Source organism: Mesoplodon densirostris, chromosome 2, assembly GCF_025265405.1.
Source record: "Mesoplodon densirostris isolate mMesDen1 chromosome 2, mMesDen1 primary haplotype, whole genome shotgun sequence".
Classification (NCBI taxonomy): Eukaryota; Metazoa; Chordata; class Mammalia; order Artiodactyla; family Ziphiidae; genus Mesoplodon; species Mesoplodon densirostris.
Genome location: NC_082662.1, coordinates 85,874,131 through 86,018,309, shown reverse-complemented (window position 1 = coordinate 86,018,309; position 144,179 = coordinate 85,874,131). Strand labels below are relative to the sequence as shown.

The 144,179-nt window shown below is 40.2% G+C and overlaps 1 protein-coding gene across 6 annotated transcripts; it reads left to right on the top strand.

The window, feature by feature from the left end:
- The first annotated feature begins 23,962 nt into the window (after window positions 1–23,962).
- On the top strand, window positions 23,963–134,715 carry ALG14 (ALG14 UDP-N-acetylglucosaminyltransferase subunit). Of its 6 annotated transcripts, none has more exons than XM_060085564.1 (5): window positions 23,963–24,198; window positions 27,656–27,807; window positions 65,562–65,693; window positions 131,355–131,437; window positions 134,694–134,715. In XM_060085564.1, exons 1-5 carry the CDS (start codon window positions 24,063–24,065, stop codon window positions 134,698–134,700), a joined length of 510 nt encoding a protein of 169 aa, XP_059941547.1. In that variant the 5' UTR covers window positions 23,963–24,062; the 3' UTR covers window positions 134,701–134,715. The 6 variants fall into 6 exon arrangements, with proteins under 6 accessions (XP_059941547.1, XP_059941518.1, XP_059941537.1 ...); XM_060085535.1 differs by lacking the exons at window positions 131,355–131,437; window positions 134,694–134,715 and adding exons at window positions 78,123–78,271; window positions 126,564–126,714; XM_060085554.1 differs by lacking the exons at window positions 131,355–131,437; window positions 134,694–134,715 and adding exons at window positions 78,123–78,271; window positions 80,554–81,748.
- Window positions 134,716–144,179: the final 9,464 nt, after the last annotated feature.

The following is a 144,179-nucleotide window of genomic DNA, read 5'->3' as shown; positions in this document are numbered from 1 at the left end:
ACCCGTATCCCCTGCATCAGCAGGCGGACTCTCAACCACTGCACCACCAGGGAGGCCCAAGCTTTCCTAGTTTTAAGGCCCAGATCAAATGCCAATTTCTCCATAAAACTTACTGTTTCTTCCAGACAAAATTTATCTCTTCCTCTTCTCTCCTTCTTTGAAACTAGTTTGTTACTTGCTTTGTACAAGTATTTTATTTCTCCTACTAAAGAAGCAGTATCATACAGTTTTACAAAGCAGTGCTTTTCAGACCACCACCAGCAGAATAACAGGAGTCTTGTTAAAAACAAAAACAAAACAAAAACGCTACTGAATCAGACTCTTTTGAGGTAGAACTCAGAACTCTGCAATTTGAAAACAGGCTCCCCAGTAAAGGGCACAGAGAAGTTGGAGGCCTGTGAGGTACAGAAACGGGACGTGAAGTCAGTCCAACTGGGAGTTGCATTCCAGTTGTATCTCTGTTAAAAGATAATTTTCAGAAAAAGCAAAAATCGTGACTCTGATACAGATAGAAAAGAAAAAAAGTTAAAGCTGTTATTTAACTCATTCAGTGAGGGAAACAGGGATATGTTACAACCTGTTCAAAAGAGAATCTGAAAAAAGACATTTATACAGAGTTGTAAAATGATGCAAAGATGATAAACGGCTACAATCAGATAATCCAGAAGGATGTGCAATAGTTCAAAGACAATGAAAGGCAAGAGTGAGATGACCTGGAAGGTGTCTTGTAGGCAATGCCAAGTTTTCTACTAAAACATGGCATTTTTTCTATACCTCTTACTGGCTGTACAATTTTGACTATATTAACTTCTCTGATCCTCAGTTACTTTATCTGTAAAATGGTAATAAAATTTCATAGTTTTTGAAAAGTTTAAATGGGGACAATAATTACCTGACAGAGCTATTGTGAAAATTAAATGAGCTAATGAGTTCCAAGAGCTTAGGACAGTGATGCACAGGTGATACTCGATAAACATTACACAGTGGTAGTAGTACTACTGGTACTATTACTACCAACTAGAAGTTCCTTAAGACTCATTTTTGTTTATTAGTGAATGTAGTCATTCAATCAATCAACCAATGTGTATAAAATACCTATTTATGCTATGTTTGGGTGGATTATAAAATGGTCTCCACCTGCAAGGAGTCCAGGCCAGCAGAGGAGATGAGAAGTTAAACAAATAGTTACACGGGATACAAAAAGTAAAAATAGAGGTATGTGAGCACAATTAACAAAATGGCTAACCGTGTGTGGAATGTACAGAATGCTTCCAGAAAAGTGTTATAAAGGTGAATTTGAGCTGAATTTTGAAGGGTGACCAGGAAGTCACTAAGGAAGCACAGTGTGTTAACAATTATTGTGCTAGATCATTATGTATGTTAATCTTATTTAATTCACACAAGAGTCGTATAATAATAGTGCACACTAATTGAGTATTTACTTTGTGTCAGGCCCTTTTTAAAATAACCTTCATTATCCTATTTTATGAAGAAAAAAACCTGAGGCTTAGAGAAATCAAGCAACTTTCCCAAGATGATGCAGCCGGTGAGTGGCAAAGCCAGAATTCATCCCAGATAACCTCTTTCCAAAATGTAGGAAATATCATCTCCATTTACTAATAAGAGAATCAAAACCCAGAGAAATTATGAGAACTTCCAGGAAAAACTGATTAGCAACTGGGCTCCTGGTTTTTTTTTTTTTAATATATATATTTTTTACGATTCACAGTCTTTTTAAAATAAATTTATTTTATTTTTTTTAATTTAGTTTTGGCTGTGTTGGGTCTTCGTTGCATTGTGAGGGCTTCTCATTGTGGTGGCTTCTCTTGTTTTGGCGCATGGGCTCTAGGCTCATGGGTTTCAGTAGTTGTGGCATGTGGGCTTCAGTAGTTGTGGCTCGTGGGCTCTAGAGTGCAGGCTCAGTAGTTGTTGCGCACGGGCTTAGTTGCTCCGCGGCATGTGGGATCTTCCCGGACCAGGGATCAAACCTGTGTCCCCTGCACTGGCAGGCAGATTCTTAACCACTGCACCACCAGGTAAGTCCCCTGGGTTCCTGGTTTTAAAGCCCAAGCAAGTTGGGGAGGAAGAGCACTCCAGAAAGAAGGAGAACGTCCAAAACCTTGGAAGCATGGAGGAGCGTGGCCTGTCCCCAGGAACCAAAAATGTTTGAAACTCAATATGCATATATAGAAACAGCAATAGGAGATGAGGCCCCTAAAGGTCACTTCAGGGATTGTGAAAAATAAATTATGCCACACTAAATATTGCAGACTCTGTTCAGGAGCAAATGAGGAAACAATGGATGACTTTAAGCAAGGGAATAAAGCAAACAAAGGTTTAGATGGGAAACAGGGCAAAGAGTTATGAAGCAGCAAAGGCTAGTATTATTGAGATCAAGAGTTTTGAAGCCAGACACCAAGTCACTTATCACGACCTAAGGAAAGAGAACCTCTTTGAGCCAGAGTCTCCTCAACTGTAAAATGAATATAATACAGTCATTATGAGGTGTAAATGAAAGAACATAGGTAAACACCTGACTGTACTTTAGATCTAGTAGGCATTCAATAAATGATGTTGCTTGTATTAACAGTTGTTTATTGCTATTTTTGTTGTGAGACAGATATCTTGAGACCTAGTGTAGGTCTTTTTCAAGGAAGAACATGTTAAATACACTTAGTGGTGTGCTTTTCTCTGGGTTGTTTAGAAATAAAACCAATACTGCTTGATTTTTTCAGACATAGTAAATTGACCTGTATCAGAAGAGCAAAGTCCCAGGAGCACAAAGAGAACCAGATTTCAGGAATGGCATGAGGTTGAGGATTCAGTTTATCAAACATTTCTTGTGTCCAACACTATATTAAGTGTTGCATACATAAAAATAGTTAAAACACAGTCTCCCTTCACAAGGAGTCAAACTGTATTGTATCTACAATACAGTTCTTTGGGCTGATTTCCTTTATTCTAGATCCCTGGCCTCCTCTTTTACTTACAACCTCTCACTCGCCCCTTGGATCTGATATTTACACTACTCTCTGGAAGTGATCTTGGTTTCCCTACTTCATTACTCTCCTCCCCCAAAATTTGTACTCCTTCCTTTCCTGGATGAGTAAGATTACACCTTATCTGATCGAAACCTATCCTCAGAACCCTATCCTGGTTCCAAGGAACCTTGCTATTGTAGTGAAGTTAAACCAATTCTCTCAACAGCTGGCACCAGAATTCTTCTCAGAGGAAATGCTTTGATGAGTTGCTATGAGTAGACACGGAGTGCTTGAGAACTTGGGTCAGCAAGAGAGAGGATAATCAAAGAAAGACTGTTCTACATTAGAAATTCACTTGGGGGCATGGAAAAAGTTGGGGAGAAAAGAGAAGACAGAAGAGAAAGAAAAGAGACAGAAGGCAGAGTAACTCCATAATATGCCTAAAATGCTTTCTCTTCGTGTGCAGTATTCTAAGTTATTTGCATTCCTTCAACTCCTCTCATGTCTTCCAAATCTTCAGTTAGTCTTCCATTACCCCTACACCACCACACCTCCCCACAGTACACACATTGTGAGTGGAGATGGTGGTGGGGTAAGTAAAGAAAGCATGGGGCCAAGTTCCACTGCTGGATCAAAAAGGAGCAGAATGGAGACAGCACACCCAGAACAATGAGAAAGTCCATAAACTGAACCCGTCAGTAGAAGCAGTGCCCAAGATAATGCTAAAACCGTATATGTCTAGAAAATTGGCAGAACACTTCAGGAGATACTGTACTTTGTTGAAGAGTTGTGTAATAGGGGCTTGAACCAATCTTAACATGATACTATACATAGAAAATCCTAAAGATGCTACCAGAAAACTACTAGAACTAATGTACCAGGTGAAGGACCAAGATAAAACCCCAGAAAAACAACTAAATGAAGTGGAGATAGGCAACATTCCAGAAAAAGAATTCAGAATAATGATAGTGAAGATGATCCAGGACATTGGAAAAAGAATGGAGACAAAGATAGAAAAGATACAAGAAATGTTTAACAAAGGCCTAGAAGAATTAAAGAACAAACAAACAGAGATGAACAATAACTGAAATGAAAACTACACTAGAAGGAATCAATAGCAGAATAACTGAGGCAGAAGAACGGATAAGTGACCTGGAAGACAGAAGGTCGAATTCACTGCTGCAGAATAGAATAAAGAAAAAAGAATGAAAATAAATGAAGACAGCCTAGGAGACCTCTGGGACAACATTAAACCTAACAACATTCACATTATACGGGTCCCAGAAGGAGACGAGAGAGAGAAAGGACCCAAGAAAATATTTGAAGAGATTATAGTTGAAAAATTCCTTAACATGAGAAAGGAAATAGCCACCCAAGTCCAGGAAGCAAAGAGAGTCCCATACAGGATAAACCCAAGGAGAAACACACCAAGACACATAGTAATCAAACTGGCAAAAATTAAAGACAAAGAAAAATTATTGAAAGCAGCAAGGGAAAAATGACAAACATACAAGGGAACTCCCATAAAGTTAACAGCTGATTTCTCAGCAGAAACTCTACAAGCCAGAAGGGAGTGGCATGATATACTTAAAGTGATGAAAGGGAAGAACCTACAACCAAGATTACTCTACCCAGCAAGGATCTCATTCAGATTTGATGGAGAAATCTAAAGCTTTACAGACAAGCAAAAGCTAAGAGATTTCAGCACCACCAAAACAGCTCTACAACAAAGGCTGAAGGAACTTCTCTAAGTGGGAAACACAAGAGAAGGACCAACAAAAACAAACCCAAAACAATTAAGAAAATGGTCATAGGAACATATATATCGATAATTACCTTAAACGTGAACGGATTAAATGCTCCAACCAAAAGACACAGGCTCGCTGAACGGATACAAAAACGAGACCCATATATATGCTATTTACAAGAGACCCACTTCAGACCTAGGGACACATATAGACTGAAAGTGAGGGGATGGAAAAAGATATTCCATGCAAGTGGATATCAAAAGAAAGCTGGAGTAGCAATACTCATATCACATAAAATAGACTTTAAAATAAAGAATGTTACAAGAGACAAGGAAGGACACTACATAATGATCAAGGGATCAATCCAAGAAGAAGATATAACAATTATATATATATATATATATGCACCCAACATAGGAGCACCTCAAGACATAAGGCAACTGCTAACGGCTCTAAAAGAGGAAATCAACAGTAACACAATAAGAGTGGGAGACTTGTAAACCTCACTTACAGCAATGGACAGATAATCCAAAATGAAAATAGATAAGGAAACAGAGGCTTTAAATAACACAATAGACCAGATAGTTTTAATTGATATTTATAGAACATTCCATCCAAAAACAACAGATTACACTTTCTTCTCAAGTGCACATGGAACATTCTCCAGGACAGATCACATCTTGGGTCACAAATCAAGCCTCAGTAAATTTAAGAAAATTGAAATCATATCAAGCATCTTTTCTGACTACAAGGCTATGAGATTAGAAGTGAATTACAGGGAAAAATACATTAAAAAAACAAACACATGGAGGCTAAATAATACGTTACTAAATAACCAAGAGATCACTGAAGAAATCAAAGAGGAAACCAAAACATACCCAGAGACAAATGACAATGAAAACACGACAGTCCAAAACCTATGGGATGCAGCAAAAGCAGTTCTAAGAGGGAAGTTTATAGCTATACAAGCCTACCTCAAGAAACAAGAAAAGTGTCAAAAAAAGAATCTCACCTTACACCTAAAGGAACTAGAGAAAGAAGAACAAACAAAACCCAAAGTTAGCAGAAGGAAAGAAATCATAAAGATCAGAGCAGAAATAAATGAAACAGAAACAAAGAAAACAACAGCAAAGATCAATAAGACTAAAATCTGGTTCTTTGAGAAGATAAACAAAATTGATAAACCATTAGCCAGACTCATCAAGAAAAAAAGGGAGAAGACTCAAATCAATAGAATTAGAAATGAAAAAGGAGAAGTAACAACTGACACTGCAGAAATACAAAATATCATGAGAGATTACTATAAGCAACTCTATGCCAATAAAATGGACAACCTGGAAGAAATGGACAAATTCTTAGAAATGCACAACCTGCCAAGACTGAATCAGGAAGAAATAGAAAATATGAACAGACCAATCACAAGTAATGAAAATGAAACTGTGATTAAAATTCTTCCAACAAACAAAAGTCCAGGACCAGATGGCTTCACAGGTGAATTCTATCAAACATTTAGAGAAGAGCTAACACCCATCCTTCTCAAACTCCTCCAAAAAATTGCAGAGGAAGGAACACTCCCAAACTCATTCTATGAGACCACCATCACCCTGATACCAAAACCAGACAAAGATACCACAAAAAAAAAGAAGATTACAGACCAATATCACTGATGAATATAAATGCAAAAATCCTCAACAAAATATTAGCAAACTGAATCCAACCACACATTAAAAGGATCATACACCATGATCAACTGGGATTTAACCCAGGGATGCAAGGATTCTTCAATACATGCAAATCAATCAATGTGATACACCATGTTAACAAATTGAAGAAGAAAAACCATATGATCATCTCAATAGATGCAGAAAAAAGCATTTGACAGAATTCAACACCCATTTATGATAAAAACTCTCCAGAAAGTGGGCATAGAGGGAACCTACCTCAACATAATAAAGGCCATATACAACAAACCCACAGCAAACATCATTCTCAATGGTGAAAAACTGAAAGCATTTCCTCTAAGATCAGGAACAAGACAAGGATGTCCACTGTCACCACTATTATTCAACATAGTTTTGGAAGTCCTAGCCATGGCAATCAGAGAAGAAAAAGAAATAAAAGGAATCCAAATTGGAAAAGAAGAAGTAAAACTGTCACTGTTTGCAGATGACATGATACTATACATAGGGAATCCTGAAGATGTCACCAGAAAACTACTAGAGCCAATCAATGAATTTGGTAAAGTTGCAGAATACAAATTAATGCACAGAAATCTCTTGCATTCCTATACATGAATGATGAGACATCTGAAAGGGAAATTAAGGAAACACTCCCATTTACCATTGCAACAAAAAGAATAAACTACCTAGGAATAAACTTACCTAGGGAGACAAAAGCCCTGCATGCAGGAAAGTAAAAGACACTGCTGAAAGAAATTAAGGATGATACCAACAGATGTAGAGTTATACCATATTCTTGGATTGGAAGAATCAATATTGTGAAAATGACTCTACTACCCAAAGCAATCTACAGATTCAATGCAATCCCTATCAAATTACCAATGGCATTTTTTACGGATCTAGATTAAAAAATCTTACAATTTGTATGGAGACACAAAAGCCCCCAAATATCCAAAGCAATCTTCACAGAAAAAACAGAGCTGGAGGAATCAGACTCCTTGACTTCAGACTATACTCCAAAGCTACAGGAATCAAGTCAATATGGTACTGGCACAAAAACAGAAACATAGATCAATGGAACAAGATAGAAAGCTCAGAGATAAGCCCAGGCACCTATGGTCAACTAATCTATGACAAAGGAGACAAGGATATACAATGGAGAAAAGACAGTCTCTTCAATAAGTGGTGCTGGGAAAACTGGACAGCTACATGTAAAAGAATGAAATTAGAACACTCCCTAACACCATACACAAAAATAAACTGAAAATGGATTAGAGACCTAAATGTAAGACCAGACACTATAAAACTCTTAGAGAAAAACATAGGAAGAACACTCTGTGACATAAATCAAAGCAAGATCTTTTTTGATCCACCTCCTAGAGTAATGGAAATAAAAACAAAAATAAACAAATGGAACCTAATGAAACTTAAAAGCTTTTGCAAAGCAAAGGAAACCATAAAGAAGATGAAAAGACAGCCCTCAGAATGGGAGAAAATATTTGTAAACAAGTCAACGAAAAAAGGGTTAATCTCCAAAATATATAAACAGCTCATGCAGCTCAATATTAAAAAAACAAACAACCCAATCCAAAAATGGGCAGAAGATCTAAACAGACATTTATCCAAAGAAGACATACAGATGGCCAAGAAGCACATGAAAAGCTGCTCAACATCACTAATTATTAGAGAAATGCAAATTAAAACTACAATGAGGTATCACCTCACATCAGTTAGAATGGGCATCATCAGAAAATCTACAAACTATAAATGCTGGAGAGGGTGTGGAGAAAGGGGAACTGTTTTGCACTGTTGGTGGGAATGTAAATTGATAGAGCCACTATGGAGAACAGTATAGAGGTTCCTTAAAATGCTAAAAATAGAATTACCATATGACCAAGCAACCCCACTACTGGGCATATACCCAGAGAAAACCATAATTCCAAAAGATACATGCACCCCAACATTCATTGCAGCAGTATTTACAATAGCCAGGTCATGGAAGCAACCTAAATGCCCATCAACAGACAAATGGATAAAGAAGAAGTGGTACATATATACAATGGAATATTACTCAGCCATAAAAAGGGATGAAATTGGGTCATTTGTTGAGACGTGGCTGGATCTAGAGACTGTCATACAGAGTGAAGTAAGTCAGAAAGAGGAAAACAAATATCGTATATTAAGGCATACATGTGGAACCTAAAAAAGTGGTACAGATGAACCGGTTTGCAGGGCAGAAATTGAGACACAGATTTAGAGAACAAGCATATGGACACCAAGGTGGGAAAGTGCCTAGGGGTGGGGGTGAGGGTGTGATGAATTGGGAGATTGGGATTGACATGTATACACTTGTGTGTATAAAATTGATGACTAATAAGAACCTGCTGTATAAAAAAATAAAATAAAATTCAAAAAAAATAAGACATTGGGGAAAAAAAAGATGAGAATCAGAATTCTAAAGAAAATTAAAAAAACCCAGAAAACTACTAGAGCTAATCAATGAATTTGGTAAAGTTGTAGGGTATAAAATTAATACACAGAAATCTGTTGCATTTCTATACACTAACAAAGAAAGATCAGAAAGAGAAATTAAGGAAACAATCCCATTTACCACTGCATCAAAAGAATAAAATACCTAGGAAAAAACCTACCTGAGGAGACAAAAGACCTGTGCTCTGAAAACTATAAAATGCTGATGAGAGAAATCAAAGATGACACAAACAGATGGAAAGATATACCATGTTCTTGGATTGGAAGAATGAATATTGTCAAAATGAGTATATTACCCAAGGCAATCTACAGACTCAGTGCAATCCCTGTCAAATTATGAATGGCATTTTTCATGGAACTAGAACAAAAAAATTTAAAATTTGTATGGAAACACAAAAGACCCCGAATAGCAAAAGCAATCCTGAGAAAGAAAAATGGAGCTGGAAGAATGAGGCTCCCTGATTTCAGACTATACTTCAAAGCAACAGTAATTAAAACAGTATGGTCCTGGCACCAAAAGAGAAATATAGATCAATGGAACAGGATAGAAAGCTCAGAAATAAACCCATGCACCTAAGATCAATTAACCTATGACATAGGAGGAGAGAATACACAACGGAGAAAAGACAGTCTCTTTAATAAGTGGTGCTGGGAAAACCAGACAGCTACATGTAAAAGAATGAAATTAGAACATTTTCTAACCCCATACACAAAAATAAACTCAAAAAGGATTAAAGACCTAAATGTAAGACTGGCTACTCTAAAACTCTTAGAAGAAAACATAGGAAGAACACTTATTTAGTTGAAAAACAACAGATTATCACAACTGATATCTAGGTCATGATTTCTCCACTTATTGACAATGACTGCCTTTCTAGGATTCCAGTCTTCCCCAGAGCTGGGAAGACAGGAATGTTGTCTTACCCAGGTTACTACAGTAGTCTCCCTGGGATTAGCAAACATTTTCTTAAAGAACCAGATCATAAATATTTCAGGCTTTCTGGGCCAGACGGTCAGTTACTCAGCTCTGCACTTAAGGCCTGGAAGCAGCAGTACACAATATGTAAATGAATGGATATGGCTGTGTTCCAATAAAACGTTTTTACAAACTCAGGTAGCGGGCTTTCTGTCCGGCTCCTTCTGTTCTCCATATTATAATCGGGGTATTCTTTCTAAATGTCACTCCTCTGCTTAAACACTTGAATGGCTTCCCATCGCCCTTAGTCCAGATTCCTTAGAAGAGATTTTACCCCATTAGCCTCCTCTCCAGCAATTTCTAGCTCCTAACTCAATTTTTCAGCACAATTGAACTACTTTGAATTCCCCCCAAATTCCTGGTTCTCTTCCTTCCATGAATTTGCATATGCTGTTCTTTTACTTGGAATACTCTTCTCTCCCTGCAGCCACACTCACCATGTCTCCCCCACACACCAGGTTAGTTGATGTCTACTTATCTGTTTTTCAAGTTTCACATTAAATGTAACTTCCTCCAGGAAGCTTCCCCTGATCCCTACATTCTCACACAGTGCTGAGATTACTAGTTTAATTGTCTGAATCTCCTGTTAGTTCGAGGCTCTGTGAGGACAGGAAATTGGTCTGCCACTCATCCATTGTATTCCAAGGTACTCTATAAATAATTGCTGAATAAATGGGTTCTTGACTGTTGAGGAAGGAAAAGACGAGAACCAACCTAAAAATGGAGAGAATCCTCAAAGGCTAATTGGTGGAGAATAAGCTAAGATTTCTTTGAACTGTTCCCTCTAATCCAAAATCTGCTCCTAGAGCATTTTCTGCTTTGCCATTATAGCTTGCAGAAAGGTTTAGGAAACATGCAATATGTCTTCCAGACTTTCTGATGTGGCAACCAAAGTCTTGAATGGTTTGACTTCTGCCTTGATCTCCAAACTTAATCTGTTCACTCTCTCTTTGGCTCCTAATCTCTTACCTCATATCCTGCTTACAGTCTTGTATACAGTGTCACTTTTTATTTGGTAATTCTCCTCTCAAAGTGATCTTGGCTTGCCTTTCTGACCAATACTCACATTTCAAATATCATGTGGTGGGCATATTCTATATGCCAGGCTCACAGGACTTCTATAAGCCAGGCCTGTAGGATGTAATCATTTAGTCCTTACTCAAACCTCACAATAATGTTATGAGATTTCCTTTCCTTGGTCCTACTTTATAATTGATGAAATTAAGACTTAAAGAGGTTAAGTAACTTGCCAAAGAAACAGAACAAATGGCAGAGCTGAGATGTGAGGGAAGAAAGTCTGACGCCAGAAATCACCTTTCTAACCTCATACTACTTTATAGTTTTCTCAGACCATGTCTGTTATTTTTTGTTGTTGTTGTTGTTCTTTTTACCTCTCTGAATTCCTGTACAACCCCAGAAGTCTTCTGCAGTCCTCTTGCAAGTTTCATCCTGAATCTCACGGGTAGTGTGTTAAATCCAAGGTGATCATAATAACTAACATTTATTGAGCACAGTCACTGTGTTAAGTGCTGTTCGTGTTACTCATTCAACTTTCAAAGACCCTCATAAAAAAACACAAGGTTAGCTCTGTTTTGCAGATAAGGAAATAGAGGCAAAAAAGGGTAAAATAATGTGTCCAAGGGCACACAGTTAGAATGGGAGGACCTAGAATTTAAACCACAGTAGTCTGACTCCACAACACTTACATCTGGGTAAGGAGAAAACACATAGGGAAGCAGATAGCATAAAGAACTCTTCAAGCCTCATAGGATGAGGTTGAAAGTGTTGACGAGTTTAATTGATTCAGGCTGTAATTATCCAGGATAAGAGATTAAAGGATGACTTAATTATTTATGGCTGCCCAAACAAACTTTCATCAAAGTTCATGGCTTAAAACAACAATTGTTTATTAGCTGACAGTTATGTGGGTCGACAATTTGGGATGAACTTGGTTGAGAAGTTCTTCTGCTGGTTTTGCCTGGGCTCACTCATGTGGTGACAGTCAGCTGTGGCAGCTTGGCAAGGGCTTGATGCTCCACAATGGTTTCTCTAGCAGTCAAGGCCAGCTGCATGGGCATACAACTTGTGCTCGGTTCACTGTTCTGCTATTGCTGTCTTAAAATTCTTAATAATTATGAAACAAGAGGCCCTACTGGGCCTTGCACGTTATGTTGTCAGTCATGTTAGTGGTTGGTGCTGGATGTCAGCTGGGCACCTTTCTCCACGTATCTTCTCATCCCCAAAGGGACCAGCCCAGGTTTCTTCACATAATGACAGAAGCTTTCCAAGAGAGTGAGAGCAAAGCCTGCAAGGCCTCTTGAGGTCTAGGCTCATAATTCCCACGTCATTACTTCTGCTGTATTTTATTGATCAAAGCAAGTCACAAGGCAAGCCCAGACACAAGGAGGTGGAGATCTAGAGTCCACTTCTTGATGAGAAGAACAAAAAGTCACAATGCACAGGGGCATGTGTAGAGGGATGGGATGAGTTTGTGACCATTTATTGCAATCTATCACAGAGGAGGTACATGTTTAAGGAGATATGAAATCATTTCAGTGTTGGACATGTGGCGATTAAGGTTTCTCCTGTGATAAATCTATGCAGAGGTGTTCAGTATTTGGATAATAGAGGTCTAGAATATAAAAGAGAATACTGGTGGGACATACAAATTTGAAAGTTGTCATTATGCAGGTGATAGGTTTCTGAATAAACAAATCACAACACCCAGGAAGACTGCATTAGTTCAGGTAAAGGTAAACAAAGAGATTCAGTCAATCCCTCAGACCACCCAGATATCTAAGTGCACTCTTCTTCCCATACATCTCAACCTCCCTCTCTAACAGAGACCATCTGTGGGCCTATTCATTTCCATAGCCAGCTCAAGGTCTACTATCTCTGGGGGAAGTACAGCCTTCTCTGTCTTGTCCAGATGTGGCAACATATAGTCCAGTGACATATAAACCAAAAAATAGTTACTTGATCCCCACTTTCAACCCAATATGCAATGGTCGATCAGGAATAGAATAAAAACTTCCATTTGAAAAAGGAAAGAATGGGAAACATACAGCAAGGAGTAATCCTTAATAGTTTTCTTTCCAGACAGAAATTTTTGCCCTGACCATGGAAGAAGTTCCCTGATGAAACCTTCTGGATGCCTTTTGTTATGCCTGAAGACCCCTGGGTTCACCCTCTGGGAGGTTCTTCCTTGTCCATCATTCACCAGGTTCAAGATTGAAGAGGATGTTGGAGACTATGCTCTCCTGGAGACTGCCTGAGAACACAAACAATGAATGGCTTTTGCAGGTCAGATTTATGGTTTCTTTAGTAATGCAATTTCCTCAAGAACTTAACAGGCTTTTGTACTATTCATCTCTAGTCTATGTGCCAGAAATGGTACCAAAGTTCTTTTCTGGATCTGGCTCTTAAACTAGCTTATTCTGTAGTTTCTATGCTCTACCCATTCCTCTTTTCATTGTTTTAATTGTGGCTAATATGATGTAATCTTACAAAATAAGTGAGGGTAACATCCTTAATCTGATCTTTGCTGGAAGGCTATATTTCTTTCTTTTTCTGAGGAATCTTAATGGGAGGGCTTTAAGAAAGTCTCTGAAAAACAGTCTTTTACTTCCTGTTTGGGCTACAGAAATAGTTGGATTTTCCAACCCTGTGAGGCCCCAATTTTCTTTTTTTTTTTTTGGCTGTACGCGGGCCTCTCACTGTTGTGGCCTCTCCCGTTGCGGAGCACAGGCTCCGGACGCGCAGGCTCAGCGGCCATGGCTCACTGGCCCAGCCGCTCCGCGGCATGTGGGATCTTCCTGGACCGGGGCACGAACCCACGTCCCCTGCATCGGCAGGCGGACTCTCAACCACTGCGCCACCAGGGAAGCCCCTAAAATTTATTTTAAGGGAATTAGACAGAGAAAAAGGGACCCCCAGAAGAATATGAAGGTAGAACAATAGTGATATGAGGAGAATAGGAAGAAGATGGAGTAATGAAAGTCAACGGGAGAAAAATTTCAATTGCCTGAGAGAAGACAAGGAAAAACTAGAAAAGGAAATGTTCTTTGGATTTGAAAATCTAGCAGTTACTAGTGAATAATTACGGCAGAAGCTAGATTTCAGTGAATTAAGGAGTGAAAATGGACAAAGCAAAACATGACAGCAAGCATGGACTAGTCTTTAAGAACACTGACTTTTTAGGAAAGAAAAGATGGCAACTAGTTATAACTAGTTCCACTGGCATGTGGACTAGGATGAGAACCAGCCTCCGGGAGCAGAGTTGGGGTATTGGGTCCTAGAGACTAGGGTGGTCCACAGTTCTAGCTGCCCAGCATATACATAATGTGCATCGTGAACAAGTACTAATTCAACCAAGCTCTCAGAAACTCTTTGGGTCAGTATATTATAGAGGTAACCAGTATGCATAGGACAGTGTTATTCTAGGACAAGGCCTGTGTCAATCCATACCTGACTTCTGTAGCGCTGGGAGGGCCATGCTTCTTCCATATGCTGAGAGGAGCCTACATATGCTTGGAGTTCACCAAAAACAGGCTGCCTGGCTACACGTTCAGGATGACTGCCCCTCAACATCAGAAAAATAACTTTGTTCTGTGCACAGCAGAAGGTTTCAGTTCCACAAAATAGCCCAGTTGCTTAAAAATAGACTGGGAGTGGAAAAACACTCTGGCAAAGGGATGAAAGGTGTGGTTAAAGGCTGGAGTGCCATTTTAATGTGGTTGGGCTGTGTCTGACTGGTAGTTTAAAGGAGTTATGCTGAGCCAGGCTGACTGAGGGAGGGTTTTATTGATTGTGCTTTTATTTTTTAATGGGAGAGACTTGAACTTTATAGCCTAAGGACAAAGATACAATGAGAGTCAATAGTTAAAGATTCAGGAGAGAAGGCATAATTGATGGAGGAAACTGACCATAAAGTTTTTGTTTAGTTCATAGCATCTTTTCAGAAAGGGAAATTTAGAGATTCTTTTAAATTTCTAAGTTAAGACACAGTTATTCCACAGTTCCCTAGGTAAACATTAATAAAGTATTACAAAGTGTTAAGACTTTCTCAGGTTCATTTAAGTTATCTTTTAACTTATTCCAAAAAAAATATAACCAGCAAAGATCCCACTGGAGCACTGGTGTGGAGAAGGGAATCTTAAGTTTGGGAAATAGCTAAGTAATTTGAAATTTCTCTCCAAAAAAGGTTTTTCAGTAAATTGTCAAGCCTGTTTGTAACAAATTCAGAAGGGATTCACAATGAATAGGGCACCTAATATAGATGAAAGATGAACAGTATATTAAATAAATCATGGAGAAGCAGAGAAGAAACCAGGTTAAAGGGCACAGCAAGAGCTACATATCCGCTGTTGTAAACTATATTCATATAATATTTAAACAAAATTTCCAAGAGAAAATAACACTAAGCTTTAGGTGGCACATCTGTAAATTTCATTCTTCTTATCCCCTTCTTCTTAATGTAACATATTTTCTGCATTAATTACCTTCCCTAAGTAACATCACTATATTCCCTGAAGCCACTAGCTGGCCACAGTACATCCATAGGAAGTCAAATCAGAGCACCAGCAGTGTAGACTTAGCATGGTTAAGGCCTTAATTTCCTCACCTACAAAATGGGGATAATAATAGTACTTAAGTTCATAGGACGGTTCTGACAGGTAGTTGAGAAACTATATAAATGCCTACTAAATGGTAGACTGCATGTTTGGTTATGTATATAAATTTTTTTTTCATATACAGTTAAGGAATAATGTATAGTCAGAGAAGAGTGAAGACATAATTTGTGTGTTTCTATCAAGGACAAAAAGCTCTATGGAAGCAGAAAAGAACTTGAGAAAAACAGAGAAAAAAGGGCAGATGTACAATGAAAGAGAAAAGATGGACTTGATGGAGGTGTTGGGCAGAGGCTTTGGCGGGGAGGGAGGGTTGGGATGAGGAGAAAATTAATTCAACAGATTTCAAAGACAAGCAGTGTTATGTGCAGAAATAGAATTGTTTATTTGTAAGTCTAAAACTGAAAATATGGTAACTTTGAAAATTAAAGAAGCTACTTTTATTGTGTTTGTCATTAGTAAATGGTATAAGTTGGTATGATACTTACCATGATAGTTTGGGAATGTAGATTTAAATAAGATTTTAATGTCTTGTTAAATTTAGAACTGATAAGGCATTTTGGGTGCACAAGGCTAGGGCAAGGGATTTATAAACATATCTGGAAAGGTTTATCTGAGATAAATGGACATAAAGTGAAAGAACAAAATTAGCATGTCTAGTAATTTCACTGTAAATTCATCTTAAACAAGGCTTGAATCAAGATATATATATATATATGTATCAAGATATATATATATATTTATATGTATATGTATATATTTATATAAACTATATGGAGGGAGAGAAAGAGAGAGAGGCATACATATGTTTATCTATCTATCTATCTATCTATCTAATCTAGTATCCTTTTTTTAATGTACTTGGAGAAAAAGCTAGAAAACAGAAGAGCAATTCTTGACTGGCATGTGAAAAAGCCACTTTTCAAAATCCTCTCCCTCCTATTTAGTTCTAATTTTATAAATGAAAAGTTGGGCATAGTAAACGATACTATATTTCTATCTTTCTTTCTTTAATATATAGCACAAAAGCTGGTGTAAATATACAATAAATACATTTAATGATACTGTAGGGAGCTTTTCTGAATCCTGACTACCGAGTCCTAGCTTTGTGACTCAGAGCAAATGATGTGATCTCTCTGTCATTTGCAAAATGGGGATCATCATAATGCCTACCACATGGGGGTGTTGTGAGCATTAGATAAGTTAAATCATGTTCTCAGTGCTTAGCATATAGTAAGCACACAGTAAAATGCCAGTTAAGGATTATATAATGGCCTTCAAGGGTTAGCATTCAAGGAGTCCTAGGAAGTGGCTTCATCCAGGAAAAGGTCTTGACTTAAATATATATAAAGTATACTTGGGGATTCCCTGGGGGCGCAGTGGTTGAGAGTCCGCCTGCCGATGCAGGGGACATGGGTTCGTGCCCCAGTCCGGGAAGATCCCGCATGCCGTGGAGTGGCTGGGCCCGTGAACCATGGCCACTGAGCCTGCGCGTCCGGAGCCTGTGCTCCGCAACGGGGGAGGCCACAACAGTGAGAGGCCCGCGTACCGCAAAAAAACAAAACAAAACAAAAAGTATACTTGACAAGGAAAAAAATGTCTTGGCTATGATTCAGATATTTGGGTTCTACTGGCACAATTTCTGTCACCCATCCTACCCAACCTTCCAGAAGATCTTTAATGTTAAAGCATACAACCATCAGTCCTGGTGGCCACAGTTCTGTCTCTGGCCCAGACTAAGAACTCCCTTCCAGATTTATCCTACCTTATCATGGACAAACATGATGCTGATCAAAGTGGATCTCCCTGGCTCTTGCAGAAAAGCTTCATTTTTCTTTACCACCCTCATTAGGACTGAAGATTGTTGAACTCTGGTGGGAACAGCCTAGCTGCCAGGCTTCCTAGCAGCCCACCCTCCCAGGCAGCCCATGAGAGCGTGAGAAGGTGACTTTTCTTTAGGAGGCTCTGGTAAGAGGTACACAGTTCATATAGCCAGGATCACTGTTAAATCACTGCTTGGGTATTAACTGTCAACTGCCTTACCACTGTCCCTGCCCTGACCCCAGGTGCAGCACATAACAGGTACTAGTAGAACTGAACTGAGAGCCTGCCCTCACCCCTGTTTACTTCGATCCCCAGAAGCCTCCCAGATGAGCCAGTATCATCCTGATTCTGGCCTCTGTAGTTACTTGTAAATCCCCAAATCTGGCCCAACTCGCATTCCTCACCACCTTTCAAACACTTTCACTGCACCTCTGGACCTCCCGATCTGTATCTGCAAACTTCCTCTATATCTTCAACTTCTTTCTGAATGTCTTCTCCACTTTGCTGCATAAGCTGAACCCTTGCTCTCCCACATTTCCTCAATATGTTTCTCAAATAGTGGCCATTTGATTCCCACACCCACATGGGAGGTGGGGAAAGTACCCCTCTTGACCCCTATCACTGCTTCCAAGTCATTTGTAGCTTTCTCCTTCTTCTTCCCATAACTCTAGCTCCTTTGAAGTTCTGGTCATGCAGTTGTACCACCCTGTATCAGCGTCCCCAACAGGATACAGATGGCCCACGTGCATTAGGTTAATTTGAGGATGATTTAATAAAGGGACTGCAGCTGACCCTTGAACAACTCAGGGGTTAGAGGTGCCAACCTTCTGTGCAGTGGAAAATCCTAGCATCATTTATAGTCGGCCCTCCATATCTATGGTTCCTCCATATCTGTGGTTCCATCCACGGTTCCTGCATCCACAGATTCAACCAACCACAGATCATGTAGTCCTGAAATATTTACTACTGAAAAAACTTCATGTATAAGTGGATGCCCAGAGTTCAACCTCCTGGGATTCAAGGGTCAACTGTATTTACAAAGGTGTGAACGAGGTAGGGAAGGCACAAGGGATCATACAGTGACTCAGGGTTAGTAACAACGGAACTGTTACCACCCTTAGCCTGAGGGAACAAGGAAAGGGAGCTGTGGGACCCAGAAGGAGAGAGATGTGTAGAGAAGGCCACATTGAAAAGCAGAAATCTTCAGTTCAGGGGCACAGCCTCTCTCCATCCAATTTGCTGAGGAGCTCCCTTGGCCAAACCCCACCAGAACCAGAGAGCAAGGAAACCTGTTGATTTAATCCAGGTTTGAGCTCCCATGGCACTGAGTGGGGTGGAGAAACGTGGATCTGGAAGGACAAATGGAACATATCTAGCTTATAATCAATGCTCTTTTTGGTTGCTGTCATCTTTCAACCTCTTACTCTTTGAAGACTTGAGTTCCTAGCTCATTTTCTTCCTCTCTACCCCTTAGTGACCCCCAATGATCTTTTTCATCCATTCCTATTGTCATACCCTAAATACTACCACCAGCAATAACACAATATTTACTTTAAGCATCCCACTCTCTGATCACCACCTCTTATATCTATAGTTCACTGACTCTAGTTTTTAATTGCAATTTTTCAACTTTCTTTAGGCCTCCAGTCCACTGGCCTTATACTCTTCCATGATTCATCCACTGTCCCACCTCCACTCCCCTGTCTTCACTTTCCACTATGTCAAGAGGAAATTCCATGGACCTCACTCCCTTGAAAAGAAACTTCTCTCTTATGTAGTCACCTGTCAAAAATCTAACTGTGGTTAAAGCCAACTGTCTGCCTTTTCCAGTGGGGGGAAAAGACATAAAATCATGTCGACTGGTTTCTCTCTATATTTGGGCATCCCAATCTGCCCAGAAATCCTAGGCTGATCCTGGTGAGTATGCCAATTACTCTTCAAGGTGATTATTTCATACCTTCTTTCTTCTTGAGCTTCTAATACTCTTCTGCACCCCCAGTCTCCACACCCTTATCTATTCACTGCCAATTCTACAAACCTCCCAGGACCTGCATCCATATCCCTGCCCTCCATTCTGTTACCGTGGAATAAGGGTCCCTCCTATCAAAGCCCAACTGCTCCCCTTGTGCTCAAGATTCCAACCCTTTTCATTTTGAAGATAAATGTCCTGTCCTCACTCCTTTGCTCACCTAAATCAATTTCCCTTTATTGGATCTTTTTTTTTTTTTTTTTTTTGCGGTACGCGGGCCTCTCACTTTTGTGGCCCCTCACGTTGTGGAGCACAGGCTCTGGAACCGCAGCCTCAGCGGCCATGGCTCACGGGCCCAGCCGCTCCGCGGCATGTGGGATCCTCCCGGACCGCGGCACGAACCTGTGTCCCCTGCATCGGCAGGTGGACTCCCAACCACTGTGCCACCAGGGAAGCCCCTATTGGATCATTTTTAACATCATATAAATATGTCAGTTAACTGCCATCTTAAAAAAAAAAAGTTTCCTTGATTACAAATTCTCCCATATTTCCCAGCCAATTTTTCCATTCCCCTCCAAAGAAAAACTTGAAATGACTGTCTACAGACACTGCTTCTCTTCATCTCCCATTCTCTCCTCTGCCCATTTCTATCTGCCTTTCACAACCACCCTTCCATGGAAATGCTGCTCCTGTTTAGATCCCCAGTGACTAATTTGTTCCCAAGTCACCTAATGCCACCTATCAGCAGCACATGACATAGCTAACTGCACTCCCATTCTTGAATCATTTTCCTCCTGTGGTTTTTGTGGACACCATTATCTCCTGATTCTCCTCCTATCTTCCTGGCGTTTTCTTCTCCATCTTCTTTGCTGGCCCAGTCTTCTTGACTAGACCTCTAAATATTAATGACCCCAGACTCTTCTCTATCCTAAGCTATCCAATACATTAGCTATTGGCTAATGCCAATGTGTTTAAATTTAAAATAATTTAAATGAAATAAAATTAAAATTCAGTTCCTCCACAGCACTAGCCACATTTCAAGTGCTCAGCAGGCCATGTGTCTAGTGGACAACATGGACACAAAATATTTCCATCATTGCAGAAACTTCTGCCAGACAGGACTGACCTAAATTCCCTCCCCAGGTGATCTCACCCAGTCCCATGGTTTTAAATACCATCTATATGCTGAATTCTAAATTTATACCTCTAGCTCTAACCCACACTTCAGATTTATACATAAACTGCCTATTTGACACAACTACTTGGATGTTTAACAGGTTATTCAAACTAACATCCAACACAAAACACTTCATTTTCATCATCTCCTCTCCTTTCTCTGCTCACAAAAACTTGTTTCTCTTCCTGTTTGTCTAGTTTGAGCAAATGACACCATCCAGCCAGTTTTGAAGCCAAAAATCTAAGAGCCACTTTGATTACCAATATCTAATCCATCAACGAGTCTTAGTGACTCTATCCATAAAATATATCTCAAATCTACCCTCTTCTACCTTCCACTGTCATCTTCCTTGTCCAAGGTTTTTGTCTGGACTACTACTGTCATACAAGATCCCCTGCACCTAAATCTAGCACATAGCAGGTGCTCATAAAATATGTTGACTAAATTAACAAGTACAATTCCATTCAATAGTGCAAAATAATCTTAATTTAAAAAATATTCATGAATAATACTTGTCACAGAAACTTTAGAAAATTGATTTAAGAAGATAATAAAAATCACTTCCCAGGCAGACTTTACTTATGATTGGTATGGCTCAATACTATTATTCAGTTTATCAATTATTAATACATTTTCATGCTTTTCACACAGTATAATTTACCTCTGTGCATTTGTTATCTGCATTGTCAGTGCAACTTACCTCCCCAAGAGAAATTTTAGTTGCTTCGTCCTGTTCAGTCCTGCCTTTTCTGATTAATCCAGTACATAGTATTCACCTCTTAATTATATTCCGTGCCTGTCACAGCCCAGGACTCAGCTCACCCAGCAATTTGTGGGTGAATAAAACACTCCTGATTTACTTTTCAGGAGTTCCCAACTTTGTTCCTGTCTCCACCTGCCACCCAGCTCCTCCCTGCAGTCCTCAACTTCCTTGTCAGGAACACTGAACAGTTTGACCCTAGACTTAATTCAAAATAACTCAACCAATAACTCCAAACAATGTCTGCTATTCCACCCTCTTTGATTCTCTGCATTTACTGGCAGCCACTAAAATGCTTGATCACTCCCCATTCATTCCATCTACAATGAAGTGCGGTCAAACTGGTATTTCGTACAGACACAGGTAATGACAGTAGTGAGGGGATGGGTACTAGGGAATGCAGGGGTATCTTTTGGGGCCTAGAGACTAACATTATTAATATGCCAAACATCTGCATTGCCTGTGTCAGTTTATAACACCAGCTCAGATGCATTACCTTCGCAGCAATCCAAACACTATTATTTGCCTACCCAGCAATGACCTTTCCTCCACCCTCCTCCAACATCCTCCTCTCCAAGAGAATGCCTGTTTTGTTCAGTACCCACCCTCCACCAAACAGCCAGGTACCACAGGTGAGTTGTATGTCATCCTCCATCCTACCTCAGCCAGATTTGTGGTCTCCTTCCTTTTATGAAGGGGCAAGTGATATAAATTTGGCCAAAAGGAGTGAAAGTCTGCTGTGGGAGGTTCTGGAAAAGGTTTCCTCACTCTTAAAAAAAAGACCCAAGGACAAGATAACCTCTTGAAATCTGGAGACTGCCCTGCCTGGATGTTAATTTCTGAGACAACTAATGTCTTCTTCTAAAAGTATGATGGGAGAGAGTCTTAGGCTGAAGCCATTGCTGGGAATGGCAGAGTGGGTAGATGAAATAAAGCTACATCTTTTGTAATATTCTTAAGCTGTTTTTCATACTGCGCCAGAGGCCCTACCTCTGGACTTCCAACTACGTATTTGTAAGCCCAGGGGATTCTGATTCCATCAAAATTTGAGAAGCATTGACTTCTAAGCCCACAATTATAAAATTTCTCCACCACTTACTAACACTATGCAGGATCTTAGTTACCCGACCAGGGATGGAACCTGTGCCCCCGGCAGTGGAAGCGCGGAGTCCTAACCATTGGACTGCCAGGGAATCCCCCACTAGCTAAACTTAGGCAAATTATTTAACTTTTATAGAATCCTTTTCTTTACCTGTAAAGAGGGGAATAATATTCACCCTATAACCTTATTGTGAGGATATAGGGTTAAGAGGATTTGATAGAATACAGGAAGTATGTGAGGTCCATTAGCCAGAAAATGATGCTACGAAGTACCTAAATGTTTCTCAAACTTGCCTGCTGATAGAAATAGACACATTGGTTAGAGGAGCTGATCTCAGTCCTCTCCCCTGGAGATTCTGATTCAGGAGCTCCCTATTGTACCCTGAGAGGCTGCATTTTTTTAAAAAATAAATTTAGTTATTTTATTTTTGGCTGCATTGGGTCTTCATTGCTGCATGCGGACTACTCTTCATTGCAGTGGGCGGGCTTCTCATTGCGGTGGCTTCTCTTGTTGCGGAGCACGGGCTCTAGGAGCCCGGGCTTCAGTAGTTGTGGCACGTGGGCTCAGTAGTTGTGGCTCGCGGGCTTAGTTGCTCCACGGCACGTGGGATCTTCCCGAACCAGGGCTCAAACCCATGTCCCCTGCATGGGCAGGCGGCTTCTTAACCACTGCACCAGCAGGGAAGCCCAAGGCTGCATTTTTAAAAACACATTCTAGGATCTAAGCAAGTTTGAAAATCAAGGAAGTTTGAATTTGGCAAAGGAATACACGGCGTAAACTTCTATGCAGCAGCAGTTAGGGTTTCCAGTTTCTAAATCTACATCTGCCACTGTTTCACTTGAGCAAGCTGTTTCACCTTTCTGGACTTGTTTACTCATCTGTATACTTGTCCTATCTAATCTACAGGTCCATTGGGGACTGAAGGCAAATTACACTTGGCGTGAAGAGGCTTCTCTAATCTCAGCCTTTTTATATTGCTACAATGTGGATTAAGTAAACATAAAAATAGCAAAATTGGGACTGGGGGAGGTGTTGCCTTTGCGGTAAAATTAACTCAAAAGGACGATTCTTTCTCTATCTCACTACCTTGAGTCACTGAACTTCCACTGCTCTCAGGAACATGGTGTAACTTGAGGTGATCACCCTCAGCCAGCTACTCTGGTCACACCGAGATCTGTGAAAAAGACTAGAAAAATTAAAAATATGAGTGCTGGGAAAGAGGAGATTTGGATGAGAACCCGAAATTCAATTTTTTGTACCAAGTTACCTTTCACTGGCAAGCACTTTCAGTAGCTGTGCATGTGCACCAGAAACATTTCCCTTGGCACCAAAAAAAAAAAAAAAAAAGGCGACGTATGCCACTGGTCTCAGGTGGAATTCACAAAGTTGGTTAATTTGGAACACCTGCTAACTTGGGAGGTCCTTTTTAGGGCGCCCAGCTGGCCTCACCTCCTCACGAACCGAAACCAAAACTCCTCCAGCGCTTTAATCCGCGAATTTCAGTTTACGTATGGGCTGTACGTGGGTAGAATCCCGCGGGGTACCCAGCGGGGTGGTCTGAGGCCAGGCTTCCGCCTCTGGCCCTGAACTCCTCCCACCGCCAACAAGCCCCGCCCACCAAGAGGCTCACACTTCGAGTTTGGGTCTCCGCAGCGCCCGTAGTTTTGAACTTTCACCGCTCCTGCGGCCGGCGCCGGGGGATAGCACGCATGCGTCTTGTTTTCGAATGGGTGGCACCCTTATCCTCGCGGCGGCGGCAGGAGCCGTGGCCGTGCTGCTGGCAGTGCGGCTATGGGTAGTGCTGCGTCCCCGCGCCGCTGTGCCCCGGCGGTCTCTCAGCCTCTTGGTGGTGGCTGGGTCCGGTGAGTATCCGGGCGGTGACTGGCGGGCTCAGGTCGGGTACTACAAGTCCCAGAGTCCACCGCGGCGCTGTTCGCAGGGCCCCTAGCACTTTGTGCAGCGTTGCATGCTGAGATTTGTAGTTTCTCTGCGGGACTGGAGCGGGTCAGCCCAGGCTGGGCAAAATGCTGGTCTGTTGTTGATGTGGCCCAGGCCGCGTCTTTAATGACAAATGAGTTACTTACACTTGTCTGTAATTAAGCGTCTCTGTAACGTATATTTTTCTAACAAATTATTAGTGAACAGAGAGGACACAGAAGCGCGTGATGCTAACATGCAATTTGCCTGAATAAAAACTTCTGTTTTGCATTATTAATCTAGGCATTTGGGATTTAATTTAGGAATTACGAATACTACATGATAAGCGAGACAAAGCGAATTGTCACATTTATAAATATACATATACAAAATCCACGAGGATAGAAAGAGTTACCTACTAACGGGAGAACAATACACACTTCAGGATATTGTGCCGGGGGGTGAACAACAACCTGTGCAATCAGGTAATACAATCCAAACGGAGTTGGCCAGCTCTGTAGGCGTACCTCTTTAAATGGACAGCTCTGACAGAGCGATACATATACATGTTGTGTACATTCAGAAATGCCAGGAGATTGCATCCGGATAGCATAATATTTATAAGTATTAGCAAATGGTCTAAACTTATGTTCACGTGTAATTCATTACTTTATTCACTTAATGTATTTTGAGCCATAGGGGAGGTCAGGCACTAAGCTAAGCCCTGGAAATAACAAAACTGACGAATACGACTTGCCGTGGAGTGCTGACTATGTCCCAAGCAGTGTGAAAGCTGTGAGGACACAGCAGTGAATGAAATGGAGAATAGAAAACGAAAAGCAGAATGGGTACTTGCCACAATAAGTGCTATAACCTGGGAGGTTAAGACTGCTATGGAAGTTCACGCTGGGCGCCACTTTTTCTGAACTTGAGACATGAAGCTTCCTGGAAGTCGTGATGTCTAAACCGAGACTTGAAAGATGACTAAGAAGTAGCCAGATAAGGGGGAGCTGGGGCTTTGAGGGCTGGGAGGGTGTGAAAAGAAGGCCATAGCACTTGGGATGACCAGAGGTGCGAGGGCACTATTGTACTGAGTTGGATATAGGGAGGCAAGCCCCATGCAGATCGCGGAAGGGTATTTTAAACCCTGCTCTACAGAGCTGTTGGCACTACTCCACTGCTTCCTACCATGCAGAGGTTAGGACCACGTGCCTCTAAATGAACAGAACACCAGAGTTGAATCACATCTCTGCCACTTACTAATTTGGTGATCTTGTGCAAATTAGTTAACCTCACTGAGCCTTCTGTTTACGGTTTGAAAAAGGTGGGTTAGGAAGAGGCGAGGAGAAAGAAAGTTGCATTTTCGTCAGAATTGTCAGGTAAAGCCTCCCTGAGGAGATGACAGATACCCAACAGCAAGGAGGCCAGAGTGGCTGGAGTAGACTGAGTAAGGGGAGAAGAAGCAGATGAGGTCCAAGAGGTAACAATAAGGGTCAGATTACAAAAAGGCTTTTATTCCATATGAGAAGGGGAGCCCTTGGAGGGTTTTGAGCAGAGGTAAATAATTTGATCAACTCTTTTTAAGAAGATCAGTCTAGAGGCTGTGTTGAGAGTAGACTCAAGTGGACACTTGAATGGACAACTGCAGAGGGGGGAACAGACCAGGAAGCTTTGCTCATAATCCACGTGAGAGTGATGTGGTTTGGAGCAGGGTGCTAGCAAAAGAGGTGGTGAGAAATGATTGGATTCTGGATATACTTTAAGATAGAACTGAGAAGATTTCATTCCCAAAGGATAAGTCTTAATAAAAAAGTAAAATGCAAGACGAAGCTCTTATTATTTATTTATTCAGTAACAAAGTTAATTTTTCAAAGAATGTATTCAGTGAGGGTTTCCTTTTAAGGAAAAAAGAAAAGACTGTTAAGGCAGGTAAAATGAAGTTTTAATTGCAGTGGAAGATGTATATATTCGGATTTATCCGTAATTGTTCCAGCTCTGAAAGCAAGTACCTACTTTGCAAACCACCACACTTTTTCAAAGTTAAAAACAAAAATGGTAAAATGAGTATAAGATGTGTAAATTACTTGCCCTACATAAGAAGATGGCTGATAAGTTATAAAGTTAAAGCATGATTCTAATTCCTGTTATACTTACTCTCTGATGACTTTATTTCTATATCTAATTCCTTCTGGGATCTAGAGAGTAATCTTTCCCTTTCTACTATAAGAAAATATATGCATTTGGAGAAAACACATAATTTGTTTGATTATATGTTCACTGTATCGCGTTTGAAAGCTTTCTTGCAACAGTAAGGGAGGTGAGTGGGGGGAGCTTTGTAGTGTGACCAGAGACAAGGAAGAGATAACAAATGAGATGAACACAGAGAATGTTAAAGACATCAACCTGGCTGAGGCCAGGGGCTTGTGCAGTTAAATTAAATAGGTATGATAGGGCCCATTCTTAAGGAGTTTGGTTGCTTTGCTTAATTGGTATATAGTTAATGTAATAGGTAAATGTTCTTTTGGGTTTTTACCCCGAAGGAAACCTCAGTGACCACAGTTGGTTTTTAAATTCATGGTTTTAAAGTTAAAGAATGAAAATTTTGGAGATTGTACGATTTCAGAAATTGAACACACAGTTGTTGGGTGAAGCTGGTAAATATTTGAGACCTCTGTTAGGTCTAAGACCTCTCTTAGGAGCTGTTGAACAAAAGTCTTCCTTAGGAAGATCTGAGCCCTGGGAGTCAGTGCTCATGACTCCCTGATGTTACTTCACAACACAGAAACCTTCAGCAACTGTCTTCCCATTTTCCAGCCTACTTTCCTGACCTTACTTCACTCTCCTCTTTCTTCCCAGTGTTCCCACCATGCCTTGATCACCCATCCCAGATCTTACCTTCTCCTGTGCTAATAATCTCACCCCCACCCAGTGGCCTCCCTACTCATATCTGTCCATTAGCTGCACGTTTCAAGTCATTTCAGCCTTTACCAGGGATCTCCCCTATGCTTAGGACATTGTTTTTTCATAACCTTTTGCTTGTTCCCTCCCCCAAACCCCATTTTAATTTTTCTTGCTGTCTTGCGTCACTCTTTATATGTCTGTGTGTCTTGTCCCTTCCCCACCAGACTTCTTGATAACAGGATCTGTGTCTTATACTTCTTTGTACCTTCCTCAGGTAGTACAGTAGCACAACCTACTGCTGGTGCTGATTTTATTTTTATACATTTATTATCCTCTTCCCCCATATAAAGGTAGTATTTATACAAGGGCATAGATGATCATTTCCAAATATTCCTTCTGTGTTTTGAGAAATACACAAAACATTGTATTAGTATAATGTAGTCAGATGGATATGTCCATTACCGGTTTCTTACTCTCAAGTCTTCCAATATTTTTTTCCAGGTGGGCATACCACTGAGATGCTGAGGCTGCTTGAGAGCTTGTCCTATGCTTACTCTCCTAGACATTATATCATTGCTGACACTGATGAAATGAGTGCCCATAAAATAAATTCTTTTGAAGTAAATCGAGCTGATAGAAACCCCAGTGCTATGGTAAGTGGTAATTTCTATGTCTAAGAAAAGTTACAAGTTATGTATTTAATTTTCTCTAGAAACAATCTCATGACCCTTCAGTGCCCTGCTCACACAATGCAGTCAACTGTTTATTGCTGATGAAATATAGTTCTTTTACTACCCAAATATAAAAACTTCTTTAAAATAAATCTTCAAATAAAAATGGTTGCTTGATTTCTTATATTCTCTTCTATTATTTAAATAGAGAAAATTGTTTCTCAGTAATTCCAACTGTGAAAATTGTTTTATTTATTCTTACATAAAGCATCCAGTTCACGTGCTTATTGGTTCTTCGTTAAAGTTCTTTATCAACGTATTATGTGTATTGATAATTTGATTTATCTATTACTACTTCTTATTCTTCCAATCATATCTGTATTTGCCTTTAAAATTACTTCCCTGCTCCTGGTTGCTCACTTCATTTTAGCATTATAGTAGAATTTGGGTAAATTGAAAAAAGTGGAACTACTTAATCAGGAAGGAAACTAGAGCTGTTTCTTGTTAGATCGTCTCCATCCATCCCTCTCTCTGGTACCTGCCCAGCCACAGGGCTCCAACAGGTAGTTCAGGAGTGGACAGGCGACCCAGCTCAGGCCACTCAAAGTGTTCCTCCAGGCTTTTTGGACTTGGGGGCCCAGAAAATGAAAGTAGTCTTTCTTCAGGGGTTCAACTCTGTAAAAGAGAAAACTTGGAAGCTGCCAGCAGTCATGTTTTCACCTGCTGGCTAAAGACAGACTGCAGCTAGAGAAAAGAATGAAGTTCATCCACAGGAAGAACAAGATGGGAAACCAGATGGTGACTCCTGCCTTCATTGACTCCAGAGCTGCTTCCATATGGGCCCTGTCTTGGTGGTTCTTATGTTTCTTGGAAATCAGGATCCACTAATATAACTCATCCTCCACTGACCTTTTTATAGTTAGTTAAAGCCTGCTTTAGTTACGTTTTGTTCGCTTGTAAACATGATCGCTCAATAACGCACTACTAAATTGTGTTCTTGGAAAATCCACATCAAACAATCTTGGAATGCGCCGATGACTATTCAGCCATAGTGAAATAAATGGTATGTTTTTTCTTTGTGGGAGATGAGCCAAAATGCTTCATTTCTGTTTCAGTAGTCAATACTGTTATTAGTTTCCTAGGGCGACTGTAACAAAGTACTATGCACAGCGTAGCTTGAAACAAGAGAAATTTATTCCTTAATGGTTCCAAAGGCTAGAAGTCCAAAATTAAGGCGTCAGCAGGGCTGTGTTCTCTCTGGAGGCTCTGGGGTGAATCCTTCCTCACCTCTCCCTAGCTTCTGATGGTGGCCAGCAGTCCTTGGCATTTTCTGGCTTGTGTCAGCATTACTCTCGTCTCTCCCTCCATTGTCACAGGACCATTCCTGTGTCTGTCTTCACAGGCCCTTCTTATAAGGACACCAGTCATTGGATTTAGGGCCCACCCTATTCCAGTACGACCTCATCTTAACTTGATTACATCTACAAGACCCTATTTCCAAATAAGGTCACTTTCATGGGTTCCAGGTGGACATGACTTTTTGGAGGACACTCTTCATCCCTATACAAATATATACACTGGACTATTTCAGGAAAAGCCTCCTGTTTGACATAAAGCAAAACAAACTTTTTCCTTTTAGCAAATGTGAAAGGAGAAAATAGTAGAGACTATTGAGTATGCCAATAATTGATCCTTTCAGTAATGGGTGAAACAGATAATAGTAGCTTCATTTTACAAATGAGATAAATGAGGCTCAGAGACAAAAAAAAACCTCAGCCAAGGCCCTGGCAGATATGTGGGACTTACCTAAATGTGTCTTCTCCAAAGCCTGCGCTTTTGCTGCACAGCCCACTCTGCCTCTTTTGTGTATTCTTTTACAATTCAAAACACTCATTGTGAACAGAATGCCTTGAGAATTCTTATCCAAGGCATCAAAGACTTAAAGTGTCATTTAATCTCTTATCTTAGAGTATATATTAGAATTGGAGAGTTTATAGAAAATGATGGTAATTTTCTCACAAGAATAATGTAAAAAAGTCTTATAATTTAGCAGTGGCATACACTACTAGAAAAAAAATATAAAGATCAAAGGATTATAAATTTCTTATTGTTTTTCAACATACAGAGTGGGTATCTTTGTTTTTACCTAATTATTAGTATGCACGTTCTTTTCCTCTTTCTGAAATTGTACCCAATTTGGAGGCTCCAGTTTTAATTATTTCCCTCCAGGTCCATCACTGTATGTACCGTTTATTTGCTGAATTGTGTCAGGATTTAGTGAAACATTTAGAAGATTGTTATGTACTGTGGATCACGATGCTTTAGAACCCAGTAAGTTGGGTTTGATGCACTTTAATAAGAAAGCCAAAGATTTCAATTTTATAAGTGCCATTATTTTTTTCTCGTTATCGAAGTAACACCACAGTATAGGACTAAGCATCTCTGTTCGACCTCCTTCCTTTGTCGGTTACTTTCCTGCTGGGGCAGTGCAACACCCCTGCTAGAGAAAAAACACTATCTCGTTCCTGAAATGGTCTGCTCATGCGTGAATCTAAAGCTGGGGAGAGTTTCTGCAGAGATGCAGAAGAGAGCCATTGAGGGCAGTAGAAGCAACATGACTGTTGTCCTTTGTGTTGACCACCCCTATGAGCCACACTAGGCGGACAGGAGGCAGGGCAGAGAGACACCTTCTGACCAAGCCTTATAAAGGGAGGAATACACTTCTCGTCTCTCTCTACACTTCAGCTAAGGGGACTTGTACCCGCAGCGTCCTTGACAGCTATCTTTTGTACCTCTGTGGAGCTCACCAGATTGGGGAGAGGAAGGGTCTGACTGAAGAAATCAATAGCAATCAATACATTTGCTGCAGAGCCCATGTCAGCCAAGAATACTGAATGCTCTAGACCTGCAGTGTCTAGTAGAGGAGCCACCAGTACTGGCCCAGCACCATTTATTGAATAGTCCTTTGCCCACCGATCCGCGGTGCTTCCACTGTTAGATCAAGTTTCCATGTATGTATAGGTCTGTATCTGAGTGGAAGCCCCCTCTTTGTGAACTTTTCAAAGCTAATTAAAAAACTTATGTGGAGGGCTTCCCTGGTGGCTCAGTGGTTGAGAGTCTGCCTGCCGAGGCAGGGGACGCGGGTTCGTGCCCCGGTCCGGGGAGATCCCACATGCCGCGGAGTGGCTGGGCCCGTGAGCCGTGGCCGCTGAGCCTGCGCGTCTGGAGCCTGTGCTCCGCAACGGGAGAGGCCACAACAGTGAGAGGCCCATGTACAACAGAAAAAAAAAAAAATGTTCACAAAGAACTCTGTTGGGATTTTGGTTTGAATTCAATTGAATCTGTCCATTAGTTTCAGGAGAACTTACATCTCTTTGATGATGTCTTCCTATCTGGAAACATCACCTTTCTCTCCGTTACAGAATTTAGATCTCCTTTAATGCTTTTCAGTAACATTTCTAATTTTCTTCATAAGAGTCTGGCATATCTTTCGTTGTGTTTATTTCTAGGTACCTTGTATTCTTTTATTATTGTTGTAAGTGGTATAACTTAATAATGTTTCCTGTGTTGCAATATATAGAAATACAATTGATTTTTATAAAGTGATCTTATAAGAACCACCTGGCTACACTCTAATCCTAATTTGTACACTTTTGTGTTATTAATGAAGATAATCTTATCATCTACAAGTAGTAATAATTGTGATTCTTTCTTTGTAATCCTTACATCTTTTAGTTCTTTTTTCTCATTTTGTTATTAGAACTTCCGGAACGGTAATGAATAGGAGCCGTGTAGTGGTCATCTTTGCATTCTTTTTGCTTTAAAAAATGTGTTGTGTTTTATTTTAAATAATATTTAGTTGTTGATTTTTATCAAATGTCTCTTCTGCATCTGAGATGATCTTCTAGTTTTTCCAACTTTTTCTGTTTATATGGACAGTTACATGGTTATGAACTAGTCTTGAATTCCTGGAATAAACCCAGTTTGTTCATGGTGCACTGTATTTTAATGCATTGCTGGTTTTGATTTGCAAACATATCATTTAGGAATTTTTGGTTTATGTTCATGACGGAGATTGCCGTGTATTTTTCCTTTCTCATGCTGTTCTTTAGTTTTGGTATCAAGGTTACACTAGTCTCATTATGTGAGTTGTAGGGTATACACAACTTTTTGCTCTTTGGGGGAATTTGTATAAGTACGGAATTAATTTTTTTAAGTATCTTTTTCTTACAATATTATTAACTGCAATCACCATGCTGTATTGCATCCCTATGACTTCTTTATTTTATAACTGCAAGCTCACAGCTTTTGACCCCTTCACCTATTTCCCTCACCCCCAATGCCCCACCTCTGGTAACCACCAAATCTGTTCTCTATATCTGTGAGCTTGGGTTTTTTGTTTTCTGGTTTTTTAGATTCCACATATAAGTAAGATCATATTGTATTTGTCTTTCTCTGTCTGACTTATTTCACTTAGCATAATGCCCTCAAGGTCCATCAAGGTAGTCACAAAGGGCAAGATTTCCTTCTTTTTTAAGGCTGAATAATATTCTATTGTGTGCGTGTGTGTGTATGTATGTATCAATCACGTTACATTCAGTATTTATCCATTCATCCATTGGTAGACACTTAGGTTGTTTTCATGTTTTGCCTATTGTAAATAATGCTTCAATGAACTTGGGGTAGTGTATATCTTTTTGAGTTAGTGTTTTCATTTTCTTTGGATAAGCATCCAGAAGTGGAATTGCTGGATTATATAGTAGTTCTATTTTTAATTTTTTGAGGAACCTCCATACTGTTTTCCATAGTGACCACACCAACAGTGTACAAGGGTTCCCTTTTCTCCACATCCTTGCCAACACTTGTTATCTCTTGTTCATTGTGTGCGTGTGTGTGTGTGTATGTGTACCAAATCTTCTTTATCCATTCATCTGTTGATGGACACTTAGGTTGCCTCCATATCTTGGCAATTGTAAATAATGCTGCTATGAACATTGGGGTGCATGTATCTTTTTGATAGTGTTTTTGTTTTTTTCAGATATACACCCAGGAGTGGAATTGCTGGGTCATATAGTAGTTCTATTTTTAGATTTTTGGGAAACCTCCTACTGTTTTCCACAGTAGCTGCACCAATGTACTTTTCCACCAACAGTGTAGGAGGGTTCTTTTTTCTCTACATCCTCACCAACAAATGTTATTTGTGTTCTTTTTGATGATAGCCATTCTGACAGGTGTGAGGGGATATCTCATTGTGGTTTTGATTTGCATTTCCCTCACGATTAATGATGTTGAGCATCTTTTGATGTGCCTGTTGGCCATCTGATGTCTTCTTTGGAAAAATGTCTATTCAGGCCTTCTGCCCATTTTTTAATCAGGTTGTTGGATTTTTTTTTTTGATGTTGTTTTTTTGTTGTTGTTGTTGGTAGCATGGTCATTTTAAGATTATGAGCTGTTTATATATTTTAGATATTAACCCCTTATTAATCATATCATTTGCAAATATTTTCTCCCATTCAGTAGGTTGTCTTTTCATTTTGTTGATGGTTTCTTTTGATGTGCAAAAGCTTTTAAGTTTAATTAGGTTCCATTAGTTTATTTTTGCTTTTGTTTCCATTGCTTTAGGAGACAGATCCAAAAAAATAGTGCTACAATTTATGTTGGAGTCTTCTGCCTATGTTTTCTTCCAGGAGTTTTATGGTTTCCGGTCTTACATTTAGGTTTTTAATCCGTTTTGAGTTTATTTTTTCTACATGGTGTTAGAGAATGTTCTAATTTCATTCTTTTACATGTAGCTGTCCAGTTTTCCCAGTGCCACTTACTTAAGATACTGTCTTTTCTCCATTGTGTGTTCTTGCCTCCTTTGTCCTAGATTAATTGACCATAAGTGCATGGGTTTATTTCTGGGACCTCTGTTCTGTTCCATGGATCTGTGTGTCTGTTTTTGTGCCAGTACCATACTCTTTTGATTACTGTAGCTTCGTGGTGTTGTCTGAAGTCAGGAAGCATGATTCCCCCAGCTGTGTTCTTTTTTCTCAAGATTGTTTTGGCTATTTGGAGTCTCTTGTGTTACCATACAAATTTTAAAATTATTTGTTCTAGTTCTGTGAAAAATGCCTTTGGTATTTTGATAGATATTACATTGAACCTGTAGATTGCCTTGGGTAGCATGGTCATTTTAAGATTATTCTTCCAGTCTATGAACATGGTATATCTTTCCATCTGTTTGTGTCATCTTCAATTTCTTTCATCAGTGTCTTACAATTTTCCAAGTACAGCTCTTTTACCTCCTTAGGTAGATTTATTCCTAGGTATTTTATTCTTTTTGTTGCAATTGTAAATGAGATTGTTTCCTTAATTTTTCTTTCTGATAGTTCATTGTTAGTGTATAGAAATGCAGCAGATTTTTGTATATTAATTTTGTATCCTGCAATTTTACCAGGTTCATTGATGAGCTCTAGTAGATTTTTGGTGGTGTCTTTAGGATTTTTTAATGTATCATGTCATCTACAAACAGTGACAGTTTTATGTCTTCCTTTCCAATTTGGATTCCTTTTATTTCTTTTTCTTTGGCTGTGGATAGGATTTCCAATACTATGTTGAATAAAAGTGGTGAGAGGGGACATTCTTGTCTTGTTCCTAATCTTAAAAGAAATGCTTTCAGCTTTTCACCATTGAGTATGATCTTAGCTGTGGACTTGTCATATACGGCCTTTATTATGTTGAACTATGTTCACTCTGTGCCCACTTTCTGGAGAGTTTTTATTGTAAATGGATGTTGAAGTTGATGAAAAGGTTTTTTCTGCATCTGTTGAGATGATTGTATGGGTTTTGTTTGTTTGTTTGTTTGTTTTGCCGTATGCAGGCCTCTCACTGCTGTGGCCTCTCCTGTTGCGGAGCACAGGCTCTGGATGCGCAGTCTCAGCGGCCATGGCTCACGGGACCGGCCTCTCCGCAGCATGTGGGATCTTCCCAGACCGGGGCACGAACCCGTATCCCCTGAATCGGCAGGCAGACTCTTAACCACTGCGCCACCAGGGAAGCCCGATTGTATGGTTTTTATGCTTCAGTTTGTTAATGTGGTGTATCACATTTATTTATTTGCAGATATTGAAAAATCCTTTCATCCCTGGGATAAATTCCACTTGATTGTGGGGTATGATCCTTTTAATGTACTGTTGAAGTCGGTTTGCTAGTATTTTGTTGAGGATTTTTGCATCTATGTTCATCAGTGATATTGACCTGTAATTTTCTTTTTTGTAATATCTGTGTCTGGTTTTGGTGTCAGGGTGACGCTGACTTCATAGAATGAGTTTGGATGTGTTCCTTTCTCTGCAGTTTTTTGGAATAGTTTGAGAAGGATAGGTGTTGACTCTTCTCTGAATGTTCAGTGGAATTCACCCGTGAAGGCTTCTGGTCCTTGACTTTTGTTTGTTGGGAGGTATTTTTGTTATTGATTCAATTTAATTACTGGTAATTGGTCTGTTCATATTTGTATTTCTTCCTGATTCAGTCTTGATAGATTATGTATTTTTAGGAATTTGTCCATTTCTTCTAGGTTGTCCATTTTACTGGTATATAGTTGTTCATAGTAGTCTCTTATGATCCTTTGTATTTCTGTGGAGTCAGCTGTAACTTCTTTTTTGTTTCTGATTTTATTGATTTGGGCCCACTTTCTTTTTTTCTTAATGAGTCTGGCTAAAGGTTTATCAAATTTGTTTATCTTTTCAAAAAACCCCCTCTTAGTTTCATTGATCTTTTCTATTGTCTTTTAGTCTCTATTTCATTTACTTCTGCTCTGATCTTTATGATTTCCTTTTTCTACTATCTTTGGGTTTTGTTTTTCTTTTTCTAGCTCCCTTAGGTATAAGGTTAGATTTTTTTATTTGAAATTTTTCTTGTTTGCTGAGGTAAGCTTGTATTGCTGTAAATGTCCCTCTTAGAACTGTTTTTGCTGCATCCCATAGATTTTGGATCATTGTTTTCATTTTCATTTGTCTCCAGGTATTTTTTAAATTTCCTCTTTGATTTCTTCAGTGATCCATTGGTTGTTTCATAGCATAATGTTTAGCCTCCATATGTCTGTGTGTTTTGCAGTTTTTTTCTTGTAGTTGATTTTTAGTCTCATAGCATTGTGGTCAGAAAAGATGCTTGATATGGTTCCAGTTTTCTTAAATTTACCAAGGCTTGTTTTGTAGCGAACCATGTAATACATCCTGGAAAATGTTTCATGTACACTTGAAAAGAATGTGTATTCTGCTGCTCTTGGATGGAATGTTCTATATATAACTATTAAGTCCATTAGGTCTGTTGTGTCATTTAAGGCTAGTGTTTCCTTATTGATCTTCTGTCTGGATGATCTGTTCATTGATGTGAGTGAGGGGTTAAAGTCCCTTACTGTTATTGTTACTGTTGATTTCTCCCTTTGTGTCTGTTAATATTTGCTTTATGTATTTAGGTGCACCTATGTTGGGTGCATATGTACTTACAATTACTATATCTTCTTTTTTTGGGTTGCTCCCTTGATCATTATGTCATGCCCTTCTTTGTCTCTTGTAACAGTCTGTATTTTAAAATCTATTTTGTCTGCTATAAGTATTGCTACCCCAGCTTTCTTTTGATTTCCATTTGCATGGAATACCTTTTTCCATCCCCTCACTTTCAGTCTGTATGTGTCCCTAGGTCTGAAGTGGGTCTCTTGTAGACACCATATATACGGGTCTTGTTTTTGTATCCATTTAGCCAGGTTGTGTCTTTGATTGGCGCATTTAGTCCATTTACATTTAAAGTAATTATTGATATGTATGTTCTTATTGCCATTTTGTTCATTGTTTTGGGGTTCTTTTTGTAGGTCTTTCTTGTTCCTTTCTTCTTCTTTTGTCCTCTTGTGATTTGATGATTATCTCTAGTATTAGTTTTGGATTCTTTTTTCTTTTGTATGTGATATATATGATTATGATTGTGATACGACTGTTTTAAGTTGCTGATCTCTTAATTTCAAATGCATTTTAACAACTCTGCATTTGTACTCTCCTCCCCTCATGATTAGTTTTTGATATCGTATTTTACGAATAATTGTTTTGTGTATCCCTTAACTGCTTATTGTGGATATAGATGGTTTTACTACTTTTGTCTTTTAACCTTCCTGCTAGCTTTGTGCATAGATAATTTCCTACCTTTACTGTATGTTTGCTTTTACTGATGAGCTTTTTCCATTCATATTTTCATGTTTCTAGTTGTGACCTTTTCTTTTTTGCCTAGAGAAGTTCCTTTAACATTTCTTGTATAGCTGGTTTGGTGGTGCATTTTAACAATATTAATTTTTCTAATCCATGAGCACAGAATATCTTTCCATTTATTAGTGTCTTCTATAATTTGTTTCATCAGTGTCTTATAGTTTCCAGTGTGCAAGTCTTTCACCTCCTTGGCTAAATTTATTCCTAGGTATTTAATTCTTTTTGATGCAGTTGTAAATGGTATTGTTTTCTTAATTTCTCCTTCTGATAATTTGTTTAAATTGTGTAGAAATGCAACAGGTTTTGCCTGTTGAATACAACAGGTTTTTGCCTGTTGATTTTGTATCCTCCAACTTTACTGAATGTGTCTGTTAGTTCTAACAGTTTTTTGGTGTAGTGTTTAGGGTTTTCTATGTATAATATCATGTCATTTACAAATAGTAACAATTTACTTCCTTTACAATATTAAGTTCTGTATAACTTGTTTATAACACCACCTGGCCCTGATGTGTTCTTTTTGTTATGGTTATAGGACTTTGCAGGATTTCTGTTTCTTTTTAAAACAGTATAACTTAAGATATTTTTCTAGGAACATATTTAATTTTGGTAACCTTGCAAACATATCAGCATTAATATTTTCAAAATATTCTCTTGCTATTTTTTGTAATCTGTGCTGTAGTGTTTGTGTGGTATGTCTTTTTCCATCTCTTTTGACTTTTGTTTGTCATTATGTTTTAACTGTGTCTTTTATAAATGACATAAAGCACAATTTTAAAATTCAAAACTGAGAATCATTGTCTTTTAACAAGCATGTTTGGTATCTGTACATTTATTTTGATTACTAATATATTAGATTTATTTCTACTATTTTATTTGATTATTTCTATTTACCATACTTTTCTTCTAATTTTTTTTTCCTTTTCTGTCTTCTTTTTGGATTAATTAAGCTTTCATTGTCCTCCCTTTTCCCCTTCTCCTAGAATGGAAATTATTCTCTTATCTTAGCCATTTTCCTTAAACTGTTAACATGGATATCTACCTTAAAGTCAAAAACTTAATATCTCCAGCCTCCTTCTGAAAAAAAAAATGCTTTTAGAATGTTTTAATTGTGAGGACCTCCTCCCATCGTATTATTTTATTGTTTAGTGTTTTGGTTCTACCTTGTTTTTATTCCACTTAAATTACTTATTACTATTATTGTTTTATGCAGTTAGTAATTATTTAGATTTATGTAGTATTTTCTTTCCTTACCCTTACTACTTCTTTCTTTTGGATCCAATGTCTTTTTTCCAGAAATATATATTTTATTAGTTCTTTCATGGAAGGTCTGTAAGTGATTTATTCTTTCCATGTTTTTTGTTTGCCTGAAAGTATGTTTTTGTTTTGCCCTCCTCTGACTGCATTCTAGTTTAAATTTAGAATTCTAGTTTAGAATTCTAGTTTGAATTTTTTCCTTCGTAATTGTGAATTTAACGTTTATTCATTTTTTTAAAACAAGTATTTATTGAATTCCCACTGGTGCTAGTGATACAGTAGTGAATAGAATACAAATATCTCTGCCCTTGTGGTGACTATATTCCAATGGGGGAATAATAAGCAAGATAATTAAGTAAAATGTATAATATGTTAATGATAAACGTTGAGAGGAATAGAGTAGGGAAAGAGAATGGAGAGTATTGGGGAGTTGAAGGGAGGTTTCAGTTTTGGGTAGAGTGGCTGGGAAAGGTGACATTTGAACAAAGACTTGAAGAAGGTGAGCTGTAAAGCAAACTGAGGGAAGAGAATTCTTGAAGAGGAAGCAATAGCTGCAAGGAAGGGCCCTGAGATGGGGCTGTGCCTGGCATGTTTATAGAATAGCAAGGAGATCAGTGTGGCCAAAGCAAAGTAAGCGAGAGAAAGCTGAGTAGGTTATGAGGCAATGGAGGTCAAAGTGAGGATAATGGGGTCAGATTTTTTAAGACCTTTTGGTCCATTTTTAGTCTTCGATTTTTTCCCCATGAGTGATGTGGGGAACCATTGGGAGGGTATAGGTAGGGGAGTGATAATGATCTGACTTACATTTTAATAGGCTCATTTTGGCTGCTGAATAAACTCAAAGGGAGAAGGGCAGAGCAAGGAAAGGAGTTTGGGAGCTATTGCAGTAATTCAGGTGAGAGACCAACATGGCTTGGACCAGGATAGCAACAGTGGATGTGTTGGGAAGTAGTGAGATTCTGGACATATTTTGAAGGAAGAGCTAATAGGATTTCCTGGCAGATAAGGTGTGAGGTGTAGGGGGAAAAATGAGGAGTGAAGAACGACATCCAGATTTTTGGCCTAAGCTACCAGGAGAATGGAGTTGCCATTCATTTACATGAGGAAGATTATATGAGGGAGCAGGCGGGCTAATGTGGGATGTCTGTAACCATATAAACAAGGATGTTGACTGTGCAGTTGGATATATGAGTCTGAAGTTGAGGAGGGAGGCTGGTCTGGAATATGAATTTTGGAGTCATCTGTGTTTAAATGGTAGTACTTAAAACAGGAAACTGTGAGATCACCCAGGGATTGAATGTAGTTAGGAAATAGAAGACGACTGAGAACTGATCCCAAAGCACTCTAGCTTTCAGGTATAGGGGAGCTGTTACTGTCATGGAAATATCGACTGCCAATTTATTGTTCCTCTGTATGCCTCTCCTCCAGAACTGGGGGCAGGGGGAGGGAGCACTCAAACTCCAGCTCTAGGTTTCTGGCATCATTGTCTTCCTCCCAAACCTCAGTGTTACAGGCTGTCTGCTGCCTTTTCATTTTCTTCTTGTTTCTGGCAAGTAGGGATTTCCCTTCTTTTCAGTTCAGTAAAATAGTATTTCAATATATATCTTACAGAATTTTAATCCATTTATAGAAGGAGGGTTTGGGTGTTGGTTTAAGTCAGAGTTTTATCATATCCTCTGTTTAGATGCCTATTCTGCACTATTTGTGTAAATAGCACCCCCCTACCCACCCAATTTTCCTCACTTACTTATTTACTTATTAAAATTTTAAAAATTCATTTTTGGATGTGTTGGGTCTTCGTTGCTGCACGTGGACTTTCTCTAGTTGTGGTGAGTGGGCACTACTCTTCATTGCAGCACGTGGGCCTCTCATTGCAGTGGCTTCTCTTGTTGCGGAGCATGGGCCCTAGAGTGCATGGGCTTCAGTAGTTGCAGCACGTGGGCTCAGTAGTTGTAGCTTGCGGGCTCTAGAGCAAAGCCTCAGTAGTTGTGGTGCACGGGCTTAGTTGCTCCATGGCATGTGGGATCTTCCTGGACCAGGGATTGAACCCATGTCCCCTGCATTAGCAGACAGATTCTTAACCACTACACCACCACGGAAGTCCCACCTCACTTTTTAAAATCTGGTGTAACTGTACCAACTGCAGTTTCCTAGCTGTAGATAATACTCCTGTGGTTAAAGGCCTTGACCATCTCTTTATAGTTAGATTTTTTTCAGACCTCTAAAGTAAACCCAGAAACTCTGTACCACTTTAAAGCATTATCAGTAATTGAACTCTGTGCCTGGGCAAGGTGTCTCATCCATATCTCTCAGAGCACTTTAGGAATAAAAGTACATCAGTTCCCATTTTGTTCTGTTAGAAAGCCAAAACCTACATTTTCAGCACAAGCCTGCCCTTCCAAAAACATAAAGAAGACCTTCCCAGAAGTCAGAAGATACAAATGACCCATTGTTAATCACTTGGAGTCGCCCAAGTAGCATAGGAATTTTCTATTGTTTGGTTAATAACTTATTCTGATATGGAATTAGTTAATTTCTAAATGTTTTTGCTAGTTTGTAGAAAAATATTTAAATGATCATATTTGTCTATTTGTGCTAGATACAAATATACAGCATATTCTAAAGCTAAATATTAAATTAATGTAATCTTATTAATTGAATGGTAGAGATGACCTACTTTTGTAGCAGAAACTTCATTCATATTCCTCCTAATTCCTTTGATTCAGTGTATTCTTTTAATTATATTTAAAATCTTTAGGTACATAATTCATCTTATTTGTTACACAAGAGTGAAGAGAAATAGTTATTCCTGGTGCACTTTCTAACTCCTCTATAGTCTATGTGTCTCTAAGTAGTTTAACTAGTTTTTTAAGAGAAACAAGCATCTCTGGGGAGAAACATTTCGATCCCACTCAAATAAAGCAAGTGAGATTAGAAAGGTGAGGGGCATAAAGCTAAGCGAAACAAAAAACAAGCGAATGTTTAGCTGTGAAATTACCTATATGAAGAAAAGTCTTGAAATGCTGTCTAAAGAAAATGTAATTTCCCCTGGGATTAGCTCTAAAGTAAAGCGTAGCTAAAGTAATATCTTTCAGAAAAATTGGATAGTAACCTTTCCAAATAGAACCAATTACCAGAGCTATATTAAATGACAGTAAGTGAAAAATCTCACCAGAGCTTTCTTCCTGGAAAGCAGTAGTCCGCTTGTTGGCCTGTGTTTCAGCAGGGACGTCCACCCCTTCGACACACGGGGGGAAATGAGGCTCAGGGCATTGCACTGTAGATTCTGGTTCATCCTTTATTTGCTTCTCTGTCTGCACCTCATTTGTTAACCACCTCACCTGACAACCCTTACTCCTGGTGACTTCTGTTAGAGCATGAGTTGGCATCTTCAGATCATATCACTAAAGAAAAGAGTTCAGTGACATTCAAATAAAACATTTTTAAAATGCACATAGGGCTTCCCTGGTGGCGCAGTGGTTGGGAGTCTGCCTGCCGATGCAGGGGAGGCGGGTTCGTGCCCCGGGCCGGGAAGATCCCACATGCCGCGGAGCGGCTGGGCCCGTGAGCCATGGCCGTTGAGCCTGCATGTCCGGAGCCTGTGCTCCACAATGGGAGAGGCCACAACAGTGAGAGGCCCGTGTACCGCAAAAAAAAAAAAAAAAAAAAAAAAAAAATGCACATAAAAATCAGAGTGGGCTTTTTTCATATATAAAACAATAGAAGTTGTGAAAACTGATTTAAAGGGTTAAAAATTAGAGCCAGCATTCTTTACTTCTGGGTCACTTAACTAGAGTTCTCACTCCTCTATAATTAAGCTTATAATGTTTCACCAAGAAAGATTATTTATTTGTTTATTTAGTTAAAAAATATTAAATGAGTACCAATTCTGTACAGATACTACGTTTATGTGGATATTTCAGCAAATCTTTATTGAATATGCCCGAGAATATCTGCCTCAGGACAGTAAGTGGTTATTTTTGTTTCGTTATGCTTTTCTTTCCAAAATTTTTTTATTTGTTTCTTAATTGAAAAACTGTAGACAGCAAAGAAGCATATAAAGTAAAAAATGAGAGTTTCCTATAACCACTCCAACCCTCTCTGGAGGGAAACACTGTACCAGCTTGAGTCATACCCTGCTGGTATCACTTTTTTTCTCCTGCCGTATATACATGTACTTATAACAAAATATTATGACATTACATGTACATATATACACATAACTACATAAACAGCATTGAGGGAGCAGAGTATGGCTAATTTAAAAATCACACCCTATATATTGCTTTCAGCTTTTTTGCATTTAACTTTATACCTTCATAGTTTTCCATGTTGGTACTTGTAGGTCTACCTTGTACTTTTTTTTTTTTTTTTGGCAGTACGTGGGCCTCTCACTGCTGTGGGCTCTCCCGTCGCGGAACACAGGCTCCGGACGTGCAGGCCCAGCGGCCACGGCTCACAGGCCCAGCCGCTCCACGGCATGTGGGATCCTCCCGGACCGGGGCACGAACCTGCGCCCCCTGCATCGGCAGGCGGACCCCCAACCACTGTGCCACCAGGGAATCCCTACCTTGTACTTTTTAATGATTGGATAGTAGACTGTAGTATTGATGTACCTTTTCCATATTGCTGTTTTCACTTTTTCACTGAATACTGCAGTAAACATTTTTGTACTTATGTTATATACAGTCTGCAAGTATTCTTATAACTTTACAAATTTTCTACAAATGTGGGTGTGACGTTGATTAGAAGAAAAATTAAAAACGAAAAGCCTAAATTAAGTACCTTGCTGACATGAAAGGGCATGTCACCCCATTGGCACAATAGCATTCTGGTAGTATGTTGATTGAATTCCTGTTTTGAGGTAAATGCAATAAACATGAAAAAGTATCACGTGGAGTAGACCCTAGTGTAATAGATATCCCAAACTCTTGTTGTTATGGTCACTAAATAAAACCTTCCATGTGCTCTATTCATATTTTTCAGTAATTTGCTCGGGCCAGCAATACTGAATGCATGTTATATGCAAACCCTACATGTGCTGCAGTTGCTTTGGTCTCTAGTCTTCTTGTCGGCATCACATTCATATTCATGACTGCCCTCATTTATCATCCTAAAACACTGCATTGCACAAATAACCTGTTGTTCTAACATTTTAAATGATTTCCTTAATATGAAAAAGTGTGTTTGGAGCCAAAAGCCAATCTCCATTTGAGGCATTCTCTCTCCCTAGAATCAGAACCAAAAACAAGAATACCTGGCATTAGTCATCGATTTTTTGATTCGACCCTCCACCTAAGATGAAATAAGAGGTACAAATATTGAAAAAGAAGAAATAAAGTCACATATTCTATAAAGTATATCTCGAAACAAAAAATTCAACTTAAAAACCATCAAATAAGAAAAGTTCAGGAAGGTGTCGTGTGAACGGAACGTGCAAAGATTAGTAATGTTCTTATATGCCAGTAACTATAAGAAAAGATCATGAGAAAAGATCCCTTAAATATTAAACACTGGGAGAGAGAGCAGACAGCAGAAGCAAGAAGAACTACAATACTGCAGGCTGTGGAACAAAAACCACATTCACAGAAAGATAGACAAGATGAAAAGGTAGAGGGCTATGTACCAGATGAAGGAACAAGGTAAAACCCAAGAAAAACAACTACATGAAATGGAGATAGGCAACATTCCAGAAAAAGAATTCAGAATAATGATAATGAAGATGATCCAGGACCTCAGAAAAAGATTGGAGGCAAAGATCGAGAAGGTGCAAGAAATATTTAAGAAAGATCTAGAAGAATTAAAGAACAAACAAACAGGGATGAACAATACAATAACTGAAATGAAAACTACACTAGAAGAAATCAATAGCAGAATAACTGAGGCAGAAGAACAGATAAGTGACCTGGAAGACAGAATGGTGGAATTCACTGCTGAGGAACAGAATAAAGAAAAAACAATTAAAAGAAATGAAGACAGCCTAAGAGACCTCTGGGACAACATTAAATGCAACAACATTCACATTATAGGGGCTCCAGAAGGAGAAGAAAGAGAGAAAGGATGCGAGAAAATATTTGAAGAGATTATAGTCAAAAACTTCCCTAACATGGGAAAGCAAATAGCCACCGAGGCCCAGGAAATGCAGAGAGTCCCATACAGGATAAATCCAAGGAGAACCACGCCGAGACACATAGTAATCAAATTGGCAAAAACTAAAGACAAAGAAAAATTATTGAAAGCAGCAAGGGAAAAACGACAAATAACATACAAGGGAACTCCCATAAGGTTAACAGCTGATTTCTCAACAGAAACTCTACAAGCCAGAAGGGAGTGGCATGATATACTTAAAATGATGAAAGGGAAGAACCTACAACCAAGATTACTCTACCCAGCAAGGATCTCATTCAGATTCGATGCAGAAATCAAAAGCTTTACAAACAAGCAAAAGCTAAGAGAATTCAGCACCACCAAACCAGCTCTACAACAAAGGCTGAAGGAACTTCTCTAAGTGGGAAACACAACAGAAGAAAAGGACCTACAAAAACAAACCCAAACAATTAAGAAAATGATAATAGGAACATACATATTGATAATTACCTTAAACGTGAATGGATTAAATGCTCCAACCAAAAAACACAGGCTCGCTGAAGGAATACAAAAACAAGACACATATATATGCTATCTACAAGAGATCCACTTCAGACCTAGGGACACATACAGACTGAAAGTGAGGGGATGGAAAAAGATATTCCATGCAAATGGAAATCAAAAGGAAGCTGGAGTAGCAATACTCATCTGATAAAATAGACTTTAAAATAAAGAATGTTATAAGAGACAAGGAAGGATACTATGTAATGATCCAGGGATCAATCCAAGAAGATATAACAATTATAAATATATATGCACCCAATATAGGAACACCTCAATACATAAGACAACTGCTAACAGCTCTAAAAGAGGAAATCGACAGTAACACAGTAATAGTGGGGGACTTTAACACCTCACTTACAGCAATGGACAAATCATCCAAACAGAAAATTAATAAGGAAACAGAAGCTTTAAATGACACAGTAGACCAGATAGATTTAATTGATATTTATAGGACATTCCATCCAAAATCAGCAGATTACATTTTCTTCTCAAGTGCGCATGGAACATTCTCCAGGATAGATCACATTTTGGGTCACAAATCAAGCTTCAGTAAATTTAAGAAAATTGAAATCATATCAGGCATCTTTTCTGACCACAAGGCTATGAGATTAAAAATGAATTACAGGGGAAAAAAACATAAAAAACACAAACACATGGAGGCTAAACAATACATTACTAAATAACCAAGAGATCACTGAAGAAATCAAAGAGGAAATAAAAAAAATACCTAGAGACAAATGACAATGAAAACACAATGATCCAAGACCAATGGGATGCAGCAAAAGCAGTTCTAAGAAGGAAGTTTATAGCTATATAAGCCTACCTCAAGAAACAAGAAAAATCTCAAATAAACAATCTAACGTTACACCTAAAGGAACTAGAGAGAGAAGAACAAACAAAACCCAAAGTTAGCAGAAGGAAAGAAATCATAAAGATCAGAGCAGAAATAAATGAAATAGAAAGAAAACAATAGCAAAGATCAATAACACTAAAATCTGGTTCTTTGAGAAGATAAACAAATTTGATAAACCTTTAACCAGACTCATCAAGAAAAAGCAGGAGAGGACTCAAATCAATAAAATTAGAAATGAAAAAGGAGAAGTTACAACAGACACCACAGAAATACAAAGCATCCTAAGAGATTACTACAAGCAACTCTATGCCAATAAAATGGACAACCTGGAAGAAATAGATAAATTCTTAGAAAGGTATAAGCTTCCAAGACTGAACCAGGAAGAAGTAGAAAATATGAACAGACCAATCACAAGTAATGAAATTGAAACCTGTGACTAAAAATCTTCCAACAAACAAAAGTCCAAGACCAGATGGCTTCACAGGTGAATTCATCAAACATTTAGAGAAGAGCTAACACCCATCCTTCTCAAACTCTTCCAAAAAATTGCAGAGGAAGGAAAACTCCCAAACTCATTCTATGAGGCCAACATCATCCTGATACTTAAACCAGACAAAGATACCAGAAACAAAGAAAATTACAGACCCAAATCACTGATGAATATAGATGCAAAAATCCTCAACAAAATACTAGCAAACAGAATCCAACAACACATTAAAAGGATCATACACCATGATCAAGTGGGATGTATGCCAGAGATGCAAGGAGTCTTCAATATATGCAAATCAATCAATGCGATACACCATATTAACAAACTGAAGAATAAACACCATATGGTCGTCTCAATAGATGCAGAAGAAGCTTTTGACAAAATTCATCACCCATTTATGATAAAAACTCTCCAGAAAGTGGGCATAGAGGGAACCTACCTCAACATAATAAAGGCCATGTACGACAAACCCACAGCAAACATCATTCTCAATGGTGAAAAACTGAAAGCATTTCCTCTAAGATCAGGAACAAGACAAGGATGTCCACTGTCACCACTATTATTCAACATAGTTTTGGAAGTCCTAGCCATGGCAATCAGAGAAGAAAAAGAAATAAAAGGAACCCAAATTGGAAAAGAAGAAGTAAAACTGTCACTCTTTGCAGATGACATGATACTATACATAGAGAATCCTACAGATGCCACCAGAAAACTACTAGAGTGAATCAATGAATCTGGTAAAGTTGCAAGATACAAAATTAATGCACAGAAATCTCTTGCATTCCTATACACTAATGATGAAAAATCTGAAAGAGAAATTAAGGAAACATTCCCATTTACCATTGCAACAAAAAGAAAATACCTAGGAATGAACCTACCTAGGGAGATGAAAGACCTGTATGCAGAAAACTAAGACACTGCTGAAAGAAATTAAAGATGATACCAACAGATGGAGAGATATACCATGTTCTTGGATTGGAAGAATCAATATTGTGAAAATGACTATACTACCTAAAGCAATCTACAGATTCAGTGCAATCCCTATCAAATTACCAATGGCATTTTTTACAGAACTAGAACAAAAAATCTTAAAATTTGTATGGAGACACAAAAGACCCCAAATAGCCAAAGCAGTCTTGAGGGAAAAAAACAGAGCTGGAGGAACCAGGCTCCCTGACTTCAGACTATACTACAAAGCGACAGTAATCAAGACAATATGGTACTGGCACAAAAACAGAAATATACATCAATGGAACAGGATATAAAGCCCAGAGATAAACCCACGCACATATGGTCAACTAATCTGTGACAAAGGAGGTGAAGATATACAGTGGAGAAAAGACAGTCTCTTCAATAAGCAGTGCTGGGAAAACTGGACAGGTACATATAAAAGAATGAAATTAGAACACTCCCTAACACCATACACAAAAATAAACTCAAAATGGATTAAAGACCTAAATGTAGGACCGGACACTATAAAGCTCTTAGAGGAAAACATAGGAAGAACACTCTGTGACATAAATCACAGCAAGATCTTTTTTGATCCACCTCCTAGAGTAATGGAAATAAAAATAAACAAATGGGACCTAATGAAACTTCAAAGCTTTTGCACAGCAAAGGTAACCATAAACAAGATGAAAAGACAACCTCAGAATGGGAGAAAATATTTGCAAATGAATCATCAGACAAAGGATTAATCTCCAAAATATATAAACAGCTCATGCAGCTCAATATTAAAAAAACAAACAACGCAATCCAAAAATGGGCAGAAGACCTAAATAGACATTCCTCCAAAGAAGACATACAGATGGCCAGGAAGCACATGAAAAGCTGCTCAACATCACTAATTAATAGAGAAATGCAAATCAAAAGTACAATGAGGTATCACCTCACACCAGTTAGAATGGGCTTCATCAGAAAATTTACAAACAACAAATGCTAGAGAGGGTTTGGAGAACGGGGAACCATTTGGCGCTGTTGGTGGGAATGTAAATTGATAGAGCCACTATGGAGAACAGTATAGAGGTTCCTTAAAAAACTAAAAATAGAATTACCATATGATCCAGCAATCCCAGTACTGGGCATATACCCAGAGAAAACCATAATTCAAAAAGACACATGCACCCCAATGTTCATTACAGCAGTATTTACAATAGCCAGGTCATGGAAGCAACCTAAATGTCCATCAACAGACTAATGGATAAAGAAGAAGTGGTACATATATACAATGGAATATTACTCAGCCATAAAAAGGAACGAAATTGGGTCATTTATAGAGACGTGGATGCATCTAGAGATGGTCATACAGAGTGAAGTAAGTCAGAAAGAGAAAAGCAAATATCATATATTAACGCATGTATGTGGAACCTAGAAAAATGGTACAGTTGAACTGGTTTGCCAAGCAGAAATTGAGATACAGATGCAGAGAACAAACGTGTAGACACCAAGGGGGTAAAGCGGCGGGGGGTGGGGTGGAGGTGTGATGAATTGGGAGATTGGGATTGACACATATACACTTATGTGTATAAAATGGATGACTAATAAGAAAAAAAAAATGAGGAAAAACAGGGAGCTGTTGGAAGGTTTTGCTCAGAGGAGCAGCCTGACTGCTCTTTTAAATGGATCACTCTGGTTGTTGTGTCTCAGATAGACTAGGGTTCGAGGGTGAAACCAAGGAGTCCAGTTTGGAGCTGGTTGAAGCAATCCAAGCAAGAGGTAGTGTAGCTTACACCACTAGGGATAAGGAATAGGGGGAAATGGTTGGATTCTGGATTATTTTTGAAAGTAGAGTTAACAGAATTTCCTGACAGATTGGATATGAGATGCGAAGAAAAGAGAGAAATCAAGCAGAACTTTGGAGTTGCCATCATTGACCCTGGGAAATCTGTCAGTGGAGCATCCTACTCTCCAAGTGTCTTTACAAATAATATTTTATACCATCCAAGGGACTCAACAGCCTCTGCGTTGGCTGGAGGAACCTGGATCCAACCTGGGATTCAAAGGGTGTGCCCAGGCCCTCCCTTTGCTAGTTTAAAACCATTTCCTAAGTCCTGTGAACTTGTACTCTGTCTCCCTTTTTTCTCTCCCCTCCCTTGCTCTCCCTCTCTTCCCGTCTTCCAACCCTAAAAGGTCCTTCAAGCTCCAGAAACATCCTAGAAAATCCTTCCAGGTGTTGAAGGACTTCTGTTATTGGTCTCTGCTGCCTCCTCAGCGCATGTCGCTGTCATTCCCTCGTGCTGCCACCAGGTGGCAGTGCACTGCTAAACATTGCACTGTTGGGACCTGCATTACTTCTCAGTAGAGGGGGGGTGCTGAACTTCAGAATGGGCTGATACATCACAGACAAATCTGGCTTGGGGAAGATGAGGAGAGATTGTCTCCAATTCTTTTTTTAGAAACATCATATATCCTTGCTAGGGATGATTTTCCTTTCTTGAGTTTGAAAAGGCTCTATATGGCTTTCTAGCAGTCTTTCCACGTAGAGAGTGTATTTATTTAAAGACTTTATTCATCAAACACCTTGCTGAGGTTGTAGTACTGGTGTATTTGTTTTATATGCTCTTCTTTGTTCGAGACAGGTAGAACAGCTCCCTAGAAGCCTTCCCAAAAGTAAAATCCTTCTTGAAAATCAAAAGTGGGTATTGATTGAGTAGTTTCTGTATGCAGAATTTGGACTATGTTTTATGAAGAAGTAAGGAAAGGAAGTGCCCTTTGTCTGAAGTTTTTTGTTGCAATTGGAGAGGCAAAAGCATGAACACTGGAAACCTTAGGAATTAATTAATAAAAGTGTTACTGGGCAGTGCTAGTGACTAAAAAATAATAAAGGCACCAGGTACCTCTGGAGCCTGGAGTGCATGGTGGGGCTGAAAAGAAGCCTTTTGGTTGAAGTCTGCCTATAGACCAGTTAGGTTCCCAGCCCCTCTGCCCTACGCTGATAGAAAACCCAAGATTTACCCACTGGAAAAGTTGAATAAAGAGGTTTTGGCTTTAGGAACAACAAGCCAAATTATGAATGGGATAAGACATTGCTCTGAAAACCCAGGGTTCAAGGGATGTAAATAACTACGCCTGTCCCCTCAACACACACCACTAAGGTCCCCTTTCCAATCACTTCATGTATTTCCCCCAGGTAGGAGATGAAAGATTAGCTTTGAAGAAGATGCTTTGCTCAGGAGAAGAAAACTATAGATTCCAACACTTGGGATTTCCCCCAATGAAGTGGTCAAGTCCTGACTACTTTTATCCTTTACTTGACAAGTTCTACCCAGCACACAGAGCTTCTGTCTTCCTTTTAGTGCCTCATTCTTTAATAGGAACCAGGGTTTCTCAGACTCGGTACTGTTGACTTTTTGGGCCATATAAATCTGGTTGGAAAGCTGTCCTCTGCACTGTGGGATGTTTAGCAGCATCCCTGGCCTCTACCACTAGAGGCCAGTAGCACCCATCCCTTTCCCACCCCTCCCAAAAATGTGACGGGTGACCAAAAATGTCTCCCGTCCTTGCCAAATGTCCCTGGGGGGAGAAATCTCCCCCTCTTTCTTGAGAACTACTGGTTTGAACCGGCATCCACAGACCACCAGCCACTGGAGGAAAGTCCCATTCATAAGAGAAAGCAAAACAGGGAAAGGAACTTTGAGAAAAGGAATGTGGGGGGCTGGGGGGAAGGGTATTAAAGGAAAGCAGTATCCTCAGAGAAATGAGAGGACATTGTGTCTTAAAAAAAAAAATGAGATCTATTCCTTTTAAATCCTCACAGAATAAGAAAGACCTTTGGCTATTAAAATTGTAACTGTAGGAATAAAAAAAATTGGAAGATTATATTCAAGAGCTCTGTTGTAAATCAGAACAAAAAATAAAAACAATAGAGGAAAGGTAAGAAAATTAAATAATTAAACTGGATGTTGGCGGTGTACTGTCTAAAAAGAACAAGGACATGGGAAAATTTTTTTAAAAACAAGTGAGGACCCAAGCAGAGTTCCCAGAACTGGAAGGACATAACCTTCAAACTAAAGGACTATCCCCAGCCTAGTTAAACTGTAGTCACAATAAGATATATCATCAAACTATTTCAGAACTAGTGATAAAGAGAAAAATGCCAAAAACATCCAGAAAGAAAAAGGAAAGGAGTCACATTGGGGGTTCTAATGACATTCAGAATGACAGTGGAGAAATGTCCTCAAACAGATTCCCCATATACCCTTTCACAGAGGAAGTGCTCCACCAAAACAAGGGAAACCCAAGAAGGAGGAAGACTCCAGTCCCAGAATCTGGGCGCTGGCCCAAGAGAGCAAGGGGATTTCTCAGGATGGCAGTGAAGGGAGTTCCAGTGTGAAGACAACCATGTTTAACAGGCCTAGAGAGAGAAAAGACAGTGCTGCTTTGAATGCAGAGGAGGGAGCACTCTCTGGGCTGGAGAGTTCCAAAAGGGTAGCCGAATATGAAGAGCAAACATGGGAAAAAGGGCTTCCCTGGTGGCGCAGTGGTTGAGAGTCCGCCTGCCGATGCAGGGGACACGGGTTTGAGGCCCGGTCCGGGAGGATCCCACATCGGCTGGGCCTGTGAGCCATGGCCGCTGATCCTGCGCGTCCGGAGCCTGTGCTCCGCAACAGGAGAGGCCACAACAGTGAGAGGCCCGCGTACCGCAAAAAAAAAAAAAAAAAAAAAAAAAAGGGAAAAAGTAAGGAAGGTGGAAAGTGCAGGACTTGCTCAGACAAATGGAGGGAGTGTTGGACAAGAACATGATAGGAGATTGGGAAAGTAGTTGTTTAAATGACAAGACGAGAAATTATTTCAATTGTAGAAACCTGAGACCATCTTAGAGTGTTTTCAGTTGCAGAAAGGATTTAAGTGATCTGACTTTTTTAAGAGAGGGTATTAGGGATCATTTTGAGTTATGAATAATGGTTCATTTTTGGTTTTGTTTGAACATTTTCTGTGTTTTCTAAGTTATAATTAGAAAACAATGCAAGTTTTTTGGGTTTTTTGTTTGTTTGTTTTTTTGAAGACACAAAGCTGAGAAGAGATAAAAGCCCCAGTGGAAGTAATAATTTTCTAAATAACCCACATATCATCAGCACTAATATTTTGGGACTAGTATAATTGTATTTTGGAAGCATATTAGTTTTTCTTTTACTTTAATAAATAAGGATCTTTTGGTTTCATCTTTTAGCCCATATGTATGTATGATTCAGTGACAGTTTCGTGATTGCAGGATTTATCTATCAATACTTCTGAAATTAGCATGATGTGCTTCCATTTAACAACACCTGCTATTTTCCACCAGGTGGGCTGCTAACTTCACACAGTAAACTAAGACTGTGTTTAACTGCTGAGACTTCTACATCTAATGCTAATGCATTTGGTATCTCTCTTTCATAACTCCCAAGCAATTGTAAAAGAAATAAGTTTGTGAACTATGTAATTGCAGTTGTGGGGTTTTGTTTCAGTTTCTAAATTGTGTATTATAACTTATAGTTTAACATTTTTACCTTTTTAGAGTGTGACTAATGTATATATGCACTTTTCCTCTTTATAATGGACCTTAACTATATTCAGTTATAGGTAAAAGTAAAAAAAAAATCTCTAATTTGGAAGATGATCATTCTAGATGCATGAAAAATAGAAAGTATTTGAAATTTATTGCACATAGAGATCCTGTGATGTGGCTGTTTCAGTGAATAAATGATTATTTTCAGATAGATGTTATATATGGTTCTAAAGTATTTTAAGTAGCTTAATCTCTTAAATTCCTTCCCAAATCTTAGTTTTCCCATCCTCCATCTCTACAACAAAGGCATGTTAGGTTAAACTTTATTTGAATCAGATTCTGAATTGATGGTATTGAAATAGCTGTGAATAATGTCTTGTAGTTATTTCAGCTTTAAGGTAATTTGACCATTTTCCCTGTGCCAGTGAAATTTGTATGGGATTCTTACAACATGCAGAGCTAGTAACATTTTACAATATGGTGCTATTGTTTCTCTTTTAAAGCTAATTAAAGACATTCTAATAACCAATGTTTGAATTTAAACATTTCCATAAATAACATATTTTAAAAATGCATACTTATATTATGGGCCCAAACATACAATAATTTCTTTTTTGTTGTTGTCACAAAATCAGGATGTGGCCTGTTTCCTTTTATCCTTCCTTTTGCACAAATGGAGAGTTTTTTGGTCTCTTTTAGCCTTTAAGCTCCAGGAAATAATTCTGGAGCCAGTAGTTACAATCCTGCCAGGGACAACATAGTTCTGAGCGCTACAAGTAGTGGGGATGTTTGGTGGTGGTTTTAGTCAGGATTGACCAATGAGCTGAGCGCTAGAAGGAAGCAAAAGTGGAATAGCGGGTGCAGAGGGTGTTCACTTGTCCTTCAAGGATGTGAAAGATGCTCGAGTCATGGTAGAGGGTGAAGTGCCATGAAGTGACCTATGATGAAGGAACCATGGGTTCCAGGCTGGGTCCTGCTGATAACCAGCTCTGTCACCTGGGCGAGTTAGCCTCTCTGGACCTAAGTCTCTCACTGTGAAACAAGGAGGCCTGGCTGAGATCAGGGATCCTCAACTAGCGTCCTTGATCCCACAACTGGCTGTCAAGTCTGACTTGCCAAAGACAAGCGAGGCCACTGCTCCAGGCCAGGCCACCCTGGGACCTGTCAGCGCCTGCCTGGAATCTAGATTTCCCAACACTGCCTTTTCTGAGGTTCCCAGTTGTCTTGCTCTGTCTGCCCACCTGCCAGGTGAATTCATTGCCCAAGTTCCCAGTACAAACCCCTGTCTATCCCATTTCAACCTGACAATTACCTGTACATATTCTCTAACACGGATATATCTTGTACTTAGAGAGTGTTTTACTGACTCACAAAATTATGCTCAAAACCGAACCACAATGAATAACGATACTCTCTCAGTCTGTTTCCCCTTTTACCATTCACTCCCCTAAAAACCTGAGAGGCACCCCAAGCTCTCCAGCCTCCTTAAATCCCTGCTCCCCACTGTTTGCCCTCTCCAGTCCTTCAGCTTAGTGTTGTAAGTATCCTTTAGGCCGGTGGTCCCCAACCTTTCGGGCACCAGGGACCAGTTTCGTGGAAGACACTTTTTCCGTGGGGGGCGGGTGGGGGCAGATGGCTCAGGCGGTAATGCGAGCGACGGGGAGCGGCCCACTCACCTCCTGCTGTGTGGCCCGGTTCCTAACAGGCCACAGACCACAGACCAGCACCGGTCCGTGGCCCGGGGGTTGGGGACCCCTGCTTCAGGCCTTCAACATCATTCTCCTGGCGTGTTTCAGTGACTCTCAAATGATTTTCCTCCTCTGGTTGAGCTGCCACCCGTCTGTCCATTCTCTTCACAACTGCCAGAGTGGTATTTCTTTTTTCTTTTTTCTTTTTTTTTTGTGGTACGCGGGCCTCTCACTGTTGTGGCCTCTCCCGTTGCGGAGCACAGGCTCCGGACGCGCAGGTTCACCGGCCATGGCTCATGGGCCCAGCCACTCCGCGGCATGTGGGATCATCCCGGACCGGGGCACGAACCCGCGTTCTCTGCATCGGCAGGCGGACTCCCAACCACTGCGCCACCAGGGAAGCCCCAGAGTGGTATTTCTTGAAAGCAGATCTGATTACAGTACTCTCCTTTTTTAACATCCTTCAGTAACTCCTCTTTGCCTCTAGATTTGAGTACATACTCTTTAGCATGGCTTTGAAGGCCCTACCTCTCCAGCTCCATTTTCTGCTGCCCTGTCCTCTTTACATGCCAAAATATAGTTCCCCAGATATTCCATGCCATTTCATGTCTCTCTGCTGTGAACATGCCAGAAGAACCTTTTTTCCTCCTCTGCTATACCTGGTAAATGTCATATTCTTCCAAGTTAGATAAAGTATCTCTTCTATAAAGCCTGACTGGGTTTATCAAAGTATAATCCATCATTTCTTACTTGGTGCTAACATTATATTTAATAATGATGTCTCTTATTGTATCAGTCTCTCTGATTGCAATTATTAGTTGTCCTGTGTTGTCCTACCAGACTGCAGTGAGTTCTTTATAAACGTCTTATTTACCCTTGTGCTCCTAGCCCAGTTCCTGTCACCTGGTAGGTGCTCTTGGGAGTATATCTGTGCTCACAAGGAAGAATACAGTTCTAATAGCCAGCGCTGTAAACACTTGTTGCATCTATGATTTTAATATCTTTTCCTTTTTAAGAAGAGGAAAGCAGTCTCTAAATTCATACCATTTTTAGGGACTTCCCTGGTGGTCCAGGGGTTAAGACTCCATGCTCCCAATTGCAGGGGGCCTGGGTTCAATCCCTGGTCCGGGAACTAGATCCCCATGCCGCAACTAAGAGCCCATGTGCCGCAACTAAAGATCCTGCACATGGCAATCCCACGTGCCACAACTAAGACCCGGTGCAGCCAGATAAGTAAATAATATTTTTAAAATAAATAAATAAATTCATACCATTTTAAAGCTAAAAGGAAGGGTATTTCAACTGCAAGTGACATAAAACTAAACTCAAAACTGGCTTGAACAATAAAGAGCATTTTTTTGTGTGTGTGTGTGTGGTACGAGGGCCTCTCCCATCGCGGAGCACAGGCTCCGGACGTGCAGGCTCAGCGGCCATGGCTCACGGGCCCAGCCGCTCTGCGGCATGTGGGATCTTCCCGGACCGGGGCACGAACCCGTGTCCCCTGCATTGGCAGGCGGACTCTCAACCACTGTGCCACCAGGGAAGCCCAAGAGCATTTTTTGACTTAACGAAATGGGAAAAATTCAGTGTTGTTTCTGGCAAGACTTGGTCCAGCTGCCCAGGGAGGCCACCAAGGATAGTGGTGTGTCTGCTCTATCCTCTGCAGCATCCTCCCATCAGGCTCCCCAGTGCTGCCTCCAGCAGCTCCAGGCTCTTCCCTCAGGGCAGCAAAAAGCATTAGTGCCTCCTGGCTTCATATCTTTGCACTAAAGGTCTAAGGAAGAAGAAGCTCTCTTACAGCATGTAGGAGAGGGAGAGGTGAAGCTTCTTTTTTCCAGAAGTCCCAGAAAATGTCTCCTGCCTGATGGCCTCCAACTGGGTTATATTCACACCTTTCAGCTAATCATCGTAGCCAGAGATGAGTGTTGTTCCATGGTGCTTAAGCCATTCCAGGGCTACTCTTGGAGCTACAGGTTAGGGGTTAAGGAGACAGGGGCTGAAGTCCCACCCAAACCATCTGGCTGAGAATGTGAGCAAGAGTGAGTTACCCAAAGGAAAAATTGGATTATTTCTGGCAAAAGAAAGGGGCAAAAAAGGCTGGAAAGAGGAATACTAATATTCATTATGAAGGACTTTAGAAATCTTTTGCGCCAGACTCTCCTAAGTGTTTCAAGAACAAACTTCTTTTTTATTTCCCTGAAGCCTGAGACCTCCAGGCAAGGAAGAGCTTCTCAAGGTAAAGTGAGGAGTGGCCCCAAGTCGTGAGGCAGGCCTGGAACAACGGTCTTTAAATTCATACCATTTTAAAGGTAAAAGGAAGCCTGTCTCTGACAAGACAGGCTTGAGAACCAGTAGTGGGGTCATGATGGCTAGTTGAGGATCTCTGATCTCAGCCAGGCCTCCTTGCTTCACAGTGAGAGACTTGAGGTCCAGAGAGGCTAACTCGCCCAAGGTGACAGAGCTGGTTATCAGCAGGACCCAGCCTGGAACCCACGGCTCGTTCATCCCAAGACACTTCATGGTACCTCGTCATCACCTACCTTGAAGTGAGCAGCTACCAAGTTCTTGAAGGACATGCATATAAAAACCTTTTTTGGGTGGTAAATTATGGTCATCTTGATTTCAGAATGATTGGGTGAATCATCCAACATGCTTTTACTATATATTGTACTTTTCATTATTTTAAAAACGGTTATGAAGGAAAACTGAAACCATTTTTGGTTGAATGAAATTTTACCATTTTCATTTTGTGTTGTTTCCAAGATTCTGTAATAGCATGGCCTTCACTAAATAATAAATGTATTGTACGTTTCAGTGTGTGGTAACAGCAGAGAATGACTTCATAGACCACTTGACCTGCTCTGTTGTGGTTTATGATGCCATTTGGATTCCTTGGTGGAATTATTTCCATCTGAATCACTATAAACTTCTATTTAGTTTGTCACAAATCTAAGGCCAGATATGTTTGTGGTTTTCAGCAGTGATGTAATTCTGAAAGATACTGTGAAAGTTACAAGTTGTCATATACTATTAGCATTTAACTCAGTGTTTCACATAATTCCAGACAAACTAGAAGCCTGAAAAAAATCCATTTCTCCACATTAATTTTTTTTACTCTTAGGCAGTCTACCTTTGCTGTCTGTCTTGCCACTGTGGGTTTGGTTATGCATCAATCAAGTACGTGTGGGGAACACTGGGAGGCTCTGTGGGCATCCACAGTAATGTAGGACATGGTCCCTGCCACTTCTTAATTAGGAAGCTTGTATAGATGGATAGAAAGGATGTTTCATTAACTACATGGTGGAGAGAGAAAGAGTCTTTCTTCTCTTTTATATGACTGCCAATTGTGTGAAACAGACTGGATCACGTTGCAAGATACGCACATACTGCAGGGTATACACATTGACCTGCACAGAAAGCAAGGACTCAACTAAAGCATACTTTCCCAGTCGGCTGCCAGGCAGGAGCAACAGCAAAACAGCAGAACTTGCCAGAAGGGACTTGGGGCCCTAAGGTTCAACAGAAAAGTCTGAAGATTTCTAAGCCCCTGTATTTTTTTTTTCTGATTTTTTTTCCCCAGAGAGCCTCGCGGGCAGAGGAGGGAGTCATTGGTGACAGTGGTAGGTGGGGGAGTGGTGCCAAATCTATAGCGCAGAGCAGGGCGCAAAGCACACAGAGGTGGGAGGAGGCCAGCAGCCCAATTCCCATAAGGCAGGTAGAGACACAGCACACTCAGGGGCTTGAAGGCTGTAGATATATAGGGCTGGTGAGTTACAAAACAGAGAAGGGAGAGGAAATGGGTCAGGATGGGTGGCTGGCTATCACAGAAACCACAGGCGGCCGGGAGCACAGCTCCAGAGGAAGCTGGCTCAGCTCACTGTGTGTTGGAGGGGGCAGGCTTCTCAGCAGGGAGGCACAGGGACCAAGAACAGCCTTCATGAAGGTGAGTCAGCAGCCTATCTCAGGACACGTGGAAAGCCTGGGTTCAGGTCCTGGCTCTACCACTTGCTGGCTCTGTCCCCGTGGGAAGGTTCAGATGCCTCACCTGTGAAGTGAGAAGGTTCGATTAATTGGTCTCTTACATTCCTGAGATGTTATGAGATAAGGAGTTAGTATCTTCCCCAGCACAGACCACAGACTGAGCTTCTAGAAACTGTAATGACAGTCATTTATCTATTCAGCGAGTAGTGATGAGCACCCATGATGTGTGAAACAGCATTCTGCGCATCAGGATCACAGCGGGCAGCGAGATGAAGTCCTTTCCTCTCACGGAGCTTACGTTCTGGGGAGAGAGGCAGACAGCAGTCAGACAAACTATAAATGAGCAAGTTAATTTGAGTTACCAATAAATTGCTGTGAAGATGGTAAAATAAGACAGTGCGGTGGAGGGCAACCATGTTTTGGGGGTAGGGGATGGTCGGGGAGAACTGCATCCTCTCTGAGGAGATAATGGTCAAGCGAGACCTGACTTGCAGGAAGGAGCTTCCTATGAGACAGTCTGGGAGCAGGGCAGACAGCTCAGAATGAGCAGAAAAGGCCCTCAGGAAGGAATGAGTCTGACACATTCAAACAGCAGAAAGAAGACCCGTGTGGTTGGAGGGAGTGAGCAGGGAGCGGCTAGAGACATAAGCCAGCGCCAGAGTACATGGGACCTTGGAGGCAGTTGTAAGAAACCTGGATCTTATCCCAAGTGCAGTGGTGAGCCTTTGGAGGGTTTTAAACGGGAGAAAGAAAGATCTGCTGTACATTATAAAAAGATCGCTCTGGAGATTCTGTAAAGAATAAAATGAAGGGGAGCAAGAGAAGAAGCAGAGACGACTTGAGAGGCAGTTGTAATAGTCACAGTGAGAGGTGGTGATGGCTTGGACCATGAGAGTAGCGGGGATGTTGGGAATAGGTGGGTAGGTAGGAATGTGTGGAAGAAGGAAACATGGGGGCAGTTTTTATAGACATACTGTTTTTATTAGTCTGTACCTCTGCCTTGAGGAAACTGCCCCTGACCCTCTTTTATGTCCTATTAATGGGATGCAGGACACAAAGGATGCTTCATCCATCATTTTACCCCCTGACCCCCATCACCAGACCCAAAATTTGGTTTCAGAGTGGCCCCCACCAACCCTCGTCCCTGCCAGTCCCAACATAGGTCTTCATGATCATCACATCTATTCAGGAAACCTGTTTATGATAGGTTCTACTGTTCATTTGTCAATTTCTGGCTTGGTAACACAGGAATAGCATGTTTTGGTGGCAAATATGATAGTTCAGTTTTGAGTTGTTACAGAAAAGCCTAGTGAATAGAGGAATACCAAAAGTATGTTTTTCTTACCCCAGTAGAATGGATTATTGAGGGCCAGTTTAGCAGCCCACAGTATTTCTAAAAGGAAGAGCTTTCCCTGTGTCTCTATAAGAATCCAGGAAAAGACTGACCCTGCTTGGGTCATGTGGCCACTCTGAAACCAAATGTTGGGTCTGGAGATGGGGCTCGGGGGTAAAATGATGGATGAAGTATCCTTTGTGTCCTGCATCCCATTAACAGCACATAGAAGAGGATCAGGGACAGTTTCCTCAAGGCAGAGGTACAGACTAATAAAAACAGTATGTCTATAAAGGTGCCTTCACTTGGATGTCTCTAGATGCCACAACCCCTAGGAATGCCTGGTCATAGCCGAGCCTAAATTGTAGCTCTCTGAAACTCTCTCCCATTCCTTTGTCTTCAAAGGAACTTTAGTGAAGACCAAAATACAAGCATTCTATTGATAATTTTTCTTCATTGACTTCTTTATATATTTGATTATCTTCTAAAACTATATAAAGTAATAAAAACTCTCTTAAGATTTTGTCATGGCCTGGTTCTCAGTATTTCTTCTAGGTGATACAGGACATCAGATACCCTAGCACCAACTTCTGTGTATCAGGCATAGCTATTCTGAGGGCTCTGTCCCTATCAAGATGGCCCCAGGTTTCCATCCACTTGACTGCACCCCTGCATAGCAGGTTTAATACAGAACCAGTGGGTATAGAATTTTTCAAGAAGTTTTAGGTGTACAGTGGAAGGCTCTGGTCGCTTTAACCTAGCAGACTCCCTTTCCCTTTGTGCTCAGACCTCAAAGCCTCAGGACAGTCTTCTCTCATGGACTTATTTTCTGGGGACAGGACCCACAAGGGCTGAGAAGTTCCTTGAGGCCCTCTAGGCTGTGTATCTAGGACACATTGATGGGGAGGGGGCGTTTGTCTTTGGTTCCTTCTCATCGCCTCTTAGGGTTTGGTGCCTCCTGACTCTGGCTGTTTATAAACTCTCAATACCCTGCTTTGCTCTGGCATTTTCCCTCTTGCCCCAGGAATTCCATCCATTCAGTTCAGCCCATTTATTGAGTGGACCTTACAAATAAGGCCCCAGGTTAAGCACTGTGAAATTACCTCCTTTGTGTCCTTTCTGCATTCCCAGTCTAAGAACATCTCAGGTAGGTGACAGGAAGACTGAGTTATTTTATATTAATATGCAAAAACATATTGAATCATTTATTCAATAAATATGTATTGCACACCAACTGTAAACCAAATACTCTTAGAAGCACTGAGATTGCAACGATCAGAGTTCCTGGCGTCCTCAGGTAAGTTATATTCTCGTGGAGGTATCAGTAAATAAACATATAATATGCCAGTAGAGGAAATAGAGTAATTTTAAAACAAAAAGCAAGCCTGGTGATGGAGGAGAGAGGAGTGTGCGTACAGGTGGGAAGAGCAGGGTTATTTAGAAAGGTCAGTCGGGAAAGGTGCCTCTGAGAACTGATCAGGTGGGGGGAATGGGTGGGAAGAGGCTTGGATTTGGAGAGAAATCTCTTTTTTGGTAGGATTTCCAGTTCCCTGAACTTATTATCAAAACGTCATAATGTGGCGAAGACTTAGATGGGGTTTGGAAGTATAGGCCTCTCTAGCGTAGAGCCATAAGCCAGAGAGGGGTAACATATGGACCCTGCCCCCCATCCCCGCTCTCCTGCCAGTCAGGGTCATGGTTCTGACCCCTTGCCTGGCTCGATCTTCACCACCCGCATTTCCCCACGCTGGTCACCAACTCTCTGTTTTCCTGTTTATCTCACTGGTAGGACTTCCAGCTTGGCTTTCTTCCCAGCTACCACTTAGACTCTTGTCCTTGATGGTAATATAGATTCTTGCATCACCTTGCCTTGGGCTATTCTGAGTAAATTTCCTTCCCTATCACTAAGAAGAACCTACTCCTTGCCCACCCTGTGGGTAACCATATACTTTATCATTTAAATTGGGATACTTCTGAGAGCAGAAGGGAGTACTATTAATAATTATGCCAGGACTACAGGCATAAACTGGGACCATCCTGTGCAAACTGAGTGGTGGGTCACTGTATGCATGAGGTCATTGGCTCAGTTAGCTCCAGCCCACAAGTGGAACCAAGACTCCCCTCCCCAGCCTAGCATCTGATCTGAAGGCTGAGGTTGGGCTCCTTCCATGGTGCAGCCAGAAGTCAGAAGACAGGTCATCACTCTTCAGTCACTACCTTGTTTGCTCAACCTCAGGCCTGTTTTTCTAGTCTCCATCTAGGAGGACCCTCAGGTTGCAACCCAGAACATGCCTCCACTAGTTTCTGTCCTTCTGGGACTGGACTGGAGACTTCCAGAACCCACTTTCTCTGCTTCCTCAGGCTGCTCCCCGGGACGAGATGTAGTCTTTTCTTCCATGTCCAAGTCTAAGAGAGCTGTCTCCAGACCCTTGCGTAGGCCCTACCAGGCTTTTGTGTTTGCCTCTCTGGAGCTCAGATGGAGTCAGGGGAGCTGGGCTTCCAGAGCCAGAGTCAGGCAGACCACCCCTTCCAGCCCCTCAGGACACTAAAAATACCCAAAAATACAGTTCATTGCTTCTTTACATAGCTATAAGCAAAGAAGATGTGGTGTGTATATATATACAATGGAATGCTACTCAGCCATAAAAAAGAATGAAACAATGCCCTTTGCAGCAACATAGATGGACCTAGAGATTATTATACTAAGTGAAGTAAGTTAGAAAGAGACAAATACCATATGATATCACTTATGTATGGAATCTAAAATATGACATAAATGAACGTATCTACGAAAAAGACTCACAGATATAGAGAACAGACTTGTGGTTGCCAAGGGGGAGGGGGAGGGGAGAGGGGGATTGGGAGTTTGGGATTAGCTGATTCAAACTGTTATATGTAGAATGGATAAACAAGGTCCTACTGTATAGCACAGGGAGCTACATTCAGTATCCTGTGATAAACCATAATGGAAAAGAATATGAAAGAGAATATGTATAACTGAATCACTTTGCTCTACAGCAGAAATTAACACAACATTGTAAATCAACTAAACTTCAATAAAATAAAATTTTTTAAGAAGTTATATGCTCACAGCTTTAAAAGATTCAAGGGACATGGTAGACACCCATGGTTTTTTAAAGAAAATATTACAGATATTAAGATCAGGCCTCAAATTTTTGAAGTAACATTGAAAAAACCTTTATAATGAGACCCTACTGGGCTATTTTTACTATAATAATACTGACATCTTATTGTGTTCAAATGTATTTTGTAGTACAGGTCCACAATCTCTGATCTGAAATCCTAGAAAGCTAGGAAAACTGAGGGAGAAAAAAATGTTCCAAGTTTGTCACAAGTTTATTTGACAGTAAAACCTGGTTTTAATTGGCATGAGGAGTATAGTCTTTATCCCACTTAGTGTGAATGGTCGTGTTTTGCTATAGAAATGTTAATATGTTTGGTTACTTCTCCAAACTTCAGCGGTGGATATTATGTAATATATGGTATATGTCCTGTATTACCTGTTCGAAACACTTCTGATCCAAAAGGTTTCTGATTAGGCATTTTGGCTCTATAGTGCTGAAACCAAGCAAGGCCTCATGTACCCACAGCGCAGAAAGCCAAACTCTGACAGCCCAGAGTTTGCAGCAAAGTAAGGGTTTATTGCAAGGGGCCAAGCAAGAGTGTGGGAGACAAGCCTCAGATCCATTCCCACTTGGTCTTTGAGTTAGGGATTTTTTTTTTTTTTTAAGGGATGAACAAAGGCTGGGATTAATTGTCTTGTGACATTTCTTAATCATAGTTTTGGGAGTCAGGATGTTCTGGTTTATGAGGCTCAGACCAGGTGGTCCGTGGCTCAGGGGTCTGTTAGCTCATCTTGCCCTGGAGAAACAACCTGGGTTTGTATGTTAATGATGATATATATAAAGCAATTTTAGTGCATTAATGATGTTATGGACAACAGCAATTTTAGTCAACTGACTCTGGTGGATAAGTGTTCAGTTAGCACAGGATAGAGGTCAGAGGGGACAAGAAAGGGAATAATGATTTGGATAGAGAGATTAATCATAAGCTCAGTAAGGAAACTCAGTTTTAGGGGGGCTCAGTTTCAGTACTGTTTTACCCATTACATGTTTTTAAATTAATAATCTCCACAAATTAGGCAAGCACAAACTTCCAACAAGATTCCTTACAAGTTTGCCCCCTTTTGGATACTGCCCCTTGTGTGGTCTATAGTTTGGGAACTATTCAGTATTATTTTCTAGTTGAACATTTAGTACCTTAATCCTTTGGAAGAAAAAAAAACCATTGATATAATAAATAAATAAAAACCATTGATATAAATAAATTATTCATTTATTATAAATAAATAAAAATAATGAATAACATATTGAGTCCAGATCTTTCTTTCCCCACTGGTGTAGTATGGGAGGAAGAGGGACTATCCATCATATGTGAAACAGAGTGGTCACATGGGCAGCCCGTTTTAGTTTTTATAGGAGCTACACAGATGCCCTCCTGGAGCATAACAGAAGCCTCCACACACAATCTCACACCTTTTTCTAAATTTGAAAAAACTTAGGACCAGTAGTTTTGTGTCTTCCACTAGTTTAGGAAAAGGGTTTTCTGTTCTTTTCTCTAGGAGCATATTGTTCCTCAAGGCCAAAGGTGGGGGGATGGGGAGAGGAATGTATTAGGTATTTAGTCCTTTACTCTCTGACTTAACGTTTGTGGTAGCCAGGCTGCAAGAAACTCCCAGTGATTCTCACCTTCTGGTATTCAGTTCCCTGTGTAATCCCTTCCACATCATATAGTTTGTGGCAAACAGTTCCAGATTTTCTTCATGCAAATACTGATATGTGTACCAATGTGTATACAAACACACACAGCTGTGTGATTTGTTAATACACACTGGATCATATTAAACATACTATCCTGCAATGTGTATATTCACTTTAACAACTTATCTGGCCACATCTTCCATATCTGTTCATATAAATCTATGTCATTTGTTCACGTGTCTCCATATATTTTATTGTATGGACTTCTCCAATCCCTGTTGGAGGATATTTGGGCTGTTTCCAATTTCCACAAATACAAACAGTGATAAAGTAGATAGCATGTGGGTAAGTCTGTGGGATGTATTTCTGGTAGCAGTAATGCTGGATCAAAAATAGACACACGTAAAATTCTGATAGATATTCCTAAATTGCCCTCCCAAAAAGTTGTTCTAATGTATTTGCCCAGGGAATGTAAATGTCTATTTCCCTATATCCTCAAAAACGCTGAGTATCCACAATCTCTACCAATTAGATAGGTGAAAAATGACTCATTGCTTTCTTTTGTGTTTAATTGTTAACGATCTTTTCAAATGTTTATTGGCTGTTTGTGTTTCTTCTGTTTGGAATTGTCTGTCCATCTCCTTTGCCCATCTTGATACTTGGTCACTTATACTGATTTGTAAGGACTCTTTGTATATAAGTATGTTAAGGTCTTTGCCTGAAACATATTTTATAGAAAATTTCCCCCAGCTTATTGTCAACACTGACTTTAACATTTTGAATCATATTCAGGAACTTTTTGTCATAACCCAGTGATGTGTGTTGTATAAAGCACGAAAAAGGCTTTATAACTTAGTTTAAAAATATTTCCAATGAAAATTAAAATTGAGAGAGCATTTCCTGTTTGTACAAATGTTAACTGTTACTATGTTTAACTTCAGTATCACTGGCCCAGTTGATTTGCATTTTCACTATTTCCTTCTAGTTACCCGAATACTATATTCACCGCATTCCCAGAAGCCGGGAGGTCCAGCAGTCCTGGCTGTCCACGGTACTCACCACCTTGTACTCTATGTGGCTCTCCTTCCCCCTGACTCACCGAGTGAAGCCAGATTTGGTACGTATGAGAGAGAAGGTCACTCTCCTGTGGATCCTTCATTAGTAACAGGACATATTGTTTTCTTGAACAGCTACCATTCATCAGTGTGCCAGATACTATACCAGACCTTTTACTAACGTGTGCTAAAATTTATCTCAATGCACTTTGCTCAGAGAGGTGGGAAATTTGTCTTCCCTTTCTAGCTATAACTTGAACTCTAAATTTGCCCTTTTCTCCCCTCTGTCTCATGGCAATAAGGACTAACCGAGCACTATCTTTCACCAATTTGTGCTGCTAGCCACCTGTGGTTTCTGAGCCAACGTCATGTGCTTACTTGTCAGCCAGAGAAGAGCCAGTTTTTTTTATTCCTTTTCAGTACTCTTCTTATTTTGTCAAAACTTTGTTACCAATACTCTGTAATGGCCTGTATGGGAAAAGAATCCAAAAAAGAGTGGATATGTGTATTTGTATAGCTGATGCACTTTGCTATACACCTGAAACTAACACAACTAACACAACATTGTAAATCAATTATACCCCAATAAATTTTTTTTTACGTTAGCAATCTAGTAGGCACAAAAAAACAAAAACAAAAACAAAAAGCTCTGTTACCAGAAAATAATACGCAGTTGGCAGAATGTCATACACACTCAAGTTTTTATAGGAAAGTTATACAGAAAATAGAAATGTGAAGGCTTTAGTGCACTGTATTAAACCTTACCTTCCTTATCTATAAAAGTCTTAAGTTCTCTGTGGTCTTTAGGATGAAGCTCTATTACTAAATGCTAAATGCACTTCAGTAGGCAATGCAGATCAGCAGATATGTTATGACAATAGTGTACACAGTACTTAAATAATACTCTCATTCCTGTTTAAGGCAGAATCTATTAATCTGCATAGCCTTAAAGAAACTCTTTATTTGCTTTCCGTGTACATGAGTTCTGGCACAATGGATGTTATTCTCATGAATAATTGAACGAAAATGCATTTAGCTACGATGATTTTGAAAGATCTCTATCAGTTTGGTCATTGCCTTTCACCAGCTGTATTGCAATTCAGGTCCCTCCCTTGGATGAGAGTTTTAAAATCTGAATTGTCTACGTGAGTACTTTAGATTTTTTTTAAAGCTATAATTTACAAACAGTGAAATGCATAGATCTTAAGTATATAGTTTGACCACATCTCTATCAAGATATAGAACATTTCCATCACCCCACCTGCCCCTTCCCAAGCAGCCACTTTCTGGTGATTTCTATCACCATAGATTAATTTTGCTTATATTTATTTTTAAATTTTTGACAGGATAAGTTTATCTCACAGTCTCCAACCACATTTTAAGAGTGTGGAACTCAGATGTTTTCCTAAAAGATCATTACCACTCTTAAAGATTTAATTATTTCTGAAACTTAAGAGACAAAATGGAAGGAAGAAAAAAGGTCTTCACATTTTAAGCTGGAAATTGGGGGTTTACATTTACTAAATCACTGGGGGCATGACTGCTGTCAATGGCAGCAGCCAGGTTGAATGTGGTGACTTTAGGACTCTAAGGTGTGAAGGTGAGAAGGAAGTAGTGACATGATGGCTGATGTCTGCTGTGGACATGGAGGAGCTCTGGTGACTGCCCGGCCTAAGTATTTTGATACCCTTGTAGTAGGAAGAGTAACTGATGGGGCATTAGGACACTTGGTCCCAGGCTCACTTTGGCTCTTATTTTATTTTAGTTCCCTTCTGGGCATCATTCTCTACCTTAAAACAAAAGGATTGGACCAGATGTCCTCTCAGTTTCCTTCAAACTTAGTCTAAAATTTTATGAGTACCATAAATTTGCCTATAAAGAGTGAAAGGGAAAAAAAGACTATTATGTTTCTAAAGGAATAAAAAGGGAAAAGGGGGGAAATGTGAAATACTTATTTCTGTTTTAAACTGAGTTTTCAAAATTATTTCAAACCTGAACATTATCCAGTCAGTTGCTTTGATGTGGCTGGCTTCACAAAATGAGCTCCCACTTAATGAAATTCCCTTGTACATACACACAAAGTTAATGGTTAAGAACAACATGCAGATCTCTCCTGTATTCATCCTTGGCTTTCTTTTTTTAAAATTGTAAATGGCACTAATTTTATTTTTCTTTTTGAATATTTTTGCCTTTTTTAAATTGAAGTATAGTTGATTTATAGTGTTGTGTTAGTTTCAGGTATACAGCAAAGTGATTCAGTTATACATATATATATATATATATTCTTTTTCAGATTCTTTTCCATTATAGGTTATTACAAGATATTGAATATAGTTCCCTGTGCTATACAGTAGGATCTTGTTGTTTATCTATTTTATATATAGTAGTTTGTATCTGTTAACCCCAAACTAATTTATCCTTCCCCCCACTTCCCCTTTGTAACCATAAGATTGTTTTCTATGTCTGTGAGTCTGCTTCTATTTTGTAAATAAGTTCATTTGTATCATTTTTTTAGATTCCACAAATAAGTGATATCATGTGGTATTTGTCTTTCTCTGTCTGACTTACTTCGCTTAGTATGTGATAATCTCTAGTGCTATTCATGATGCTGCAAATGGCATTATTTCATTCTTTTTTATGGCTGAGCAATATTCTGTTGTATATATATGCCACATCTTCTTTATCCATTCATCTGTTGATGGACACTTACATTGCTTCCATGTCTTGGCTATCATATGTAGTACTGCTATGAACATTGGGGTGCATGTATCTTTTCAAATTAAAGTTTTCGTCTTTTCTGGATATATGCCCAGGAGTGGAATTGCTGGATCATATGCCAACTCTATTTTTAGGTTTTTAAGAAACCTCCATACTGTTTTCCCACCAACAGTGTAGGAGGGTTCCCTTTTCTCCACACCCTCTCCAGCATTTATTATTTGTAGACTTTTTGATGATGGCCATTCTGACTAGTGTGAGTTTTGATTTGCATTTCTCTAGTAATTAGCAGTGTTGAGCATCTTTTCATGTACCTGTTGGCCATCTGTATGTCTTCCTTGGAGGATTGTCTCTTTAGATCTGCCAATTTTTTTTGACTGGGTTGTTTGTTTTTTTGTATATGAGCTGTTTGTATATTTTTGAAATTAAGCCCTTGTCGGTCGCATCGTTTGTGAATATTTTCTCCCAGTATGTAGATTGTCTTTTTGTTTTGTTTACGGTTTCCTTTGCCGTGCAAAAGCTTATAAGTTTGATTGGGTCCCATTTGTTTATTTTTGCTTTTATTTCTATTGCCTTGGGAGACTGACCTAAGAAAACATTGCTACAATTTATGTCAGAGAATGTTTTCCCTATGTTATTTTCTAGGAGCTTTATGGTATCATGTCTTATATTTAAGTCTTTAAGCCATTTTGAGTTTATGTTTGTGTATGGTATGAGGGTGTGTTCTAACTTCATTGATTTACCTGCGGCTGTCCAGCTTTCCGAATACCACTTGCTGTAGTGACTGTCTTTTCTCCATTGTATGTTCTTGCCTCCTTTGTCAAAAATTAATTGACCGTAGGTGCCTGCGTTTATTTCTGGGGGCTCTATTCTGTTCCATTGATCCATATGTCTTTTTTTGTGCATCCTTAGCTTTCTTATGATTTTCATCAAAATTTCTTCTTTACTTCTTAAAAAAAAAAAAAGAAAACGCCATTTTTAGAAACTATAGTAGCATCAGACTTTAAATTACTTGAGTTGTCTGAACAACCAGGTGACTTTCTGCTTCTCTTTAACTGTATGCACCTGGGCCGGTAAGTCTGCTCTCCATTCAACTGTCTCTGTGCCTCACTTTGTCATCTATAAAATATAAAGTCACTTTCCTTGTTGTTTCAGAGCAAATGCTGAATAATAGAACATTTCAATGTTTTTTAAATGGAAATTCCATCCAGTATGTACTAGCTAACGTTTATTGAGCACACTTACATGTACCAGACCTAGTCCTAAGTACTGGCATTCATGCTCTATGAGGTGGGTAGTACTGTTATGCACATTTAATGGAGGAGGGAAGTGAGGCTTTGTGAGACAGGAAGTTACTTGCCCAGAGTGTATGCACAATCAGTAAATAACAGAGCTAGGTCTAGCATCCAGGTCTTTCTGATTCCAAGGCCCAAGGCCTTAACCACTGGACTATATGCCACCATTTCTGGCTCACCATGGAAGATGTGTTCATTCATTCAGGCCAATTAAGAATCAGTTAATAAATTACTTTTAAAATAAATTACATTAAACATCACTCCCTCTAAATAAGAGTATAAAATTTAAATAGATCCCAACAGATCAAATTAAGTATCTGCTTTAGTAGATTTAACAAAGCCTGATCTAATTGAATAATAATAATAGTATATATTTCAAAATTAAGTGTCATGTATATTTGTCAAAATAGAATTTTTTTTTTTTTTTTGCGGCACACGGGCCTCTCACTGTTGCGGCCTCTCCCGTTGTGGAGCACAGGCTCCGGACGCGCAGGCTCCGTGGCCATGGCTCACGGGCCTAGCTGCTCCACGGCATGTGGGATCTTCCCAGACCGGGGCACGAACCCATGTCCCCTGCATCGGCAGGCGGACTCTCAACCACTGCGCCACCAGGGAAACCCCAAATAGAATATTTTTAAAATTCAAAATGGATAATTAAAATAAGAGGAACAGTATTATTAAAAAAGTATTATTACAGAATTTTGAAAATGAGATTGACTTAGAAAATTAATCAAATCCATATTTACCAGTTTCCTGTTATAGAAAATCATATATAAAACCATTGTGAGTATATGTAATGTTTTATATCTTTTTTTTTTTTTTTTTTTTTTCTTTTTGCGGTATGCGGGCCTCTCACTGTTGTGGCCTCTCCCGTTGCGGAGCACAGGCTCCAGACGCGCAGGCCCAGCGGCCATGGCTCACGGGCCCAGCCGCTCCGCGGCATATGGGATCCTCCCAGACCGGGGCACGAACCCGTATCCCCTGCATCGGCAGGCGGACTCTTAACCACTGCGCCACCAGGGAGGCCCTTATATCTTAATTTAACTTTTTGAATGAGATAGTAATCAAAAACATCAAGTTGTTTTGAGGAAAAAATGTGTAAATCTGCTTGTTGAGTGTATATTGAAAGTCATGCTTGTTTCATCCAAGCCAATTATTGGACAAAAAGCATCTTAGAGGAAAGTTATAAACTCTGTTTTGGAGGCCTGAATCTAATCCTTAGTAATTGGACTGGATGGTTTCTTTTTTTTACAAGGGCATTAAATACTTTTTAGGTGGTTCTGGTGTTTCACGTATCATATTTTTCAAGAAATATGGCTTTGCCAGGCATCCTGTGAATCAGAGTCATAAGTTCATAAGATTATTCTTGAGTTTAAAAAGATAATGGGACAGAACATAGATCATTGGTTTTCAGCCTCCAGGGGTGGGGGAGGGACTGACTACAAAAAGACTTGAAAGAACTTTTTTGGGTGAGAAGCCATTCTGTATCTTGATTTAGTGGTGATGGTGGTGATGGTGGTCGTTACTTAATTGTATGCGTTTGTCGTAACTCAGACCTGTACTCTAAAAAGGGTAAATTTTACTCTGTGTAACTTATATCTTAACAAATATGAGTTTTAAAATGTGAATCATGGCCAAAAGCATCAAAACCTTTGGCTCCCAGTAGCTTCATATATGGCATGTACCTGTCTTTGAGTAAAAGTGATTTGGTGAGTCATTGCTTGCTCCTCTCGGCACCTCACCTCTCCAGTGTTTTTAAGACCCTCTCTAAGTGGCACAAATACCGGAATCGAGTTACAGCATTTGTCTAAAATTTCTAACATAAAATTCAGCACCTTTGCTGAATTAAAAATCTGGGTCAGGGAGCATCAGTAGCAGCCAAAAATGACATAGTTTATCAAATGAACTGCGATTTCTCATCATTTCAATCGCTTATTATTTTACGTTTGTAATCTTGGAAGCAGTAAATAGAGTTGGTCATGTTTGGAATGCTATATTATATGTTTGATTTTAGGTGAGTCTATCATCCTCGAAGTGTTAGTTACTGAAAGTCTATATTAAGTGCCTAACAAGTACTACTTTTCCACTTGTATATCCAGTAGGCATCTGAAAGTTTCTTGGTTCAAGATAGTAGATATTTCCTACTTTTCCCCATCTTGGTAAACTTGCTCAAGTCAAATCCTCAGGAGACATCTTTGATTCCTCTCTGCCACACCTATTTCCCCTGTTCAATAGCAAGGCCTGCCAGCCATGTCTTCTCAATTTACCGTGATTTCTGTCTGTTTCTGTCCATCTTTCTGCCCCACACCATGCAGCGCCACCCCACCCACACTGCATAGCCTCTTAATTTGTCTGCCTATGGAAGGAAGTTCATGATCCCCCACAGTTGCTTCACCACGTAGCAACCAATGTGATTTCTTTTATAACGTACATCAGATTTTGTTACTCCACACTTAAAATCATCCAGCGGTTTTCTGTGCTCTTAGGACAAAGTCCAAATTTCTCAGTGTAGCCTATACCCTCTAACCCAACCTGCTTCTCTGACCTCTTCTCCTCTCTTCCCCTAGTTTACTGTGTGCCAGCCAGACCTGCCTGTTTTTGTTTTTTTTTTTTTCCCAACAAACCCAACTGATTCCTCAGAGCCTTTGTACTTGCCATACCCTGTGCATGGGGCTCTTCACCCCTGCTGTAAACGTGACTGGCTCCTTTTTGTTCTCTGAGCTCAAATGTTACCTCCTCACAAAGGCCTATCCTGATACTAGCCCTTCCTCCGGCTCATGTCCTCATCCCTCTGTCAGACTGCCCTGCTTTATTTTCTTCATAGTACTAATCCCAATAAAAAGCTATCTTTTTTATGTATGTGTTTGTCATTCCATAAGAAACTGCAACTGCCTTGTTCATTATACTGATGCAACAGTGCCTGGCACTTGGTAGCCTCACAGTACGTATCTTTGATGAATGGTCCAGTCACTGTGCATGGGTGAGCTGTGGGCCCTTCCCTCAAAGAGCTTACGCTCTAGTGGGGGAGACAAATGGGAAAGTAATTATAATGTAGTGTGCCAAGTGCCTTATGGTGGTAAGTGAAAATTGCTGTGGGAGTATCACAAGAAGAACTCAGTGGTTCATTCATTCACAGATACATGTCAAGGACCCTACTCTGTGACAGGATTTATACTGTGTGTGAGAAGTATAAAAGTAAGTAAGCACAGTGGACAGCAGTCTTGCCCACAGCTGGGTGGTTGCAGTGTGATAGGTCCTCTTTGGGGAGCTGGATAAGGCTTGAGAGTGGAGATGACATTTAAGCAAAGGTGGATAAGAGTTAATCAGTCAGAGAATAGGAAAAGGTCATTTTAAGAAGAGTGAAAGATTAATAAGTCAGTTGAGTGAGTGTCACATAATGTATATAAGGTTGAAATCTTTAGACTGAATTTTTATTATTTAGCATTTTAAATATAGTATTTTCTTGCTATTAGAAATTAATGGGATCTGGAACTTAAGACCTGAATGCAGTAGCAAGGTAGTCATTTTTATAAGGTTAAATATTATGGATACTGTGAAGATGGCGTTTTGGGATTTTCCTCTATAAACCCCATAAACTCTTTTCATTTAAATCCAATAGAAGTTAAAGGAAATGGACACTTAAATGTTTTACTGATTTATCATTTTCATTCATGTGACCGGAACACCTAAAAGTTGTATTTTTAAAAATTTTTAGAAAAATAACATTTATTGAACTCTCCCTATGTGTCAGGCACTATTCTAAGTACTTCGCATATATTAACTCATTTAATTATCCTAACAGTTCTCTGACACAATACTCTTTACTGCCATTCTGTAGATGAGGAGCTCAGAATCCAGAGAGGTCTAAGTAACCAAGGTCACAGAGCTAGTCAGAGTAGCATAATTCTAGTTCTCTTTAGAAATGTATCAGATTTGCCAGAATTAGATAACTCACTCAATTAAAAACTTAACTAGTAGTTTTTTTTTTTTTTAATGTCTGTAGTGCAGCAGGCACTGAAAGGGATGAAATATAGCTTTGTCCTCAAGAAGCTTATATTTAGTTAGCTTCAAGAAAAGTGGACTAAAGAAACAACAGGTAGGCATGAAATAGAGAGTAATTCTGTTGGTGGAAAAAAACTATTTAAATCAGAAATAGTTTTTCCATCTCTTCAGCCTACAGCTTATTTTGGTGCTTGAGATTCTTTTAAAAAGCATTTAGAGGGGCTTCCCTGGTGGCGCAGTGGTTGAGACTCCACCTGCCGATGCAGGGGACACGGGTTCGTGCCCCGGTCCAGGAGGATCCCACATGCCGTGGAGCGGCTGGGCCTGTGAGCCATGGCCGCTGAGCCTGCGCGTCCGGAGCCTGTGCTCCTCAATGGAAGAGGCCACAACAGTGAGAGGCCCGCGTACCACCCAAAAAAAAAAAAAAATGCATTTAGGACTTCCCTGGTGGCCCAGGGGTTAAGAATCCACCTGCCAATGCAGGGGACACAGGTTCGAGCCCTAGTCTGGGAAGATTCCACATGCCGCAGAGCAACTAAGCCCGTGTGCCACAACTACTGAGCCTGTGCTCTAGAGCCCATGAGCCACAACTACTGAGCCTGTGTGAAGCTCTGCAACAAGAGAAGCCACTGCAATGAGAAGCCCGTGCACCACAACGAAGACCCAACACAGCCAAAAATAAATAAATAAAATAAAAATAAAAAAAAAAAAAACATTTGAACACAATTTTTTTTAGCATTTTTTTATTTTGAAATAATTATAGATTACAAGGAGTTGAAGAAATAGTACACAGCGTTCCATGTAACCCTTCACCCAGCTTCCACTAGTGGTGGTCTTATATAACCATAGTGCATTATCAAAATCAGAAATTTGATATTAGTACAATACTGTCAACTAGACTACAAACCTTATTCAGTTTTCACTGTATTTCATATGTGTTCACGTGTGGTTGTGTTTGTGTATAGTTCTATGCTGTTTTATCCATGTATCAAGATACATAACTGTTCCATCACTGCAAAGGAACTCCCCTGTGCTATCCCCAGTCCCTGTTCCATGGTAGCCACTAATCTGTTTTCCATCACTATAATTTGTCATTTCAAGAATGTTCTATAAATGGAATCATACACTGTGGAACTTTTTGAGATTGACTTCTTTCATTGAGCATAATGCCCTTGAGATCCATTCAGTTTTTTACATGTATCAATAATTCCTTTTTATTGCTAAATAGGATTTCATTGTATGGATGTACTACAGTTTGTTTAACCATTCATACATTGAGGGACATTTGAATTGTTTTCACTTTTTTGCTGCTATGAATAAAACTACTGTGAACATACATGTACATGTTTTTGTATAGACATAAGTTTTTATTTATCTGGGTAAATGCCCAAAAATAAGTTTACTGGGTCTGATAGAAAGTTCAAGTTTACTTTTATAAGAAACGCCAAACTATGTTCCATAGTGGCTGTACCATTTTTACATCTCACTAGCAATGTCTGAGAGATCTAGTTTCTCTGCATTCTCTCTAGCATTTGGTATTATCAGTATTTTTTACGTGTGTAGGGATATACCATTGTGTTTTTAATTTTTATTTCCCTAATGGCTAATGAGGTTGAACATCTTGTCATGTACTTATTTGTCGTTAATATCTCTTCTTCACTGAAATGTCTGTTCATGTCTTTTGCCCATTTTCTAATTGGTTTGTTTTACTTTTGAGTTTTGAGAGTTCTTTGTATATTTTAGATGTAAGACTTTTGTCTAATACGTGGTTTACAAATATTTTCTCTCAGTCCATAGCTTGTCTTTTCATCTTCCTAACAGGGTCTTTCACAAAACAAAGATTTTTACTTTTGATGAGGTCTAATTATCAAATTTTCTTTCATGAATCGTACTTTTGTTGTCACATCTAACAACTCTTCATCTAGTCCTAGATCCCAAAGATTTCCTCATGTTTTCCCATAATAGTTTTATAGTTTTATGTTTTACATTTAAATGTATGAATCATTTTGAATCAATTTTTATATCAGGTGTGAGGTTTAGATGAAGGCTCATTTTGCCTATGGATGCCCAGCACAGTGTGTTAAAAACAAATAAACAAACCTTTCCTTCCTCCACTGAATTGCTTTTCCCCTTTGTTAAAAATCAGTTGGAATTTTTTTTTTAAAAGGAGTTATTAGTTGGGTGTATTTGTGTTTATGTATTCCTGGAATCTCTGTTGCATTCATCTCTGAGTCTTTTCCTCTGCTAATAGCACATTGCTGTGTTTGCTATAGCTGTATACAGTAAATCTTAACTTCTGGTAGAGTGATTTCTCCCACTTTATTTTTCTTTTTCAAAATTGTCTTAGATATTCTAGTTCCTTTGCCCTTCCATAAAAATTTTAGAATAAGCTTGTCTATGTATACAACAGAATTCTGCTGGGATTTTGATAGGACTTACATTATATGTATAAATCAGTTTTGGGGAAATTGACATCTTTACTATATTGAGTCTTCCAATCCGTGGACATGGTATGCTTCTCCATTTATTTAGATCTCCTTTTATTTCATTTATCCAAGTTTTGTAATTTTCAGCATCAAGACCATGTACATGTTTTTTAAATTAATATCTTGGTATTTCACTTTTTTGGAATAATTGTAAGTTATAAATGGTATTGTGTTTTTAATTTTGGTTTCTACATGTTTGTTGCTAACATATCAAAATACAGTTGAGCTTTTTTTATCTCATATCCTGAGATCTTGCTTTTTTAAATAGATTTTCTAGACAATCATATGTCCTGCAAATAGAAAAAATTTTATTTCTTCTCTTCCAACCAGTATATAATTTGTTTCCTTTTCTTAGCTTATTGCACTGGCTAGGACTTCTAGTGTTATGTTTAATATGAATGATGAGAGCAGACAATTTTGTCTCTTTTCCAATTTTAGGGGAAAAGCTTTCATTCTTTTACCACTAAGTATGATGTCAACTGTAGGTTTTTTATAGATGCTCTTTGTCGAATTGAAGAACTTTCCCTTCTCTATTAGTCAGGGTTCTCCAGAAAAACTGAACCAAAATCAGTAGGATAGGATTTTACTCAGCCTTTTTGTTCTGTTCAAGTGTTCGGTTGATTGGATGAGGACCGTCCACATTAGGGAGGACAATGTGCTTTACTCAGTCTACTGATTCAAATGTTAATCTTACCCCAAAATACCCTCACAGACATATGTTTCACCAAATGTCTGGGCACCCCATGGTCCAGTCAAGTTGACACATAAAATTAACCATCACAACCTCTATTCCTAGTTTACTGAGAATGTTTTTATTAATGACAATAGAAAAATTAATGTGTTAATGACAAAATGAATTTTGTTACAAGTTTTTTTTGCATTGATTGATACAATCATAATTTTTTGTTGATAGAGTACATTACATTGAGTGATTTTCAAATATTGAAACAGGCTTGCATTCCCTGAATAAATCCTACCTGATCATGTTGTATAACATTTTTATATATAGATGGATTTCATTTGCTAATAATTTGTGTGAATTTTTATGATGATATTCATGAGGGATATTTGTCTTTGGCTTTTTGTTTTGTACTATTTTTGTCTGATTTTGGTATTGAAATTAAACTGGCCTTAAAAAATGACATATCCTCTTTGTTTTCTGGAAGAGACTGTTTAGAATTTATGTTAATGCTTTTTTAAATGTTTGGTAAAATTCTCCACTGAAACTATCTAGTCCTGGAGATTTCTTTTTCAGAAGTGTTTAGCTACAGATTACATTTCTTTAATAGACATAGGATTATTCAGATTCTCTGTCTCGTATTGGGTGAATTTTAGTAGTTTGTGGTTTTCAAGGGATTATTCCATTTCATCTAAATTGTCAAGTTTATGTGCACAGAATTGTAGTGTTCCCAATTGTCCACTTTTACAGCTTTAGGATCTGTGGTTATAGCCTTGGTTTCATTCTTGATATTGGCAAGTTCTGTTTTCCCTCTTTTTATATTTGTCAGTCTTGCTAGAGACTTACCAATTTTATTGATGTTTTCAAAGAGTCAGCTTTTTGTTTCATTTATTTTCTCTTATCTTTACTATTTCCTTTCTTGTGGTTGCTTTGGGTTCATTTTGCCCTTCTTTTTCTAGTTTCTTAAGGTAGGGGCTTAGATTATTGATTGAAGACCTTTCCTCTTTTCTAATGTAAGCATTTAGTGTTATAAATTTCTCTTTCATCACTGCTATAGCATCATCCTACAAATGTAGGTATGTTATATTTTCATTTGGTTCTAAGTATTTTTTATGTCCTTTGATACTTCTTCTTTGACCCATGGATTATTTAGAGTGCTTTAATTTCTAAGTATTTGGAGACTTCCTATTATCTTTTTGTTATTGATTTCTAGTTTGATTCTATGATGGTCAGAGAACATACTCTTTTTTTTTTCTTTTTTTTTGTGGTACGCGGGCCTCCCACCGCTGCGGCCTCTCCCGTTGCGGAGCACAGGCTCCGGACGCGCAGGCTCAGCGGCCATGGCTCACTGGCCCAGCCGCTCCGCGGCATGTGGGATCCTCCCGGACCGGGGCACGAAACTGCGCCCCCTGCATCAACAGGCGGACTCCCAACCACTGCACCACCAGGGAAGCCCTGTTAAGGTAATGTTTTATGATCCAGGATACAGTCTATCTTGGTGAATATATTGTCCATGGGTGCTTAAAAAGAATGTGTATTCTGCTGTGTGGTGTGTTCTGTAATTGCCCATTAGATCCTGTTACCGAGCCCTTCTATATCTTTGCTGATTTTCCATCTAATAGGTCTACAGATAACTGTGAGAGACATGGAACATTTCGTTAGCCCTTCTAAAACCATGTCTAAATGGTCTCATTGATCTTGGCCATTCATAATTCGTTCTATGCCCTTTTTCCCCTAGTGTAATGTATGTATTGATCCCACAGTCATATGAATTTTAAGTAGTCCTTGTAGTTCACTGTTTTGTCTCTCGAAACCCAAATATTTCTCCTCTATTGTGTCTTTTTAGTTTCTCCTAAAAGTAGGAGTCTTTGAATCATTCTTTGAATAAGTGGGCTGATCTCATACTCTCTTGAAAATATACTCCTGAGAAGAAATTTGTTTGTTTCAAAGTGAGCAAGAGAACGTTGAATTTGTTAGGTTGCTGATCATTAAACTAAAGTAGAGGAATGCTTATGTTGAGGGGGAAAGATCTGTAAAGTTCTTGAGGGTAAAGGCCATGTATTTGTGTGTTTCCCATGGTCCCTTCCTAGAAAAGTGCCTTCCACATATTTGTGGAATGACTTAAAAATAAATGAATGAATACTGAATGATGTGAGTCATCCCCAAAACAAAGACACCCGCTCCCTAAACTGGTATTCTTCTCAGGCTTTATTAAGAGTCTGAAAAACCAGAAGGCTTTCCCAAGTCTGAAGTGTTTGATTACTGGCTTCCTTCCAACCTGGCTGTTGTTAAATGAAATACTCAGAGAAAGAACTCTGCATGTAAAAATGAAACCTAATTTAATTTTTAATCAAGTAAAAAAATAAATTTCAGATTCTACATGTATAACCAACTGGAAAGAAATGGACCATTTCATCTTAATACTCTGCCTTTTTGCCTGAAGCTGAAGCTGATTTAATTCACTATGACAAATTTAGATGTATTTATTACATGTACACTCGTGCTTTGTATGAAAGAAAGCCATTATTTTACTTAGTCATTTTTTTTCCATGTTCTATATCCAGTTTGAGCTGTGAAATGCCTAAGTTCATAGCAGTAGCAAGTTGATGACATGGATAATGGGTTATTGTCCATAACTGGGATAATATGATTTTTTCTTTTAGTTAGGTATTTTCTGGAGTGAGCCACAACTGGGTTGAACTGGGATTACCACTGTTTGCATAGTATATAAAAGTTTTATTGCCCTGTTGATTGACATGTGTTTCAAACATTAAGAAGAGTCAATTAACTTCTTGTTGATACACCAGAACCCTTACAGGAACTTTGTTTTTCCCCTTAATTGCTGTTGGTTTGATTCTCTTTATGTAATGACCTTCATCTGGTATTATATTTTTTGGTGATCAAAACCTTTATAGCATGTTCAAAGGAAACTTAGCTAGACAAAGAAAAGGTCAGCCGGCCCAAGATGCCTATCTATAAATGGAGTTAAGTGAGAATAAGATTTTTCAAGCCAAGTCAAATAAGAAACAATTAGATCGCAATCATCTACTGCTTCTTGTTTTCCAAGATTAATGAAATCATACTTGGGAGCCATTTGTTTAAGCTTGTTCAGTTCCTGTTCCTCTGTTGACCAGTCCTCTGTAACACATTAAAATAATACCAGTGTTACTTTTTCCCAGTTTGTATTTCTCCTCCTTACATGTACTGTAAATTTAGCAGTTTCATAAAGATACAGAAGAACCAGCTCTGTACTGTACGTTCATTTAGTAAGTCTGGTGAAGGTCAGAGTCCACTGTGAGGAGTGATTTTATGTGAAAATCCTCCCACATATCTGGTTTCTTATGACTGACAAACTGCATTTCCCAGCTGCATGGTGAAATTGCCAGCTGTGCCGCTGACACATTGGCTGGGTGACAACCTGTAGCTACTTCCATCCACAAATGAGATATTTAATTTAAATGTTATGGTTTCTGTTTCACATTTTGAATGACCTTAGAACAAAATCTGTGTCAAAATTAGGCTGTATATTATCAGTTTGAATTACTTTTCTTTTTCTCCACTTTGGGGGAATTCTCCGAAGCTTGAAAATGATTTTTCTTTCTTTTCTGAGTTGCTCCTTTTTCCCCTTGGCAAACATTACGTTTTTCCTCTCTGCAGAAGCCAGTGTGGCTTTGCCTACCGTTTTTCTCTTGTTTCGCTTTGCCTGCATCACTCTCTGAGTTGTCACTGTTTCAGCCCATTACAGGCACATATGAGATCTGGACCTGGTGGGGCCTCTTCCTTTCAAGGTGAAATCTAGTGTGTTTTCCTAAGAATAACAACATGGCTACAGTGAAAACAGAAATAAAAGTGAAGGAAAAGAAATTCATTTGTGAAAGGATAAGAATAAGGGAAGCAAGCGTGATGGAAACAAAGCTGTTTTCCAAGAAAGGACTGATATGTAATCAGAGACAATGAACTCAGAGGGACCTGGCCTTGTACAAAAAGGTGATGGAGGCACCAGTGGCTAAGTGAGAACAGAGGGTGGGATCAAAAGAAAGGAAATCTTTGAAATGATCTTCAGTTTTAATAATGATTCCTAGAAGCAGCCAGTTTCACAGCCTTACAGTGCCTATTTTAAAGTTTCATGTGAATCAGCATAGCTCTATTTTTATAGTATCTGAAAATCACTAAAGTGCTGTTTTTGTTTAGAATTTTAAAAATCTCCCTTTGGTCCGAAGGAAAAAAGCAAAGAAAGGAGCACAATCAGAACACAAATAATTGAGTATGGAATGTGAGAGCTTAGGAAGGGCTGCTGCAGTCCAAGTCAAGTGGAGTCATTAAAGATTTGGAGATGTCTGGAACTCGAGTTGGTGTGGAAGAAGTAGCTTGGGGAGTTTTTTGTTTTTGTTTGTTTACTATTTTTATTTAAAATTAACATGTCAAGATTATGTTAATTTTACAAATAGATTGAAAATTTTTAAACCTAGTCTCTGAAATATTTTATAAAGTCAGCTGTAAGACACATCCTAGACAAATCTAAGACACTACTAGATTTCAAATATGAAGATAAACTCATCAAGGCCTTCAATAATTAAATAATCATTAAATGATTAATAATTATTAAATAATTTACATAAGCAAAATAATTAGACTGAGGCATCAGACATTTTAATAGCAATCTAAAAAGCAGAGGAACAATGGAGCAGTATGTTTTTCAAAACTCAGTGAGAGAAAGTGTAAACCAGTGATTTTATATTCAGCTAAAGTGTCCTTCAAAGACCAAGGCAATGAGAAAACAATATTCAACACATAAAAACTTAAGGAATTCTGCATTCATCAACCTTTCCTAAGGAAATTACTAATGAATGACATCAACCAACCAAAAGATGATTGGGAAAACTTCAGCAAAAAGACAGATGGTCAGCCGCAGAGCACAGGGAGATCAGCTCGGTGCTTTGTGACCGCCTGGAGGGGTGGGATGGGGAGGGTGGGAGGGAGGGAGATGCATGAGGGAAGGGATGTGGGAACAGATGTATATGTATGACTGATTCACTTTGTTATAAAGCAGAAACTAATAAAAAATATATATATATTAAAAAAAAAAGATGGTCAACATTTTAAATTCTATAAATGTACATGTAAGAATAAAACAAAGGTGGAATGAAGGTGATATGCTAATGCACAAAGGTTATGTATTGTGATAAATTTGAAATAATGCAACTGAAATATGAGAGAGAAAGAAAAGGAAAGAGAGAAATGAAAAAGCTTATTGTTGTACGGGCAATAGATGGTCAGTAAAAGATACTGAAAATAACTGATAAACCTGACAGTAAAGAATAAAATAATAAAACAGAAGCCTAGACCAGATTTTGAAAAACAATATAAAGAAAGAAAATTGCAGAGAAATATAACTCATAAATGTCAATTCAAAATCACTAAGTAAAATATTTGCATACAGAATCCAACACCACATTAAAGAAAATAATACACCATAATCAAGTGGAGTTTATTGCAGGAATATGAGGTTCTTTTAATGTTAGTTAATCCATTAACATCATATGCCATACTAATAAGTATAGGAAAAAAAGGTCATATAGCTATATTAACAGATAGTTAGCAAGTCTGACAAAATTCAACACCCATTCTGATCAAAATATTCAAGAAAATTGGACATGAGTAACATGAGAAATACTTAGCATGATAATATATAATAATATTTTATATATGTGTATATATATATAAGAAGAAATGCTTATTTAATTTCCAATTAAATATGGAAAATGCTTATTTAATTGGAAAACACTAGAGGCATTTGCTTGGGGAGTTTTTGAAATTGAATGCAGACTGTGAACTCCTTGAGGAAAGGTAAGATATGTTAACTCATCTTGGCAATCCTAGCACTTTAATATTAAAGTGCTCGGGGGCATGTAGGACTTCAATAAATATTGAAGGAGAGAAGTTGGGTAGGAGGAATATAGGAAGGAAAGAGAGAAGCTATTAAAACTTAGTTATGACTGCTTAGCACTTTTAAGGGGGTGGAAAAAACAGAATAGGGGAAAAAGCATTGCATAACTGCTCCTTGGCTAACCTTTGCACCAACTGAATTAATCCCTGGAATTCATCTAAGGATTTTCTTGATAACACGTTTCTGAAGTGTTAAATATTGTCTTTGTCGAAGCAATCAAAAGGAATGGCAAAAATTTCTCTTTCATCTCAAGCAGAATACAGTTGCTTTACTTTTTTTATTGAGATGAAATTCACATAACATAAAATTAACCATTTTAAAGTGTACAGTTCAGTAGCATTTAGTACATTCACAATGTTGGGCACCACCTGTATTAGATTCCAAAACATTTTCATCAACAGTTGTTTTACTTTAATGCCTGAGTATCATGAAACCACTTAGTTTTTTACTTTATTTTTTATTTTTTTGTTTTTATTTTTTGCGGTACGCGGGCCTCTCACTGTTGTGGCCTCTCCCGTCGCGGAGCACAGGCTCCGGACGCGCAGGCCCAGCGGCCATGGCCCACGGGCCCAGCCGCTCTGCGGCATGTGGGATCTTCCCAGACCGGGGCACGAACCCGTGTCCCCTGCATTGGCAGGCGGACTCTCAACCACTGCGCCACCAGGGAAGCCCCTTTTTACTTTATTTAAAAAAGAAGATTGAAACCTAGTCAGTGTTTTCTAACGGCCTCTGGAGACTAAATGCCATCTTCTTCATAGTCTGTCTTTTAAATTTCTCATTTCCCTCCCCACAAATCATTGGGTAAAACTTACCTTTTTAGGCTGGCATTTCCTCTTTGGTAGTTTGTTTTTTGGTGATTTCCTTTTCTCCTGGCCTCCTGGTATAATTCTTACTTTTTGTAGCGTGAATACAGCGAAGCCTCCTGGTCATGGATTTCTTTTTTCTAGTGCTAAACATATTGGAAATTCAATCAGCTCCAGAAAGCTTATCACTTCTCTACATGGAGCCTGAGATTTGAGATTCCACTTACACCAGGACAGCATTCTATAGGAGATGTAAGTCAGGTGCTTCTCATCTTCCATGGATCCTTGCCACAGGATAAAAAGGGCAAACTCTGATTTTCTCTGAGACACACGGACAAATAACTATAAAAATATTCTTCAAAAGGACCTTATAATCAGGGATGAGGAAACTGTGATTACTCTAGATTTACTAAAGGAAGGAATAAACACCTTACAAATTTCAAACATTGTTGCAGCTTACAGAAAAAGACATTTTAGCATTATTGTTTAGAGGAGTGAAAATGGTCCAATTAGAAACAGGTTAGAGAGCTTGAGAGCTCTCTTAAAAATAGCAAAACATTCCCTGCTGATAAGACCTTTGAATTACAGAAAGAACATGTCATGACTGATCATTCCTTTTAAGAAATGTGAACAACAGATTTATAAGTTTCGTATGTATATGATGTCAAAATTTCCATATTCTGCCGTAAAGAATGAAATCTGCAGTGGGATCAGCTGTAGAATTGCAAAGGGCAGCAAATTCCATTTGTTAGCAGAATACCGTCTTGCATTCTTGGTCTTCCTGAAATCCTACTTAAGCCATTTATACAAATCTTTGACAAAGCAATTTAAAAAAATGTTTATAGCTGACAGTTTGTGTAAACAGGTTTGCGCTTATGGGCTAAATAATTACTTTTCTCTAAAGACAGGTGTGTCATGCTCAAATCAGTTGTGTCCACATCTTCAAAGCTCCAGATGCTATTTTTCAAAAGATTTGCTTACACAATACAGTATTTTGTAGATAAGTCTCATTAGTGGAGGCAGTGCCCAGAGCTCAGGGGACTTAGTCTGTTGCTGTTTTATTATTCCCAAGCCAACTTTCTTGTTTCAGCTTTTCAAGGAGCCATGATTCGTCTCTGTGAAGTCACACAGGGAGAAAAAAAATCCCTCCCTGCTCAATACGAAGGGAGAAGAGAATTGGGGTGGGGTCGAGGCTGGGAGTGGGTGGGAGTATGGATTTCCCTCCTTCTGTGGGAACTAGGTGAGGCTTGTGTGTGGCAAACTTCCAGTCTTCAGGTCATGAAGAAGAGTTCCTCATTTTTGTTATATAGGTTTCATCACTAATTCATTCTGAGTATTTGCTTTACATTTTTTCTGAAAATTTCCACAGTATTGTTTTCTCTGTCTTGCATCCACTATACCTTGATCGTGGTAGAGGAGGAAATATGCCATACTGGGAATAAGGATGTTTTTGGTTTTACTCTCAGCTTTGTGAATAATTAGGCATGTGACTCGAAGCTAATCACTTAGCCTGTCTGAGCTTAGCCTCTCCTCCAATCAAATGGGAGTAATAGGAAGGCACAGTAGGCAGAGCACAGATGTCAGATCCACTTGCTTTTGAACAGGCCACTCCCTCTGCCGGGAAGGTGATTGATTCCCTACCATTCAAAACCACTAACTCCTGCTCACCTGGTGTCTGAATGACTGGCACTCGTTGGAGCTCCTGCACCTCATAATATCTTAGATATAGTGGATGCCCAAAACATATTTTTTTTAAATTATGATGACGACTTAGCTCTGAGAGTATTTCTGGGGTTCCTCATAGTTTATTTAAGGAACACCTATCACCCATACACACGCATTCGAAAGCTTGGCTATCCTACTGTCCCGCCCTATACAGCAGCCTTCTCTCTTCTGTCTCTTTTCATACTTTGACCTTTCTTTCTCTTTCTTCCTCTTTCTCACTCACACCTCTGCCCTCCCATTGGGATTCATGTTGATGGCCCCGGGGTTTGGCCCATTATCTTCCACTTTTCTCCAGCTGCCTTGATCAACTTCTGCTGCAGAAATTCTTCTCCCCTTAGGTCTCTTAGGAGATAGAACTTTTTTTTTTTTTTTTTTTTTTTTTTTTTTGGCTGTGCTGTGCAGCATGTGGGATCTTAGTTCCCTGACCAGGGATCGAACCCGTGCCCCCTGCATTGGGAGCATGGAGTCCTAACCACTGGACCACCAGGGAAGCCCCGGATAGAACTACATTTTAAGTTTTCATAAGTCTCCCAGTTTTTTGTCCCTGAATTAGCACACTCACCTTTGTTTTAAGGGCTCTCTTACTACTGACTATAGGAAACAGATGGGTATTGACAAAAGTTGTAAGCATTATCAGAGTTAGATGTGTAAGAGCTTATGCATTACTGATAGACTTTATTCAAATAAAATGGCTAAGGTCTTTCTCAGTGCCTTTTCTTTGTCTACTTCAGTGAGCACTTTTTACAATATTTAAGACGAGGCCTCCTGCATTCTCTTTTTTTATCAGCTAATTCTAAAGCAAATTGATGATCTTGGATCACATTTAGATACAAACATGTTTTGTCTGATTCACATAGCTGGTTGGCATTGGTACCACAAGGTTGTTTCAGGTATTTCATGTTGCACAAAAATCCATATTTCTGGCTCTTTTTGAAAAATTGGAAGGGCAGGTGACTGCAGGACAGGTATCAGCTAGAGCTGAGTAGTGACTGCTCTGTCTGGGGTACATGCTCTCTTACCTCTGGTTGTTTCATTTATATAGATTCCCTGAGCGGATTATGTTTGTGTTCAGCTTTCATGCCTTTCCCAGCAACAATAATGGGTGGTAGCAGTGCGAAAGGGTGGTTTGTAGGCCTCATACACATGGGGGGCTAAATGCAGGCTATGCACATGAAGGCGGTGGGCTCACTGCACAGTAGCAAGACAGACCTGCCACCCCTGAACCCTTACTTCTTAAAGTCCTAGAGCTGCCACTGCTCTTGTGGCAGAACTATTTATTAGATTATTTATATCCTGGTGGATTTCTGTATACAGCAATCAATGCGTGTCTCATATTACCCCTCCTCTTTTTTTTTTTTTGCGGTACGCGGGCCTCTCACTGTTGTGGCCTCTCCCGTTGCGGAGCACAGGCTCCGGACGCGCAGGCTCAGCGGCCATGGCTCACAGGCCCAGCCGCTCCGCGGCATGTGGGATCTTCCCAGACCGGGGCACGAACCCGTGTCCCCTGCATCGGCAGGCGGACTCTCAACCACTGCGCCACCAGGGAAGCCTCCCCCTCCTCTTTTTATTAGAACAGTCATATTAAGTCATTCCCTGGTGGGGAATCCACTTGTACTCTTAGAATCATAAACTTACACAGATAATACCTTAGCAATCATTTAATCCCACATCCTCTTTATAAAGTTTAGATAATAAAGCCAAGAGGGGGCATGCCTTGTCTCGAGTCTTAGAACTAATAACAAAGCATGGATGAAAAACCCCATTCTTCTCACTCCCAGCTCCAGGCTCAGCTCTAGACCACACTACAAATGAAACAGATTTCTTTCCTCTCTAAGAGCAACCAAGTGTATACTCTGTACATGAAACAAAGGAAATGGGCTTGAGCAGCATGTATAGCAAGGTTCAGAATCTAGGTCTGCCATTCTAATATTTGGGCAAGCTTAAGTGAGCTATTTGATCTCCATAAACTTCCTTTTCCTCATCTGTAGAACAGAGACCATGAAACCTACTTCATAGTCTTATGTGAATATAACTAGTATGTACACAAGGGGCCTCCATGGTGGGTTCCTAGGTCCTCCTCACCCCTTTATCATCAGGTTCAATATTCTCTTCCAAAAATTGAGAGGTTAATAAGGAGTTAATAAATATTTTTAAACTTAAGCCAAGGAATGTCTCCACAGTGCCCAGTTGGGATGATGTGGTATGTCTAACTGTTTTCATGTTAATTTTCATGCCACAGTGAGCCCCTTCAGGCATGAAAACAACCAAGGATTATTTGCTTCTCTGTTCTTTCCTCTCGGCCCTCTTGTGTTTTCGTCACATACTCCAGCCTTTCTAAAAGCAGTCTGTCAGGTTCTCTCTCCTGCTGGGCCACCGTTCAACAACATCCTTCTGAATCTGCCCCTCTCAAGAAGGAGCTTGTGGGCATGGGCCTGATTCTCAGTTACACAATTCATATCCTCAATTTCTGGAAGCTTCTTCTGAGCTGTGTCTTGGACTATCAGTCCATCCAGATCTTTCCCGCCTGTGAACTCCTCAGACTAACATTTCACTGTCACTGGTCATCTCACTTCCATTCATTTTCTCCTTCCCCAACTTACATTATGAGCACTTTAAGGGCCAAAAACAGTCTTCTGGCTGTATTATTATCTGCTAGGGAGCTTAGCCATGTGTGGGTGCTTAGGGAGGTCTTTGATGAATAACTGGATTGTAAGGAACTGGAAGACACCATGACAAATATTAGCAGCTCCTGATCCCAGCTGTCCCCAGAGTGTTGCACTGTCTTCCTTCTCTGCCGGTTAAATATCTCCTCCTCGGCTACCACCCTCTTTTCCTTCTTAGGTCCCACTCAGGGGTGAATGACATTCAGGGGACCCTTGAGCTGCCTCCTGGATCCCCTTTATTCCTGTGCCTCTCTCCCTCCCCACTAGCCAGGTGTGCCCCTTCCCCTTAGTTATCAAAGAGCATGGGAACTTGGACCTCCCCTCTTCTAAGAGCGCTGTGGCAAGTCTAAAACTGTGCAAAGCTCTCTTCAGATTGAAAAGGATTGGGAAGCATAACCAAGCCTGAGGAACTCGGGTCTTCCTCTGCTGTCATTCCGCCAAAATACCCACTTGATTCTTAAGGAAAACGTTATTCGTTGAATTATTTTTTAAGAGGACCTGAAACTATCAATGCAGAATTGCTTTCTGATGCCACTTCTTAGGATCATAAAACCTAGATATCAGAGCAAGATTTTTTTACTGGTTATAATCTGAATCTCTATCCTTTGAAGTCATTTATTCCTGAATTTGTTATTATTTTATAAACTTGTTATTATTTACAAATAAGAAATTATCTGTAAATAAATTTACAAATAAATGTAATTTGTCTATAAATAATTGTAAATAAATAAATTATTTACAGTGGTGTTATTATTTTACATTGAATAACTGCTGTGAGCTGAGACCTGAGCTGGGCACTGTGGAAGATAGAGGTGACCATGAGAAGTGGGTGGCATTCATGCTCAGAAGAGTATATAATTTAGGAAGCAGGCACTGCCCCAAGTCCAGGATTAGGAAGGAGGGATCATGTGAACTGGGAACTGAACTGACGGCCTCAAGGTTCAAGACAGAAACACCAGTGTGATTATTTGGAGGTGTTTTAAATCCCAGGCCCTCTTTTGGTGGTGAGAGCACGTTAATGAGCCATTCTCCCGTCGTTCACAAACTACACAGTGAAGAATATGGCATAAGGCTTCAGGATGTCTGACAGAATAGTTCCAGAAGGCGGGAGCAGCAAATGTACTTCAAAGAACCCAGAACAAATAGCCCTTTAGGTCAGTGTTTAAATCAATAACAGATCGGGCACTACAAGAGGAAGCCTGTTTCCCAGCCAAACAGTGAACAATGCTAAAAGCCCCGCTCCCACAGTCTCTGGAGAGTAATTAGAACTTGTTCAGTAATCAGCCAATTTGGATTTCTGAGAATGATTCTAAACACAAAATGATAAAAGTTGGGTAAAGTAAACTAAATTGTTTCATAATCGAGTTTCATAATTTAGAGGATCATAAAGTTAGAAATGCTGGAGGGTTTTTTGTTTTGTTTTTTGTTATTTTTAAGGAAAAGTGATTTAAAGGCAATGCTATTAAAATAAAAATAATTCTAAAAATATATGCTGAAGTGTTTTATCTTACTGGGGACCAGAAAACAGTAAAATATCCAAGTTGGAGTCTAGTCCTCATTAGACCAATAAATTAGTTTTGGAACTCTGAAGTAGTTGTTTGATTTCTTTTGTCTACAGAGCCAGTGCAGGTTTGGTGGATTGTTTGTTTTAATTGTTGGCAAAACGCTGTAAACATCCAGGTTCTGGTTGCTGTATTTTTATTATAATGCACAGGAAACTTCCATCAGAAGCAGTAGAGGGTTAGGATAAATTGTAAATTAACAATTGTTTTTGGTCAAGTTCAAATATGGCCTGTTACTTATCCTGCATTGGAAAAATGAGATAATTCTGTGATTACAAATATGTGGCAACTAATATCTTTGATGAGAGGGAAAGATTCTCCTGGATTGTTTTTTGTTTTATTTTGTCGTTTAATCAACAGCACAGACACAGAGTCGGACGATATCTTACCAAATTATACTTTTTCCTATGATGTCACTTTTGATCTTTAAGGTTCCTTCCAGCTTTGAGTCTTTGATTCACTGATTCTAATTTGATATACTAGGAAATTCCACCAAAGCAGGGCTGCCTAGAACAGGCCCTGTTGGCCCTGGAGTATAGATGTTCTCCAGGGGAAACCCAGTGTATGATGATGTAGTGTGTGACTGACCTACAGAGGACTGCCTGATTAGAGGTACCTCAGAACTTGCCCTAACACTGTCAGCATAGCCTTGGTGACCACCAAATCTGGCATTTGTATTTTTTTAGTAACAAATGTGGAGAACTCATTATTCCTTAATGAGCAGCAAAATCTTACTGGGCTCTACTATAATAACTTGGTAGCTTTCTCTAATAAGACAAAACAACTGGAAAATAGTTCATATAAATTTAATTCCAACTATACTTCTCACCAAGTTGGATGGTATAGTATTTCCCTAAACTAGAGATTTTGGATTACCATGACATTCACCAAAAGATCCAAACCATGTTTACATGGAAGTTCATATGATGAAATAATAATTAAAATTCACTTTTTTTTAACTTTTTATTTTATATTGGAGTATAGCCGATTAACAATGTTGTGATAGTTTCAGGTGCACAGCAAAGGGACTCAGCCGTAAATATACATGAATCCATTCTCCCCCAAGCTTTTTTATCACTTTTACTCATTAGAAGTGAAGACTAAAATGATGATCAAATTTAGTTTTTGAATTTCAATAATAAGGAATAATAAAGAATCTTAATCCTGTTTTATATGGAAGTAATTGGAATCTTTAGGTTTCTAGGCTAATTTATTTATTTATTTATTTATTTATTTATTTATTTATTTATTTTGTGGTATGCGGGCCTCTCACTGTTGTGGCCTCTCCTGTTGCGGAGCGCAGGCTCCGGACGCGCAGGCCCAGCGGCCATGGCTCACGGGCCTAGACACTCCGCAGCATGTGGGATCTTCCCGGACGGGGGCACAAACCCGTGTCCCCTGCATCGGCAGGCGGACTCTCAACCACTTCGCCACCAGGGAAGCCCTAGGCTAATTTAGATCCACCCACCATTCCTCATTCTTTTCTTTTCTTTTTTTTGAATGTTTGAATTTTATTTTATTTATTTTTTTATACGCCTCATTCTTTCCTGAGTTGGCTTTCTGATCATAGTGTGGCCAGAGAAGCACACAGTATTCTAAGTATATGATAAGAACAATTCCTCTGACTTTATTCAATTTCTTTGTTTATATAATGAAGCACGTTGCTTGTTTATGTTTCTGCTAGGCCCTGTTGGAATTTTCTCTTCCAAATTTGTAGAACTTTTCACTAAATATGGAATGATATGGTGATATTTTTTTCCCTTCCAGTCAATAAGAACTTTCTTTTCTTTGTAGAACTTAGGAATGGCATAAAGAACTAACTCATTCTTGTGGTATTTTCTAAATCCATAATACACAAATGAGTAGTCACATGGCTGATAGAAATATCAGTATACTGTAGCTTGTTGTTTCTTTCTCTCACTTTTTTTTTTAAAGTAGATTTTATTTTTTAGAGCAGTTTTAGGTTTACAGCAAAATTCAGCAGAAGGCACAGAGATTTCCCATGTACCCTCTGCCCCCACAGATGCATAGCCTCCCCCATCATCACCGTCCCTCACCAGAGTGGTACATTTGTTACAATTGATGAACCTACATCGACACCTCATTATCACCCAAAGTCTTGATATTTATATTATTGTTCACTCTTGGTGTTACACATTATATATTTTACAAATATATAATGACATGTATCTGCCATTATATTATCATGCAGAGTAGTTTCACTGCCTTAAACATACTCTGTGCTTTGCTTATTCATTCCTCACTGCCCCAACTCCTGACAATCACTGAATTTTTTTTTTTACTATCTTTATAGTTTTGCTTTTTCCAGAATGTCATATAGTTGCAATCATACAGTATGTAGCCTTTTCAGATTGACTTCTTTCAGGTGTTAATATGCAGTTAAGGTTCTTTCATGTCTTTCCATGGCTTGATAACTCATTTCTTTTTAGTGCTGAATAATATTCCATTGTCTGGTTGTACCACAGTTTAGTTATCCATTCACCTGCTGAAGGATATCTTGGTTGCTTTCAAGTTTTGGCAGTTGTGAATAAAGCTGCTATAAACATCTGTGTACAGGTTTTTGTGTATAAATAAGTTTTTAATCCCTTGGGTAAATTCCAAGAAGCACAATTACTGGGTCATATGGTAAGAGTATGTTTAATTATCTGAGAAACTGCCAAACTGCCTTCCAAAGCGGCTGTACCATTTTGCATTCCCACCAACAATGAATGAGAGTCCCTGTTGTCCACATCTTCATCAGCATTTGATGTTGTCAGCGTTCTGGATTTTGGCCATTCTTATGGGTTTGTACTGGTCTCTCATTGTTTTAATTTGCATTTCTCTAATGACATATGATGTGGAGCATCTTTTCTCATGCTTATTTGCTATTTGTATGTCTTCTTTGATGAAGTATCTGTAAAGATCTTTGGCCCGTTTCTTAGTCGGTTTATTCATTTTCTCATTGTTGAGTTTTAAAAGTTCTTTGTATATTTTGGATAACAGTCCTTTATCAAATATTTTTTCTCAGTCTGTGGCTTGTCTTCATTTTCTTGATAATGTCTTTTAAAGAATAGAAGTTTTTTTATTTTAATGAAGTCCAACTTTTCAATTGTTTCTTTCATGGATTATGCCTTTGGTATTATATCTAAAAAGTCATTGCCAAACCAAAAATCATACAGATTTTCTGTGTTATGTTCTAGGAATTTCATGGTTTTGCATTTTACGTTTAGGTCTGTGATCCATTTTGAGTTAGTTTTTGTGAAGGGTGTAAGATCGGTGTCTAGATTCTCTCCTTTTTTTTTTTTTTTTTTTTTTTTTGCATGTAAATGTCCAGTTGTTCCAGCATCATTTGTTGAAAAGAATATTTTTGTTCCATTGTGTTGCCTTCACTCTGTTGTCAAATATCAGTATTTATGTGGCTCTATTTCTGGCTCTCTATTCTGTTCTTTTGACATACTTGTCTATTCTTTCACCAATACCACACTGTCTTGATACTATAGCTTTATTGTAAGTACAAAGTCAGTACGTACTTACTGAAGTCAGGTAGTGTCAGTCCACTATCTTTGTTCTTCTTCAATATTATGTTGTCTGTTCTGTGTCTTTTGCCTCTCCATATAAACTTTAAAATTGGTTTATTGATATCCACAAAATATTGATAATTTGTTGGGAATTTGACTAAGATTGTATTGAACCTATAGATCAAGTTGGGAAGAGCTGACATCTTGGTAATACTGAGTCTTCCTATCCATGAACATGGAATATATATTTCATTCTTCTTTGATTCTGTTTTTCTGAGTTTTATAGTTTTCCTCATATAGATCTTATACATATTTTGTTAGATTTATATCTAAGTATTTCATTGTTTGGGGTGCTATTGTAAATGGTTATGTGTTTTTAATTTAAAATTCCAATTGTTCAATAGAAAAGTGATTGGCTTTTGCGTATCAACCTTATATCCTATAACCTTGCTATAATCACTTATTAGTTCTAGGAATTTTTTGGTCAGTTCTTTCAGATCATGCCATCTGCCAACAAAGACAGTTTTATTTCTTCCTTCCCAATTAGTACACCTTTTATTTCCTTTTCTTATCCTGTTACATTAGCTAGGACTTTATAGTATAATGTTGAAAAGGAGTGATGAAAGGCGACATCCCTGCCTTGTTCCTGATCTTAGTGGAAAAGCTCCTAGTTTCTCACCATTAAGTATAATGTTAGCTGTAGGTTTTTTTGTAGATATTTTTTATCAAATTGAGGAAGTTCCCCCTCTATTCCTAGTTTACTAAGAGTTTTTTTTTAATCATGAATGGATTTGGATTTTATCAAATGCTTCTTTTCTCCATCCATTAATATGATCATGTGATTTTTCTTCTTTAGCCTGTTGTTGTGATAGATTACATGAACTGATTTTCAAATGTCGAACCAGACTTTCATACATGGAATAAATCCCACTTGATTGTGGTGTATAATTATTTTCAAACACTGTTGGATTCAATTTGCTAATATTTTGTTGAGAATTTTTGCATCTGTGTTCGTGAGAGATATTGGTCTATAGTTTTCTTGTAAAGTCTTTGTCTGGTTTTGGAACTAGGGAAATTCTGGCCTCGTGGAATGAGTTAGGGAGTATTCCCTCCAGTTCTATCCTCTGAAAGAGATTGTAGAGAAATTGTATAATTTCTTTAAAATATGGAATGCTTTTTATTTTGCAATCATTTTAAACTTACACAAAAGTTGCAAAAATAGTAGAGAATTCCTGTATATCATTCATCCAGCTTTCACTGGAATTAATATCTTACATAACTATAGAACAGTTATCAAGACCAAGATACTAACACTGGTATAATAAATATTAACTAAATTACAGCCTTTATTTGGATTTCGCGAGTTTCTCCATCATCATACTTTTTCTGTTCAAGATCCAATCCGAGATTCCAATCCTGGTTACTTACCAGGTCTCCATCGTCTCTTCTAATCTCTGACATTTCTCCAGTCTCTCCTAGTCTTTCATAACCTTTACACTTTAGAAGCAAACTGATCAATTATTTTGCATACAGAGACTACAGTTGTATGATTACATAGTGGAATTCATTCTTTATTTCTGAATGAAAGTTTGAGTTTTCTAAAGAGGACTATATTTCGTGTTTGTGAAAATCCTGGTGTTTACATTTTAGCAAGTTGCAATTATTGTCATATATTACCTTCTTGGGGATCTATAGTTATTTGGAAACTCCTCCTTCACTACAAGGAAATGATGTATCCTCTGTTCTATTTACTACAGCAGTCTTTCTGTCTCCAGTAATGATATGTGAAGTATCAGGTGAGGAATAACTTTCTTATTGCAGAATATAGTTCCTAAATTAATAATTTTTTTAATTTTATAAGTTATCTTTAAAACCCTTATGTAGGTTCCTCAGAAAGTTAAACATAGAATTATCATATGATCCACCAATTTCACTCCTAGGTTTACCCAAAATGATTGAAATCAGGGACTCAAATAGATATTTGTACACCAGTGTTCATAGCACACTAGCCAAAAGGGGAAAACAACTCTAGTGTCCATCAACAGATGAATAGATAACCCAATGTGGTATATACATACAATGGAATATTATTCAGCCATAAAGAGGAATGAAATTCTGATACATGCTACAACATCTATACTTGAAAACATTATGCTAAATGAAATAAGCCAGACCAAAAAAAAAAGACAAATATTGTTTAATTCCAGTTATATGATGTACCTAGAATAGGCAAATTCATAAAGAATAGAATAGAGATTACCAGGGCCTGGGAGGAGGGGATAGTGGGGAGTTACTACTTATTGGGTACAGAGTTTCTGTTTGGTATGATGAAAAGGTTCTAGAGATGGTTAGTTGAGATGGTTGCACACATTATAAATGTTCTTAATGATGCTGAATTGTACACTTAAAAATGGTTAAAAGGGTAAGTTTTGTTATGTGTATTTTACCACAATTTTTAAAAAGCCTCATCCAACTATTGCTCTCCTTCCCACCCTCCACTTATTGGATCATTTAAATCCAATATATATTTTTTCCATATTTCACAGATTAATTTTTTTCTGAGAAACCTTAAATAGCATTATCATGGTAAAGCTGACATTATAAAAACTGTATTTCATCCATCATTAGAAGTTTGAAAAAGTTTCATCTCAAATTTATTTGAATGTGAATAAGATAAATTATGACACTAGTATTTGATTAGCTATGAAGATCAATAATATTAGAAGCATAAGCTTAGAGATTCATTTTATCCTATTGTCTTGGGTTTTGTGATTGACATTCACATAAAGTTTAGCCTCTGAATGATCTAACTGCAAAATGTACCACTCACATTCATCAAACCTCCTGACATTTTGCCTCGGATTCTCCAGAAGTAAGAAGGAGCGCAGATACCTGCTTGAATTGTAGGGAATCTAGGGACTAGGGACATGCAGACTAATAAGCTCTAGACTCGTAACACCATTTGCTAGCTTGTTCAGTCTCATGATTGGCAGCACGATCAAGAAGCAGTTCTCAAAAGAAGAGAGGGGCTTCCCTGGTGGCACAGTGGTTGAGAGTCTGCCTGCTGATGCAGGGGACACGGGTTCGTGCCCCGGTCCGGGAAGATCCCACATGCCGTGGAGCAGCTGGGCCCGTGAGCCATGGCTGCTGGGCCTGCGCGTCCGGAGCCTGTGCTCTGCGACGGGAGAGGCCACAACAGTGAGAGGCCCGCATACCACATTAAAAAAAAAAAAAAAAAAAAAAAAACAGAAGAGAATACTGGGCAAAACAAAGATAGATCTGCCATACCAGGTCATTTCATTAATTCATTCAACAAATATCCGTCGAGCAGCTGTTATATGCTAAACACTGTTCCGAGGGCTTGGGGTACATTAACTAACAAAACAGACAAATAACCCAGCTCTCACATAGTTTACCTTTGAGCTGGTCTTTTCAGCAGCAAAAGTGTATTGGGACTTGGGCAGCCAGCAGATGTGACATAAAGTGCTTAAACTTCTGAGGCTAACCTGCCCCCTATTTGTTGGTCAGGTAGTTGAAGTCTTTGCATTCAGGGTGGATAGCAAGCTGGCATTTATGTCAGAGTGATGTTCTTCTGCAGAGTTCTGCTGTAGCTTCCAAAGATTCAGACCAGTGGATGGTGTCACTGTGGTTCAAGAGTCCTTAGCATCTAGAATGAAGAGATGAGCTGGTACTGTTTCAGCCCGAGGGGACAGAATGCTGGTAAGAGCCAGTCAAGTTATTGCAAGTTTCAGTCTCAGACCAAAATGGGATGAAAAATCAGGAGCCTAGATGGAAATATGCACGATGGGGCTCAAGCTGACGTTCCCTAGACACACAGGAATGCAGGGACTTTCCACACACACCAGGTCCATGCTTGATGCAGAAATACTAATTCCAGTTTACAGGCCAAGCCCCTGGAAAGGGTGGCACACTTGCCAGTCTTGGTTAGATTGACTCGGGACATTGGCAGACAAGAAATGACTATAGGATGGTGGTAAACAGATGCTATTGGCAAATAAAAATAATTGTTACTGTTTATTAGCCAAACCCACATTTTCATTGTATCCTCAAAACAAAAACAAACTAGGAAGAAAAAAAAAGCTCTTTGAGATCAGAACTCTATTTGCGACTATTAAAAATTCAGATTTAACTTATTTAAACAAAAAAGGAAAAATTTTCAATACTGGAAATACAATGATGATTAAGACAGATCTCCCCTGTTCCCTACCCCATCCTGATCTCACTGTTTGGAGCAGTGACATTTTCCCCTTTTGGGGGGATATTAGGAAATACAGTTATATATTTCAGCGCTGGAAACCACATACAGTTCTAGGCACCACACTTTTAAAGGGCCACTGACAAATTGGAGCATGTTCAGAGGAAAATGACCCAGAAAGTAAGGGAAAATGAAACCAAGTTATATGAGAAACAGTTGGAGGAAGCAGGGAGATTTAGCCGAAAGAAGAGAAGATTAACCAGAGAGTATTACAGAGACCACAGTTTTCAGATTCTGGCAGAGATGCTGCATGGGCTAGGGATTCATCATGCTCTGCCCACTGGGGCCTCCCAGAACGAGGGCCACTGTGGGGGAGATACAGGAAGAACATTGAAAAGAACTTGATAAAAATCAATGCCATGGCAGAAGGAATGGACATCATTGGAGGCAGATACCAAGCCCCATATCTCTGGAATTATTCTAACAGAGGATGTCAGTCAGCACCTGCTCACATCATACTTACTCCATGGGCCTTCCCAGACCCTACTTGGCCAATTATATCTCTTCCCCTTGTTCTTCCTTTGTACTTTTAGCTCTCTGAGGTGCTGCCATGGTTTTCCTTGTACTTTAGTTCCGTTTATATATGTCTCTCTCACTAGTGATTCTCAACCCTTTCAAACTAATGTATTCTTTTTATAACAAATATAACACACCCTTCCCTATCCTGAAATGAAATTCATAGTTAATATAACCCACCTATGCAGCACATAATTCCAAAATACAATATAATGCTCTAGTTGCAATTAAAGGTAGAAAGAAAAAGAAAGTAATTTGTAATCAAATTACATGTTTTACAGTATCTCCAGGTATGACCACACCAGGAGACACAGTAAAGTAGGTATTTGGAATGTGGGAGTAGCACGATTAGGTGCAGACTGGTGTAGGCACATTGCATGGGTAACTTTTCAAAAACTGTGAGTAGGTGTGCTGCCCATGATGTAACATTCTTTTTCTTTTTCTCTTTAATTTTTTTCAATTTATAAGTTATTTTATTTTAAAATATGTAACATAAAGTATATCATTTTCATCATTTTTAAGTGTACAGTTCTATGGCATTAAGTACATTCACATTGTTGTGTAACTGTTACCACCTTCCATCTCCAGAACTTTTTCATCTCCCCCAAGTCCTGATGTAATTTTCTTAAGTAGTGAACACTCTTGGTAAAAGTCCAAACAAAACAAAGTTCAGTTTCCATGGTAGTGCTGTTCGGAAAAATTCAGTGTATATATAAAACAGGCAAAAAATTTTTTGTTTTTCTTTGTAAAACAGAATTAGGTTCTAAGCTCAGATAATTGTAAATGGATTATCACCCATATGGATAACCAGTGAGATACAAGATAGTGCTTTGTTGTATGAAGCAGACTAAATATTGCAGAATATCTGTATCGCTGGCACCTGTCCACTAAGTGCAAGTAGCACCCCTCAGTCACTGTAACAACCAGAAATGATCTTGTTAGTTCCCTAATATATTACCACCATTGAGAGCCAGACTATACAGTACACGAACTCTGAAAAGGCAAGACCCAGTTTTGTTCTCTTTTAACTTCCTTAGTACTTGGTACAAGAGGCTCTCAGTGTTTATTAAAGTAGAGAGTGTAGTAGAGAGGATGCCCAGATATCCCTCAAGTATCTGTAACTCAGCTTTTCTAAAACTAAACAAGGTATCATCTTCCTCTTCTCTAACCCCGCTCCTCAATCTGTCTTACTTCTTTTATTCTCAGTCTTTACAGTAGTCTTAAAAAGTTAGAAACTATGGATTCATCTCCCTCACTGTGCACATCCAGTGGGTCACAGGTCATCACTTCTGTGTCCAAACAACGGCATCCTCTGTTTCCCCTGCTCCAACCTTCCTTTATATCTTCATCCAGACTATTATAATATCCTTGTTTGCTGGCCTCCATCGTCACCCCCCTTCAAATATACCATGAACTCTGAACATTCCATCGACATGCCAAGCCCTCCATGTTTGGGTAGTGTAGCTCCCTATACCTAGAGTAACTGTTACCTTTTTCACCTTGAAAAACTCCTCCTCATACATCAAGACCCAGCTTAAATGTCTCCTCCTTGGGTCCCAGACCTGAGACGGAATTACTCACTCTGTGTCTCTGTTCATATCTTTGTTGTGTTATATTCTTGCCTTAACCTTTCTTTGTTCACGTGCCTGTGCTTTCTGCCAGACTGAGAGTTCCTTGAATAGAAGTTAATTGCTCAGGCTTTGGAGTCAGTGGCTAGAGTTTGAATCCTACATGACTTGGCGATCCTATGGTCTTGGACAAAGTCCTTAACCTCTGGAAGCCCCAGTTTTCTTATCTGTAAAATGGGGATAATATACTGCTTATAAAGTGTTTAGAACAAAGCTTGAAATGTTAATCATTTTCATTGGCTTTGTATCTGTCCAGCACCTCATAAGAAGCAGAACAGAGAAGGTACTTACCAGCTCTTTTGAATGAAGGAAGGATGGACTGCTGATATTGTCAGATTTGGAGATTTTATTGTTTAGTCGTGTTCAAACGGATGTTATATTTGGCACTTATAGCCAATTTTATCATGCATAAATTTATCCATGGAAAATATTCTTAAAAGAAAAAAGGGGATCTGTTTTCTGCTCTGACTTTTTATAGGTGCATTAAAAAGTATTCATTCTGAAACAGTAATGTAAAAACGCTTGGGCTTGTAAAGTCCATGCCCAGTGTGGAAAATTATGTGCCTAGAAACTCCTGTTTTCTGGATTTTGACTTGTCTTTTCCAAAACATGAAGTGTGGGGATTGTCACTTTTCTCTTATTCATCTGAACAGATGAAGATCAGCGAGCACCTCTGGCATTGTTGAGCCAAACTCTGTGACTGTCCTACACTTGTCTCATCTTCAGTACAAACTATATATTCTTATTCAGCTTATGACTCAGTTGTTTGCTTTAAAAACTTTTAAGTGCTGTGTGCAGTGTAAAACCAAATCCTAAATTTTAAAAACTTCCATAGCTAATACTCTGCTAAATGTTTTAAAGCCTGACATTTAATCTCCATGAACTGGAGCTCTCTGATTTCACTGTTTGCAGCTAGTAAATGTCACTCTAAACATTGTTGCTTTCACTCACACTTAAGCACTTTCATCTGCAGTGGGTGCAGTGTGTCAGAGAATTCTTTGTGTGCTGCTCTAGTGAGGGGAAAAAAAGACGAAGTCCGGCCTTTAAACAGACTGAAAAAAACTGCTTGGAAGGCAGCGATGACCCTGTTTTTTATATGGTGTTTGTGAACACACAATCCTGAGTTCTACCAGATTCTCTTAAAAAGCAACTATATTAGCTCAGTCAGAACAGGGTCCCCGCTGAGGTCATACGTGGTTGCCCGCCAAGCAGCTCCTCCCTCTTTTGTGACTGGAGGGGGATCGGTGGGGAAAAGGGGTAGAAGATGCGGTCATTCCTTTAATTTCACTTTTGCCTGCAGGAGGAATCTTGTCATCCTCTGGCTCCCCAAACTATTTTCAACCTGGGTGTTTTATTTCTTAGTTCCTGAAGGCTGCAGGCACACAGGACAGCCCTCACTTTTCATCATCTTGACATGAAATGGAAAATCAGTTTGTGGCTGTTTTCATAGCTAGTGATTTACTCTTGTTCTTTTATCTGCCTCCACTTTATGCTCTTTGTTTGGACATAGTTTTATTTCCTGTCTCTATGGCCTTTTGTTCTCCTGGGATTTTTCTGTTCATTCTTCCTTCTCCTGCCTCCTTCCCATCCTCCATTCCCCGAAATCCCTCTGGGCCTCATTCTCCCCTTGGTCCCCAGGCCCTTGCCCTGCCCCTTTTGTGCACATCCTGCTTCATGCTTGGCTGCCTGCCTTTCTCCTCCCTGGTCTGTTACATGCACTGCTGGTGCCACCTGCACTGCTTCCGTCATCCTCCACGTCCCTCTTCATGTACCTGAGGGCTCAGTCAGTACAGCGGACAACAGGCAGACAGGCTGAACTCGTCCCTAGCACTGCTGTAGACAAACAGATTATCAGCTAAGTTCTTAGGCAGACATGTGTTTTTAAGGTAGTTAATGCCTACACCAGCCTTTGTTTCCAGTTTCCTGGCAGCCATGCTGAAGCATGAATTGAAGCCTGGAAATAGAACACCCTACAAGAAGCACGGAAGTGGGAATTTTAGAAAACCGTGGGCTCTTCTCTCAGACATAGATTCAAGTCTCTGTGGTTTATTAGCTTTGTGGCCTTGGACAAATTCATTCATTCATTTAACAGATATTTATTGAGTGCCTTTTATGTGCCTGTATTTGGCTTTTAGGGAGCCAATTAATAGCCCTCTGTCTTCCCCTCTTATGTTCCCAACCAATTGAGAAATAAGACAGTAGAAATCAAAATATTAGCTTTATCAACTGATGAAAGCCAGATTGGAGGATGTGGCTAATATATGCAGCCACCATGGGCTTCCGTCTCTGCTAAATTAGGCCACGGGCCCGCCTCTCTACTTAGCACACAAGCCAGGTATAGAGGATAGATGTTGAAGACAGACAAGCTGAAAAGACGAGAGTGAAAAAGCCCAGGGGGCCTGGCTGAGCTGCGCATCCTCAGCTGTTCTCCTAACCTGGTCACTGATGGGTAGGCCACTCCTCCCCGCAGGGAAGGGCTGAGTGAGAAGACTGAGCAGAAACTTCACTCCTCCTTCCTGGGACCTGAAAACTCCCTTCCCTCCAGGGAAACAGGAAGGTTGAGTATTTGCCCTTAAAACACTAAGAGGTATACTTAACCATTGATTACCATAGGAGACAAAATAAATATTGCCAGTCTATTTCCTCACCTATAAAACATGAATAATCTTACCCATCTCTTATTGTGGCTGTGGAGACTAAAATGAAATGAGGTACTGTTCACAAAGAATATGAGTACCTGTTAGCTATCATTCTTTGACCAGGACCAGCCTAAAGTAGAATTAGTCATTCAGTGGCTTGATATGTCTTTGTTGCCCTCTATCTTCTCGTTTTGAACCCCAGTTTGGTCATTTTTCCCCTCCTCACTACTGCTTAAAAAAAAAAAAAAAGAAAAAGAAAAGTGAAAAGGAATACTGGTCCTAAAGCTTTTTTTTTTTTTTTGCGGTACGCGGGCCTCTCAATGTTGTGGCCTCTTTGCGGAGCGCAGGCTCCGGACGCGCAGGCTCAGCGGCCATGGCTCACGGGCCTAGCCACTTCGCGGCATGTGGGATCTTCCCAGACCGCGGCACGAACCCGTGTCCTTTGCATCGGCAGGCGGACTCTAAACCACTGCGCCACCAGGGAAGCCCCGGGAAGAACTTTTAATTCAGGGTATTTGGACTTTATTTTGAGGGCAGCAGGAAGCCACTGATGATAAATGCTAACGGGGTCAGACTTGTATTTTAGGAGAAAGCCATGTAGCAGAACTACAAGAGTGAAACGGAGGAGAGGGCGGGGCATGCAAAGCAGGGAGGAGATGAACCAGGTGAGAGGGGAGTTGGCCCACACCAAATAGTGGAGATCAACAGCAGCGCCCAGATTTAAGAGGCTTTAGGGTTTGTGAATTATATCTCAATAAAACTATTATTTAAAATGAAAAAAATGAAAAAAAAAGAGGCTTTAGGAGTAGAATTGGCAGGGTTTGGGTGAGAAGGGGGAAAGAGAGAAATGTATCTGGTAAGAGGGCTGTTTTCTAAAGTTAAAATAATAAGAATTCAAATGGCAGTGCTGCCAGAGGCCCTTCCCCAGCAGGATTAGAGGGTTAACATGGGGAATCCAGCCTGAGAGAGTCAGAGCCAAAAGAGAGATTAACTTGGCCAGTAAGAGGGGCTGGACCAGTCCCCCAGGAGAGAGCAGAGGAGGAGCCCTCTGGCAGGTTAAAGCTGCAGGGTATGGCATAACAGATTTGCCTTCCACTAACGGGAAAGAGAGAGGAGGAAAAAGGAAGGCAGAAAAAGAAATAAGCCAATGTGTTGGGGGCTTTGGGGGTCCACTGTCAAGAATGCCATGATGTTACAGATTCTCCTGCCTCGTGCGTAATTATGTCAACCATTCACATAATAAGGCACATGAAGCCTTATTTCAGTTTTTCCAAAAAACAGGTCTCACAAAAGTACTTAGGTGGATACTAAGCTAGATGTTTTTTGTATTGTGAACTATATTTTTCTTTGGGTTTTTTTCATTTCATTCTTTTATTGCGTGGGATGGAGAGAATTCAATCCCTGGGACAGGCTCTCTCCTTGTAGTCTGTGTTTATAGGATGTTATAGAACTTTTCAGTTTTAAAACAAAGATCTGAAAACAGTAAACAAGAAAAGATCGGTGAATACTTTTGCAAGGTGGAAGGGGAAGGAAAGGAGAACGACTTTATGGCTTTAGAACAGTCCATGATGTTCTTCTCTCACCCTTTTATATCCATAGATTGTATTAATTGGACATAGCACTCTGTGCCCCTCATAACAGGGCAGTATTGGGCATATCCACGGTGAACATATATTTTAGTTTTGTAAGTGATTACATAAAACAATGGAAAACTATTTTCTCTATCTGTTTAAAGGACTAAAGCTTTTCCCGCCATTTCCTAGTTTTTAAAGACTCAGTATTGGAGCGGGGAATTTTAACTAATGACATACTATAAAAGGGTTTTGTTCAATATTTGTAGAGGCAATGTTTAAAACCATTGTTTCTTCTGAGGTATTTTGTTATGTTAAACTGACCAAAACTAGAGAGACCCAGCAGTGAATCAACAATTTCTGCCAGCTCCCCTAAGACTTTTGTTGTGCACCGGTTTTGTGCAAAGTGCTTGACAGGGGCTGAATGCAGTGCCACATTTCTAGATTGTGGGCTCCCTGATGGCTTACTCAGCTTCCCAGGCCCAAGTGCTGAGAAAAATGCCAAGCATCATTATAATACCTGTTGACCGTAAACAGATAGACTGCCAGTTACTTCTCCAGCAAAAATGAGTTTACTTGGGATCAGCAAAGAATTGCAATCTGAAGGTCTGTAACCATGGTCAACTATGCGCAGATCCCTGCTGCCAGGCCACAAGGAGAGGGGAACTCTGTTAAAGAGGGGAAAAGGAAGCTGGAAGGGTGATAGTAAACAGAGTCCATCGGAGGAGTTCGAAGAATAGTGGCTTTTCATTGGCTGAGTTGTGAGCTTATTTATTTATTTATTTATTTATTTATTTATTTATTTATTGCATTGCACGGGCTTCTCATTGCAGAGCCTTGTCTTTGTTGCGGAGTATGGGCTCTAGGCGTGCGGGCTTCGGTAGTTGTGGCTCATGGGCTCTAGAGCACAGGCTCAGTAGTTGTGGCGCACGGGTTTAGTTGCTCCACAGCATGTGGGATCTTCCCGGACCAGGCTCGAACCTGTGTCTCCTGCACCGGCAGGCCAGATTCCCAACCACTGCGCCACCAGGGAAGTCCCGGGACATAACTATTGAATTCATGAATAAATTTCCTAATAGGGTCATACAGATGAGACCACCCAGAATGATGGGTTAGTGGTGGTTATTAGAATTACAACATGGATTTTAAACATACTTGATTATAATTAACATCAAATTTAAAGTTAGCGTCTATAACATGTGTGAGTGCCTGGCTCCAGTTCCCCTCCAGAATTCCCATTGCCAACATTTCCCCGGACCAGAGGGAGCCTAGTCTTGTTTCCGCACCCAGCTCTCTGTTTCAAAGACTCAAACCGCAGTGGGCTGGGCGGGGGAGGCTGAATGGGGTTAGACAGCCAGTGGGGGTAGGAGTCATGAGCAACAATGAACGAGTGGCATTAAGGGCTGCACGGCGCTTACTCTCCGTGGAAACGCTCTGTCACAGTCAGGAAGTGTGATTTAATCCTGGTGAAGATAATTCCATTTTATACCCTGAATGGACTGTCCCTCTAACAGAATTTTATTTTCAGTCTTGCCCTGGGAAGCCCTACCAGTAATAATTCGGTGTACATTATTTGCCCTGTTAGCTGAACTGTACAAAATAGGGGGTTGATTCATCTGCCATCCCACCTCCTTTTCCCTTAAAAGGCTCTTAAAAGAGGACCTGAGAACCTGCTGCCCCAACAGAAGATGCTTGGACTGTGGCCCAGCAGTGCCCTCGGCAGGATTTGTGGGAGGAGAGAAGACTGCAGTTCAGTCAAAAGAGCCACTGTTGATCTTGAAAGAACATCAGCCATAGAGATGACACAAGGATTCTGTTCCCCCTTCAACTCTAAGACCCCCCTTTTGGTCTTTGTCGTGAAGCAGCCTTAGGCAGAGAGACTTCAACTCTAAGACCCCGCTTTTGGTCTTTGTCGTGAAGCAGCCTTAGGCAGAGAGACTAAGAAAAATAATAGCAGCAAATATGCATAAGGGACTTGCTGAGTTCTAAGTGCTTGTCAAACTCTGTTTCACTTAATCCTCACTATAATGCTATGTGGAAAGCACTACTTGAATCCTCATTTTACAGATGAGGGAACTGAGGCACAGAGAGGTGAAATAACTAGCCCAAGTTCACACAGGTAGGAAGCAGTGGAGCCAGGATTCACTCTCTGGTAGTCTGGCTCCAGGGTCCATCCTCTCATCACTGCCCTTTCCCTGGACTGTCAATGACTCAGATACCCCATCTTGTTTACCATAAGACAGAAGCTTGTTTCAAGAAATGGGGGGTGGGGGGGTGGGGCTCCACATTTGAATTAGAAAACCTGCAGGTTTGGTATTCTCTCCATAGTGGTTAAGAATCTCTTCTTAACAAAATTTGGCTTTTGGTCAAGCAAGATGTTTCCCAGATCACCTGCTGGATTAAAACCTGTTGCCCTGCCCTTAAGATGAGTCTGGTAGAGGACTCACTCCGGTGCTACTGACAGACTGAGCCCCACCACTGAGGCCCTGCTTGTCCAGCCCTCCCCTCCCCAAAGACCCAGACTGTGACGCAGAGAAGCGTGAGCAAACCATTCTCCATGTCTGCAGAGATGCTCCTTCAGCACCAGTGGGATGGGGCGCCTTGACAGCTAGGGTGACTTTGAGTGGCAGAGGATATGCTGCCTTGCCACCTCCCTACCAATGTCCCTTTCTGCCCTCAGGTGCCTTCCTTCCCTGTAACCTGTCCTTATTCTCGCCATGTTGTCAACTAATCATTTTTAAAGAATTAACAGATAATTAAGGAGCTAACTTCTAGTCTTTAAGATAGGACACCTCCAGGGATGCTGGCTTTCTAAGAGGTGGTCCCTAAATCTAGACAACAGAGGGAAGGAGGGGCGTCGTGGCGGAGCTCCTCAATTCCTGGCAGTTCTCACTGCTGTTAGGAACCTCAGACTCACTGAAAAGCTCTTCCAGATGAGTTCAGCTGGGCTGCTTGTCCCCAAAGTGGTTTTGAGCAGGATGAGAGAGAGAATGGCCTTTGATGGCTTACCAGTCCCCACGTTTCCTCCGCCACTGCTTTCTCCCTCAGCACACACAGACCCCTTTGCAGGAATGTAGACAAGGTGCCACTTATGAAGAGGGCCAGCCCCCTTCTTGTAGTGGTGGGCAGAGGTTTCCAAGTGCTAATTTGTACTGAAACACCTGGCAGTTTGTTTAAAATGAATATTCCTGGGCCCCAGACCCAGAGATTCTGATTTGGAGAGAATCTGTGTTTTTATTTATTTGTTTGTTTGTTTGTTTTTAATTGAAGTATAGTTGATTCACAGTGTTGTGCCCATCTCTGCTCTACAACAAAGTGACTTAGTTTTACACATATATACCTTCCTTTTTAAAATATTCTTTTCCATCATGGTTTATCCCAGGAGATTGGATATAGTTCCCTATGCTATACAGTAGGACCTTGTTGTTTATCCATTCTAAATGTAATAGTTTGCAACTACCAATCCCAGATTCCCAGTCCATCCCCCTCCCTCCCCCAAGAATCTGCATTTTTGACAAGTATCCCTGGGTGAATGGGATGTGAAGGCCTGCAAAATACTAACATGGAGTCACTTCTCTACCTGCTGGTTTCAAGGAGTCCTCTCTGAATAGAACTGGGACAAACCTACCACTTCTCTCAGTTCCTATCAATGCTCCTATCTTCTAAGAGTATAATAAGAGAGAGTCGTTAGTACAGCCAAACACACCTAGCAAAACTCAGCTAAGCTTGAAGGCAATAAAAACCTCCGAGAGACCCCCTGATTTTGACAGGCAGTGTCATTCTACTTCTGCAAGTTACCAATGGAGTCAGGCGCACCAATGCTAAGATCTTGATAAATGCGTGGTGGACGATGAAAGGGAAACACCTTTTGAATGCCTGAATGCACAGAGTGAAGCACATGTTCTATGGAGAACCCTGCCCGTTCATTCTAGGTGTGGAATCCAAGCTCGGCTCCAGAATACCATGTTCTTTAACCACAACGAGGTACAGCTCCTTAAGGCATCTCACTCTGTTGAATTCTGTCTTCTTGCCTCCATTTCGTTGTCTGTCTTTGAGCATCTATGTCTACCTCTCTTTTCTACACACACAACCAGAAACTCACAAACAAGTGTTTTTATGTATCCTTTTGATTTAGAATTAAGGAATTAGATACTCCTCTATAAAAAATTTGTAAGCCTTTTTTAATACTGCAAACATAATCTGTACATAAAGAAATTATCTAAGGAAAACTGCTGACTAGTTTTCAGTTCAGGAAGATAACAATTTTATTCATAGGTAGATGTAAAAAAAAAAATTAGGGAAGGATCACGAATAAAATATCACTTATCTGCCTAAGAGAGGGCCTTGACAGAAGTCAGGAGTTACATAATTGCTTTGAATTCGAGCCAGTTCTTCCTGTTTAGAAAGGATACTCCCTTTTCTTTTGAAAATGTTAACCATTTGCCTCCATTTTATCTGCTGAAAAGAATCCATCTTAGTCCAATGTCAACCTATAGTCTGCCACTAATTTCTTTATTAAAGCTATAAAATATTAATAACAATTGCCAGAATTTTGCCTTCAGTTAAACTCCCTGTGTCACATCTGCCCTGGAGCCTACCTTGCCTTCAGCCCACTTCCAACTAATGCTTGTCCTGACTGGCAGGTGCAGGACCAGGATGGGGGACAGGAGAGGCCCAGGCTTGTTTTCTAAACCTAGTTTGAGTCTCAGCTGTGTGATCTTTCATACGTCACTTAATTGCTCTGGTCTTGAGTCTCCTTGTCTAAAAAATGAGGATAAAGACATTCACCTCAAAGGACTGTTGTAAGGTTTAAGAAGGCTAATTACGCAGAATGCCACACTTACGCTCTGGGCCTGGCAAGTAGTATGTGCCCTGTGAATGTCAAGGTCTCTCCCTTCCTTCTCAAGCTAAAGGGCAAGGACTGAACTAAGTGACTCCTGAGACTGCATCTAGTGTTAGCAATCAGGGCTTCTGCGAGAGCTGCAGAATGTACGGTGTGGGGAAAACAAAAGGAAAAAATACTGGATTACTAGGATTCAAAGACCTCCGTGAAAACATTTCAGAGTGTTGAAAATACAGTGAAAACACAAAAAGACCAAGAAGTCAGGAAGTCGTCACCTTGACCATTTGGCCCAGAGAACAGGAAAACTAAAAGATTCAGTTTCCTCAACTGAAAGTAGAATCAGCCAGGAAGGTTAGGAAAACAATGTTTGGCTGGCCTGTCGTTGATCTTTAACGATGATGCAAAGTAGGTACAGCTTAACCATTCAGAGAAAAAAATTTTTTTTAAGTTTTAATTTTGTCTATATATCTTTTATGATGGATCATCAGGGTAAGGAAATAAAATGTCACCCCAGTGTGGGCACTGACAACCTCTGAGCTCTTTTGCCTACTCTGCACTTACAGTTGGAGGAGCCATAAACATACATGGAGTGGCCAAACTGTGTGGAGCCCTCCCTGAGTCTTGTAGGATCTTGCTAACATGCATTCAGACTACAGGTGGGCACCCCAGAGTTGGTGGAGGGGACACTGGAGTCTGCTGTCTGTGTGTCTCCCACCTACGTAACTTCCACCCCTGTAACTCAGCCCAAACCCAACAAATCAGGATGGTCGCAGAAGGTTGGGAAGTCTAGTTTCCCCATACAAGGGCAAAATAGCCGACCCTTGTTTTGAAATGAACAAGATCAGGCTTACCAGGTCATCAGGCTTGTTTACCGTGTTATGGCCACGGACTTTCATGGCCATCTGGCTGAGAAGGACACTACAGTGGCTCCCCAGATCCAGAGCAGGGGAGCACAAGAATCCTTCAGTCATTCACCATGTGTGGAAAAAGAGAAAACACCGCTCCGGGTAATCAGGCTCCTTCCGTCATTTTTTTACCTAAGCGTCACGTGGAGTGGATCAGGCAGAGCAAAAAATATGACTTGAAGATAAAGAGGCTAAAATGGATGGTTGGGTTAGTCTTATAAGGTACCCTCTGAAGGGTAGGATAGATCATGCCGGGTCAGTGCCACATCTGTGACAGAGTGAGGGACAAGCCTTCTGCCACATAGTACTCTTAAGAATTTGAAAAATGCCACAAGCATTCTACTTGACTTTTGGATGAATTATAATAATAGCTGGGACTTCCTGGTGGCGCAGTGGTTAAGAATCCGCCTGCCAATGCAGGGGACACGGGTTTGAGCCCTGGTCTGGGAAGATCCCACATGCTGCGGAGCAGCTAGGCCTGCGAGCCACAACTACTGAGCCCACGTGCTAAAACTACTGAAACCCGCATGCCTAGAGCCTGTGCCCTAGCAACAAGAAGAGCCACCACAATGAGAAGCCCACACACCGCAACGAAGACCCAACGCAGCTAAAAATAAAGAAATAAATAATTTAAAATACATATATACATAATAATAATAGCTACCATTTATTGAATTTTTACCATGGGCCAAGCACTATGTTAAATGCTTTACATGTGTTATCTTATTTGATCTCCACAGCAATACTAAAAAGTAGATATACTGTCTTCCTTGTATTTATATTTGTTTCTGGTTGGATTACCATTCCCCACCCCTGACATTCTCTACCTTGCCGTTGCTAATTACCAAGAAGGAGAATACATTAGAACTTACTGCCCACCTCCCCTGAAGGACCATCAGGACCAGTCTCATCTTGCCCTTATATCTATGTCTCTGTTTACCTTATTCAACACAAGAAGTTCAAGCCCCTGAGAGAGAGTGTTACCTGGACCTAACAGCTCTGTTAAATTATAATCTGTCTCAAGCCCACACTCCTCCCCAACCTCCTAAACCCTTTTTGCTGGCCCAGACTTATGGTCGGTTCACAAAATCTACATCATCATCTCTCCTCCATCTTGCTCTAGTTGCTGTCTGATTTACCCAGAATACCATACCACTTCATCAGTTACTGGCTTGCTTACAGGTCACCTCCTCCCAGATCTTCTTTGACCTCCATATCTCCCTGTTCCCTTATCCTGCTTTATATTATATAAACGTATACCTATTATTTTTTGTCTTCCCACTGGAATGTAAACTTTGTGAGGGCAGGGACCTTTGTTCACTAGTAGATGCCTTATACCCAGAAAGTACCTGGCATATTATCTTTGCTCAGTACCTATTTCTGGAACAAATGAATCCATGAATGAGAAAACTGAGACATAGAACAGACTGCTCACATTGCTGTTAAGCAGACAGCCCAGATCTGTGTGACTGTAAAGCCCTGGCCCATAAGCAGCATGTTGCTCGGCTCCTTGATGGATTATGTGAATGCAGCAGGAGCAAGAATATTCTGGCTGACTGGGAGTAATCAGTGTTGGGGTGTTGGTATAAGGAACTTACCAATTGGGCAAGATCCTACAGGGCCAAAGTTTACTGTTCTTTATTTCATTACATTATATGATTATGTGATTTAAAAGAAAAATATATATTTGGTTATTCAGATGACCAAAATATATTTTTTGTATATATTTGGTCTTCATCCACAGTTCCTGACTCACAGCTCCTAAAACCCTTGGAATTTCCTAAGTGATGAGAGCAATAAAGGTGCCTGTTAAGTTAATGAGGTGACTTTTGGAAAGGACCCAAGAATGGGGACTGGTTGCCAGTGGAGCCAACTGTGTCATTAAAGGGTTGGAACTTCAGTCCCACCCCCAGCCTCTACCTCCGGGGAGGGGAGAGGGCCTGGAGGTTGAATCAGTCACCAATGGCCAATAGTTTAATCAATCATGACTTTGTAATGAAGCCACCATAAAAACCCAAGAGGACAGTGTTGGGAGAGCTTCCAGGTTGGTGAACATGTGGAGACTTAGGGAGAATGGCACACTCTGAGAGGGCATGGAAACTTCACCTCCTTGCCCCATACCTTACCCTATGTATCTCTTTATCTGGCTGTTGGTTTGTATTTTTTAATATCCTTGGTAATAAATCAGTAAGCTAGTGAGTAAATGGGCTTTCCTGAGTTCTGTGAGCCATTCTAGCATATTAATTGATCTCAAGGAGTGGGTCGTGGGAACCTCTGACTTATAGCCAGAAGTACAGGTAGCAGCCAGGGCTTGTGACAGGCATCTGAAGGGGGAGGGCAGTCTTTGGGACTGAGCCATTAACCTGTGGAATCTGATTCTATATCCAGGTAGGTAGGGTCAGAATTGAGTTAAATTGTAGGACAACCAGCTGGTGTCCAGAGCATTGTTTGTTGTGAGGCAGCCTACGCATGCGTACGCGTACACACATTAGAATTGGGTCCAGTTGTTATCAAATGAAATGCAAGTAACTGATATTCGAGGAGCCAGCAATAAATTCAGCGTCTTTACAACATAAGCCTAGATAAAAACAATTTATAACTTTACTTACCTTTTTGATATGATTTAAAAGAAGATGAAAGCTATGCCTGGGTAAAGAGAAGTAGGGAAGGGGCTAGGTGGATTGTGACATGTTCAAGCAGTGAAGCAACTGATGCCTATGTAGCAACATGGAAGGAAGGAGTGGTATACTTGGAAAAGTAGACCTCAAAATGCTATACACACAGTGATGACAACTCTGAAAATTCTGTGTGTTAGCAATAGGATTGTAAGAGACCTTGAAGTTCATAAATAGTTGGTGATTCAAGTGTTTAGGGCTTTATTTGGTTATTTCATGTTGGTCTTGATATTTAGATGTTCCTGTTTAACTGTTACTACTGAGATGATTAAATACACATAAAAAAGAAGAAATACAGTGTACCATAACGTGAGCCAAGCAAACACGTCATCCCATCTGCTCTGCGTCCTGTTCCTTCCTGCTGTCCACCTCCACTGAGCGCTGACATTCAGTGCTGCCTTTCCTCAGGCTACACCCCCAGCCTTCCGGTCCTCTGACGATATCCTCTACATGTTATAGACCACCTGCCCTCCAACTGCATTTTCTTCCTCACTCTCTTGATTACTCACAGATGCTTCTCTATCCAGTTTTCTATGGCTTTTATCCCACTGCTCTTGCCCTCCTCCTCTCTTGGATGAGGACTTTTGAGTATCCTTTCCCTACGCCAAAACACTCACCCTGGGTGCTTTCTGCTGCTTGGTCCTCATCCTTGTTTCACTCTGCCTCTTCCTGTGCTCACCGTGCAGCGCTCTGAGCCCTGCTTGAGGAAATCCTGCGACTGTTCTGACGTGACCTGTTCCTTCTCTAACTCTGCATCTGCTGCTCTCAAAGCCTTTGTTTTTTTCCATACCAGTCAGGTTCTTGGTAACGAACCATAAAAATCCACTCTGGCTGACTGAAACAGAAAAAGAATTTAGGGAAAGATTATTGAGAGCTCTCGGAGTTACTGGGCAAGCTAATGAAATAGGATTAGTAAACATGGAGGGACAAGGTGGGAGCTGAACAGCTAGAACCACAGCACAAATTCCATGGCCTCAGAGCTGCTTTGGGGGAACACTGCTGCCACCACTGATGGATAGTGAACAGTGTAGCTGGCCCTGCTGGTCCTGGATGCCAGACTCTGCCAGTGTCACCTTTGCCACCAGAACAGACTCTCCTCTGGCCTTGCTTCTCTGCACCACCAGCTCCTGATCAGACCTAGGCAGAAACATCTGGCCAAGTCACGGCCCATCCACTAGCTGCAGAGGGAACACAGAAAGGAATATCTCACTTGTGAGATGGGCTCTGCCTGCTGTCACAACTCATACAGTGGGAAATCACTCAGTTTCCAGACAGGAACAAAAAAAAACCAAAACAAAAGGCCACATGGCCCATCCCCAATTCAGGACAGTTGTTTTATTAAACTTTCTACAACTTCCTTAAGTCCTTGAAGCTGTTTCTTCTAACTTCTCACTCAGCAAGAACTCTGGAACATAGTTCAATGCAAAATTAAAACCTTAGGGGTCACAGATTTATATACAAAAATGTTCATAACAGCATGATTTAGAATAGCAAAAAAAGGAGTCAGCCGGAATTTCCAACAATAAAGGAATAGTTAGATGAATTATGAGAGATCTATAGGATTAAATATATGCAGTCATTAAAAATCATGAATTTAAAAAATTTTTCACAACACACAAAAATATAACTAAACAAAACTTCAAAAAAAAACCTTTACAGTGTTTATATATAAGCTCTCAGATTATATAGGTGCATACATGAACATATTTTATAGTGAAATATAAATGTGTATATGAAGATAATACACCAAAATGTTAACAGATTGATGAAATTAGAAGGATTATTATCTTCTTTTTGCTTTTCCGCACTTTTCACATTGAGCTGGAAAGTTATAAATATTGAAAGAAAAATCTGTTGAGGGCAAACTTCCTGTGCCACCGTTTTTATCCTTTGTCATGTTCTCAGAAGGTACAATTTTTCCCAAACCAATCTCAAACTAAATACTCTGAATTCTTACTCTTTTCTCCTGGTGTCAAAAGAGCTCACTTTTTTTCTATATAATCAGTTCCTCCCTCACCACCAGTTCGTTCCCTCAGTCTTTATGTTCGCGTATAGATCATTCGTTCCATTCTGTAAGCCTTTCCCTAGCCCTGCTTAGCTCACCCAGCTCCTATCTGAGCTTTCCCTCCCTCATGCTCATCTTCCCCTCCCCGTATTTTAGCTCAGTGATTCACGGAAATAGGCATCTCTGGGGTTTCCATTACCCTTCTCTTACCCAAGTCTGAAGATTCTGTCTCTGTCGGATAAGGCAAGTGACTTTATGGTTTTCTTATTTTCTAAAATAAGAAGGATGCATTTTGGGGCTTCCCTGGTGGTGCAGTGGTCAAGAATCCGCCTGCCAAAGCAGGGAACATAGGTTCGAGCCCTGGTCCAGGAAGATCCCACATGCTGCAGAGCAGCTAAGCCCGTGCGCCACAACTACTGAGCCTGAGCTCTAGAGCCCACAAGCCACAAATACTGAGCCCGCGTACCACAATGACTGAAGCCCGCACGCCTAGAGCCTGTGCTCTGCAACAAGAGAAGCTACCACAGTGAGAAGCCCGTGCACTGCAACAAAGCATAGCCCCTGCTCGCCGCAACTAGAGAAAGCCCACACGCAGCAACGAAGACCCAACACAGCCAAAATAAATAAATAAATAAAATTTTTAAAAGAACGGGGGACCTTGAAAATAGCGGAGGAATAAGACAAGATCACCTTCCTCCCCATAAATACATCAAAAATACATCTAAATGTGGAACAAATCCTACAGAACACCTAGTGAATGCTGGCAGAAGACCTCAGACTTCCCAAAAGGCAAGAAAATCCCCATGTACCTGGGTATGGCAAAAGAAAAAATAGAGACAAAAGAATAGGGACGGGACCTGCACCTCTGGGAGGGAGCTATGAAGGAGGAAAAGTTTCCACACACTAGGAAGCCCCTTCACTGGTGGAGACGGGGAGTGGGTGGGTGGGGAAAGCTTTGGAGCCATGGAGGAGAGTGCATCAACAGGGGTGCAGAGGGCAAAATGGAGAGATTCCCGCACAGAGGATCGGTGCCGATCAGCACTTACCAGCCCGAGAGGCTTGTCTGCTCGCCTGCCGGGACGGCTGGGGGCTGGGAACTGAGGCTCGGGCTTCGGAGGTCGGATCCCAGGGAGGGGACTGGGATTGGCTGCATGAACACAGCCTGAAGGGGGCTAGTGCACCACAGCTAGCCAGGAGGGAGTCCGGGAAAAAGTCTGGACCTGCCTAAGAGTCAAGAGACCATTGCTTCAGGGTGCGTGAGGAGAGGGGATTCAGAGCACCGCCTAAACAAGCTCTAAAGGTGGGCGTGAGCCACGGCTCTCAGCACGGACACCAGAGATAGATGGGCATGAGATGCTAAGGCTGCTGCTGCAGCCACCAAGAATCCTGTGTGCAAGCACAGGTCACTATCCACAACCCCCTGCCCCCCACCCCTTCCAGGAGCCTGTGCAGCCTGACACTGCCAGGGTCCCGTGATTCAGGGACTACTTCCCTGGGAGGACACACAGCACGCCTCAGGCTGTTGCAACGTCATGCTGACCTCTGCCGCCGCAGGCTTGCCCCGCATTCCAATTATAACTACCATACCCCTCCCTTCCCCCGGCGTGAGTGAGCCAGAGCCCCCTAATCAGCCGCTCCTTTAACCCCGTCCTGTTTGTATGGGAACAGATGTCTGAGGGCAACCTACATGCAGAGGTGGGGCCAAAACCAAAGCTGAACCCCAGGAGCTGTGCGAACAAAGAAGAGAAAGGGGAATCTGTCTGTGCAGCCTCAGGAGCAGTGGATTAAATCCCCACAATCAACTTGAGGTACCCTGCATCTGTGGAATACCTGAATAGACAACAAAGCAACGCAAAATTGAGGCGGTGGACTTTGGGAGCAACTGTAGACTTGGAGTTTGCTGTCTGCAACTGACTTATTTCTGACTTTTATGTTTATCTTAGTATAGTTTTTAGTTCTTGTTATCATTGGTCGACTTGTTTATGGGTTTGGTTTCTCTCTTCCTTTTTTTAAAATGTTTTTTACCTTTTTTATTTTAATAATTTTTTAATCTTTTTATTTTAATTATTTTATTTAAAAAATTTTTTTCTTTCTTTTCTTCTCCCTTTTCTTCTGAGCCGTGTGGCTAAGTGGGTCTTGGTGCTCCATCCTGTTGTCAGGCCTGAGCCTCTGAGGTGGGAGAGCTGAGTTCAGGACATTGGGCCACCAGAGACTTCCCGGCCCCATGTAATATCAATCGGTGAGAGCTCTCCTAGAGATCCCTCTCTCAACGCTCAGACCCAGCTGCACTCAACGACCAGCAAGCTCCAGTACTGGACACCCCATGCCAAACAACTAGCAAGACAGGAATACAACCCCACCCATTAGCAGAGAGGCTGCCTGAAATCATACTAAGTTCACAGACACCCCAAAACACACCACCGGACACAGCCCTGCCCACCAGAAAGACAAGATCTAGCCCCACCCAACAGAACACAGACACCAGTCCCCTCCACCTGGAAGCCTACACAAGCCACTGAACCAACCTTATCCACTTGGGGAAGATACCAAAAACAATGGTAACTACAGACCTGCAGCCTGTGAAAAGGAGACCCCAAACACAGTAAGTTAGGCAAAATGGGAAGACAGACAAATATGTAGCAGATGAAGGAGCAAGGTAAAAACCCACCAGACCAAACAAATGAAGAGGAAGTAGACAGTCTATCTGAAAAAGAATTCAGAGTAATGATAGTAAAGGTATCCAAAATCTTGGAAACAGAATGGAGAAAATACAAGAAACGTTTAACAAGGACCTAGAAGAACTAAAGAGTAAACAAACAATGATGAGCAACACAATAAATGAAATTTAAAAATTCTCTAGAAGGAATCAATAGCAGAATAACGGATAAGTGACCTGGAAGAGAAAATAGTGTAAATAACTACTGCAGAGCAGAATAAAAGAAAAAGGAATGAAAAGAATTGAGGACAGTCTCAGAGACCTCTGAGACAACATTAAACACACCAACATTCACATTATAGGGGTCCCAGAAGGAGAAGAGAGAGAGAAAGGACCTGAGAAAATATATGAAGAGATTATAGTTGAAAACTTCCCTAACATAGGAAAGGAAATAGCCACCCAAGTCCAGGAAGCACAGAGAGTACCATACAGGATACACCCAAGGAGAAACACACCGAGACACATAGTAATCAAATTGGCAAAAATTAAAGACAAGGAAAAATTATTAAAACAGCAAGAGAAAAGTGACAAATAACATACAAGGGAACTCCCATAAGGATAACAGCTGATTCCTCAGCAGAAACTCTACAAGCCAGAAGGGAGTGGCATGACATATTTAAAGTGATGAAAGGGAAGAACCTACAGCCAAGATTACTCTACCCAGCAAGGATCTCATTCAGATTCGATGGAGAAATCAAAAACTTTACAAACAAGCAAAAGCTAAGAGAATTCAGCACCACCAAACCAGCTCTACAACAAAGGCTGAAGGAACTTCTCTAAGTGGGAAACACAAGAGAAGAAAAGGACCTACAAAAACAAACCCAAACAATTAAGAAAATGATAATAGGAACATACATATTGATAATTACCTTAAACGTGAATGGATTAAATGCTCCAACCAAAAGACACAGGCTCACTGAAAGGATACAAAAACAAGACCCAAATATATGCTGTCCACAAGAGACCTACTTCAGACCTAGGGACACATACAGACTGAAAGTGAGGGGATGGAAAAGGATATTCCATGCAAATGGAAATCAAAAGAAAGCTGGAGTAGCAATACTCATATCAGATAAAATAGACTTTAAAATAAAGAATGTTACAAGAGACAAGGACACTACATAATGATCAAGGGATCAATCCAAGAAGAAGATATAACAATTGTAAATATTTATGCACCCAACATAGGAGCACCTCAATACATAAGGCAAATGCTAACAGCCATAAAAGGGGAAATCAACAGTAACACAATCATAGTAGGGGACTTTAACACCCCACTTTCACCAATGGACAGATCATCCAAAATGAAAATAAATAAGTAACACAAGCTTTAAATGACACATTAAACAAGATATACTTAATTGATATTTATAGGACATTCTATCCGAAAACAACCTAATACACTTTCTTCTCAAGTGCTCATGAAACATTCTCCAGGATAGATCACAATCAAGCCTTGGTAAATTTAAGAAAATTTAAATCGTATCAAGTATCTTTTCCAACCACAATGCTATGAGACTAGATATCAATTACAGGGGAAAAAAAAACTGTAAAAAATACAAACACATGGAGGGTAGACAATACGCTACTAAATAACCAAGAGATTACTGAAGAAATCAAAGAGGAAATTTAAAAAAAAACTAGAAACAAATGACAATGAAAACACAATGACCCAAAACCTATGGGATGCAGCAAAAGTGGTTTTAAGAGGCAAGTTTATAGCAGTAGAGTCCTACCTCAAGAAACAGGAAAAATCTCAAACAACCTAACCTTACACCTAAAGAAGTTAGAGAAAGAAGAACAAAATAATGCCACAGTTAGCAGAAGGACAGAAATCGTAAAGATCAGATCAGAAATAAAAAGAAATGAAGGAAACAATAGCAAAGATCAATAAAACTAAAAGCTGGTTCTTTGAGAAGATAAACAAAATTGATAAACCACTCGCCAGACTCATCAAGAAAAAAGAGAGAAGACTCAAATCAACAGAACTAGAAATGAAAAAGAAGTAACAACTGACCCTGTAGAAATACAACGAATCATGAGGGAGTACTACAAGCCACTATATGCCAATAAAATGGACAACCTGGAAGAAATGGACAAATCCTTAGAAAAGCACAACTTTCAAAGCCTGAACCAGAGAGAAATAGAAAATATAAAGAGACCAATCACAAGCACTGAAATTGAAACTGTGATTAAAAATCTTCCAACAAACAAAAGTCCAGGACCAGATGGCTTCACAGGTTAATTCAGTGAAACATTTAGAGAAGAGCTAACACCTATCCTTCTCAAACACTTCAAAGATATAGCAGAAGGGGAGGAATACTCCCAAACTCATTCTATGAGCCCACCATCTCCCTGATACCAAAACCAGACAAAGATGTCACAAAAAAAGAAAACTACAGGCCAATATCACTGATGAACATAGATGCAAAAATCCTCAACAAAATACTAGCACACAGAATCCAACAGCACATTAATAGGATCATACACCATGATCAAGTGGGGTTTATCCCAGGAATGCAAGGATTCTTCAATATACGCAAATCAATCAATGTGATACACCATATTAACAAATTGAAGGATAAAAACCATATAATCATCTCAATAGATGCAGAAAAAGCTTTCGATAAAATTCAACACTGATTTATGATAAAAACTCTCCAGAAAGTAGGCATAGAGGGAACTTACCCCAACATAATAAAGGCTATATATGACAAACCCACAGCCAATATCGTTCTCAATGGTGAAACACTGAAACCATTTCATCTAAGATCAGGAACAAGACAAGGTTGCCCATTCTCACCGCTGTTATCCATCATAGTTTTGGAAGTTTTAGCCACAGCAGTCAGAGAAGTAAAAGAAATAAAAGGAATCCAAATCGGAAAAGAAGAAGTAAAACTTTCACTGTTTGCAGATGACATGATACTATACATAGAGAATCCTAAAGATGCTACCAGAAGACTACTAGAGCTAATCAATGAATTTGGTAGAGTAGCAGGATACAAAACTAATGGACAGAAATTTCTTGCATTCCTATACACTATTGATGAAGAATCTGAAAGAGAAATTAAGGAAACACTCTCATTTACCATTGCAACAAAAAGAATAAAATACCTAGGAATAAACCTACCTAAGGAGACAAAAGACCTGTATGCAGAAAATTATAAGACACTGATGAAAGAAATTAAAGATGATACAAACAGATGGAGAGATATACCATGTTCTTGGATTGGAAGTATCAACACTGTGAAAATGACTATACTACCCAAAGTAATCTACAGATTCAATGCAATCACTATCAAACTACCAATGGCATTTTTCACAGAACTAGAACAAAAAAATTCACAATTTGTATGGAAACACAAAAGACCCCAAATAGCCAAAGCAATCTTGAAATGGGGCTGGAGGAATCAGGCTTCCTGACTTCAGATTGTACTACAGTAATCAAGACAGTATGGTACTGGCACAAAAACAGAAATATAGATTAATGGAACAGGATAGAAAGCCCAGAGATAAACGCATGCACATATGGTCACCTTGTTTTTGATAAAGGAGGCAAGAATATACACTGGAGACAAGACAGCCTCTTCATTAAGTGGTGCTGGGAAAACTGGACAGCTACATGTAAAAGAATGAAATTAGAACACTCCCTAACACCATACACAAAAATAAACTCAAAATGGATTAAAGACCTAAATGTAAAGCCAGACACTATAAAACTCTTAGAGGAAAACATAGGAAGAACACTCTATGACATAAATCACAGCAAGATCCTTTTTGACTCATCTCCTAGAGAAATGGAAATTAAAACCAAAAATAAACAAATAGGACCTAATGAAACTTAAAAGCTTTTGCACAGCAAAGGAAACCATAAACAAGACCAAAAGACAACCCTCAGAATGGGGGAAAATATTTGCAAACGAAGCAACTGACAAAGGATTAATCTCCAAAATATACAAGCAACTCATGCAGCGCAATATCAAAAAAAACAAACAGCCCAATCCAAAAATGGGCAGAAGATCTAAACAGACATTTCTTCAAAGAAGATATATAGATGGCCAACAAACACATGAAAGGATGCTCAACATCACTAATCATTAGAGAAATGCAAGTCAAAACTGCAATCAGGTATCACCTCACACTGGTCAGAATGGCCATCATCAAAAAATCTACAAGCAATAAATGCTGGAGAGGGTGTGGAGAAAAGGGAAACCTCTTGCACTGTTGGTGGGAATGTAAATTGGTACAGCCACTATGGAGAACAGTATGGAGGTTCCTTAAAAAATTTCAAATAGAACTACCATATGACCCAGCAATCCCACTACTGGGCATATACCCTGAGAAAAGCATAACTCAAAAAGAGTCATGTACCACAATGTGCATTGCAGCACTATTTACAATAGCCAGGACATGGAAGCAACCTAAGTGTCCCTCAACAAATGAATGGATAAAGAAGATGTGGCACATATATACAATGGAATATTACTCAGCCATAAAGGGAAATGAAATTGAGTTATTTGTAGTGAGGTGGATGGACCTAGAGTCTGTCATACAGAGTGAAGTCAGAAAGAGAAAAACAAATACTGTATGCTAACACATAAGTACGGAATCTTAAAAAAAAAAAAAAAAGGTTCTGATGAAACTAGGGGCAGGACAGGAAAGATACAGACATAGAGAATGGACTTGAGGACATGGGGAGGGGGAAGGGTAAGCTGGGACGAAGTGAGAGAGTGGCATGGACATATATACACTACCAAATGTAAAATAGATAGCTAGTGGGAAGCAGCTACATAGCACAGGGAGATCAGCTAGGTGCTTTGTGACAACCTAGAGGGGTGGGCTAGGGAGGGTGGGAGGGAGACGCAAAAGGGATGGGATATGGGGATATATGTATACGTATAGCTGTTTCACTTTGTTATACAGTAGAAACTAACACAACATTGTAAAGCAATTGCACTCCAATAAAGATGTTAAAAAAATAAAGGGTATCAATAAAATACAAAGAAAAAGAAAAGAAGGATGCATTGTTAAGCACCTTTCCTGTAAGGCTTCTTTTTAAGCCTTACAGCCGAGCTCTTCTTCCTGTGTCTCCTGACTAGTCCTACATCTCAGTGTTTACTCCCTTCCTCATATCCCCTTTTACCTGTCTACATAATGGAACCAATATCCTATATATGGAAGTGTTGGTTTTGACAGAACCTGTGACTTCCATAGAGACTGTCTTCCCAAGCCAGTTCAGCTTTGACAGTGGGCTCTCGTTCTCCAGCTTCTTGCATGACCCTGGAAGCTCAGTAAAACCTTGCCTGCAGCTGGGCTCCTCAGTTTGTTAGCTCTCTCCAGCCTCCTCCTCCACCAGCAAGAGGCTGGTGTCCAAAAGTCTGGTTTTCAGGCCAGTGTCTCAGAGTTGGACTCTGCTTTTCTCTCCAGTCTCTTTAGATTACAGACTAGTTGGACCTCCATCTGGCTTTCAATCTCACCTTCATATGCTTGGATCACCCTCAACTTTATGGTCTCTGACTTTCAAACCAACCAAGGACCCCAAAGGTCTTGGCCCGTATTCTGTGTCTGGGGTTCCTACTAGGCTAAGAATTAAGTTCAGACTACCCTAGTTAAATTTGTCTTTTCGTGCATGCCAATGTCATGTCTCAGCCAACAGGACTTGACCTGTGGTGACCCAAATCTACAGAACAACACTCCTCTTGTAACTCTTCTTGATCCTTGATCTGGCTCATCTATCCTCATGACTTCATGTTTATTTTAGCTTTGACCTCCTTCAGTTTTCTAGACCCATAATTTATATCATCTTTATTACATCTCTTGGATTTCCTGCTCTCAGAGAAGTTTATTGATTTGTTAATTCATCCAACAGGCATGTATGAACACCTACCGGTTGGCATTGCAGACAGTCGGAGCTTAGTCAGAGAGTTAGACAAAATAAAGGGCTGTGTCAGTTAGGATGCTTTTTATTGCTAATGACAGAACTCCTGATTCAAACTGGCCTAAGCAAAAATGGAATCTATTCCCTCACATACCTGGCAAGTCTAGGGGTAGATCTGGTTTCCTTCAGGCACAGCTGGATTCATGGATCTTAAATGCTATCTTTGGGACCTGGCCTGTCTTCATCTCTCAGCTCTGCTCTCTTCTGCTTTGTGATGGCTTCATTCTCAAGCCCTCCACATGGTGGCAAGATAGATGTTAACATTGCCAGGCCCACATTCTCCTAGGTGCCAGTACAACAGAAAAGGTACCTCTCTCTCAGTAGCCCCAACAAATGTCCCACTACGTCTTGTGGTTTCTCACTGGATTATATGCTCTTCCCTGAACAGATGACTTTGGCCAGGGAAATTCGATGATCTAACTGGTCATACGAGTCATATGTCCTCTCCTTATAGTTGAGCATGGAGTCAATTCTATTCAAACATTTAAGTTGAGAGCAAGGGATACAGTGGTTCCCCTGAGGAAAAGGCGATGGATCTGAGATAGTAAAAAATTTTTAAGTTGTCAGTCACAGCCATTATGTTCGTGATAAATGTGTATGATAGAGCTACAAACAGGGTCAAGTCTGGCAAAGCGAACGTTTGACTTCATATATGATAGGCAAAGGATTCCCTCCTCCCTTATCCTTCAATCCTTTTCCTTTCTTCCTTTCAGCAGAATTTAGTGAGTGCCTATTTTGTTCCAGGTGCAAAACATAGATTGTCCTAGAAATTGACCCTGCTTATAAGGAGCTTACAAAGTAGTGAGGTAGAGAGTCAGTAAGAGCAGTGCACCCACGTTTACTGCGAACTTATGTTTTAAGAAATAGAAATATGAAGAGTATTTCTGTTTTTTATAAAATTAAAAAGACAACTTCAACCATTATATTGTTTAAAGTCTTTACCCAGGCTATCTCAGTGAATTCTAGTTTGTTTAGTGCTTGGAATAAGTCTCTCTAGTATGCTCTATGAAATAATAGAAACTCCATAATCCCCAATTTTTAAATTTTTGCCCAGGTTACTGTAAAACTCAGAGTTAAAACCTGTGGTTAATTAAAAGAAGCTTTCCTTTGCCTAAGTTTTCCTTAAGATTTTTTTTTTATATACGTGGTTTAGGGTTTTGTGATTTTTTTGTTTCTGGGACTTTTGTAGTAAGGTACCTCAAAATAGAGTTACAACAGAGATAAACAAAATACCTTTAATTTCCACTTTTACCTTTTGCCTCTGATCTATGGCAGGTTATTAAAGCATCTCCCACCAGTGCCCAGTCACTTCCCCTCCTGTATCCAGACATCTCTATTAATGTATTCACAGCTTGTGTATAGCGGGCTGACCAGACACTGAAAGGAACACATGTGGATATGTACATTTTTTTAAACAAACATGAAAATATTTTTGTGACATTCAAGATCCAACATGCAACCTTTATATTATCTTTTAGCTGTAGGTTTTATTTTGTTCTGTACTATGGGAAAAAAATTGAGAAAAGCAACACAGATAATCCAAGGATTAGGGAATACATGAACACAGTGGTTCTCACCTGGAGAGTTGGCAATGCCTGGAGACATTCTTGATCTTCTTGGCTACTGGAATCTTGTGGGTAGAGGCCAGGGATGCTGCTAAACATTCTACGATACACAGGACTGGCACCACAAGGAAAAATAATCTGGTCCAAAATGTCAATAGTGCCATTATTAGAGAAACCTTGCATTAATAGGATTTTTAGAATTCTAAATCCTGAAAGGATACAGAACAATCTTGTAACTTAGGCTTCAGACAAAACTAGAAACAAATGAGACTCAAAGAATTATCAAATCCTGGAGCTAACAGGAAAGGTCATCTAGTCTGGACTAGACGTGTGATCAGGCAGCTGGCCCAATCTCTCTGTGCCTCAGATTCCTATTCTGCAAAAAGGGATATGAAAGCTTGCCTCAAATGATTGCTGTGAGGATTAACTAAAAGAATACATGTGAAATGTTCAGTACAGTACCTGACCACGATGTGCTGTTAATAAATAGTGGTAGTGAGAGCTGAGGTGGTAATTATGATTACCGTCGTCCAAGGTCACAGAGCTAGTACACAGCTTATTTAACCCCTTCTCCTGACTCCCTGTCCCATTTTCTTTCTTTTATGCTCCATTGAGGGTCTATGAAGAAAGATTATAGGGGCAACTCAGTGGGGATTAAAGAGCACTGGCCTGGAGAGCAGCTTAGTAGCTGGTACTTCAGGAGAAAGTCTGGACAAAAGTTCTTCATAGGGCTTCCCTGGTGGCGCAGTGGTTGAGAGTCCGCCTGCTGATGCAGGGGACACGGGTTCGTGCCCCGGTCTGGGAAGATCCCACATGCCATGGAGCGGCTGGGCCCGTGAGCCATGGCCGCTGGGCCTGCGCGTCCGGAGCCTGTGCTCTGCAGCGGGAGAGGCCACAACAGTGAGAGGCCCGTGTACCGCAAAAAAAAAAAAAAAAAAATCTTCATAAAAGACAGGCAGGGGGTTTAACTTGTAGGTGGGAGCTAAGGGAGACTAAAAAGGATTGGTTCCTACCTGAAACAGGCTACTCTCTCTGATTCCAAAGCTCTGTGAATGGTGTTCCAGGTGGTCCTGCCTCCAGGAAGGGTGGGGCTTAGTTCACATGACCTTTACCAAACCGTTATATCCCTCACCTTGTCTCACAGCCCCAACAGACATCTGTTGGGGAAGGTCCCTGCAATGCTGGGATGGTTAGACAATATTTCTGGGGACCCTTTCATCTCTAAGATTCTCTGATGTCTGATAAGTTTTGTGGGCCTTGTGCTGGAGCGATCATGTGACATTGTAGGTAATACCCAGTAGGCGTGTGTAGACAACCACAGATCTCCTGTTTTATGATTTGTGGAGTAAAAAATGCTTTATTGGATTATACTAATTCAGTCAGCATGAGCATATGATTGAGATGTTGTGCAAAATGCTTTTTCTCCTCTGAAAATAATAGTAAATTATCTTACCAGCAATTCTGTGTAATAGCTTTCCCCTCATTTTCTTAAAAAACTTATAAAAATTCTTTGCAGTTACTCTATGAGTTAAATTTTTATTTCTCTTATTAGGTTCACCAACTAAATTGTTTTTAATCAGTGGCTTTCTATAAAAATTAGCAGAAGTCAAAAGCATTAAAACTCTCGGGATCACAAGTGTGGATTAAATTCTCTTGAGGGAAAATCTCATTCATTTAGTAACCTTCTCTCGAATATCCCATGTGTTGGATTGAACTCCTACAGTGATTCTACCTCCAGCAAAAATATCCTACATAATTAGTCATTTGAAGACATTTTCTCCTATATCTTAACATGTCAGTCCTCCAACTATTAATTAGATTACTTTAAAAAATCAACACGAACAAGTCAGTATATGAGAAAACAGTGAATCACAACTGATTTTATCTGTTTTCCATATGTTTGTGTGACATTCAAGATCCACAAAGCAGTCGGAGAAGAGCAACACGCACCCATCCCATGGGTGCTGGCTGAGCACCAGGCACTGTGTGCACATGTCCTGTAGCACAGGGCAGGCCACCCAGGTGCAGAGGAGTGAACTGATTTGTCCCAACTCACACAGTTGGTAAGCAGGAGAGCCGACAACACAGCCCCACCCGGCTTCTAACTGCACGAGTTTGCTACAGATGGGATCTTAACAAGGAATCGCTCAAGACTTAGCATAATAAAAAAAATCCTCCCTAATATTGGACTGTTTTTAATTTAAAATTAGAGCAGTATTCTGTTTTTTTATTTGACCTTCAACTTTTTTTTTTTTCCAAGGTGTTATGTAACGGACCAGGAACATGTGTTCCTATCTGTATATCTGCCCTTCTCCTTGGGATACTAGGAATAAAGAAAGTGATCATTGTCTACGTTGAAAGCATCTGCCGAGTGGAACATTTATCCCTGTCCGGAAAGATTCTGTTTCACCTCTCCGATTACTTCATTGTTCAGTGGCCGACTCTTAAGGAGAAATATCCCAAATCTGTCTACCTCGGGCGAATTGTTTGATGAATGACAACTTACTTCTTTAGAATTTTGCAGTCAAGAATATTTACTATAAATGGGGAACAAAAAAACTACATGTTTATTGTAAAAGCTTTTGAGAATCCTGAGAATTATTGGTGGTCAAGAGTAAAGAAATGTATAAGTAACCAAGAGAAGAAACTGAGGTTGCTTTTATAAAACAAACATTAATAAACCATTCAGTGTTTATGCCTCTGTACTCCAAATTTCCGTTCTATATAAAGGTGTTTACCACTACCTGCAAGTTATCTTCTGACTTGTTTTACTAATATTTTACTAAAATTTTCTAGAACTAAATATAGAATTTGTATGATTAGCCACATTTCCTGTTCTACAGCGTTTTTTTTTTTTTTTTTTTTTACAGTATTCTGCATTATAGAAAGAAAAAGAAAAATATTTCTTAGTTTTTGTTCAGACACAACAGGCTTTATTTCCTGTATGGAAGCAGAGAGGTCCCTAGTGAATCCTTTCAGCATAAAGGAAGCAGTTATATTAAATTGGCTTCATGACAATTTGCACTCCACAGGCTTCCAGAACTGAGCGCATAAACCAGTATCTGTTTTTATTCTTTGGTTCTTTTTTGTGAGTAGCTGGCCTCACTCCAGGATATCTTTTAAAATCTTTTGTTTGTTAAAATAAATTAAAAGGTGACTACTGTCATACGAGTAAAGACATGGTTCTGTTTATCAGTGCCGAACTCTCAAAACATTTTTTTTAATGTTCCAGTAAATTCACGATTTTGTGGCTATAACTATCTCTGGCATTTTAAGATGTGTAGGCTCAGGAGAGTATATATTTACTTAACATTTACTTAAGTGCTTGTTGTATGCCAGGTGTTCTTCTAAGCACTTTTCAAATATTAACTCATTTAACTCTAATAACAACTCAGTGATGTAGGGACTGTTATTACCCCCATTTTACAGATGACTTTCCAAGCTCATATGACTAGTAAGTGCCAAATCGAGAATTCGAGCCCAAGCTTAAGAGCAGAGCCAGTATCATGGGCATGTGGCCTCTGCGGCCACATAGGGACCCATAGTTAGGAGGGCCCGACACTTGGTTTAATACTCTGCTGTCTCTCTCTTGAATTTCTTAGCATATTTTGAACAAGAGGCTCACATTGTATTTTGCACTGGACCTTGCCGATTATTTAGTTGGCCCTGCTTGAGAATCTGTGCTCCTAAAGAGCCATGTCAACTACAACAGAAGTACAACACCTAATGCAGGGCCTGGCCCAGCAGCTCTGCAATAAACAGGAATTCCATTCCCCTCCCTGCTATTTTAACAAGGCAACAAACAATGAGAAGACCTCTTGTGATGTTTAAGTTGTTGTTTTTTTCCTCTTAAATTGTCTTATAAGTATGATATAAATCTAATAAAGAAATGGTAAGAAATTAACAAAGAAATTGACTTTGGGTGAAAAGAGGCTTGATCACCCAAGATGACATAAAATGAAAATGCTGAGGCTACCCTAGCCTTTCTTGTTCTTTTAGAAATTCTCTTTCTCTGAATAAAGTAAAGTAGGCTCATCTGTCAGGACATTTCCCCAGGTTTTTGGCTGGAGAAACGCATGGCAGAAGACTCTCAGAATAGTGAAAACACTTTGCCGTCTGGATTCGGTGGCCAGCGGGGCAGCCAAGCGCTAGTTCACTGTGTTTTGACTTTAAATCTCAGATCTCAGGCACTGGCTCTGTGTCACCTGACGTAAAGGTCTGAAATATCAGGTACCATATTTGTGTGGTTCCACCAGGAGTGGAGATGAAGTAAGCCTCTACTTTTCTAGGGAAAAAGTGATTTTTTTTTTTTTTTTTTTTAGAGACAGCAGCATGTACATTTTATGCATCTTTGAAAAGTTTTTCTCTGTCACTGTTCCTGAGTGGCACTAGGTGAATAGTTGATGAGTGGACTGTGTTCAGTGCAGTTAATGCCTGTGCTCCAGGGCAGCTGTCCCAGGGCCCCCGCAACTAAGCCTGCTGCATTGGCTCCTGTCGGGCCAGAACTTACGATGCTTAGGCCATGGAGAATTGTAGAAAAGAAGCCATGATTTTTTCCAGAAACGTATGTCCCAGATGTTTTGCAGAGCCTTAACTTAGACAGTGGTTAGCCTGGAATGTCAGAGAAAGAATCTGTGTGTGTTATATCACTAAAAGTTCAGAAATATCTTCCTGGGTTCGGGCTGCTATGCACACGTTTCAGAGCCCAGCTGAGGCACATGTGATCATGCCTTCTTGCTCAGTTCCAGATTATTTGGTAAACCAATGCCTATTCCCCTGTGTCTTATTGTTATGGCTAATTCAAGTCCTCAGGGTCACACTAGCAAAGGGAGCTGGTTTGAGATTGCAGTAGGGGCTGTATCCCTGCTGTGCATTTCTGCAGCATGAAGAAAGCTAGTGTTCTACCCTCAACTGAAACTGAAGAAATCAGTAGCTAACTTGTCCTTTCCAATTTCTCTTGAGGCACTCTGGAATGCAGCTCTTACTGGAAGAGACTATTCATGAAAAATTAGTTGCATCAGTGTTTAAATGAGAGGCAGGGAAACCACACATCCTGCCCACACCTACTTCCCTGGAAGATTTTATCTACAGTTCAGCTGTCCTAAAGGGTCTCAGCAGCTTGCCAGGTCAAAGCCTAAATGTTTCAGAAGGGACATCCAAAAGTCATCACAGGAAGCTTTCGCCTGGAACGAAGAGTGCTATGAAACCACGTCAACAAGAGGAATGTTGTACACTTTTAAACTGAATAGCAAGAGGTCCTTGCTAGAAGGGAGATGACCCAAGCTTCCCTGTATAAAAGCAACTGGAAACACACTGTTTAATTGCCTTTACCAAGATAGGTTAACGTTGGGAAATGTGCCACCTCTTACTGTGCAGCTCCCTGCATTGAATCTGTGCTTCATATCTCCTAAAAAGCCCCATCTCACCAAAAAGAGTTTGATAGCAATGTATGAAGCTTCTTTATCCACAGTAATGCCATCATGAATATTAAAGAAGGTCGTCCTCCATACAGCTCAGTGTTGGGGACCTTGTGTAGTTTCTTCCCCATGATTTCAGCTTTAGCAGACGATGAGCAGACATCCACATTTTGTCATCTGCCATGAGCTTGCTTCTGTAAGCCCCAGCACCCCAGGACTCTAAAATCAAGTGGTCTGTGTTCTTGTTCCCACTCACTTTAAATTTATTTATTTATTTATTTATTTATTTATTTATTTATTTATTTATTTATGGCTGTGTTGGGTCTTCGTTTCTGTGTGAGGGCTCTCTCCAGTTGCGGCGAGCGGGGGGCCACTCTTCATCGTGGTGCGCGGGCCTCTCATTATCACAGCCTCTCTTGTTGCAGAGCACAGGCTCCAGACGCACAGGCTCAGTAGTTGTGGCTCACGGGCCTAGTTGCTCTGCGGCATGTGAGATCTTCCCAGACCAGGGCTTGAACCCGTGTCCCCTGAATTGGGAAGCAGATTCTCAACCACTGCGCCATCAGAGAAGCCCCCCACTAACTTTAAACGTGGATTTGACATGCCTCCTCCTTTTCCCTTCAAAGTAGTCACCTGATGCCAGGCTCTGCCATCTCGCACAAACAACAAACTTTGGAATAATTTTTTTTTTTTTTTTTTTTTTGCTGTACGCGGGCCTCTCACTGCTGTGGCCTCTCCCGTTGCGGAGCACAGGCTCCGGACACACAGGCTCCGCGGCCATGGCTCGCGGGCCCAGCCGCTCCGCGGCATGTGGGATCCTCCGGGACAGGGGCACGAACACGTGTCCCCTGCATCGGCAGGCGGACTCTCAACCACTGTGCCACCAGGGAAGCCCCATGTTTTTTTACTCTTTCTTTAATCCACATATAATTGGTTGCCTTTTTTTTTTTTTAATATCCCCAGAATTTTCCCTTATCTTTTCATCCTCTTCTCTCCTTGTCATCTGATTTCACCCATTGATTCTGCGTTTGGACTAGTTCATATCCAGCCTTCCTTTTTAGTCCCATGGTCACAACTAAGCTAACTCTTTAACATAAATTCCTTGCTTTGTTAGCACATTTTTTGAAGAACTGAGGCATAAAGAGATTAAGTAACTTATCTAAGATTTTACAACTAGAAGGTAGCAGAGCTGGCATTTGAACCAAGGTACTGTAGCTCCAGCCAGACTTATTTGAACAGCTATGTTAGGTTTAAAATTTTAAAAGTGCTAGAAAGGAAATCAGCAGGGTGCTGTGAAGGCAATACAGTGCTGACTGCTCTAGAGAGGGATATCAGGAAAGGCCTCTCTAAGAGACATTTCAGCTGAGATTTGAGGCAGAGTGCCTGAAATATTTGTCCTCTTCCCACTTCCCCTCCCAACTTACATTTCACCTCTCCCGTAAAACATCCCCTGTTCCCCCATAGCCTGGTTTCAGCAACTTCTTCCCTACCCACTTCTGTGTCCTAGCCGCCCACACCTAAGGTTAGCACGGATTATGTACCATCATATTGCAGTACCTTGTACTTACATAAACACTTGTGAAGGGAAGACACGGATGCTTTTGCTAATGAATTCTTTGTTTGCCTTACTTCAGGGACTGTACCTCATGCTACTTTTGTGCCCTTGCTCCACTCTTGGTCACACCTACCACAGCTCAGGACAGAATGTAGCCATTAAGTAAGTATATAAATTCTTATACTTTCAGACTTTGTCTAGGCCTACTTAGTTCCATTTCATCTGAACCAGTGGTTCTCAAGCTTCTTGGTCTCAAGACCTCATTAAAAATTATTGAAAGACCCCAGTGAACTTTTGTTTATGGGGGCTATATTTGTCAATATTTACCACATTAGAAATTAAACCAGAAATTTTTTAAACATAGGAATAGACGGGGACACATTCTATTAACCGTCAGAGCAATGACATCATCACACATCCTGTAGCATCTAGAAAACTATAAAATAATGAGAAGGAAAAAGATAACACCTCAGTATGCCTTAATCACATGACAATAGTTTTCACCTCATGGAGCCCTGAAAAGACCTTGAGGGCCCCCAGGGGTCCCTGGGCCACATTTTGAGAAGTGCTGCTCTTTATGTATAATGACACACCAATGAGTTCATCTCCTCTAGCAGCCTTTAGTCAGTCTGTGCTCTGTGTATTAGTTTTCTATTGCTGTGTAACAAAGTGCAGCAAGCTTAGTGGCTTAAAATAACAGTCATTATCTCACAGCTCGGTAGGTTAGAAACCCATTCAGGGCTTAACTAGTTCTCTACTCAGGGTCTCACAGGCTGTAATCAAGGTGACAGCCAGGACTGGGTTCTGATCTGGAACTCTAGATCTTCCAAACTTGTTCAGGGTGTTGCTGGCTGAATTCAGTTCCTTGCAGTTGTAGGGCTCATGGTGACCTGTTTCTTAATGGCCAGCAGGAGAGTCTCTACTGCAGCTTGTCTCTTTTAAGAACTCATGTGACTGGGATCAGGCACACCTACGGTAATCTCTCTCCCTTTTAATTAAATCAGTGTCAACTGACTAGGAACCATAATAACATCCTCAAAATCCCTTTTGCCATATTAATATAACATAGTCAGGAGAGCAATAGCCAATAATATTCATAGGTCCCATTTCTACTTCAGGATAGGGGATCATAAGGGGTGTGGGCATCATGATTAGAATACTGGAGGCCAGCTTCGAATTCGGCCAGCTACAATGTACCTGGTGTTTTTTGTTTTGTTTTGAAAAAAAAATTTTTTTTAACTTTTACTTAGACCACCAGACTCCTTCATTAGTATCCAAGTTCTCTAACTTTTTTTTAGTACGGGAAATTCATGCCTTCCAAACATCGTCCCTTTTCTAGCAAGTTATTCTGTGCCTCACTTTGTTTACTTGTCAAATAGGCATAAAAATGGTACCTAGTTCTAGAGTTGTGAACACCAAACTAGATGATACATGTACTGCCTTTAGCACAGAGCCTAACACATAGTAAGCCCTCAGTTACCTATGTCTCCAGGCAACCAAAGTGGCTTCCTTGGTATGTAGTGTCCTAAAGGAAGGCTCTCCTTAAACTAAGACCAGCAACCACTCCCACCCTCTAGGATGGCCTTTATCAAACAAAGCAGAAAATAACATATGTTGCCAAGAATGTGGAGAAATTGAAACCCTTATACATTGCTGGTGGGAATGTAGAATAGTTCAGCAGCTGTGGAAAACAGTTCGGCAGTTCCTCAAAGAATTAAAGTTACCATGTGACTCAGCAATTCCACTCCTAGGTATATACCCCAGAGAATTGAAAACATGTTCACACATATCCTGTACCCAAACATTCATTCCAGCATTATTCATAATAGTCAAAAGGTGGGAACAACCCAGATGTCCACCAAACTAATGGATGGATTAACAAAAGTGATATATCTGTACAATGAAATATTATTCAGTCACAAAAAGGATGTGACTAATTCATGACATGCTACAGCACAGATGAATGAACCTTGAAAACATGCTAAGGGAAATAAGCCAATCATAAAAACCCACATATTGTATGATTACATTTATATGAACTGTCCAGAATAGGCAAATCCATTGAGAGAAAGTAGATTCATGGTTGCCAGGTGCTGTGGGAGAGGACAATGAGGGTGACTTTAAATGGATGTGGGGTTTTCTTTTAAGTGAGATGTTCTAGAATTCGATAGTGGTGATGGTTGTACAACTATGAATATACTGAAACCCACTGAAACCCACTATAAAAGGGTGTACCTTATGGCATGTGTATTATTTCTCAATGAAAAAAACTATCATCAGTAGTCAGGGAATCTGTCCTTAGATATTTGTGGGTGTGTATACAGATGAAGAAAGACAAACCAAAAACTAAGCACAGCAGCCAGGAAGCTGCTACAGGGAGTGTTTTTGTTTATTGTGATTCCATCTCTGCCCTTGACCAGAGACTGAACAAAGACTGAAGGTGCTGGGGACAAAGCGTGGCCACTGGGGAAGAGCTGAGTAAGAACTGGGTGAAAAGAGCCAGTGGGGGGCCTGGAGGGAGAAGATGGCCTTGGCACACAGTAACTCCCTCTCCCACCTCCTCCCTAAAGGGCCTCAACCCAGACCACGGAGGTGAATTGTATTTTCCAAAGTTGGCCAGCCACATGCTCTGCAGTATGACCTGGCTGCTTCCTCACGCAGAAGTGGAGTTTGGTTGCTCTCCCTTGGAATTTAAACCGGCCACCAGAATGCAGCGAGAGTGGGAAGTGACATGCTAACTCAGACATTCCCCGGGGGATGCCCTCACAGAAGGCAGCCACCAAGCTATGAGAAGCGCAAGCCCCACGGAGGGGCCAGGTGTAGGTGTTCAGGGTCACGGTCACAGCTGAGCATAGGCTTTGAGTCATCTCAATCCAGGTGCTAGACGTGTGAGGGGAGAAGCCTCCAGATGATTCCAGCCCCGCCATTTGAGTCACTCCCAGCCTTTCTTGTCCTCCCAGCTGAGGCTCAAACACCATGGAGCAGAGAAAACCCCTCCCTTCTGTGCCCAGTGAATTTCTGACCCACAGCGTCCATGAGCAGAATTAAATGGTTGCTGTTTTCTGCCACTAAGTTTTTGGGGAATTCATTTCAAAGCAATAGGTAATTAGAACAATAACCTTTCAGAAGGAGCCAGTCCCTCTAAAGTTTGGTTACTTTGGCTTAATATTAGGAGAGGAGACGATTTCTCCCTCCAAGGCAAAAGGAAGAAAATGTATTTCTACACCATGGATAGGAAAAGGCTTTTTTTTTTTTCCTCCTTGCTCCTTGGCCTGCATGTAGCAGTGAAATAGAAACCAATGGATTCTTTTAAATCTTTTAACCATATGCAGATGAATAAGCAAATGCTTGGACTTGATTCCTAATCTCTTTTCCTTCCCTGTATAACTGATTTTTTTTCCACTCTAATAAACTTTAGCATTTAAACAGAAGTCATGTGTCACATGTATGATGATCAGCGGCAAGAATGTAGAAAAAGAGATAGCTGCGGAGCACGAAGCCTTAATTAATAGCCAAGCCATTCAACTGAAAATAAGAACAGTGTTTCTGGCAGGGAAATGTGAACTTGGCATCCTTTTTCTTCCCTCAGTCTTTTTAGGAAAATTATTTAAAATTCAATGATTATAAAGAGAACTTTTCAGAGTTTTCAGTTGAGCTCCAGTGATTGAAGTACAGTAATCTTTCAATGACATTGAGTAGGGCCACCCTCCCCATCCCTGGGTCCTTCTGTGAACTGCCAAACCCCAGAATTTGCAAACTGAGACTAGTGCAGAAATCAAACAGAAGAAAAGGCGACAGCACAGGAGGGATGGAATCTGGAATGACAGTCTTCTCCTCTTTTGAAAAAAGGGGAAAGAAGTTTCATTCTTCAAAGAAAAGAGAAAGAAAACAAGACTTTTATGGAAATACCATATACAGAGTTGGCAGAAATTCAGCAAGGAATAAAAAGTATCCAAAATGTTGCCTTATTCAGTTCCATCCTGGCAGCCAAATGATAGAGGCTCCATTTTCAAGCTGATTTGCTCTGAACTTTCTGGACCTATGACCATGCAAGGCCTCTAGAAGTGCCTAAGCTTTGGTCCGTTGATTCCCCAGCTGAACAAACTAAAGTCTAAAGCAGCCAGATGGAGAAAGAGCTTAAAATTCATCAAAATCTTATAGAAAACAAAGTGTTTATGGATGAAATGATAAAAGGCCTGAGATTTGATTCAAACTTCATTGCCAGGGTGGGGAAGGAAGGCAGGTTTACAGATGCAACAGGATTAGCCATAGGTGATCTCCCTGGAATTGGGGCGGGGGGGACAGTGGGTACACTGGGCATCATTATACCCAAACTTCATCATATTATATTATTCCCTTTACTTTTGTATGTATTTGAGCATTTCCATAATTAAAAGTTTCAAAAATATAAATCATGTTATCAATCTTCAACTGCTAAAAAGTCAAAGAATGTATTGATTACAGATAAAATGAAACAAACTAGGTTTTAAAATGAGAACAAGAAAGGAAATTTACAAAGTACTCCTGTTCATATTTAACTCATGAAAAGAAATTCAGTCAGTCTGCAAATCTGATTTCTGAACCAGAATACGTTTTTCTGTCTTAGAATATTCAGTCCTGGAGCTTTCACTACACTGCTCTCGAGTACAGAATATCACCTTCTTCTTTATCCATGTAAGGGCTGTGCTTCTCATTGCTCAGTAAATATTTGAGGTGTTCCCACCTCAACTTGATGAGGCCTTCACAGGAGGCTCCCGGCACTGACTCCCACTGAAGGTGTCCCCTTTCTCCAAGGACACGCTCCCTGCTCCTATCCAGAAGACGGCAATAGCACAAGTCACCTCTGTGGACTGGGAATATTAAAGTCAGTGCTGACCCTAAAGTCTTTGTGCTGCTGAGGAGATTGCATTATGGAGCAGAGGAAAGGCAGCTGCATGGTAAGAGCCCTGGGTCAGGTTGTGGCTTTGCCACTATGCATGTGTTTAATCACGGTTAATTGTAATATATCTGTGTTTCCTCACCACGTACATAACATGAAGGATTTGGACGAGATCATCTTTGAGATCCCTTCCAACAGCACTGCCACCACAACAATAGTAACAGTAGCTTGCATGATTTATCACATGCTAGCAACAATGCCAGGTACTGCACTAAGCACAGTGCGTGCAGTGACTCATTTAATCCTCAGACCCAGGCAATGGAGTTCCCACACTTTAGAGACCCCTCCACTTGCCACTCCTTCCTTATGGGGCCAGAAGGGTGTGACCACCCGAGCCCACACTCCCTTTCTGGACCAAGCTCTGGCTGCCAAGGACCCCAGAATCCCCTGCCTCAGTGGCCCAGGCCTGCTTCTAGGACTTGCGGGGTCCTCTTCCTCAGGTGTGCCCTCCCAGGTTGGTTTACGGTGGGGAAAAGTAAGGAAGGCTTTTAGGCCCTGCAGGCTGGGGGCAGGACACAAGGCACGAAACTCCTCAGTGGAACCAGGTAGAAAGAGAAGGACAATGGGGGTGGGAGTTATTTAAGCTCTTGGCTGGGGTCCTGTAGATGTTAGGGCTGGAAATAGTGAGATTAGTATTATTATTACCATAGATTTTTACAGAGGATGAAACTGAGACGCAAAATGCTTGAGTGATTGCCTGAGGTCGCACAGCTGGTTAGTGGTGGAGCCAGGGCTCAGAGTGTTGTCCTTGTGATTCCAGGCTCTCTTGCCTTTCATGCTGCCACCCAGCGAAATCTGAAGACCCCGCAGATCCCCAAGGGCCTCATGAGATGCAGGGAAGGTCCTGAAAAGCTATCTTCCACCAACTAAGCTGCTTTTCTACCCCCAACTACATTATTGGTGCCAACTGAAAATGTGGCAGACAGTAGTGGTGGCCAAGCCTCATCCAGAAAAAATTACCATGGGAAGTTGATTCAACAGAAAAATATTTGATGTAAGAGTATGACAGTTAATCCTAGGATTTCACTTTTTGTTCTGAACTTCTGACCCACAGCTGCTAGACCAACCATGGAATATCAAGAAGGTACCTTAACTAGATTTTAACCCTGTTAAACAAGTGTTTGGCCAATCAAATAAGTAGGCCTTTGTTGATTTCCTTTAAACTCTAAAACCAGGAAATGACTTCTAATATGTTATGACCCCCACCTTCCCTCCCAAGGACATCCTGAGGCACAGAAATAAAATCTAACCAAACATGCTTTCAATGACTATTTATCATGAAACATCCAGCAAATTATAGGTGATTTGAAAAAGCAAATTTCTGAACAAAGCTATAAAAATATTCTTGCAGTATTTTTAGAAGGCATAATTTGATGTATTTAGTACCAAGTACTCAATTTAGCTATGTGTTAGATATTAAGCACAAATATCTAAAGTTAGTTTTAATAATAGTAACTAACGGTATTGAGTGCTTGTTATGTGCCAGGCACAATCCTTCATCTTTTGCATGAATTCACTCACTCGATCCTCACACAGCCACATGTAGTAGTTAATATTATTATTTCTTCACAGATGAGTAAACCGAGATACAGAAAGAATGGTAAGCTTAGAACTGAGATTATACACAAAGAGGTTTATCAAAGTAGTATTTAAAATAGAAGAAAATTGGAAACAATCTAAACTGGAAAACATTTAGTAAATTATGATATGTCCATAGTGAACAGACTTGTGGTTGCCAAGGGGACGGGGGGAGAGAGAAGGATGGACTGGGAGTTTGAGGTTGGTAGGTGCAAACTATTACATTTAGAATGGATAAACAATAAGGTCCTACTGTATAGCACAGGGAATTATATTGAATATGCTGTGATAAACCATAATGGAAAAGAATATTTAAAAAGAAAGTATACATGTGTATAACTGAGTCATTTTGCTGTGCAGCAGAGATTGGCACAGCGTTGTAAATCAGCTATACTTTGTTAAAAAAATAAATTTAAAAAATTTATATGTCCAGATAATGGACTATTTGTGCAGTCATTAAAAATCATATTCTTGAAGAATATTTAATGGTGTAAAAAATGCTTAAAATGCTATATTAAGTAAATTTTTTAAAATGATGCAAATAAGTGTATATTGCGAGCACGGTTTGAAAATCAACGTAAATATATGCAAAGTTTAAAAAGGGATAAAAACATATAAAAGGTTTAAAATGGCTCTCTCTGAGTTAAGGAATTATTTATGAAGTTTGTTCTATAATTTTTAAAAATCTATATTGATTATGTATTACATAATGAAAGAAAATAAGATTTTAAAAAATGACAATTTCTGTGAACCATTAGTTTAGGGAGTAGAAAAAAAGGAAACATAATGTCTTCTAAGAAATATTATACAGCAGTATAACAAATAATAATAGAAATAACTACTTAATAAACACGTGTCTAGGGAATTCCCTAGTGGTCCAGTGGTTAGGACTCTGCACTTTCACAGCCAAGGGCCTGGGTCCAGTCCTTGTTAGGGGAACTAAGGTCACACAAGCCTCGCAGCTCGGCCCTCCCCACCCAGAAAAAAAAACACAGTAAACATGTGTCTAATACTTACCGTTTTACATGCAGCTTTCACAGCATCTCACTTGATCCCTGCAAAGACACTGAGAGGAAAGTAGTCTTGGCTTCCATTTTTCAAATGATGAAAATAAAGCTCAGAGAGGTTATGACTTTTCCAAGGCTCCACAGATGGTACATGGCCAAGCCAGGTCTGAAATCTTTGGACACTCAGTCACAGTGCAGCATCTGTGAACAGAGGCCCCGTTTGTGGGCAGAGCCAGAAATAGGTTGTACTGACCATGTTCTAACTTCTTCACAGTGAGGTTGAATAAGTATGGCAGCAGATGAAGAGAGCCTCACACCAGTTCATGGGCAGGCCCATGAGGTAGGAATCGGGAGATGTGAGTTCTGGTCTTGCCATTAGTTAGGTCTGTGGGCAAATCCTTTGACCTCTCTGGACCCCTATTCATCTAGATCAGCGGTCCCCAACCTTTTTGGCACCAGGGACCAGTTTCCTGGAAAATAATTTTTCCACGGACCAGGGTGGGTGCGTGGGGATGGTTTTGGGATGATTCAATGGCATTACATTTAATGTGCACTTTATTTCTATTATTATTACATTGTAGTATATAATGAAATAATTATACAACTCACCATAATGCAGAGTGGGAGCCCTGAGCTTGTTTTCCTGCAACTAGATGGTCCCCTGTGGGGGTGATGGGAGACAGTGACACCCGAAGTGTGTTGCTTCTGTCCAGTCTACTCCGTAATCTTGTTTTGGTTGCTGTCACTGCAGAAAACCCTGCTTCACAAAGATAGGATGTTGGGGGCTTTCCTGGTGGCGCAGTGGTTGGGAGTCCACCTGCCAGTGCAGGGGACACGGGCTCAGGCCCTGGTCCGGGAGGATCCCACATGCCGCGGAGCAACTGAGCCCGTGCGCCACAACTACTGAGTGTGCGCTCTAGAGCCCGCGCACGTAGAGCCCGTGCTCTGCAACGGGAGAGCCCACCGCAGTGAGAAGCCTGCGCACCGCAGCAAAGAGTAGTCCCTGCTCACCTCAACTAGAGAGAAGCCCGAGTGCAGCAACAAAGACCCAACACAGCCAGAAATAAATTTAAAAAAAAAAATAGGATGTTGGAAATGGAAACAGGCTTTTCAGTGTTTTTGTGGCAGTCTCAGGATATTCCGCCTTGAAAATATGGAGATTTGAAGTTGTCTCAAACATACTTTTAAGGCCACCGTCTCAAGCAGTCGATCCTCTTCTAGCATGGACAAAGTAGATTCACCCGGCTTATTCACAAATGGGTCGCGGATCCATTCCTTCCCAGTTTGGGGGTCTTTTGTGGTTGGGAAGTAATGCTCAGACTCTTTTGAAAGCTGAGATAGGTGATCGTGCACCAGCTGGGAGAAAGAAGGCCCTGGCTCAGTTTCTTTCAAAATCTCTGCTAATGTTTGAAACATGTAAAAAATCCCAGTGTTCACTCATCGCCCCCATAATTCCAGTTTGGCTTTGAATGCAGCCACTTTATCCCCCGACTTGAACACAGTTGTCGTTCTCCTTTGAAGTGACAGATTGAGTTTGTTGAGCAGGCTGAATATGTCACACAAGTAAGCAATTTTGTGACCCATTGTGTGTCACTGAAATGTGCTGCCAGTGGTGACTGTTTCTAAAAGAAATCTCTGGAGCGGCTCTCAAAACTCAAAAACTCTGGCCAGTGATCTACGTTTAGAAAGCCATCTCACTTCTGTGTATAAGAGAAGATGTGTGTGCTCCGCATCCATCTCCTCACAGAGCTGCATGAACAGATGTGAATTAAGGGCATGTGCTTTAATGTGGTTGATAATTTTAATCACATCCTGCAAAACGTTAAGTTCAGGTGATATTTTTCGGCTAACCAGCATTTCCCCATGGACGACACAGTGCGTAGACTCACATTCAGAAGCGACCTCTTCGACCTGATTAGTGAAACCAGGAAGCCGTCCAGTTGTGGCAGCCACTCTGTCCCGTGCATATACCGACACAAAATGACCAGTTCAGTTTTCCTGATATGTAATCATTCAAAGACTTGAATAGTTCTGCAGCTGTGGTGTTGGTTGGCAACAAAAGTGCACATAACATATCCTCATGCACAATCTCCTGAAAAATGTATCACACAAAAACAAGCATTGTTGCCTTGTTGTCAACATTAGTAGACTCATCAACCTGGATTGCGTACCACGGTGACTCAATCCTCTCTAACAGTTGTGCCTCAATATCCTCTGCTATTTCATCAGTTCATCTAGTTATGGTGCTGCCTGAAAGAGGGACACGTGCCACCTTTTGAACTGCAGCCTCTCCTGAAAGTTCACGACAAACGTCCTTAGCAGCAGGTAGGATCCACTCTTCACCAATAGTAAAGGGCTTCTTAGCTTTAGCAATGCAGTTAGCCACTAAGAATGATGTTCACAGTGCAGACACATTTGATGAAGTGGTGGCCTTCAATAATTGCTTATCTTCTTCGTGTTCACGTTTTTTTCTTTTGAAAAACTCCAAAGGCTTGTCTTTTAATGCAGGGTGCTTGGTCTCAATGTGGCAAAGCAGTTTTGAAGATTTCGTGGCTTCGTTGGATAGCCAATCATCACATATTATACAAAGTGGGCTTGGAGAATGTGAATCACCTGTTGCAATGAACCCGTAATTTAAGTAGGACTTTTGCTTTTCTCTTTTAAATGCAGCTTTCTTTCTGTTGGCAGTCTTAGAGTCTTCTGCTCTCATCATTGGGTCTTTCCCCCTTTTCAAAGAAGCTCTCCAGCGACGTTTGTTTTTTACTCATTTGGGCTAGGCTTAGCCTGTGGGCTTACCAAAACTGTGACTGAGACAAGTGTGCAGTGCAGGAAAAAGGTGCGGACGGAAATGGTAAATAAAACAATGGGCGGGCCACGTGCGGACTAAAATGAGTGTCGGTTTCTGACTTAAAGCCTGCCACCAGATGCAGCTGTACAATTGAAGTACATCAACTCACTTGCCACTATAAAGTCTGCCACCAGATGCACTTAATTGTCACTTGCCACTCACTGATAGGGTTTTGATATGAGTCTGCAAGCAATTGATTTATTACGGTCTCTGTGCAGTCAGACCTCTCTGCTAATGATAATCTGTATTTGCAGCCGCTCCCCAGTGCTGGCATCACCACCTCAGCTCCACCTCAGATCATCAGGCATTAGATCCTCACAGGGAGCGCGCAACCTAGATCCCTCGCGTGCCTGTTCTTCCTCCAGTAGTGGTCCATAGCCCAGGGGTTGGGGACCCCTGATCTAGATACAACACAAATGTAATAGAACTTCCTGGGCCCAGGGACTGTCTTGGAGGTCAGTGACTGCCTTGTCACCTGCCAAAATACCCTAAGTATGATTCCAAAGGCTTTGAATGACAATGTTGATTTCTGCTGAAGATGAGGGGGAGGAGGGTTGCATCACACATCACCAGCAAAACATCCTTACAGTTTCCTTTAAATACTTCTTTTTTCTGCCAAATTCCCTCTTCCTCTACCAGCCTCCCAAATTCTCTTTTTCTGTTTCCTTTACCCTTTATTTTTTTATTTTTTTATTTTTTTTGCGGTATGCGGGCCTCTCACTGTTGTGGCCTCTCCCGTTGCGGAGCACAGGCTCCGGATGCGCAGGCCCAGCGGCCATGGCTCACGGGCCCAGCCGCTCCGCGGCATATGGGATCCTCCCAGACCGGGGCACGAACCCGTATCCCCTGCATCGGCAGGCGGACTCTCAACCACTGCGCCACCAGGGAGGCCCTCCTTTACCCTTTAAAATGCACACACACACACACACACACACACCTTTTTGCCCCTTTCTTTCTAGAGCCATACTCTTCAAGATTTCTCCCTATTCCAAGTGCCTACTACTTGCCAGGACTATTCTTCGTGCTGGAGGATATGGCAGCAGACTTTATTGATACATTCTATCCCTTTAGTAGATGGAGTAATCTAACTTGGTCTCAGCTTCTTAAATTTGCATCCAGCCAAAGGCAGCTGGTGGGGGACTAGGGAATATTTAATTACAAATAATTTATTTTAATGTTAACATATAAAATGAGAAGTAAGCACTTGCTCTCAAAGGACTCCAAGCTCAGTTTTTATTTAAAAGAATTCTATGATTCAATGAAATTAAATTCATAATAGTGTCTGATAATTTTAACAAGCATGTTTTAGGTACTCACGGTGCCCCTAGCACTTAGCACTTACATTGAACCCTCACAACCATGAACAATAGGTACTATTATAATTCCCCTTTCCTTGATGAAGAAACTGAGGGACATTCGTTGACTTACCTGAAGTCAATGGGCAGCAGCTTGAGGATTCAGACCCAGATGTGCCTGACTTGAGATGCTGTGCTTTTAGCCTCTGTGCTTACTGCACCATCTCACCCCTTCTCATCTTCTCTTACCCAAAGTGTGGCATCGTTGAGAATATTGATGGGCATTAGAATCTATATGCCTGTTCTATTTTTGCCATGTTTTCTTTCCTAGTCCATTCGAGCGGCTATGAAAAAATATCATAGACTGGGTGGCTTATAAACAACATACACTTATTTCTCACATTCCAAGAGGCTAGGAAGTCCAAAATCAAGGTGCCTGAAGATTTGGTGTCTGGTGTGAGCTATTTCCTGGTTCCTAGGCATCCGTGTTCTGGATATAACCTCACGTGGTGGAAGGGACAAGAGAGCTCTCTGGGGTCTCTTTTATTAGGGCACTCATCCCATTCACAGGGCTCCAGCCTCATGACCTAGTCACCTCTTAAAGGCCTTTTTTGGATGGAAAAAGGTTATTCAGGATACTGGTTATGGAAGTAATTTGTCTGCTTCTCAACATGCTTCCAAGTCATGGGCTTAATAAAGCTACTCCAGGCCCCTACAGTGGAGTCTCTTTTGTCTTTCTCTTTGGTCTTCTCTTTATGTACCCATGTTTCAAATTATTACTACAACTTCCCATATGTTACAATTTTTTTTTGAATGCAGTCTTCTTAGAAGACTGCCTCTCTGGAGATCAATGAGAACCCCTGGAGGAATTCATAAAGAACCAAGATAGGTTTTTATTTCTGTCCTAAAAACAATGGGGTAAGTGGCAACACGTCTTTGGTGGGCTGCCAACATATTCTTCTTATCAACATAGACTAGAGTGATCTAGTTTGAGCAACAGAAGTCACTGAATTCTTACAAACATCAGGGATTTTTGTGGAGGTTCTAACTTGATGTTAATCAAGACAATTCCCATTCAGTGTCAGGGTTTTTATGGATTTGTTGCTGCTTCTATTGTCTAACAATAGTTTAGAGGTGAATGTCCACACAAAGTATCAAAGTGTCACCATGTGAGTCCTGGCTTACAGAGGATACTGAATGTGTAGATTTAAGGCAACATGTGTTAAAAGGTGTATTC

Excerpts from the sequence above, each read along its gene's own strand:
- ALG14 (XM_060085516.1), top strand. The coding sequence starts at position 24,063 with ATGGGTGGCACCCTTATCCTCGCGGCGGCGGCAGGAGCCGTGGCCGTG. Across the intron at positions 24,199-27,655 it reads CTTGGTGGTGGCTGGGTCCG|GTGGGCATACCACTGAGATG; the intron begins GTGAGTATCCGG and ends ATTTTTTTCCAG. Across the intron at positions 65,694-126,563 it reads ACCGAGTGAAGCCAGATTTG|GTGTTATGTAACGGACCAGG; the intron begins GTACGTATGAGA and ends TTTTTTTCCAAG.